The 137,682-nt window shown below is 43.5% G+C and overlaps 2 protein-coding genes and 1 long non-coding RNA gene across 4 annotated transcripts; 2 read left to right on the top strand and 1 right to left on the bottom strand.

Annotated features, from left to right (window-relative positions):
- Nucleotides 1–21,227: 21,227 nt before the first annotated feature.
- Nucleotides 21,228–25,188, top strand: LOC136009445 (uncharacterized). The gene is made up of 4 exons (XR_010610567.1): nucleotides 21,228–21,313; nucleotides 22,483–22,548; nucleotides 23,180–23,293; nucleotides 25,168–25,188. It is a non-coding gene; the product is annotated as an uncharacterized LOC136009445 (long non-coding RNA).
- A 26,310-nt stretch (nucleotides 25,189–51,498) lies between these two features.
- On the top strand, nucleotides 51,499–91,099 carry NDRG1 (N-myc downstream regulated 1). Its single transcript, XM_065668991.1, has 16 exons — nucleotides 51,499–51,606; nucleotides 64,662–64,740; nucleotides 67,051–67,086; nucleotides 74,674–74,779; nucleotides 76,484–76,604; nucleotides 78,620–78,682; nucleotides 80,268–80,328; nucleotides 80,773–80,859; nucleotides 82,478–82,534; nucleotides 83,443–83,546; nucleotides 83,892–83,948; nucleotides 84,877–84,928; nucleotides 85,582–85,629; nucleotides 87,151–87,186; nucleotides 88,475–88,526; nucleotides 89,251–91,099. Exons 2-16 carry the CDS (start codon nucleotides 64,678–64,680, stop codon nucleotides 89,514–89,516), a joined length of 1,209 nt encoding a protein of 402 aa, XP_065525063.1. The 5' UTR covers nucleotides 51,499–51,606; nucleotides 64,662–64,677; the 3' UTR covers nucleotides 89,517–91,099.
- Nucleotides 91,100–100,753: 9,654 nt separating this feature from the next.
- CCN4 (cellular communication network factor 4) lies at nucleotides 100,754–137,415 on the bottom strand. 2 transcript variants are annotated; one of them, XM_065668990.1, is made up of 6 exons: nucleotides 137,254–137,415; nucleotides 108,587–108,837; nucleotides 104,442–104,478; nucleotides 104,221–104,314; nucleotides 101,862–102,055; nucleotides 100,754–101,363 (listed from the first exon to the last, which is right to left on the bottom strand). In XM_065668990.1, the coding sequence occupies exons 1-6, from the start codon at nucleotides 137,299–137,301 to the stop codon at nucleotides 101,064–101,066; spliced, it is 924 nt and encodes a 307-aa protein (XP_065525062.1). In that variant the 5' UTR covers nucleotides 137,302–137,415; the 3' UTR covers nucleotides 100,754–101,063. The 2 variants fall into 2 exon arrangements, with proteins under 2 accessions (XP_065525062.1, XP_065525061.1); XM_065668989.1 differs by having other exon boundaries at nucleotides 100,755–101,363; nucleotides 104,221–104,478; nucleotides 108,564–108,837.
- Nucleotides 137,416–137,682: the final 267 nt, after the last annotated feature.

Here is a 137,682-nt window from a genome sequence, read left to right as displayed (position 1 = left end):
GCCAGCAAGGAGGTTGGAGGTGCACAAGAAACTGGGATAGGAAACAGCCAGGACAGTGACCCAAACTGGCCAAAAGGTTACTCCATAGCATATGACACCATGCTCAGTGTATGAACTTGGGAGAGAAAAATAGCCAGGGGCCGCTGCTCATGAGCTGACTGGGCATCTTTTAGCTAGTGGTGAGCAATTGCATTGTGCATCACTTGTTCTGCATGTTCTAATTCTTCTATCGTTATTATTGCCATTATTAATAGTTTCTTCCTCTTCTGTCCCATTAAACTGTCTTTACCTCAACCCATGAGCTTTCTCACTTCTACTCTTCCAGTTCTCTCTCCCATCCTGATGGGGCTGGGGGGAGTGAGTGACTGACTGTGCTGGGCTTAGCTGTGGGCAGGGGTTGAATCATGACACTCCTTCACAGGTTCATTCGTCATCTCAGTCAACTTCTATTCCTATGGCACAGGTACGTTGAGTTGATGACACGATGATGACTGGAGCAACCAGAAAGGAGTGGAGAGATACTGTAGAGCCCTCCCTGCAGTAGCCAACACCAAGTAAAGAAGGTGTTTACCCTTATAAATACTCAAGATAAAAGGAGTACTGCATTGAGCTCTGGGGCTTCCAACTTAAGGACATGAACCTGTTGGAGTGAACCTAGAGTAGGGCCACGAAGATGATCAGGGAACTGTAGCACATCTGCTATGCAGACAGGCTGAGAGAGCTGGGCTTGTTCCCCCTGGAGAAGAGAAAGCTATGGAGATGCCTTAGAGCAGCTTCCAGTGCCTAAAGGGAGCTAAAAGAAAGTCAGAGATGGGATTTTTACAAGGGCATGTAGTGATAGGACCCATAAGCACCTTTTTCCTGTGCTGCACACCTACCAGCCATTCAATGTCTGTATTCCAGTTACCTGAGGCCACAGGACAACATGGTCCTCATGGGACTGCCCTGTCCTGATTTGCAAGCCCATATGGAAGAAGGTCAGCATGCAGGTTGCTGGGAGAAAACTGGTGATGCATGAGCAAGGCAGGTTACTGTTTTCCAAACCTTTGTATTTCAGCTAATAATTTTGGCCTTGAAAGGCCACTGGGAATGGTACTTGTACAGCCTCGAGAGCTGGGAAAGGAATCTCCCATCCCCTCATCTGTAAGACTACAGCAGCTTCTTAAGGCTATCTTGAACACATCTGTCCAGCCCATAACACTACAAATGATCTGACATATTGGGCCAAACCTTGCTCAATTCAAATACTCAGCGTAACTTCTCATGTGAGTGGGAGTCCCCCTTCAGCCCTGAGGCTATTACTGAAGCTATTCAAACACTTTCCACTCCCTTCCCTCCTCCTCCTTCTGCCTACCTCTCCACTCTCCAAGCCAAACTGTTCCCCCTACCCATGCTATATTAAGATTATATGCAGGAAATCCAATACATTATCCTCAGGATTAAGTAGCAGTAGCAGAGAGTATTAACACATTGCTGTTGTGTTTGTGTCAGGAGCACGTTTATTCTCAGCAGGCACTAAATGTTCTCAGCGATTCCCTGTGCAGGGAAGGTAGCATAGCAAAGCCATGCATTTAGAGCCTGTGGAACAGTTTAACTACAGATATATTCAGGAATTTGCCCCAGGAATGTAAACAGATCCAGAAGGGTTTGTGAGCCAAGGCAATTAATTTTACTAGAGTTTTCTTGCATGCACATACATGAGTATATCCACATACCTGCTCACACCCTTCTGCCTGCACATATACATAAATACACAACAAAAGCAATGTTTCTAAGGTACTAATAATAGTTAAAGCTCTTGCCACAGAGGTGAAAACTTCATACTTATTTGGGGTGGGGTGGGAGGTTACTTACTGGTCAAACAAGGAGGTATCCATTCACAATACAATATTAAAGGATGACCTGGGCTTAGCTGCAGTGCATGGCAAGCGTACTTAGAAGTTAATATCGTTAAATACACTTGCCAGAACAAAGAACGGCCTGACCTCAGGAAAGAAAAATCAAATCTAATCTTGTCAGGCATTTATTGGAGCCCTTGGTCATCCTCACCCTTCAGTGCAGATTGATTACTCCCTGTATCTTTGTGCAGCTCTCAGACACTCAAATGTTTTTGCACATCCTGGTCAGTTAATTCTATCCATAATCTCTGCATACTGTCCTTTTAGGATCAGACCGCTTCAAAGGTACATTCAAAATGCCTCACCTACATTTTTTGTGTGAACATTTGGCATAAAAGGATCAAGAAATATAAACCAGGACTTCGGTAATTGCAGATGCTCAATAACTGTTGAGCACCGCTCAGTTAATCAGTCCACCGACAAGCTTCTGCACATGTACTCAGCTGCCCTGCCCAGGCAACCAGGTACCTATTCCCCCACATTCACCCAGTTTTGGAGCTATGTTGGCTACCAGCTCAGTCTCCAGAGGGTGCTGCTCCATTTTTTTGTGTCAGGCAAGGCCCTTTTCATCCTGCGAAAATCAGGCCCTTCTCAAAACCAAAATAGGGCCCCTTCTTATAAAAAGCTGTACTGATTATGTTGATGTTCACCAGGGAAGTGGTTGAGTCATCATCCCTGGAGGCATTTAAAAGCCACCTAGATGTGACACTTAGAGACATGGTTTAGTGGTAAACTCAGCAGTGTTAGGTTAAGGGTTAGTCTTTTCCTGCCTATAGACTCTATGATTCTAAATCCATATTTTCTTCACAGTGTCTGGGGAATGAGGGGTTTTCAATCATTTTAGATCAAGGAATTAAAATTTCAGGATATTTGCTCTAATGTTTTTCTATTGAAAAAAGGAGTTAAAATACTTATAGTTCTACTATAAATCTAAAAAAGGAGCTAAATACCTAAAGTCCTACTATAAATCTTACTACGTATAAGGTTTCAGTTCCTGTTCATCTTTGATTTTAATGTTGCCATTTGGAGTCTTACCATGTTTTAATTTTATTTATTTTGTTGTTTGTTTGGTTTGATTTGCTAGTGGACTAGAGAATCTTATGTTTAATAAACTTTAAATTACACAAATTAGCTATTAACACAAAATGTACCTGGAACCTGAATCTGCTGTCAAAAAACCCCAAAACAGTTATTTTTTTATGATATTTGGAAACAGCTCCTAAAAGATTACACATCACAAATATCAAAGAGCCATTGTTCAAATTGCTTTGCTTTGTTAAAAGTATTAAGAATGTTCTTGTTTATACACAATCTTAGATAAGACACAGGAATGCCTTATGCTGTTTTTGTCTAGTTAAAAGCTTACTATTTTTTCTCTTTTTTAAACTTTACTGAGCTTATGCGCTGTTGGGTGGTTTTTTATTAGGATGGCATCTAACAAACCCCTCATCTCAAGCATCTGTGCAAATGCCACAGAGTGAGAGTGGGAGGGGAAGGGAATTCTGTGCTCCCCGCAAGAAGGAGGGACATTAAAATGTTTCTGAAGGACTCTCAGCAGCCTAATTCCAGCCACATTCAATGTGATGTGGCAGGAGATTTCACTGACAGATCCCTCCCAGGATGTACTGCACCACAGGCAGCCCTTCTCACCTAGGTCCCATCCCATACTTGGCCTTGCAGCAGTCAGATGGGTGCATGAGGCTGGTACCTGGAGGCACACGTAGGTGTGAGCTGATGGTCCAACTCCAGCACCTCCACAACAATGGAGACTTAACCCAGTGGTCGATAAACAGAAGCTCATCTGCTTTTTCCTGAACAGTGGGTAGGATTGCACTTAAAACAACTGAAATAGGCTGGGGGGTTTTGAGAATAAAGTTCAGTTTCCATGCAGAGACACATAAAATCTGCACACCTCCCTGCTGCAAAAAGGAAAACAGTCCAACTTCCGTCAGCCTCGTTCAGGCAGATTCTGTTTTCTCTTGGCAGCAGTGATTCAGGCACAGACAAGCATTAGTATCATCACCAGGGCTCTTCTTTGTTCTTCAGATTTTATGAAAGAGGTGCTTGGTTGCTTGATGAAATACTTGGAACTCATGGCCAATTGGATCCTGGTTTTTAATTTGCACTGAGGTCAGCCTCACAATCCCAACCACAGCCCAGGGTCTGGCAAAAATGCTGAAGGATGGCACCCTTCGGCTGTCACAGCATGGGTCTTTATCGTGGACACGCAGACCAGGACCTGGTTGGCTCCACTCTGTTCTCCCCATGTGGGATGCTCAGACTTTTAAAGCCAGAGCAGACAAAGGTGTTACACACACCTCCTATAAGCTAGCTGCTAGGTCTCACTATAAAATATGGTCTCATGAAAGGTGCTCAGACTATCTCTCCCTGTATTTCACAGAAGGAATCTCAAGGATGGGATAACCTAATTTTGTCTACCTAAACATGTGATGTGTAATGCAAACTAATCTCATACTCTCCCTCTGCAATCAGTACAGAAAGTAAACACATGGGAGGACAATTCAGCTCCTCTTAGACACTCCTTTATGTATAGGATGGATTATCTTGCATAGGTGCTTCTGCGTTGCCTGCAAATGACTGATGTGCCTCTTAGCAGAGACGAATTCTGCTTCTAAATCACACAGGATGAGGTCTAAAAGAGAGACAATTCTCAACTACTCTCACTTCTCCCAACTGAGCCACCTCAGCAGTGTATGGGAAAAACATCTGACCCTGTGTCAGCTGTCAACATGACAACTCTCCCACTGCCTCTGCCTTTGAAAGGGCTAAGCCCTTTGCCTTTATGTGAAATTTTGCTGAGTGCCTATAGCTGTTATTCATTACACAGATTTTAACTTACCAGATTATTCATTACATAGATTCAACTGCCGCAAACAGTTAATTCTTGGTACTGTTTTGTAAAGAGGGAAGGGTTACAGCTAGCAAAGCTATTTCACCTACAGTAAAAGCCTGCCCCCAGGATTGCGCAACCACAGTTGAGGGTGGGTACCAATGTTTTCTAAAGCTTAGATGTCCTTTCAATTTATCGATTATAAACACAAGGGGAAACCACAGTCCAAGTGCTGAAAGAAGCTCAAGGTTACTTTTCTACATGTGAAGACACACGGAACTTGTGGCATTTCATGTGTTCCATGTTGTATCTGCTGTCTCATTTAATCTTTTGCTCAGAAGGGGCTCAGTGTCAATTCAAACCTATGCCTTGTCAAGAACCACAGTGTGGGGCAACTGCTTGCTTTAAAACAGAGTGCTTGACACTATGGTTCATTGGTTTGGTAGTCTTTCATCCACTATTTGGCTATTTTATATTTTAGGATCTATGGAGCACATCCTTTTGGGAGGCTGGTTCAGTGTGTCAGGATGCTCAGGTTCTGTCCCAGTGTTCCAGTTCACTTCCTCCCAGAAATCTGATATGCTGCAGCTCTTCTTCACTGCAAACACTCAGCATGTAGCAGGAAGGTAGAACAGAAAATGGGATTTTGACACTTTGAAAGTCAAAACTTGAAGTGCAAGAGGCTTTTTCCTTCTTTTAATCAAAAGAAAATTTAAATCACTTTTTGCCAACAAAAAAAACTGCAAACCTGTAGGGAGGGCTATGATAAAAATAAGCACCTCGGATTCCTTGTGGCCTGGCTAAAACAATATGCTTTCTGTAATCTTCATTATAAACAGTACAAGGAGCAAATTCCAAAAGAAACAATTACATATTGGTGCTTCATGTAACAGATTGATTTGAGTGAATGGGTCCAAGTCATGAGGTTGCTGCGCAGGAGCTGGTCTTCCGGTCAGTGCAGGTCACCAGCTTGCTCCAGTCATTCTCCCGGTTATGTTCTGATAACTGAGGTAAGTTCAAACATGTAGACCTTTAAAAAGCATAAAAACAATGATCTCCTAATGCTTCATGTCCTGTTGCATGTCATTTATTGGTTGCTTGAGCCTTGCAATTTCTGCTTCTGATATGGAGAGAAATTGCCTGGAGTCAGCTATTTCTTGGGTTTATCCTTGTTTATTTTTAATGGACAAGCAACCATTTGACCCTCTAAACACAATGTAAACACAACCCAATCCCTTGCTCAGGGATCCCCTCACCCAGCAGCCTTTGTGGCAGAGAAAATCTGCATCTCTCAGATGAGCATCGCATTAAGCATCGCCCATCCAGGCTTTAGCCAGCAGCATCCTGGATCCATACAGCACAGCAAAACACCATCCAAAATTGCCAGCACAGATTTACGTGACATTTCAATGTTAGCTGAGAGCCACCCTCCCATACCCTGATTTTGGCAACTGAAGTTCTGTAGTGAAGGACCAGCACACCTAAACTGGGATCAGACTACACGTGGCTTGCATCCAAGCATCAAGAAGCATCTCCATGCTCCCCAGCACTTCAAGGTTAAGGCAGATCTAAAATACAAAGATTTGCTGACTTTACTGTATTGATCCAGAGTAGGAAAGAATCATAATATGAACTAAAATAGCAGTATCACCTGCAAAACTTTACATAGAGAGGCAAAATATGCATGCAATAAGGGTCCATTTGTACACATTTTTATATTATGTTATATTTTTATAGCTGACCAATCTGGGAGAAAATTTGAGCAAATGATTTTGTCAACATGAGCTGTGTCTTCACTGGCTAAATGAACCAAATTCCTGTGTATCGGATAGTCCTCTTGACTTTTTCTTGGAATCACCAAATATCTCAAAAGTACTAGCCTTAAAGTTGCATCTGTGTGTCTTTGCACTCACAGATGATGTGCCTTTTTAGGTGGAAAGTGATTATTCTTTGGATCCTGATTAACTATGCTGTAAGCAAATATAATGGATCTGTTTTTACCCCCCTGGTGCAGTGATTGAAACAGTATCGACCGGACACTATTGACACCAGTATTTTTCCCTGTGGTGACTGAAACATGAGGTCAACATTCATTCTTTGTATTATTATTAGTTCTGCATAGACAATGTATTTTGTACCCAGCTATGCTCCCCTTTGACATCCTGAGAGTTGTAATAAGGTGGGTAATTATAGAATGATAGAATAGTTAGGGTTGGAAAGGACCTCAAGATCATCTAGTTCCAACCCCCCTGCCATGGGCAGGGACACCTCACACTAAACCATCCCACACAAGGCTTCGTCCAACCTGGCCTTGAACACCACCAGGGATGGAGCACTCACAACCTCCCTGGGCCACCCATTCCAGTGTCTCACCACCCTAACAGGAAAGAATTTCCTCCTTATATCCAATTTAAACTTTCCCTGTTTAAGTTTTAACCCATTATCCCTTGTCCTGTCACTACAGTCCCTGGCGAAGAGTCCCTCCCCAGCATCCCTATAGGCCCCCTTCAGGTATTGGAAGGCTTCTATGAGGTCTCCACGCAGCCTTCTCTTCTCCAGGCTGAACAGCCCCAACTTCCTCAGCCTGTCTTCATACAGGAGGTGCTCCAGTCCCCTGATCATCCTCGTGGCCCTCCTCTGGACTTGTTCCAGCAGTTCCATGTCCTTTTTATGTTGAGGACACCAGAACTGCAATTGCCCGAGGACAGCACAGATTCCACATGCCAGAGGCAGCCATCCCCACACATGCAGCTCTGGTTTACAGATTGATGGATCCACCGTCTTCATTGCACCCTCACATAAATATAACATGAATGCTTGACTAGCCTGAACAGCGCTGGTAATAAACAGCACTCTCTGTGTCACGTTGCTCTTTATGCCTTTCTTTGCTCAAATGAGTTTTTGTTAGCTTAGACCTCGCTATCCTGCTTTCAGCAGCACTGCTGTAATCATCTGTGAAAGAGCTTAAGTGGACCGCCAGTCTCAATCTTCAGAGATATCCTCAGGCTGATCATAAATGTGCTATTTTAGGACAGATACAACGTAATCCTGACAAGCAGATCCAGCCCCCAAATTTATCTTTATTTTCTATCATATTTGTTTTAATAACGTCAGGAAAATTGCTCTTTGGGATTCCAGGATTGAAAGTGAAGCGTTTTGCTGCTTAAGAAGACAAAACCATTCAATTTTTTCAAGGAAAGTCATGTAGAGAGGGAGGGAAAAAAGGAGGTTTTATGGAACCTATTCACTGGAAAAAAATGCAGTTAGCTTTACTAATAATAATACCTCCACACACATGTGATCCCTTTTCAGGAACCAGTGCTGAGGGGAGAATGGAATAAGAGAGCAGGGGCACAATTAGACCTCCTCTCCCTTATAGGGAACATTTCTGGGTGATGGTAGGTTTGCAATGCCCCAACAGGTCTTGCTGTCACTCAGAGCACTGGCTACCTTCTCCTAAGCATACAGATACCAAATCATTATCACTCTTAATGACAATTTGGCAAGAGAATTAGAGAGGCTGAATCGTTCCGTTTACTCACAACCTATTGAGCAGCTTCCTGCCAGCCCTGCCTGAGCTGGCCATCCATGCCATCACAACAGAAGCTGTGTTTGCAGTGGTCACAGGTCTGCTTTCACTCATGTCTTTGGCCAGATCATCTCTGGACACCTTCCAGCATTAGTGGATGCTGTCTGGGGTGCTCTGCTTGGTGTTCCAATCTGGTGCCTTCTCCTTCTTTGTCCTGAGAATCAGTCCTCACACCCTTTCTCTTCTCTATAGTTGTCCCCTGTAATCAAGTTTTTCTCAGCCTTGGTTACCATGCAGAAGGGTTTGATGGAAGGTGCCAAAGAACCTCATGTGACATGTGGGACACAGAGCCACATGTCAAGGCATGTGAGTGAAGAGCTGGCTCGTGCAATAGGCTTGGTAGGAAGGGATGGGTCTCACCCACAGCACACTGCCCTGGTCTTGCCCTAGCTTGAAGAGATAACACCCTGCATGTGACCTGTGACTGTCTACCTGATTAGGCAGGCAGAGAATCATAGCATCATGGAATAGTTTGGGTTGGAAAGGACCTCAAGATCATCCAGTTCCAACTCCCCTGCCATGGGCATGCGGCCATCCAGCCAGTTCTTTATCCACCGAGTGGTATGACTCCCTGGGGTGGCTGAGGACCTGATTACAGAATCCATTCGCTTGGCACACAGGATAAAAGGTTGGGAACAACGTCCAGTGCTGCAGTGCATGGAGGAACATGGGACATTGTAAGGGAGAAACCTATAGTCTTGGCCCAGAATGTGATATTTGATCATTTTGATGGAGTATGGGAAAGACTTGAGGACCACCAACATGCAATTGCTATTACAGCACAGAGCATCTTCTGGCAAAACTCCATGTTCACAGTGTTATTTTTACAATGCGCATTCTGCACAGACACAGACATTCACTAACAAACCACAGCTGCCTTTTAGACTGACAACCTACGGGTCTGTGGCTCTTGAGGAGTCTTTGTTAGGATCTGTTAATTTAAAAATGAAGCAGCTGTAGACCTTTTTCCTCCTCTTGTGGAGAAATTGTGGTGAAATTGTGGTGAAAATGTGCATTAGCAGGGAGGCCTGCAGGCATGTTGCTTGTAAATGGAAGTATTTTTCCCAGTCTTAGCAGGATCTGCTTTTCTGCTCTGTTGTATACATGTGTGTCCTGGGTTCAGCAGTAGCAGTCGTTTTTCTCCTTCTTAGTAGCTGATGCAGTGCTGTGTTTTGATTTTCGGCCTGGGAACAGTGCTGATAACGCCGATGTTTTCAGTTGCTGCTCAAATGTTTGGTCTGGCCAAGGACTTTCTGAGCCTCATGCTCTGCCAGGGAGGAGGGGAGGCCGGGAGGAAGCAGAGACAGGACACCTGACCCAAACTGACCAAAGAGGTATTCCATACCACAGCACGTCATGCCCAGGATGTAACGGAGAGTTACCCGAAAGGGCTAGTTCACTGCAGGATTGGATGAGGTATCAGTCGGTACTCAGTCGGGTGGGGTGGAGGAGTTATTGGTCGGTTGGTGTTGAGGTGCTGTAGTCTTTCCTCTTGTTATTTCCTTTCTCATTATTATCATTGGTGGTAGCAGTAATGATTTGTGTTATACCTTAGTTACTAAACTGTTCTTATCTCAACCTGTGGGAGTTGCATTCTTTTTGATTATCCTCTCCGTCCCACCAGGAGTAGGGGGAAGGCAAGAAGGGGGGGAGTGAGTGAATGAGCTGTGTGATTTATGGTTGACTTTGTTTAAACCACGACAATGTGTGAAATGTGAGCACGATAGATGTTCAAGATAAGAAATTAAACCACATGATTAGCTTCGACTGGTTAATAAGTACCTACATGACAAACAGCAAAGTCTGATGGAAAGGATTGTCGTATATGAGAAAAATAAAAGCAAATCTATAAATACAGGATGTCAACGATCAGGTGCCGAAATGAATTGCCCCTCCTTCTGCTTCAGCTTCCCAAGTAAAATTAAGCAGCTGGTGTGCTGGGTGATCAGACCCTGCAGAGCAGACATTTCCATCAAACTGCATGGAAACAGTGATGGATTGAGCTGGGATTGCTTCTGTTTTTCACACTGACCTGGCATTTTGGCTCTAAACCTTTTTTTCCAATTACTGGGATCGCTGCTAAATTTCAGGGCATTGGGCTGCAATTTTCCATGTTGTTTCCATGCCTTAAATGAGCCTGAACCTTTTTAATCTTAAGACATTTTGTTTGTTTTTCTTGTGGTTTAAGGTTGGCTTTGAGCTTCTTGTATAAGTCTTCAGCCAAAATTATTCCCAAAGGCCTCAGAAAGGGAAGGAAGGAAAGGAACAGAAAGAGAACAGGGAGGGATAGGGTTGCCATTCACAGAAAGGGAAGAAACTACCAAAACCCCCCAAAAATAAGAAAGGTGATCACAGTGAACAGAAGCACGTGCTACAGCCAAGAAGAAACATGGTGTGGGTAAGACAAAGAAACAGGAGATCCTCCATCCTCCATCTCCCAGGAGGGCTGTGAGGCCATATAGGCGCCAGTTTTCAGTTACTACCGTGTCAGAATCTCTAGGATAGCTAAAACGTCTTCTCACATTTGTTCTATACACTTCTTGATGAGAGTGCTTTGAAAGCTTCCTGACACTAAGGCCCTCATCACAGCAGCTCTAAAATGCCGATTTATGTCAGAGGATTGCTTTTGAATCCTGGTATCTCTGTAGAAGATCCAAAAAGCTGAGGTGAACTCACTGAAACCCTCTCATGGTACCTTTATCGCAGAGCACCTATTCCTGATGAGAAAACTTTGCCATCATGTGCAAAGCACTGCTTATCCTGCAGGAATGAAACCTGCTGCAGCACAGCAGTCTGCACTAACACTGGAGCCCCTTTTGTTGGACCTGTGTGGTTTCTGACAGTGGCCACAGACTTGAGGCACTTCACAAGCCCCTTTTCCCTTGTTACAAGGGGATCTAGCAAGCAGCCCTAGTACCCAGGCCAGAAGGACACACAGAGTCAAATCAACCTATTGAGGTCTTATACAGATGTCCTTCAGCCTTCCCGGCTGCCCAGCAAACCCTGACACCCCAGACACCACTGTAGCTTGGCCAAGTCATAGGTGCTTCATCCTGGGACATGGTAGACTAGTGGGGACACCCTGGGGCAGACATGTGCATTCAGACCTGACATTAAGACACCAGTGGTGTAAAGGAACTTCTCAAATGCCCTCTCCATGGGAGTTTGCCTGTCCTTCTTCAGAAGACTGCTTTAGTTAAAGCAGTTAAACCATCCTATCCCTTCCCTTCCCCATAAGGGCAGGGCCCAACCCTTCCTTCGAAAGGCATCGATAGTGATGAGATTTCCAGCTGAGGCCGCATCTGGAATATTGCGTCCAGTTCTGGGCCCCTCTGTTCAAGAAGGACAGGGAATTGCTTGAAGGAGTCCAGCGCAGAGCCACAAAGATGATTAAGGGAGTGGAACATCTCCCTTATGAGGAGAGGCTGAGGGAGCTGGGTCTCTTTAGCTTGGAGAAGAGGAGACTGAGGGGTGACCTCATCAGTGTTTACAAATATGTAAAGGGTAGGTGTCAGGATGATGGAGCTAGGCTTTTTTCAGTGATATCCAGTGATAGGACAAGGGGCAATGGGTGTAAACTGGAACATAGGAAGTTCCACGTTAACATCAGGAAGAACTTCTTTACTGTAAGAGTGACAGAGCACTGGAACAGGTTGCCCAGGGGGGTTGTGGAGTCTCCTACGCTGGAGATATTCAAGGCCCGCCTGGACAAGTTCCTGTGTGATGTACTGTAGGTTACCCTGCTCTTGCAGGGGGGTTGGACTAGATGATCTTTTGAGGTCCCTTCCAACCCTTGGGATTCTGTGATTCAGGCCCTTTGTTTAGGAACAGAAATGAAACATGCTTCATTGCACCTCACGAATTCTTTCAGTATAAGCATCTTCAGTTACATGTTTCTGTAGCTGGACATACGTGTCTGTCACCATGGTAAGGAAGGAAAGAATTCCCACCGATGTGAAAGTGTGGTGCTCCCTTTTACCCTGATCTCATTGTTAAATGAATGATCTGCCTTTAAAAGTACTGTGACATTTATTTGTGCCTCTAACAGGGGCTATTTCCACCCCTGTCTCTGTTTACACTTTATATAGTAACCTTCTTTTTATGGGCTCTGTTAATTAGGGGGAATAACCTTAATTTCAGTTAGTAAAATTGCTTTGTGTGCATGTGGGTGTGTGAAAATCATACAGTATCTTGTTTCAAACCTCACAGGGTTTCAGCAATTATGCCTTTAACAGAAAATCTCAAGAGCCAACAGCCATATAATGTCTAACTCCTGGGAAACTGGGTAAGAGGAAATTATACATTGATCTTTGAGTATAATGGTGTAAAAATACGTGTGTAGATAACTGCCATTATCTAGTGGCTGAAATCAGACCCCAGGAGGCTTACCTCACCCAGACAAGGTAAAGCCAGATCCCACAGCTCCTGCTAGCTTGTATCAGCCTGCATGGGAATACTACACGTGGGGAGGAGAGTGGGCTGTGCCAGTCAGACATTCCCAGGTGCAGAGCAGCACGTCCCAGGTGAGGAAAGCCTCACCCACTTCTGAATATACCTTTCTTGTTGGCACTTCCCTCATCATCCTGCCCTTCCTCAGCTCCTGGTCCCTTTTCTTGATCTAGGATATGCAAATGCTGCTCTGAGTCACGGCTGCTGCAATAGGAGTTTCATCCCTTTGGTAAGAGCAGTGCTGCGCGCGTGTGTGTGCATTTCTGCTTTACGTGATTGTCTGCACGTCCCTTGGCAGACAGCTAGTACATCTCCCAAACCACAGCTCACATGTCTAATCACTTCCACTCCAAACTCCTGAGGCTGAGTTGGGGACAATATAATAACCAGTTTCTTGCAGGCAACCGGGCAATGGTCCAGCCAAAAAAGTTTAGTGAATGTGGTGGCTGACATGAAACTCATCTGAAGTTCAAATCCCCCAAGTAGTCTACAGTCTCCTGCAGAGGTAAGATTCAGAGAGACCCCGTCTTCTTGGGCTCTCCTGCACAGATCCTGCCCCAGGATTTGGAGGGAGCAGTACTGGCAGGGTTGGTTAGGTGGTAGGAAAGGGGATGTGCCCTCATCTATCTGCAAACCAGACCACCACCATTTGAAATTCATAATTTGTTGGCAGCAGATGACTTTGCATTCAGGTTGGCAGAGATTTCAAAGGTTTTCAGTCCTGTTTGTAGATGTTCGCACAGAGTCCACTGTAACAGGATCTGGTCCCAGTTAAGGCCAGTTGAAGTGCTCATGGTAAATAGTAAGCGAATGACAGCAAACACACCTTTCCATGAGAGTCGCTAAAGTGAAACAGCAGCATGTAGACAGCATGGACATTGAGTTAAAGACTGGTCCCACAGCCCTGTCCTTACCTAGTTGGATGATCACCAAGCAGAAAGGGAAAAGGACTAAAATGAAATGAGAGAGCTAGGGGATGGAGGAGGAAAGATGGGGAGAGGAGAATAGTTTTCATTTTACTTAGGGTGCATACTGCAATGGTTTGTAATACCCATTTACAAGCAGAACTGACCAGTTTGCTAGCATATATGAGTCATTAGATGCAGATTCCATCCACAGCTGTTAACCAGCACTTTACTCTGAAAGAGAGAGCCAGGAGAGGAGAGAAAAGACAAGAACTGGAAAGTCCTGGTGGGAAAAACCTCAAGAACAATCAGAAGTATGATAAAACTCAGTGGGAGTTGTCTGTAACTCACTAAGCAGCCCAACACACAACACAAGGGCTTAGGCAGCAGCAAAATTAGGTTGGAAGGGCTACTTGCCCCAACTTCTCCTAAATGGAGGAAATAGACACATTCAGGTAATGGAACAGGCTTCTCAGGGAAGTGGTGGAATCACAGCCTCTGAAAGTGTTCAAAAAACATGTAGATGAGGATTTTAGTGACACAGTTTAGTGGTGGACGTGGAAGTTCTGGAGTAATGCTTGGACTTTCTTAAAGGTCTTTTCCAACCTAGCTGATTCTACTATTCTGTGTGTAACTAGTGGGCTTGCTGATGGTACCCAGACAGGGAAACTGCAGGTGCAGGCTGGCAGGGTAGGGTGGAGGTGGGGTAGCAGAGAAATGAACTCATTCACTAGTCATCTACTAACAAAAGGGGATGAAATAAGTCCAAAGATTCAGCAAAAGATACTTGAAAACTAGTTGCGAAAGCCCATTGCTGCTGCTCTGCTCTGGCATGGGGATGGCAATCTGCAGAAGTCATTTTGCTTAAGGAAATGTTGGACATCACAGTCAAGGAGGTTTCTGTCATAAGATGCTTTTAAAAGCATTCCTTAATGACAGAAAGCCAAACGTATCCTGGGCTGCATCAAGAGGAACGTTACCAGCAGGTCGAAGGAGGTGATCCTGCCCCTCTACTCTGCTCTCCTGAGACCTCACCTGGAGTATTGTGTGCAGTTCTGGTGTCCTCAACATAAAAAGGACATGGAACTGCTGGAACAAGTCCAGAGGAGGCCACGAGGATGATCAGGGGACTGGAGCACCTCCTGTATGAAGACAGGCTGAGAAAGTTGGGGCTGTTCAGCCTGGAGAAGAGAAGGCTGCGTGGAGACCTCATAGCAGCCTTCCAGTATCTGAAGGGGGCCTACAAGGATGCTGGGAGGGACGCTTCATTAGGGACTGCAGTGATAGGACAAGGGGCAGCGGGTTCAAACTTAAACAGGGGAAGTTCAGATTGGATATAAGGAAGAAGTTCTTCACTGTAAGGGTGGTGAGGCTCTGGAATGGGTTTCCCAAGGAGGTTGTGAATGCTCCATCCCTGGCAGTGTTCAAGGCCAGGCTGGATAGAGCCTTGTGTGAGATGGTTTAGTGTGAGGTGTCCCTGCCCATGGCAGGGGGGTTGGACCTGGATGATCTTGAGGTCCTTTCCAACCCTAACTATTCTATGATTCTATGAAGTTGGGATGCCTTGTGAGGTGGGACAGAGTGCAACTTGGCCTTGGTTGCAAACAATTTTTGCTGGAAGAAGAACCAGTATTGGTCCATGTTGTGCTGCCATACAGACATTGGTCTGTGCATGAGTGTCACTTGAGCACCCCGCCTTGGGCAGCCCTGGTTTGCTGTTCTGGCACAGATGCCTGTTGTTGAACAGATGTCATCTTGTAAGCTCTCCTAAGCAGCTCCATTTTCCAATCAGAATTGTAACTGGAATTATGTTCAGAAGATAATTGCAGCATTTATAAAAGGGGAGTCTAAAAAACTGGCCTTGTAGCTCAGTGAATTGAGGTCACCCATCAAGCTCCTGCCCTCCCCTCCTGCTTGTTTCAAAAAGCCAGATGACTTTATTAAGTCAGCTGCTGAATAGATAGATACCATTGGCATTACAAGCCAGGAAAGACAGCTAGGATACTCTTTTGTCACTAACTTGTTTTCTGACCAGAGAACAAACCAATGCTTGCTGTATCATCAAACAGGTAACGGTCTCTTGTGTGATTATAGAAAATTAATCTAATTGTTATTATTATAATGCTTTATAGCTGTTTTTCCCTTAAGCCAGCTCCTTCATCATGTTTTTTCACTGTCTGCTCTGTGACTGTCTTGTTGAGATCATAAGCATTTTGGGCAGGGACTGTCTGTGTCGTATGCAGTGCTGGTCACCCTACTCATGCTTAATGAGTGAGGTTCTGCTTTTGGAATTATACTGTATCACTGAAATCAGCTATTACTAACAGGAGAAAAAAAACTGTAGCATCTGGATCAGTATATAATATCTGTGAGAAATCACAATTTAATCGTAAAGATTCACATTATTCTTTTCCCTTGCTTTTGAGACCTGTGCAAACATGTAAACACATCAGGACTGGGTAGTCTATGTAGTTGACTAATGAGATATTGGCCATTAGTTTAGGCCTCAGCTTGTTAGACACGATGGCCCTGCTAGTCCGCAGGTGTAAATCAATATAAAATATCCATTGAAAATCTGACTCATAGATCAAAAAGAGCTATACCTAATGCCTAGAAATGAACTTTGGATATAGCATTGCCTGAATAAAAATATGGTTTGCCTTAAATCTTCAGTGTGTAATGCTAATATAACTTCAGAAAAATAAAGCATCAACCTTGTTAAATAAACATCTCTGTGGCAGAGAGAACAGAACTTTTAAATAAAACAAAATAAAGCTGTGAGCCAAGCAAAAATCTTTTAAGAGGCAATGCAGAATACTTCCCTTCAAACAACTTAAGATTTTCTCCGTATTTCCCCTTTTCTTCCATGTTCTAATCATGATAGGGAGATGATTGTCTAATACCAATATCAGAGCATAGCAGATAGATGTTATATTACACTGTAGACGTGTTTGTGGCTTAGATAAAGTACACTGTTTTTGTAAGAGCTTCAGCTCTATTCCTTTCAGTATGTAGACTTGACTGCAAAGTGTCTGTAGATGGAAGTTTCTCCATAAAACTCAATGTTAAGATCTAAATGGGGCACTGCAGACCAATGGGCCATGAAACTAAAATGTGCAAGCAGAGACTTTGCTGCAGTCTCAGCTGTTCAAATATCCTGCAGTGGCAAAAATTATGTCCACCTAAAGTTCACTGCAATAAGTGGACCTGTGCCAATGCAGGATGAGAGCAATGCTTCATGTTCAAGAAGTAGATTTTGTTGTTGTACATCATACATGGATATATTGACGTGTATTATTTACACGCATATATACTAGGCACACAGGCACACATAGAATTGATATATATATAATTGTAAGGAACAAATGCATATACTTTGAAAAATGATGTCCTTATCATCTCAGTAAGTTTTCAGTTTGTCTTAGCTATAATTTAAACGTAAATCATGTGACACTTTTGACCTCATAAGCAGTCAGACCAGTGAGGTTAAAGCAACTGATTTTTGTTGCCCGCTTTATACAAGCTGGTAAAGGACAATGCTGGTAAAAGGGTAAGTGGTATTCCAAAATACTGGAGAGCCAGTGGAGTGCTGGATGTGTTGTGAAAGCTCAACACACCCAGCAGAAGCAGGTGGGCTGGCACATGAGTCTGTTGGGGCAGGTCTCCACAGCCTTTGTGTGTCCATGGAGCATTTGGGTTGATGCTATACATCTCTGTGTATCCCACTGAAAGGCGGATATAAGGGTTAAATGTCCTTAAGATCCTTTTGAAATCCTGTGAGATCTACAGGTGACATGATGGATCTTTATCCAAGATCAGATGTATGTGGGGCTGGGATTTCACCCATGCCTGTTGCTGTCACTACAGGCATCAAGAGGTTAAAGCAGTCAGGGTCAAAACCACGAAGTAACAGAAATCACAAAACTGGTGATAAAAGTCTGTGTTTGCGATGTTCAGCAAATTTAGAAGCATTGGGCATTTCAGCTTTATGGTGAACCCAGCTGTTTCAGAACTGGCAAGGTTTACCTTTGGTCAGCATGGTGGTGCTCTCCCAGCTCAACAGAGGAGCCAAAGCAAGAACCAGCCCTGCTGTGTCCCTGCCCCAGAGCCGGCACTGGGGCGGGCTGGCTGCCCTTGGCAGGGATGGTTTCTTTCCCCTGTGGTGTCCTGGGAAGCAAAATGAGAAACTTTCCCTCCTTATAGTAAAGCTGTCTTATAGAATCATAGAATAGTTAGGGTTGGAAAGGACCTTAAGATGATCTAGTTCCAACCCCTCTGCCATGGGCAAGGACAACTCACACTAAACCATCTCACTCAAGGCTTCGTCCAACCCGGCCTTGAACACCGACAAGGATGGAGCATTCACAACCTCCCTGGGCAACCCATTCCAGTGCCTCACCACCCTTATAGTAAAGAACTTCCTCCTTATATCCAATCAAAACTTCCCCTGTTTAAGTTTTAACCCCTTACCCCTTGTCCTGTCACTACAGTCCCTGATGAAGAGTCCCTCCCCAGCAACCCTATAGGCCCCCTTCAGATACTGGAAGGCTGCTATGAGGTCTCCACGCAGCCTTCTCTTCTCCAGGCTGAACAGCCCCAACTTCCTCAGCCTGTCTTCATACGGGAGGTGCTCCAGTCCCCTGATCATCCTCGTGGCCCTCCTCTGGACTTGTTCCATCAGTTCCATGTCCTTTTTATGTTGAGGACACCAGAACTGCACACAATACTCCAGGTGAGGTCTCAGGAGAGCAGAGTAGAGGGGCAGGATCACCTCCTTTGACCTGTTGGTCACGCTTCTTTTGATGCAGCCCAGGATATGGTTGGCTTTCTGGGCTGTGAGCGCACACTGAAGCTGGCTCATGTTCATTTTCTCATCGACCAACACCCCCAAGTCCTTCTCTGCAGGGCCGCTCTGAATCTCTTCTCTGCCCAACCTGTAGCTGTGCCTGGAATCTTCTTGAGATGTTGTCCAGCTTCCATTCCCTGAATTGGTGAGGCTGCTGAGGTGGCCATTGTTTAAACCCTGCTCAGTAGTTCATCGCACATGCCTCCCTGGGAGGACACTTTAGCACAGTGTGGTGTTGTGTGGAACCCCCTCCAGGTTCATGTGGCTCTTCAAGCCTGTTCTGTAAGGAGAGGGTCTCAACAGCAAGCAACAAGCAAGAAATCAAAGAAGAATCAGTCCTGGGGAGGCCATCCGTAGTCAGAGAGAAAGCCCTGGCCTCAGTTGATAGCCTTGAAATATGCCATCGCTTCCTTTTGACAGCCCAAAGAGGCCTGGGAAATACAGCCCCATAGGCAGAGGACTTGCTGCCCTCCACAAGAAGTCACCCTGGACACAAACAAAAGCAGCTTCCCCTTCAGAACAGCCAAGGCGACTGAGGAGATGAAGGAAGCTCTTAAACATTTGGTTTCTGGATTTTGGCTGCCAGATCTCTCGGGAGAGGTTGGACTCTTCACAAAAATGCTTGACGGGAAGAAACTCCCTAGAAAGGGATTGTTCTGTTTTGTTTTGAACTTGAAGGCCTCCAGTTGACTTGGGACGCTGCCACCAGCCACCTAAAGAAAGCTTGAAGCCTTCCTACAAAGGGTGGGGTAAAGTCCTACTGTGGGTGTACAAAAGGCCTTCAGAGGCATGACTTTCCCTGGGACATAATCTTCTTGCCACACTACATTTTGTGGTTGAACATAAGCTGGGTTGTTTGGTGCTTTTAATGACAAAACCCTACTGAAGTTTCTCTTTCCCCTCCCAGCCCCCGTGGCTTTTACTCCTAGTTAGCATGAGGTTTTCCCTGGAAATTCCTCTTTATGGGTCCTATGTGCCTGCTATCATTTTTTGTTTGTTTTGTCCAATGACTCTTTTAAAGAAAAATGCATAAACAATCCAAAAAGGAAACCAAAAACTGTTTTCAGGGATAGGAGACCTCCTTACTGGCTTGAGCATCTTGCTCTCTCTCACACTCCCTATTTTTCCCTGAATCTTGCATTTTAGGCAAGGAAAGGGAAGAGACTTTTTCTTCCATTCTTCGTTTCACCTGGTCCCAGATTTAATGTCTCCTCCCATGAGTATGCCCTCTCAACAGGGACTGTGGAATCCCCTTGGGCTAGAGGAGCAGTGATGCTCATCGGTCCCTCTCCATGTACCCTGACATTGGGACACTGGGCAAAATGTGAACTTGTACATGTGGAGACCTTGTAGCAGCCTTCCAGTATCTGAAGGGGACGTATAAGGATGCTGGGGAGGGACTCTTCATCATGGACTGTAGTGACAAGACAAGGGGCAGTGGGTTAAAACTGAAACAGGGGAATTTAGATTGGATATAAGGAGGAAGTTTTTGACTGTAAGGGTGGTGAGGAACTGGAATGGGTTGCCCAGGAACCTGTGAATGCTCCATCCCTGTCGGTGTTCAAGGCCAGGCTGGACAGAGCCTTGGGTGGCATGGTTTAGTGTGAGGTGTCCCTGCCCATGGCAGGGGGGCTGGACCTGGATGATCTTGAGGTCCTTTCCAACCCTAACTATTCTATGATTCTATGATTCCATGTCCAGCTTGGTTCATGGCTGTCTCAGTGGGATGCTCAGCAGTGTTGGTGCGGGAGTAGTGTGCTGTGATGGCTTTGGTACTTGCTGCCTTCTCAGGCATCCTCAGTGCCACAGTCCGCAGCTTTGAAGGTAATTACATGGAAATTTTGAGTTCCCAGTGTATCAAAGTTATTTAATGACTGTGTTGTGGGTATCTCCTTGGGTTTAACACCGAATTTCTCTCTTTTGGGGAGCCAAGTGCTATTTTGGGATTTGCTGCTAGACTATCCTTGCCTCAGTTTCCTTAAGTGTATAATGGAGGTTACAATATTTTCCGGTCTCACAAATTTATTGTGATGATGCATATGTTTAAGGCACTCAGCTTAAAACAAGGTGAAAGGAATCTTCTGCATGTTTGTTGGTGGTTTACTAAAAGAGGCTTCTGATTGAAACACTACAGCCTAAGCAGCATCTGTAGGAGTCTGCAGTTATATTTTGTATGAAGTGCAATAAACCAGAACAGGTACAGTTCTGAGTCTGTACCTGAGTCTGTACCTGAGTCTGCTAAAACACTTGTCTAAGTACCAAATTTCTTTGAAGAAATCTTCATTAAAGGTAAATCTGTGGCAATGTGAGACATAACAGTATACTATGATGAAAATTTCCTCTCTCTGTGGAAGGAATACAGTTGATTTGATTTATTAACCCAGACATACAAAATAAACCCAGACTCTGTTGTCTACCATTTGCAACTCCCAGAACTCCCAGGGCCACAGCATGAATTGCCCTTAAATTCTACTCACACTACAAAATGCAAACACAGAAATAGGCAGAAAAGCATAATCAGAGCTTGCCCTTATTTTGCTTAGGGAGGTGACAATGGGTGGCCTGCAAGATGCACCATGGCAATTCAGCTTCAGGATAGGGCTTGGAGCTTGACCTCTCCGGGTCATGGTGTACAAAGTGTGCCCATGTCCTGTTTAATTGGTATTCTGCTTATCACTCTTTTAAGCACCAGATCTGGACAGTCTCCAGCTGGTGTGGCAGGAGGAATGCTGTCTCTTTGCCTCTACTCATTCGTCCACTGCTGTGCAGAACAAGGTAGGATTTGGGTCTCCAATGGGATTTTAGTAATTATTCTTCAAAATCAGTGCAGAGCATTTATGATTTTCTTTCTGCCTGTCACATGCTGAGTGACACTAGGACTGAACTGTGAATGGAACCAGGCAATGCTAAACTGCTCTGCTTGCAGCCCTGAATCAGAATCATAGAATGGTTTGGGTTGGAAAGTACCTTAAGATCATCCAGTTCCAACCCCCCTGCCTTGGGCAGGGACACCTCACACTAAACCATCTCACCCAAGGCTCTGTCCAGCCTGGCCTTGAACACTGCCAGGGATGGAGCATTCACAACTTCTTTGGGCAACCCATTCCAGTGCCTCACCACCCTCACAGTGAGAGAACTTCTTTCTTATATATAACCTGAACTTCCTCTGTTAAAGTTTGAACCCATCACCCCTTGTTCTATCACTACAGACCCTGATGAAGTCGGAAACTAACTTGTTTCTCATTCAGCAATGCTAACCCATTGCAAAACTTCTGGAAGTATTTTGTTTACTTGATGTTAAGCACATCCTCTTCAATGATAAATGTGTCATCATCCCCCCCTCACCACGTGCTCAAGAAAGATTAGCTCTATATTCTTTAAGTACAGAAAAAATGGACTAGTCAGCCACAGCAATTCTGGCTATCAGTATTTCAGTTTTAGATAACCAATATTGTGTTCATAACCAGCACGTATAAAGAAATCTATTCACCAGTGATGATTCACATACAGAACCAGGCTGTTCATGGACAGCTTGTGAATGGAAGGAAAAGCTAAGTTTGTTTAATATATTATTATGCAGTTGTTATCTCTATTTATAGATAGACAAACTGAAACTCATAAAGACTGAATTGCTTGCCAGGGGAAGGCCAAAAAAGGCAATGGCAGGTTTGGGGAAAGACTTTGGATCTGGTGTCTCCAAATGATCTCTCTACCAAACAACAGTATCTCCCTTTAATTAATAATTCATTAAACATTTGGAAACAGCTGAGCAACAAGCACATTGCACCAGAAGGTGTCTTGTTGGCATCTTTTTGTACGTGAAGGATGTGACTTAATATTCCTGGATTTTGGCATTGAGACAGCCTGTATACGTTAAAGGGCAGCTGTGTCTGGTCTTCACGAGTGCTTAAAGGTGAACAATTGATCTATTATTTTTGCTACAGACTTTGTTGGCAACTACATGAACTGCCTGGTTGTTTTTGTCTCAGTAAATACAGTGTTTCAGCATGGTAAGTATTTTTATTCACATACTTATCTCTGAGGATCTCTGCCTTAGCTCTGTTATGCCAAACCATCACTTCTCTTTTCAGCCTTATTTTTCACAGGGAAAAGTTTCAGACTCTCTTTTTAGTCATTAAAAAAGGAGGGAGGGAAAGCACCCTTGATTGTTTTCAGTCCATATATATATTCACATCACTGCAAAAAAGACTGCCGGAGTGTGTCATTAAGCATTTTGTTTGTGCTAGTAAAGTTTCTGCTTCTTGCCTCTTGGTATTTTACTTTAGTGTTGTACATTTGGACCTTCCCAGGGCATCTCCTATAAGTTATGGTCTCAGCTGTGTAGGTAGGTCCATCTGAGTCTTGCTGTTTCCCTGGGTATGCCGGGTACCTTCAACAGGAATGCTCCGCAGCAATCCAGTCGGTATATGCAGAAGCACTTCCTCAGAAGGAGTTAGAGGCCATGTTCACTGGGGTCTTCGAACTCATCCAGTCAAGGAGAGGAAGGCTCAACATGGCTCAGCAGGACTAAATATTTTGAGCATTTATTTGGTCTGAGTATTATCTGTGTGCCACATGTCCCTCTATTGTCTCTACGTCTCTATCCATGAGTTCACTTTCTCTCAACCTTCCAAATTCCAGGTATCAACCCCCCTGGCCCCTGCCAACACAGAAGATATGTCCCTGTGTTGCTGTGCCACCGTCAGCTGCCCATATTCCTGCACATATAACATATCTCCAGTGGTGTGCTCTCAGGTACACATCCTCAAATAATGCCAATGGATTTAACAATGCCACCATCATCCTGTCCCTGTGCTCAAATCTCTTGCTCCAGTTAAGCTCATTGATCTTGCCAAAATATTTCCTGCTTTTCCGTTGCTCAGCTCATGCTTACCTTCTTTTTCTCTCTGTTCCACCCATCGACAGAGCCTCACTGCTCTAGGGCCCTTCTGAAAGCTCTATCTGGTAGGACCCTGACCAGTACTATGTCATTGTTTTGAGGTTCCCACCAAACCTATCTTCCTTCCTTACCTGGGTTTCTTCACCTAGCTGAGCTTCTTCACCTAGATTTTATCCTTAGCAACTGCAGATGGTATTTCATGCTATAAAACAGTTGGTGGCAAAGGGGATGAATGTCTTCTCACTGGAGTAAATCAGGAGTAGCTAATACTGGTGTGTTGCTGTTCAAGTGGAAAAACCTCGTCCTGTTGCACAAAATACTGCAGAGCATGAAAGCTTAGTGTGCTGTGCCACTCTGAAAAGCATGACCTGTGCACCCCACGTGATAGTATTGCTAAATGAGCTTTGAAAAGAGAACATTTTTCTAGTGCCCTCTTAAAGAATGTGGGTGGCAAATCAGCAACAGTAATCAGCAATGTTAATTGCAGTCACACATCGCTTTTCATTGGCGTTTACCAACTTTCCGTATAAAAGACATTGTTACACTTGAAAGCTGAGGTCAAGTTAGCTAGCTAATCATTCATAGTGTGTTTGCTTTCTACCAGGATTGTCTAGCAGGAATTGCACCTTGTGTTTTAAAGCTATTTCAAGCAAAGAGCCTAGAGTGAAATTGCTTAGTTTGATTTAAAGATCTTTATAGCTAACCTGCCAACCAAAGTGATTCAGGTAACAACTGCTGTGCTCTCTGCTGAATTAGACTCATTTTTGCATTATGCTGGTTGATGTGTGGAGTATCTCTGAGGAACTGATCTGATTTTCCCCTATGCATTGACTTCGGTGAGCAGTTACTACGTATTTAAAAACATCCACTATGTCTGTTGCTAAAAATCATGGGACTGTGAGTCAGTCGTCTTGGATGATTTACGGTTCTGTCACTGATTCACTGAAAATGAATGTCTATGCTGCACCCAGCATGAACCAAATGAAAGCTCAGATGCGAAAAGCAATCTGACCAAAGGGCCAGAGGGTTTGTCACTGGTTAATTACGGTAAATTACAAGGCTATAGCTTTATAAGGCTGTTTTATAAGATTATAGTGTTGTCAGTTACAGTACGTACTTCTTTAGAATGGACTAGTTCCTTTACAGTCCTGTGTCCAAAGTTATCTAACCATACAATGGGTGAATAATATGTTCCAAACTGAGAAATGTGCAGGCACGGTAAAGTGTTTTGAAAAGAGTATTTTAGTCATTGTGTTACAGTGAGTTTGTTTTCTTTAAATTATGGAATATGACTTTAATAGATGAAAGGGGGAAATTAGGTTTTCAGTTACAGTATGTCTGTTTATAGTCCAAATCTAGAATGGATTAAAAAAACAGCCAACCAAATAACTTTACTTTGATTTTAATGAAATAGAATAATAGAATCCCAGACTGGTTTGGGTTGGGAGGCACCTTAAAGTTCATCCAGCTCCAGACCCCTGCCATAGGCAGGGACACCTACCACTAGAGCAGGCTGCTCCAAGCCCTGTTCAACCTGGCCTTGAGCACTGCCAGGGATGGGGCAGCCACAGTTTCTCTGGGCAACCTGTGCCAGTGCCTCACCACACTCATAGTAAATACTTTCTTCCTAAAATCTAATCTAAATCTCTCCTCTGTCAGTTTAAAGCTATTTAGCTGTGTCCTATCACTACATGCCCTTGTAAAAAGCCCCTCTATGTCTTTCTCCTAGCCCCCCTTTAGGTACCAGAAGGCTGTAATGAGGTTGAACTGGAGCCTTGTCTTCTTCAGGCTGAATAAGTTCAACTATCTCATCCTGTTCTCAGAGGAGAGGTGCTCCTATGACCTGGTACGAAACTCATTAGTGAACACAATTGGTGACTCAGCTTTGTCAGTAAATGGTACTTTTCCCAGCCTCATCAGCCCACTCTAGCTAATGTAGCCTTCTGCAGACAAAGGTAAGTTTATACCAAATTTATCAGCCAGTCATTAACAGTCATTGATGGGTGGAGAACTCCTTCCCCCAGCACACTTCCAGGAACATAGCACGAACACGGCTGCTACCCCTGTGCAGGGGACAGCTTTAGCTCAGACCATCACCATGGCCATCCCTTCAGGGTCTGATTGGCTGCTGCTTGCCACCCATCATCCAGACTCCTGTCACTTCCTCACAGCGCACAGGGTGCAAGGCTGTCCAGGCAGGGGAGCCATGGCAGCTCTAACAGCAGTGGCACCAAAGCCATTCTGCAAAGCAGTGGGCAGCAAAGCAGTACCAAGGAGGTCCTGCAGCTGCCCTGGCAGCTCCTCCATGTCTGGGGCACTTGCTGTTAGCTCTCTGCAACAAAATCATCATTATTTTATGGTTTTAGATGAACTGGCACATAGCCCAGCCTCATAAGCCCAGCAAAATTAACCCCTTAGGCTCTGCCTTACCCTAACCTCCATATAACTTGCCCTTAGGGAACTGGTTGGTTAGTCCCCTCCATACTCGTTCAACACCACAGTTACAGGCATTCACACATACAGAATAGGGACAGAATTTACATGGCATTTTGTAGAACTGACTCTTGAAGGACCCAAACAAGGACAATCTTGCTCATCCCTTGAAGAGTTTGTCTCCACAGACAGGGTGCTCAGACATTGGAACAGGCTGCCTGGGGCATTTGTTTTGGAGTCATTGTTCTTGGAAGTGTTCAGAAACCATTTTGAATGATGGTGTAGATGAGGTGTTCAGTGATATGGTTTAGTAGTGGCCTTGGCAGCACCAGGATAATGGTTGGACTTGATGATATTTAAGGTCTTTTCCAACCCAGCTGATTCTATGATTCTATACTGAAAGTCCCCAGTGCGAAGGGAACCACCTTTTGGTTTAGCTGGGATCCCAGGCAGGTTGGAAGGGTTGGCTTCAAGACAAGGTGCCAGGTAACTACCTGGGCACAGCTGACACATCATGTGCTGTCTTAGTCAACATTGTGATAAGGGCTTTCCCTATGAGCTCGTGTTTGACCTTCACCGACTGCTGCTGCCACTCTCAGTTTTTCCCAAGGCAGGGTGTGTTGTTGATACCACCCTACATACCATGCTATAGTGCTGGCAGGGGACTGGCTATTCATAGCCTGCTATTTCGCAAGCATCAGTCACTGAACAAGTTCTGTGGTCAGGCTGATTCAGGAAGCAAAACATTGCTACTACACAAATCTGTGTCTGTATTTCACAGTCTTCAGTCAGCTCTGCCTCCCTGACCTTCTTTTCCCTACACCTTATTTTTAATGCATGTTTCTCCTCCTCCAAACCTTTGTTTTTCAGAGAAAAGCAATCACTTACATCTTGAACTAAGAACATATGCTTCTAATTCCAGTATATTCATCTTGCTCATTGCCAAAAGTCATTACGAAAATCGTGAAGGTGTTGGAGGTTCAGAAAGTCTACCAAAACACAATACTGACATTACAGGAATCTGTTATCGCAAAGAGTGGAAGGAAACCTCAGTGCTACTGAGAGACTGGCAGAGAAAATGGCACAAACATTCATCTCTGTTCTCAGATATTCCCTGAAGGAATGCTCTGAAAAGCAAATGATACAGGGCAGTGCCATGGGATTGTCCCTTGTGTTCACACTGGGCTGGGAAACAAACTCCAAATTGCAATGGGAACGTTGCTTGGGGTTCTTTATACCTTGTGGTTCCCCTTCTTGAATCATTTTGGCCACAAGCATACAAAAAGCTTTGTTTTGCTCAAAAGAGGCAGGGAAATCTTTGAAAAAGGCAAGTTTAAGCCAAGTGTGCTAGTTTTAGTCCCCAGTGCAGTGCACAATGCAGGGCTCTGTGCAGACTCCGAGGGGAAGAACATATGTGCGTATTTAAATGGGAACTGAAAAGAAATGCTCTGTCAACTGACAAGGAGTGGGTTGTTTAGGGATCAGTTTTCTAAGTTAGTGTAATGGCATGAAAGCTGTTAGGAGATGATTCAGATCAACATACAAAGCAAAGCTCTCTAAAAGAGAGGCTTGCTCTGGACACTTGATTTGTAGAGTAGATCTCAACTGAAACAGATCTCTTTGTGAAATGTGTTTGGATAATGAAAGCATAGGCAGGAAAGGATCTCTTTTAGGCTTTTGTTCTCCTGGAAACACTCTCTTGTAGGCAGAGGAAAGGTTGATAAGGACCCAAACAGAGATGTCCAACTAGTTAGGCATCCTTCTGGGATGTGCTTAATTCAGTAGTTACCCTTTCCAGCTGTTTGTCACTGCCAATGTACTGGATGGGACACTTGTGGGACTGTTGTTTATTTTCCTCATGGAAAACTATCTGGATGACTTCCATTGTTCAGCTTGTTGGTCTGAGCTGATTTTCATCAGCAGCTGACTGAAGAGTGCTGCCATAAATTGCCCTGCCTGCAGAGTGGTTGGCAGTCACTTACAGACAGGATAGCAGCGGAAGGAAGGTAGGGACAGCAGTGCCCAGCAAGAAAATCTCAAAGAGAAGTAAAACCACCAGCAAAAGCCTAGAAACCCTATATAGTCTCACTTCATCCAATCACCATAGAGCATAGTACACAAGCTGTGAACTGTGAGCCTTGATAATTGCCACAGTGAGGTGAGACAGATTCCTGGGATCTAGAAACTGTGTAGATAGAGGGACACCCCAAGTTCAGTTTGGGCCACAGTGGAAAACTAGATGTAATACACAGGCAGAAACCGTCTTGACCAGCTTTACAACTCTTCTGCACAATTCTTGCTGAACCAGCAACATCGATTTATCAAGAATAATGGCAAGCATCTTGCATATGGGAACACCTTTTGTACAGCACATCCTCTACCTGTCTGGAAAGTACCCTAAAATAAGTGACAGACACTTCTGAATGAGCCACTGCTCCCATACTCCACTGAAGCTGGGTCATGGTACAGCCAAGAGCAGAAGGTGCCTGGATCCAGAAGGGCAGCCCATAGATTCATCTGGCTCTCAGGAGAAGGTACTTCATCCTCAGCAGATAGTGATAACTCAATTTCTCTTCTGCTTCAGACATATAAATCCAGAGTAGGACAGCAGTGCAGTAAACCCATGCACCTCATGTTTCCTGTTGGATAGGCTTTCCTTCTGCATGTTTAGATCATGTTTATTCACTGTTTAGGAATCTTATCTCTGGAGTTCATTGTGAGGACATTGTGCATGTAAAGCCTGGGGCTTGGCATTCCTGTGGTCTGGCCAATGTCTGGCCACAGGTCCTCTGAGAGTGGCTTGTTTGGTTGCAAAGTCACTTCTCACTGCATGATGAAATGGTGATTTGCTGCCTTGTACAACACTAGGGTTGAACATGGTGTCTAGCCACGGAGTATCATGGTTTTGATGGGGAAAACATTGGGATTTAACTAAAGTAGAGCAAATCTCAGTGGGTGATTATGGTCAGTTACTTTCCACAATATTTCTGCTGTGCATAGAGTAGTCTTTGTCCTTGTGCAGCTGAAACATGAAACAGGCTAACGAGCCACTCCTGGCCTTTCCTCACATGTAGGCACTCCTGCCCACCAGCAATCCCAGCAGTTAACCATTGAGGGAGGACTAGCTTCTTTGCAGAGACCCCAGCAGAAGGGAAAGCAACCTCTTCTCAGTGTGGATGTATGAAGGAACCCGCTCCTTATCCCCTTTGTAGCAGCAGGGTTTGTGCATATTGAAGAGACAGACTATGCTGGCAGAAAACACATCTTTCACCATTTCATAACTCTCTCCAGCAATCTGGCTTGCTGGCAGCCCTCACCACACCAGTCACACTGAGGGATTGCTAGAGGAGCTGAACAAAACCAACATCTCTTTCCACTTTCTGCTTACCTCAGGAATGGGCTTGACTCCTTCGTGTTGCATGTGGCAGTTCCAGTGGAAGGAAAGCACTGGGACCACCAATCCACCTGATTGTTAGTGGTGCTCCCAACCTTACCTTTTCATCAACAAATGATGAGGCCTCCAGGTCACAGTGCCATTGCACTAATTACCTGCTCGGTAGCTACACCACCAGCTAAGGTACCCATGGGAAAGGGTATTTTTAAACCCCTGTCAACTGCTCTTTCTTCCCAGGCTAATGTGTTGCCAATTAAACTTGAAACAAAGATGAGAAAAACATGTGTTCTGCACGTGTATCTGGTGAATAAAATAAAGAAAATAAGAAATTGAGCCTGTTCAACCTCCTCCCCTGTGCCTTTGGAAACCTGTCCCTGATTTCCATTAATTTTCTCACAAACATATGGAAGTCATAGGGTCAGTCCTCTGAGGTTTCGTGGTCACCTGGTTTGAGTAACCTGAGAAGCTAACGCCAGATCTATAGACCTTATTAACCTAGCACGTAAGGAAGGTCTCCATGAGGTTGAATCCCGAATTTGTGTTTAGATGATTTCCATAATTTTTAGTTTACACTTTAACTGGAATTTTAGGCTGCTCTTCCATGGCTGTGCACCTCAAAGCTGTGTACACAAAGCTCACACTACCTACCTGCCTGCCCTTGCTTAACTTTAAGACCTTATTCCTTACATCCTTCTTAGGCAACCATCCATAACTCATAGCAGATGGACAAGCTGGTTGACAGGATTTGTCTTTCTGCCTTTCAAATGCTACAATTTCATTGAAAATCAGCCCAGGCATCAGGCAACTGCTGTACTGGCCCATGGGCGTATATTTACACCACTATATACTTAGCCACTCTAGGGTGTGAACCTTGGCTCCCTATCACAGGGTCCACCAGAGTGGTAATTTTATAATACAAAGCTGAGAGCACGTTCCTAGGTGAAAAGCAAGAGAACCTGGGCATTCAAAAGCAGCAGGGATGATGATAAAGGGAATGTAAGGGATCTGGTTCTGTCTCACCCTCACCCAACGTAGGTGTCATCCACACCATGATAGGGTTTTGTCTTGGGCAGTGCTGGTTGGGTTGGTCCATATCAAATTCTGAATGAGAAGCAGTTTTGGAGTGTGGGCACTCAGAGGTTCATTGCCTCAGTTTCTTCTTTATTTATCAGGGCAGACATAATCCCAGAGCACAGCAGGGAGATCAAACTGTGCAGAGCCTATTTTACACTCCTCTCTCTCAGGGACAGAGAACACAGACCCTGGCTTTTGAAAGAGGCTCTCCTGATTCAAGTAATCACCCCTCATGAGGATTAGATGCAGAAACTAAGCACCAAGCATAGGGCTTTTAGGCTACAAAAAGCCCACCCTGCGTGTTGAAGATGCCCTTCACTAAAAGCTTTCCCTTTCCTCCCTTTTTCTGCAGCTGGTTGACAGAAGGCCTTAGAGATTAGCTGCGTTCCTGCGAGCTATTTATACTGAAATATTTTGTGTTGAAAGATGTAAGCCCTTTGTTTCCTCTGTATGTACACAGCGATCCCTGAGGGCGCGCAAATCCTACTTTGTTTTGGATCAGATACATTGTGAATTACTGTTGTAAAATGGCCTGGAGTGCACTTTTATGAGTCAGTCTCACCTTTACGCTTCCACATGTCACCAGGCACTCTCAGATGCCTGTGCAGCCTTTCAATTCCAGATTACCCCAGTTAAAACATGACTAATCCCCACTTGAGATGACGCTTCCAAAACATCTTCTCCAAAACAATATTTCTTTATATTCTTTTTACAGGCAGAGAAAGCATTTAGCTTCCTGGTTGAGCAAAATAAGAATACCCTCAAGTAACATGGCTGACTGATTTGGTTGGCTGACGTGTTGGATTAGGCAAAGGTGGGGATCTGAACAACCAGCCAGCCTCATACCAAACCAGCCTAATAGGACTGGAGACCCTCTGACCAAAACTCCTATGGGATTTCTATTCTCATAAGCAAGGACTCTGTCATAGGAAAAATCCGTTAAGTGTGAATATTGGGTTTGGAGAAGTCAGCTGGCAATACAACATGGTCTTTTTCATCTCAAAGCCAGAACGTTTCTCATCCTCCCATCAGCTCTGTAGTGAATTTGACAGGACCACAGGCAATGGGCATCAAATGAAAGACATAAGAATTCAACTGAACATCAAGAAACACTTTTTCACTGTGATGGTGGCAGAGGTTTCCCAGGGAGGTGGTGGAGTCTCCTTCCTCAGAGATATAAAAGAACCCCTTTAGATATGGTCCTGGATAGCCATCTCTCAGTGACCCTGCTTGAGCAGGGGCGTTGGACCAAATGACTTCCAGAGGTCCCTTCCAAACTCAACCATTATCTGCAATCCTGTGAATCCACTGGAAAAGTCACTTCCCCTGAAGCATCCCACATGCTGTGTGGTAGCAGGGAAGCTCAACGTTAGCAGCAGCCCTCTGTTACAGTCTGTAACAGGGAGGCAGTTTTATGTGATCTGGTATGAGTCACTGGAGTTGCAGGTCAATGGCCAAATTCTTCTTTTTGTTACACCCATTTAGTCCTGTGGGTTTCAGCAAGTGGGAGTGTAATGGAACTGCTCCAGATACATTTTATTAAGCAAAAATGCATTTTGGTGCAAGCAGTTTCAAAAGTGCTCAATAAACAAAGCACACTTTAATATGATGCCCTGAAAAGGTCACCCAAATCTTATCCCCTGGGGAAGAGAATTAATTTAAACAAGACTCAATTAAGGAATAATACCATCCTGAAGGGGATTTTGCTTTTTCTTGGACAATATAGGTGGCCATCAGTTGCTGAAGCCTTCTTTGGTTGCATAATTTAGTGATACAAACACAGAATGTACTGGGCACTATTTACCCTAATTCCCCTGAAATGAGGTTTTATGCTAAGTGCTCCCATACTTCACTGACACTGTGTTTTGAAGACTTTTAATGTAAAGAAGTTTCTCTTCAATTTAGCTTTGATTCGAGGATTTACTTCCCATTACTTGCAAGTTTTCAGTACCACATTTATTAGGCACGCTGCAACCTTAAAAGGCTTCTTCAGATCCACTCAAAACACCCTGAACATTTTTCCACTTTTTTATGATACCCTTTGTAGAACCTATGATGATGATTTTCCAGATGGAGATAGCAATACATACCAAATACCCCCATCCCTCTCCAATAAAAATCCCAAACAGACAACAAACCTGTCTATATATGAAGTTTCATTATATGGTCTTTATGGAAGTTTTCTAAGTTTCACATGTGTGAAGAAGGATAGCAGATGAATCTGGGCTGCAGTGTAGTTTTACTCTGCTTTGTAAAGCAACAGCATTGGAGGAAGAAATGTCACCAAGTCTGACCAATAGGTTTGTTATAATGGATTCTGTACGCAGGAAACTTTTCTAGGGTATTGCTGATTTTTTTGATCTAAACACATTTATGGGGAGTAAAACAACAGATATTTGTGGGTTTCAACTTTTATTTTACAAAGCAGAATATTCCCACTCGTTGGATTTCTGATTTCAATCACCAAAGGGAAATTCTCCACTTTTAAAGATAATAAAACATCAACTGTATTTATACAGAGCCTAGACAACAACTCCACATTTTTTCTCTGTTTTTTTCTGTCTGGCTTCTTCCTACCTCATATGCTGCACAGTCTCCCCAGTCTACCAGCCCTGACTGCTGGGTCTGTGCCTGGCATTAAGCATGTAACAGAGACCTTTTGTTGCTAACTGCATGTTTATGGTAAATGGTAGATTGTTAAAGCAGGAGCAGTGTTATCAGAAGTCAATCAAGAGTGTGCCAAAAATTCTGGCTCCTTGGGCAGAATTCAAATGTGGAATAGGCATCTTCTAGGTTGGAGAAAGAGACAACTGATACACACTGACCAAACAGAACCTTAGGAAGAAAGAGGAACACAGAGGTGTTCAACTGGGGCCAGCAAGTGTGTCACCAAGGGTGTTCTTGATTACTTACTTTTGCTAGAAAACCAGCAAAAGAGAGAACCTTTAAGAGTTAACTGCAGTGAGGTGAGCCCTGAGGAGTTATGAAGGGTGAGTGTCCTGTCTGCCTGTAAAGAAGTGGAAGTGAAGAAGAGGAACAAATCCAAGGAATTCAGCTGAATGTGGAAAGCTGCTGGAACAAATTATGAAATAGCTTGGGAGCACTCGGAAGATAATAGTGCTAAGAAATGGTTTTGTCAAGAGTAAAGCATGCTAATGGAGTTTAGTTTCTTCTCTGACATGGTCACTCATTGTACAGGGTTTGTGCAGCAAGGTTTTGGTATTGGGGCAACAGGGGCGGCTTCTGTGGGAAGCTGCCAGAAGCTTCCCCTATGTTCGATGGAGCCAATTCCAGATGGCTCCAAGACAGATCCACCTATGGCCAAGGCTGAGCCCATCAGTGATGGTGGTAGCACCTCTGGGATAATGTACATAAAATGGATTAAAAAAGCCTGTGCAAAAAGGGAAGACTGAGAATCTGTGAGAGGAACAGCCATGCAGACACCACTGGTCAGTGCAGGAGGGCAGGAGGTGCTCCAGGCACCAGAGCAGAGGTTCTCCTGCAGCCCATGGTGCAGATGATGGTGAGGCTGCAGTCCATGGAAGTCCATGGTGGAGCAGATCTCTACCTGCAGCCCATGGAGGAGCAGCAGAGACAATGTCTGATGAACTGACAACAACCTCCATTCCCCTTCATTTCCTGAGGGGGAAGAGGCAGAGGAGTCAGCAGTGAAGTTGAACCTGGGAAGAAAGGAAGGTTTGGGGAAGGTGGTTTTAGTTTTACCTGTATTTCTCATTGTCCTAGCCTGTTACTAACTGCAATTAATTAAAGTAATCTTCATAGAATCATAGAATCATAGAATAGTTAGGGTTGGAAAGGACCTCAAGATCATCCAGGTCCAACCCCCCTGCCATGGCCAGGGACAACTCACACTAAACCATCCCACACAAGGCTTCATCCAACCTGGCCTTGAACACTGCCAGGGATGGAGCACTCACAACCTCCCTGGGCAACCCATCCCAGTGCCTCACCACCCGAACAGGAAAGAATTTCCTCCTTATATCCAATCGAAACTTCCCCTGTTTAAGTTTTAACCCGTTACCCCTTGTCCTGTCACTACAGTCCCTGACAAAGAGTCCCTCCCCAGCATCCCTATAGGCCCCCTTCAGGTACTGGAAGGCTGCTATGAGGTCCCCACGCAGCCTTCTCTTCTCCAGGCTAAGCAGCCCCAACTCTCTCAGCCTGTCTTCATACGGGAGGTGCTCCAGTCCCCTGATCATCCTCGTGGCCTCCTCTGGACTTGTTCCAGCAGTTCCATGTCCTTTTTATGTTGAGGACACCAGAACTGCACACAATACTCCAGGTGAGGTCTCACAAGAGCAGAGGGGCAGGATCACCCCCTTCGACCTGCTGGTCATGCTCCTTTTGATGCAGCCCAGGATACTGAGTCAAGTCTGTTTTACCCATCACAGTAACTGGTGGGTGATCTCCCTGCTCTTATCTCAATTCAGAATCTTTTCATCTCATTTTCTCCCGTTGTCCTGCTAAGAAGAAGGGATGAAAGAGCAGCCTGGTGGGCAGCTGGTGGCTAGCCCAGGTCAATCCACCACACATCCAGCTGATGACAGGGAAGCAACTGACATAATTTATTGCATCTGTAATAAAACTGGAGGTAAGACTTTGCTATAACATTCTCATATGGGAAGCAGGGATATATGGGCTACATGAAACTACTATTAAGTAACCACAAAATTCAGTGCAATAACTCAGAGAAGGGCACAATAATTGCTACCCAGCAGGGATGGCACATCAAATAGACCCTTTCAGTTCACGATTTATATCACCATAAAATAGAATTCCAATGAGCAACTGGCACCAACCTGTGCAGGCAGGTTTGACACTGGAAATGATCTCATTAAACATAAGAGATGGACTAAATGAATTAGTTTACTAAGCATATAGGAATCAGAAATCATAGGCCAAATAGGGAAAGAAGAGAAGCTTGCAAGGCAGCAATTGCACAGAGTAAGTTCTACAAACAGTACAAAAAAGTATGATACTTGGGCAACTGAGCACAAATGTCACCCTGGGACGTATTAGCAGGACTAGCATCAAACACAGGAGGTAACCTTTGACATTCATTTAGCCCCTTTGAGTAACGAATCTCTACAGAAACCCTTCAGCACCTGTGACTTCCAGGTTTCAGTGCCAGCTTCGGATACTGCAGGTTAAAATAGGTGTAAATAAAACAGAGTGAAGAACTATGAACCTGGCAAGCACTTTAGGAAACAAGATTTATGAGGAAATGCTTTAAAAATAAAGATTGTTTTGCTTTCAAAATACTAAAAGGGGAAGAAAACCAGTGGGAATGCCACAGGAACACACAGAGAAGGAAAGTCCCAAAATTGCTTGCCTTGCTGTACATGGAAATGTTATCAAGTGCGTTACATATTAGAAGGAAAACTTGTTCTCCAAATGAATGATAAGAAAGAGCTAACAGAACTAAGAAAAATAGAAAATACTTTCTTAAAATACTAAGAATATTATAAATATTCTATTAATGTATAAAATAACATTATACTTATAATTTATAACATTATAATACATTACAAATACATAAAATAATGTATCTCAAAAGACATTACCTAAAGAACCCCCAAACTCTATTGCTGCAGGATTTTAAAACAAGTTAAACAACCCCAAACCCAAACCTTGATAAAGATTCATAACAGCTTTCCAGTATCTGAGGGGGGTCTACAAGGGTGCTGCAGAGGAACTCTTCATTAGGGAATATAAGACAAAGGGTAACATCTTTAAACTTAAAAGGGAGGAAGTTTAGGTTAGATAGAAGGAAGAAGTTATTTCCTGTGAGGGTGGTGAGGCATTGGAACACTGAGAAGTTGTGGATGCTCCATCCCTGACAGTGATCAAGGCCAGGTTGGATGGAGTCTTGAGTGACATGGTTTAGTGTGAGGTGTCCCTGCCCATGGCAGGGGGTTGGAACTGGGTGATCTCAAGGTCCTCTCCAACCTGAACGTTCTATGATTCCCTGATTCTATAAAGGATGGCTAAATTTACTTGATCCTTTCCCAAAGAAACAAATAGATTCTACTTCAAATTCACTTCAACTATAATTTTATATGAAAATACAGGTTCTGTTCTTTCCACTTGGCAGCTTTCTCATTTTAAGGGAAAAAAAGTAGCATTTGGAAAATGATGTGAATTTTTTTCCAACTCTGGCTTCCTGTCAACGGAGAAAAGCCCTGATTCTTACTCAAAGCCTCAAGGCTAGTAGCCTGTTTTTCCAAACGTATACAATAAGTCAGTGCTTCCAGTAGTATTTTCATCTTGTACGTTTTTTAATCCCCTTTAATGCAGGACTGCAGTGCTTTAGGTACATCTTTTTTGAAGTCTTGTGCTGTTCGAATGGTAACAAATACAAGAAACTGCCTGAGCTTCTCTAACCCTCTTTCTAGAGGAAGCTGGCTGAAAACCTTTCTTCCAGACTCTTGCAGGGTTACATCCCATTTTCCAGGATGTGTGTGCCTCCCTTTTCCATGTGCTGCTGTTATGTTTATGTCATTTTTTCTTCTCCAAATATTTACACCATTAAAAGATTGATCACAAAGCAATAAACAGAAAAATGCATGTTCAGCTTCCAGAGTTGCTCAGATTGTGTTTACTTTGTACCTGCCATATGTACATTGCCAAAGCCCTTGTCGTCTGAGGTACCTGCTTCCTCAGTGGACTTTCCTAGACTTAAAACCATCTAAATGCATCTTAATGCATCTAAATGCACTTAAATACATCTTAATGCATCTAAATGCACTTAAATGCATCTAAACTTTCTCAAAACCAGCATCATTCAGGCTAGGATAGATAAATCATTCCTATCCCATTTTTATAAGCAAACTTCCTATATTAAGGAACTGATTTAAGTATTTAAACAGAAATGCATATCAATGACACCAATGACTTATTATTGTTACTTAATTGCAGAAAAGACCTTGGGTGTCACAGCATGAGTGACTGTTTAGAAGAAATAAGTGTTTTAAAATAGTGGCTAATCCTACCATCAAATATTTACTATATCTGCAGCTTCAGTATCACACTCCGTGCGCTGGCTCAGCGTTTCTGCAGTACCAGGGAACATACTAACTGAGGCCCCTTCAGATTATTCCAGGGAGGTTTGGTTCTTCGCCAGGAAAACTGCATAGCTGCTGGATGCTGGCAATGGGCATGCAGATGATGTGGCTCTAAAAATGTCCAGTTCAGTACACAGCAGCTGCTGGAAAACAAAAGGACACTTCCCCTTTTGGTGAAGAAAGTTCTGTTTTGACAAACTTCTAAGAAGAGGCAGTGGCAGCTGCTGAACGCAGGACACATTTGGTACCGGCAGATATCATGAGCCATGTTGTCTGGGGCTTTTTCTCCCTTTGGATATTTAGTGGGCTGCTGTGTCCGTGTGATCACCCATGTACGGAGTACAAGTTACCCTGCATGGCTGGTCGCCAACAGCCAGACACTTCTTTGAAGCCACTTGGACATAGATGAGAATTCATCTTCTGCAGCATCTTCCCTACATCAGCAATTCTGATAAGCTGCTCTTGTAAATTTGCATGGAGGAGTGTCCAAGCCAAGGATGTGGATTCTCTCATCTAGAAAAATCCCTGAAGGATTTAACTTCACCAGAAGGCTGCTTTATAGCAGCCAAGGTGACAAATCTTGCCTTTTGAGGGTAGAAACCACCCGAATCCTCCATCACCCAATGGGTTAGCACACAAGTCATCACACAAGCTCTTGCCTGAGCTTATGAAGAGGTGGTAGATCAGAACTGGATGAGTTCCCTGCAGGTAGCCCAGTAGTCCTTGGCACCCTTCCTAGGAAATCATCACACCCACGGAATGAACGGCTGAGGTCTGGCTTTCATGTCTGCATCTGGAGCTTTCGGCTTGACTAAGAAAAACACTGACTTGACAAAAGGTCAATAAATAACAGGTCTCAGCTCAAGTCTGCTTTCAGCCTTCACCTTGAGTTTCTAACAGTGACAGGCAGAAAGGACCCAGAAAAACTCCTTTCACCATTGAAAACTAACTCCTCTGAAGCAGCTCCTCAGCTGCCTGGGGGGTCAAGATTTGTTCCTTCTCCCAGCCTGCATCAAATACCGCAGATAGAACATGAGATTAAATTTGGCTCCCATGGGCTTTTGTATTTTGGAACTAATGACAGTAGGAAGAATCAGATATGTCAATGGTTTTGTAGACAAAGAAACTATTTAAAGGGTTTTGATTTTGTCCATGCTACACAATACTATTTCTTAAAGCACGTCCCCCTGTTTGCTGTAATTCAGTTTTAAATCCTGCTGCAGAGTTTTTTCTTTTCACAATGTGTTAACTGGTTATGGTCAAGAGTTGAGAAATATTTTAGGTCTTATTTAAGTTTCTGATGAGATGGTTTTGAAATTCTGTCCAAATATGGCTAGAGATACCGTGTTTGAAAACTGACCGCAAAAACTGCAATAGATTTTTAAAGATTCTGATAATGTTTAAAGAGCTGCTTCTGAGATGAAAATAACCTATGATGTGTGAGATGAACAAAGCAATAAAGGCATTCCAGCCGGGAAAGCATGCTAACAAGGAAATCTTGCATCCAGTAACAAATCTTCTTCATGCCACCCCTAAAGCTTGTTTTGTGCCCTTGTGAGCTGCAAGGACTCCCTGATGCACAGGGAGTGTTTTCAGATACAGGGCCTCAGAGCTCAAAATGTTTTGTTTTGGTACGTTCATGCTATTCTCCCAGGGTGTAATTGGCATTAATCACCCTGCTCAAATCTCTGATCTCATCAGATGTGTTCATCACCAAAGGTGAGGCAATCTAGTGAAATCTTCATGATAAAGGGCACTGTTTTCTGGTGCTTAGCGTCCCCGTTTTTGCAAGGCTGCCTAGTGCCACGGACCACGTGTAGGTAGATTACTGCATTCAGGCCCTTCTACAAAGTGTATCTGTGTCCACTCAAAATCTACTCATCCCACAATACTAATGTTTGTACTTGTAATTACTAATAAGCTTGAAGTATTCGAGACTTAAACTCCGGCCTTGATCCCCTATCTAGAGATGATTTGGAATGTCTTCACTGTTTCAATAATGAGCATTTTTGCCACAACCTGTCTCTTGGGATTCATTGTTAGTGAACCATAGCAAAGCAGGGCTCCTAACCTCAGCTCTACCCCGCAGTCTAATACCATTGCTAATGAATAATAATTAGCCATGTTTGTAAAGCTTTTCTACACGCTATTAAACACCTGTGGCCTTGCATCCATAGATGTTGTATCTCAGTGCTGGGTGTTGAAGACCTCAGTTCTAAAGACCTCAGTTATGCTGGCAGAAAGAGAGTTCAATGACACAGAAGGGCTAAACTCAACCTTGCTGCATAGCCTGTCTGAAGAGCTGCTTTTACTGTTTGATACCATTGATGATCAGCCCACTGGACTGAGGATACAAGAAGCAGAGCAGCATGTGTGCACTGTTATTTCACTACAAGCTGTGGGATGTCATGCCCACAGAGCTGTGATCAGCTATGTAGTATGCTATGTAGTAAAGAGAAATTATATGTCTGAGTACTGTATCTTCTGCCAAGGATATCTTAGGATAGAAACTAAAAGGACTTAATGTATCCTAGCTAATAAACACAACTAGGCATTTAAGATGCACTTTTTCCAGCTACTGTTAACCGTGGTTTTGGTTGTTCCTTCCTACTTTGCTTAGCCTATACTTTTTGTAAAAGTGGCAAGCCTTAGGACTTTTTGGTATCTCTGCTCATTGGGTATCTCCCAAGACAGCACTGAGAGTGTTCAAGGGTTGTGATGTCCTTATCCTTAGCATATTCTATGATATTCACCCAAATTCCTCCCTGCTCCAACTGGTGCTCTCCAGTCTGGTCCCTCTGAATCCAGTTCTATTTACCAGTGAGCTCTTCCTTTTCCAGTGACAACTGGAGCTGGAAATAGGTTGTGCAGCCATTCCCTGCCAATAACTTTAATCAGTGTTTTCCAGTATAAAGCCTACCTTTAGCTGCAGCTCTGCCAATGTTGATCACCTATTTGTTCAAAACGAAATATGATGTTTGCAGGTTTTAAGTCTCACATTAAACTTAATGCTCACATTAAACCTCAGATGTTTGCTCTATTAGATACTTGCTCTGAGCATTAAGATGTGAGTTTGGAATGACCATTGTTCTTCCAGAACTGCATTTGATTTTTAATTCTGAAAACTATTCTTGGAATATCTTTGGCAGGGTCTAGTTTGTTCAGTTTAGCAATGACAATAAATGCATATGTGCTAGTCTCCTGTACAAAAAATCCTGTAATTTTCCACACCTAGAGTTAAACCTAGATAATTCCGTTTCTTACTAACAAACCCCTATTTGTTCTTGCAACTTATCTCTTTGATTCTTTTTTAAAGAAGCACTGCTTGGGCATGGGGCAACTCCATTTACTGCTAATTGAAATAATATAGTAACTCAAACCTTAATTTCTGCCTTGGGTTTTTAAAACTCTAAGCCAGGGGACATGCTGCATTTCAGACCAGAAACTGGTGATTTTGTCTAGTCAGAGTAAGCTTCCAGAGTTCACGTTTTTAAACAGTCTCGGCACCCTTCATTGTTCACTCTGTTTTATGGTGGTAATCCCAATGTTGCTGTGATGTATGCTATGCCTTCCCATGTTGGCTCTCCCTTGGGCTTGCTGCTTCCACTGAGCAGAACATGGTTTTGTTTCCTTAGCTTTATGTTAATGCCTTAAACTTCTGCCTAATCTCAACCTCCCAAGCCACAGCTTGTAGCTGTTGCCCTGCTATATTCTCTCCCACTACTGAAATGGGTTTGGCTTCATCAAACCTCCAGTTTTCTTTCTAATAGGTGTAGGCTGCTATCAGACCACCCCTGAGTCTCCTCTTGCCAAGACTAAACAAGCCCTGCTCCCTTATCTTCTTCCTTAAAGGTCATGTGCTCTACCCTCCTCACTATCTCTGCATCTCTTTGATGAGCTTTTTAAGGTTCTTGACATTCTCGTGTCCAAAAATGGCCTCACAGGTAATGATTTCCCTGGACCTGCTGGGCACGCTTCTCCTGATGTAACTCAACCTGCAATTTGCATCACCTGTAATGAGATTCTGGCATCAACCACAATCCCTAGATTTCCTTTTCTCAGGTCTGAGCCATTCAGTTCCCAACCTGTGCTGATGTGTGGGGTTATTCCACCCCAGGCACACAACTCTGTACTTGTCCCTGCTGAATTTCAGGAAGTTCTTGTTGGCACAACTCTGGTGTTTCTCAAAGTCCTTCTGGATTAAACTTTGTCACTTGGTATATCAATCACTTTCCCCCACTAACCATCATTCTGAATTTGCTGTAGGGTGCATGCCCCTGGTCTCATCATCCAAACCACTGATGAAGATATTGAATGACAGTGGACCACTGTGGCCCTCCACTTGCTACTGGCCTTCAGCTGGATATTAAACCATTGATTATTACACACTTTAACCCTGGCATTACAGCCGTTTTTCAAGCCACACTCATGCATCTTACACTTTCTCAACCTGAAAATAAGAAACCTGTGGGCAATGGTGTCAAAAATGCTACCAAAGACAGGATATATTGTATTCACCACTCTCTTCATGCACATAGCCAGTCAGCCCTTTTCCAGTTGTCAGGAACCTCCACTAATTGGCACGATGTTTTGCAGATAATAGACATCAACCTGGTAATCACTTATCTCTGCATGTTTCATTAGGTGGATGACTCCTACAGCAAAGAGCTTCTCTTCTTTCCTTGCCTTAGGCTGAGAAAAGCTTTCTTGATGTATGATTTGCATTTCAGTTGCTCACTCTCTCCTCTATTCTGTGGTATCTTGAGAACTCCTTCATTTTCCTTTCACTTTGTCTTTCTGATAAAAACACAATAGTTACGTTTTCTTTATGGGAGTGCCTATTTGTTAAAAAAATCTCAGAGTTGCTCTGGAGTTAACTGAAAGCTGTTTAACACATCAGATATTTCATCTGCTGTGGGAAATAAGGTTGCTGTCTTCATTTTGGCACCCAGTTTCAGGCAGAGAGAAGCTGAAATGCTGCTCTTTTCCCAGTGTTCCACCTAACCAGAGGCCGCAAGCAGAGGTGGTGATTCACAGAGGACTGCTCAGTTCCTCTGGATATGGGTAGGCTAAAAGGTGGTAAGGTGTGAGCTCAACACCCAGACCCTTGGCTGCCCACTCACTCCGTTGCTATTTTACACCCTGGCTCCGGTCCTTCCACTTCCCAGAAGCTGTCACCAGGCAGCATGGAGAACACCACGCTCCATCCTATGCAGTCCCCCAAGGCTGTCCCTCAGGCTCTGCATCCTCCTGCACACTCATTCGGCCCCATGCATACCCTGGGGTATAGAATACATCCTCTCTGCTCTGTGCCATAAAAACATCACTCTTCTGTGTTGCAACATCGCCCTTAGAGATTATTTCAGAACCTTTGAACTCAAAAACACATTAAGAAATACTGATCATGTCTTAGGACCAGAGGGACACCACTTGTAGCACAGAAGAGAGCCAGGGCCAAGAGCTATACAATGTGTGCGGTCAGTCTCCTGCAGAGGGCTGCTCCTAGGGCATGGAGCCTGAGCTGGGCCTTGCTGCTTAGTGTTAAGGCCAGAGGCTGGGTTTTGGCCCTTTTATAGTTAGGAACATGGACAAAGCATCTGTTTGAGATGCAGCTTGTACCGGCCAAAACTTAACACCAAAGTGGGATTTTTTTGTGACTCATTTGATTTGCTAATCTGAAACAGATTTACCATGTCTTGTTCAGTAGGGAACAGCCTTTAAAGCTATTAAATGAATGAATTGCTGATTTAGGGCTGCCTGTTTGATTCTGAGCAACTGTTTTGAAATGACTGGCAAAAAGAGCACACCCAGTTTTGCTCCAAGAGCTGCAATCAGCTTACCTACTGCTCTGTTCTCCTGTCCCTATTCCCTCCATTACTTTGCCTTAAGGCTATAAACTCAGCATTTGTCAAACGATGCCTAACATGACCCCTTAATCAGACTACAGTCAAAATCTCCTGTTTGTGTCTTATCTCCTCTGTGGCATCCTCTTCTTGTGTAACTTGTTAAAAGTGAGCCAATCTCTGTCCTCTCTGATTCAACACAAAACAGGGGATAAACCTAAGGTATTTCTGTCATAGGTGTTTGTATTTTACATCTAGGAGTCCAAGACCATGAACGTGGTCCCAGGACTGTCAATGTGGTCAACTGAGAGTACACGGTGCCAGCAAGCAAAATTACTTTGTGCTTCTCTGAATGTGGGTTCAAAGATGTGAGAGCAGCATATATAACCTAAACCTTTAGAAAACAGCTGTAGCCATCTAACTGATTGCAAGTGATAGTGTCATTTAGGGTCTTGAAGAACCAGACTTTCTTTCAGTGAATTGCTTGCCTGTGTCATTGCTATGTGAATTTGCGCTCAGGGCAAAATGACATACACTTTAAAGTGCATTTGCAAGCAGAGAGCACAGGACATTTCTACGTTAGGAAGATTAGACAACAATCAGGCCTTTTACCAGTTCTTCCTTATCAGAAGTAAGTGAGGACTGAGTTCTGACTTGTACTTGCTTAGCTGCTCCTCAAACCAATAGGCACTCATCAGCCTATTTTGCTTGAATTCAAGCTATCTCAGCCTTGGCAGGTTCAAAAGTTCAGCAGAGATGTGAGCTGGATGTTCCTCCAGAGAGGTTGTGAAAAAGGGAATGGGAAGGGCTCTGGTACAGACAGATCTACTCGTGCCGATGTATTTGCGCATATAGCAATGCCTCAGCCAGACTGAGCAGGAGGCAGAGGGGCAGGGAGGGAATCACTTTGCAGATTTCTAGCTAGTAGAAGAACTCCTTTAAAAATGTAAGAACTGAAGATGGGAACTAGAGGGGGAGAGTGGATCACTTGTACTTCGGTTTTGGAGCTATTTTGCTCAGCCAAATAACAACCACAGAGAATCAAAAAGATGTCAAATTGCATGTGGTGCCTTTTCTGCCCTGGTCAGTACAGGAGATGCAGGCATGTTGGCTGATGCGACCCACACCAGTGTTTGGAATCAGGAGATTTTCTGGTGGCTTCCAAGTTCTGTGATCTCTTGCTTTGAGTGATCTAATTTATCAGAGCACACACTCAGCACCTCTTTGGTTACGTCTTTCTCCTAAAGAACAAGGTGCTGCAAAGCCTGTTTTAAGTAAATGACTCGAAGCCTTCAGGTTCCTTGTGAAACCCCTAAATGAGTTCATGTGAACATCCCCAATGCTGTGCCTCTAGGGTGGATATGCACAGGGTTTTCCTCATAACGTTCAAGTATATAGAATCCATGTTTTCTAGTATGTGAAAGCTTTCATAAAAAGATATTTACAACTTGAAAGTACTTCTTTAAATTTGCCGTTGAATTTGCAGCAGAGGACAGTAGTTGCAACTGATGGTCACATTCTTCCTATTTAGTGAATGGGGATGGAGAGTGCTGGCACCTCACGGCATTGGCCAGGCAGACTGTGAGAAGATTACAGATGTACGAAGTTGCAGATGACCAACTGGGGGCATCAGTTGAAGTGTGTTAAATTCTCTATCTCACACAGTGCTTCAGAAATTCAATGCGACCTGTGCAGCTTAGAATTATAGAATCATAGAACAGTTAGGGTTGGAAAGGACCTCAAGATCATCCAGGTCCAACCCCCCTGCCATGGCCAGGGATGCCTCACACTAAACCATCTCACCCAAGGCTTCATCCAGCCTGGCCTTAAACACTGCCAGGGATGGAGCATTCACAACTTCCCTGGGCAACCCATTCCAGTGCCTCACCACCCTAACAGGAAAGAATTTCCTCCTTATATCCAATCTAAACTTCCCCAGTTCAAGTTTTAACCTGCTACCCCTTGTCCTGTCACTACAGTCAGTCTACGAAGAGTCCCTCCCCAGCATCCCTATAGGCCCCCTTCAGGTACTGGAAGGTTGCTCTGAGGTCCCCACGCAGCCTTCTCTTCTCCAGGCTGAACAGCCCCAACTTCCTCAGCCTGTCTTCATACGGGAGGTGCTCCAGTCCCCTGATCATCCTTGTGGCCTCCTCTGGACTTGTTCCAGCAGTTCCCATGTCCTTTTTATGTTGAGGACACCAGAACTGCACACAATACTCCAGGTGAGGTCTCACAAGAGCGGAGCAGGGGGGCAGGATCACCTCTTTCAACCTGTTGGTCACGCTCCTTTTGATGCAGCCCAGGATACGGTTGGCTTTCTGGGCTGCAAGCGCACACTCAAGCCGGCTCATGTTCATTTTCTCATCGACCAGCACCCCCAAGTCCTTCTCTGCAGGGCCGCTCTGAATCTCTTCTCTGTCCAACCTGTAGCTGTGCCTGGGATTGCTCCAACCCAGGTGTAGGACCTTGCACTTGGCATGGTTGAACTTCATAAGGTTGGCATCAGCCCACCTCACAAGCGTGTCAAGGTCCCTCTGGATGGCATCCCTTCCCTCCAGCATATCAACCGGACCACACAGCTTGGTGTCATCGGCAAACTTGCTGAGGGCGCACTCAATCCCACTGTCCATGTCAGCGCTGAAGATGTTAAACAAGACCGGTCCCAACACCAATCCCTGAGGGACACCACTTGTTACTGGTCTCCAGCCGGACATTGAGCCATTGACCACAACTCTTTGCATGCGGCCGTCCAGCCAGTTCTTTATCCACCGAGTGGTCCATCCATCAAATTGACGTCTCTCCAATTTCGAGACAAGGATGTCATGTGGGACAGTGTTGAATGCTTTGTGCAAGTCCAGGTAGATGACATCAACTGCTCTACCCCGTCCATCAGTTCCGTAGCCCCATCATAGAAGGCCACCAAATTGGTCAGGCAGGATTTCCCCTTAGTGAAGCTGGCTGAAATGCCAAAAAAGCTTGTCTGCTTGTAGGTCATTTTGTAAAGAAAAAATCAAGAAGAAATGTCAAAGGGAAGTTTTTTGTGCTGAAGACTCTACTTCCTAACTTGTTTCCTTTAGCCAGAGCAACTTTTTTCTAGCAAACAGAGTTTCTTTGGGAATGGAGTGGAGAAGGCCACCTACCTCTGAGAAAGTTGAGGATCCTCCCCTCATTTACAGCCTTTCAGCATTTCATTTCTCCTGCTTTGACAGGAGGCTTTAGATACTACTTTCAGACAAATTGAGACTACATCACGTCAGATAATTAGCAGCAATGAACCACACTGATTGCAGTGAATGTGTGAGCTGAATCCATCTCAACATAGCACAAAATGCAGGTACTATTGAGACTTTTAAAATCCCTGTTGGGTGGCGACCAAATCTGGAAGCACTTTTCTTTACCACTTGCTGTGTGTGAAACCACTGTCATGCTGGTTTAAGGAGCTGCTCTAATTCTAAACCCCAGTTGGGTTTTCTTCCCTTTTGTCTTACCCTGTGCAAGTTTCTGTCTTAATCTTTGCACAAAGATAGCTTTGAAAATTAAGGCTCTTTTCATGAGCAGTTGGTGTGAGAGACAGGTTTTAATCTAGATATTGCAATTTGAGTCTTTCTGGTTTAGAGAAGCGGAAGTACGTAGCAAGTCCCAATTCCCCTTCCAGCTGTAGCCAGGATAAGAAACTATCACCCCACCTTCACGATGACATCTGTAAATTGCAGAACCAAATTCTTCCTTCTTCCTGACTTGATGAACTGTCATTATTTTAACAAAATGCATTAGCTCCAACAGGAGGAATTGCAAGCAAAACGTTGTGCAATGGGTGTATAACCACCCTGTAGGCTGTGGTTAAGACTTTTTCCTGGTAAGCAGAAATGCTGTTCTCAAACACAGCTGTGTGTCTGAAACCACATCTCTCAGATGCTTGCATTATCTGTGGGTTACGGACTGTGAGGCAGTACCAGAGAAAGCTCTCACTAGCCATAGGTATTCATCTCTCAGAGAGAACTTACAGTCAAAAACCTTATGTGGAAAGAAACATAAAATCTATTTTAGACATTGTCTCTCTTGGCTTTTTGTCTTGGCGAGCTTTAATATTTACCACTCATTGTGCTGACTTGTCACAAACCCAATTCTTAGGCACTTGTCCACATGCACTGGACCAAAAGCCTGAGTGGTGAATGTGGGTCTGGACAGCCCTGTCACTCAGCAGCAGAGCCCTGCCGTGAGTTTAGCTCACAGATTCCACCCCATTTAATGAAGCTTCCTACAGAAATGTTCCCTTTGGTAAAACGCTCCACTAAAAGCCTCCTGGCGGGATGTACCAATTCAGAACAAACTCTCACCCCTCCATTCATCGAATGAACGAGCAGATAAATCCTAATCTTCTAAAATATATCAAAAAATAATCGACTTCCTTTGCAAATGGCAGGAAGGTCAAATCGCAAGACTAAAGAAATGACTCATGCCACATCTATGCTTTTGCTGAAGTAGATAAACCTGCCAAAAGCAGTTTCCAATCTGGAAATAAGTACTTATGTGGGGATATGAATAATATCAGGGAAAATCTCTGACAAGGGCATGTGAATCTGCAGTCCGTGGTGTTATTTATTTAGATTTTTAATTGAGGTCAGTGCCCCTGGTTCAAAGCTGCATTGGATAACTTTTGGAAAGACGACCAATCCACATGGCTACATGTCAGCATTATCAAGGGATCCAAAGGCAACAACAAAAGGCTGTAGTAGAATAAAATTCCCAGTGGATAGGGCGTGATATTTGATGGGTCACACAGGGGATTCTTTTGACATGAACCAGCAAACATAAAGTGTATTTTTCATAAAACATGTAGCTTAATCCAAAATTATCCCTGCTGTATTGTTAGCGAGAACAAGGGAACACCCAGTTACTTGTGCAGTGACTAATAATATTACCACTGCTTAAATGTAAACAGTGTGCAGACCTTGCTACAGAAATGCACAGTATTTCACTGCAAAGCATAATGCTGTGCTCCTATTTTATTCAACTCTTTCCTTCTTTGCTACTGCAGCACAACCCCTGAATTTTCCCGTGTTAAAGCTGGCATGGCAAGAAATACAATGTCAAAGCAAAGAAGGATAGTCTCATAATTAAAATCTGTTTCTATAACACTGGAACAGATGGAATTTCTAGACTTTAGTGGACTTTGGATGAGGTCTCTTGCCCTGTGGTTCTTCATTTGCACCATCCTCTTTCCCCTGGAGCCTCGTAAGCATTGATTAGTTAATGGCTTTAAAGTGCTATTTAAATGCTGAAATATTGTTACTGCCAGGTATTGGATCACATAGCCAGGTTTCTGTTCAGCACATGATTAGTCTTTCCCTAGCATGGAAGTATGCCATTTCCCTTCTTTGTTCAAACGTGTCTTTCTGTGTGCTTATACCTACAATAACCCGGCTCAGTAAAACAAAACAGTAAATCAAGGACTTGTTCACTTTACTCTTAAAAACCTTGGAGACCTATGCTGCAATCTCAAGTGAAAGCCATAGTAAGCACTGGAGAGGGTTTGTGCTTTCAGGTTAGTTTGCACAGCCCCTTCACTGGTACAGAATGGACATCTATGGCAGGGCAACCACCCCCTATAGAGATGCTCTTCTGGAAAGAACAAGTGCATGCCAGCTGCATAAAGCTAGTGTACTGAGTTAAATCATATTTACAGCAGAAGTACTCATCAGCTTTTCAGCAGGCCCCTGTGGGTGCCAGCTCTTCTTGTCTCCCTAACACAGTGGTTCCTAAAGTACACGTCTGTACACGTACAGATTCTGGTACATGAGCCACTCAGCAGCTACGGGAATGCAGCTTGAGCAGTTGAGCAGCCCAGCACTCAAAAACTCAAGGAGGCTGTGGCTGTTACAATGTCAGCAGTGCCACTCTGGCAAGCTAAGCCTTGAAATTCCTGTTTTCCTACCTATCTTCTATGTAGCCTTTTTCAAGCAGGGGGGAATGATGTTCCCCAAGATTTCAGCTGTGCTCCTTTCTGGCACGTGGCAGGATTTGGATCTCTGAGCACAAACGTTAGCAATTACATCTTCACATAGTAAAAGACTTCCTAACTTGGATTTTTGGAATGACTTCATTTTCTTTTGCAATCCACCGATCACCCTCAGACACTGTAAAACACCACGTTATTTCTCAGTCATAACTAGCAAAATAGCTGGGAAGAGTGCTCGAGCTAGTGAAGGCTCAGTTCGGATGCACACATCCTCAGGCTTTCCTGCTCATGTGGGCTAGCAACTATTGACTTCTGGGGTCTTCTACCTGCCTGTCTCCAACATATCTGAGGGTATCTGAGGGTCCAACACTGCATGTGATGTAAGTAACAAACACGCTGCAAAAGAAAACACTTCAGTTCTCCAGTTCAGTCCAGACTCAGTACTTGTTTTACTGCAAAAGTCTTCATTTGGTGCGCAGGGAGTGAGGGAACGCTTCGAAAGCAAACAAAACAGTTCATTCCTATTGAAACTCTGGAGCTTTCAGCCCCTTCCCCAAAAAGCAGCCAAGCACAGCAGACTGAAAAGCTGCTTGAGGATGGGCCAAACCACAGAGTTCAGACACTGACCCACATCTGTTCTGTGAAGGACTGAACGCTTTTGAGCTAGGAATTTGTTTCATGATCAGATGAAGGAAGTATTAATCTGCTGGAAGATGAGTCAAGCCCATCTTCTTGTCCTAGCACTTGTTCCATAACTCCAGAACATTGAGCTAGACACATCTTCCATAACAAACATAGCAAGCCAGTGGTCTGATGACACAATTTTGAAGATATGACTGCAAAACAGGCTTAAATTATTTGTGATGATTTCATCGGTCTCCTGGTCTCACAGTTTAAAATGAGTATGAAAAAGGTTGGACCCTTAAGTATTCAAAACCAAAGAAAGCATACACAGAGCAGCACCGTCTCACAATGACAAACGCTTCTCTTGTGTTGTTTTAGAAACACTTTTCCTCCTTGCAGACATTAACTAATCAAATGCAAGAAAACATGGCAAGGAATTGCCTTTATTCCTCAGTTAGTGGTACTTCAGACTTACTGCTACACAACATTGTCTCCTGTCATTTCATAGGGAAAAAGGAACTTTTTCCAGGGTTCTTTTTCCAAAGGCAGCACTTTCTGACTCAGGTGCAGAAGCTGGGTTAGGAGGAGAGAAGCTAATAAGCATTTGAACAGCAGCAAGCTTTTATATAAGTAGAAGGCTTAATGAGTTTATTGTATAGCTGAGAAAACAGAGGCGGAGAGTTTAACAGACTTTCAGGAGTTTCTGATTTCCTCTTGAGGCCACTGCATGAGGGAGCATGATAACAGGCTGTGATTTCATCAGTCTGGGTCACTGTAACCTGCCATAAAAGCGAGGTTTTTAAGTGAAATCACACACATGGGGTAAATGTGCTTTACAGAGAAGCCACAGAAAAAACAACTTAAGCTGTCATAGTTCAACCCGCCCCTTAGTGGGTGGCTACACACAGGACTGTGTATATAGAGATATTCTTTACTCAGCAGGCGAGGGCCTCTTTTTGGAACGAATGATTAGCTGCGCTTCTTGCCAAAGCGCTGTGCGCTGGGAAACTCGCACAGCACTTGCAACACCCGCTCACCCTCTGAACTTCATCAGAAACATGTGAAGGCATTATTTCCTACTGTAATTAGAGCTCCTTCCCAGTGATCATATTAATGTGTGAGCATAAGACTTTTTAATTCAGGATCTGTAAATAGACTTATTTTTACTTAGCAGTACATACATCCACAGGATCGTGACCACCTGCGCTGTGTAAGTTCTTCGCTCACCATTTCCCACCACTGCTACTCTTTTGGTCCTCGGGCAAACCGCTTGCACACGCATCCTCCCACCAAACTGTGTGAAAACCCTTCTCACAGGCGTGGCAACACTTTGGGAAGCACATCAGCAGGTCTCAGCCGTTCACTGCTCCCGAAGTTTGCTCGGAAAGCGGATGTCAGAGGTGATCCTCCCCCTCGCTGAGCCTCGCGACTTGGAAGAAGGGGGGAACTGGGCTTGCGGGTGTGCACCAGGGATCCCCTTTGACATTTAGGGACCCTGTGCAAACCGGGCATCCGGCGTGCAGCCGCTGCAAACGTTTGCGGGTGACGACGGGGAGCCCTGGGGCGCGGGGACTGGCGGGCGGAGCCTCGGAACGGGTGGTGACCCGCCCCGTGCTCCCGCCGAGGGGCGGTGGCGGCGGCGGCGAAGGGCAGCGCCGCCCGGCGGGCGGGGCGCTGGCTATAAATCCGCCCCACGCCAGCAGGCGGGTGGCGTTTGGAGCGCGGTGGCGGCGCAGGGGCAGCTGTAGCGCGGCAGGTAAGGGAGGCTCCCCCCCGTCTGCACACACCTGCATACCTCCCCATCCATCCCCTTCTCTATCCATTCATCCCTCCATCTCCCCCGCGGACCTCGCAGCTCTTCAGAGGGCGCATCTTTGCATCATCCTCTTCCTTTTTATTGTCCTTGTAAATAAATCCCTTTCCCCCCCATTCCAAGCAGGGCTTTGCAGGAGGAGGGGGTGGGTGGCTCTTAGCAGGGTGGCGGTCCCGCGAAGGCAGGAGGGAGCAGCGGACGGGGTGTCCCGATCCATATCCTGGCTGTTCCCACTGATGGGGGCAGCTGCTGGATGCTGCTGTCACTGTCCGGGCTCCCCGGCAGCAGGAGTTTGGGGTGGGCTGGAGAGCAGCTGTGAAACGAAGGCACATACTTTTGCTACGGAAGTTGAGTACTGGCGCTTGTTGCTTGTGTGTCTCTGCTCTCGCAGCTCTGTGTTGGGTTTGAAGCAGAGGACAGACTGGTGTATCCAGCCTTTACTACTCGTTTGTTTCAGCGGGATTATTGCCTTCATGTGTGATGATAGGTGCAGTTTGCATCCGTGTTTACAGGTGCTGCTCAGGTTCACAGCACTTCAAAGCAGTGCTTGCAGTGGAGGCACAGACACATACTGGGTCTGATGAAATTTAATTTCATGAGGGAGGATGTTATGGTTAGCGCTTTCCATTGTGTTATGTTTTTCCTATGAAACACTTGCAAACTGGCATTGCTCACTGTTTTGTAAAGACCACAGTGCCTGATTTTGCACCCTATCCCCAGAATAGGAGTACTTCTAGGCTTCAGGTAGAATAACTATGCTATATATAACTATAATAGAATAACTGTTATTTGGATGATTTTCTCCTCATTTTGAATACAGAAAAATGCAGTTGTAGAGGTATGGAAGAGATCAAAAACAACCTAAAGCTTTCTGGCCAGGTTCTCTGCAAGGTGTTGCACTGTTTTCACTTACTGTGGCTTTTTGTCAATGTTTTGTGGCTGAGGCCAAGTGTGTCAAAGATACACAGCTGCTGGAAAACTCACTGTTGAGAGCAAGCAATGGCAACAGCCTGTGAACAGGAGCTATCAAATGGTTCAGGTAAACATGCAGGAAGCCTGCCTTAGCATTTTTAGTCTTGGCTGCTAGAGACATAACTTACATCAGAGCGTCAGCAAGTGGCGTTAAGCTGGTGCACTTTGAACTTGTCTTTGGGAGCATGTGGTGGGCTTCTTTTCTTTAAAGAAACTTGTGCTTTTTTAACCAGAGTCTAAGAAAGTTTGTGTGGCTTTATCACAAACACTTGAGTAAACAGCAGGCAGCTAATGCTGTGCGATGTCCTGTCCACAGCAAGGCTTTAATGACTGTGGATGAAATGGTGAAACTCGGGAGCAAAATGCAGCAAAAATGCAATCCTTAAAGGCTTGTACCATTTCCAGAGTGCCCTTGAAGACAAATGCATGAATGTGCCCAGGAGGAGCTAGTGTGTGTTTTGCCATGGAAAATGCAGATGCAGTGATAACAAGTTTGAATGTGGTAATGAGACCACTTAGGGGATGCGTGGATTCTGTACCTAATGTTTTTCAGTATAAACTTAACAGATGCCATGGGAAACTGGAAATCACAACTTCTCAGTTGGGATTCCTTGCACTGCAGTTCAGCAGGTACCTGAACAGGCTGGATTTAAACTTTGTGGGAGTTTTGTGTCGAACTTTTCAGTCAAACTGAGAGATGAACTCATCCCCTTAGGAATGGGCACTCTGCAAAGTGCCTGGCCTTGAACCAGGCTGGGGGAGAGGGATATAGAAGGTCTTGACAAGCTGTGTTTTTCATTTGTTTTCCTTAGAAAGAAGGTTTTGTGTTCCGGTTCCCTACATTCATTGGCCGCTTTACCCCAACTGACAGCAGGATAGAGATGTCAAAGTGTCAGGTGTCCACAGGATTTGGCAATAGACAAAGAAGTGTCACCCGCTGCTGAGGGAGGGCTCCCACATGCGCCTGCCTGTGTTTGGGAACCAGCATCTGCACCACCCAAAACCAGACTCAAGTTTGTCTGTTTCTGCCCTGCACAATGGCTTTTTTGTTCTTGCCAAAATAGAAAAGGAATGCTAAAACTGTGGGAGATCATCTGGGCAGCTTGTTTGAATGCTTGGTAAAAACAGCAGGATTCGCCCATTTTCTGCACTTTGGTGGGAGATGCTCTGCTCTTTGAATAGTCCTTTTTGCACTATGATGGTTATGGGGGGAGATCACAGGGCATCTTGGGAAACACTTTGTTATGGGAGCCTGATAAAAATAGCAATAAGGCTGTTGAGTAACTTGCTCTTCTAGTTCAGGTGGGATTAACAGTGAACTGTTGTGAGAAAACTCTGATTCAGATATTTAAACCCTAGTGATTAATTTGTTTGAAGTGCAATATACATCTCATAATGACCAGCTTAAGGGAAATTGCCAAATTTCTATTTTCCCATAGAAAATACTTTTTTTTCACTTAAACCATTACAGCCTGAAATCTGTTGCACAAAACATGGAGCATATATGTAATGAGACATTTCCTGCTTTTACTGCTTCAAAATAGGCAAAGAGTGAAAGAAAAGATACGGAAAGGGTGAAACTGGCTTGAAGGTCTTCAGAACAGAGACAACTAGAAACTGCGAGACTCTTAAATAACACAGATTCTAGTTGTAAACACTGCTGATGCACCACATCATGTGTACAGCTGGAAGCTGACAGCAGCAAAAGCCCATTTGCTGTCAGGGGAGAGTACAGCCTGGGAAACCAACAGCCGGAATCAGTTCAGCCCCAGCATTATGCAGCAGGAATGACTGTCTCTAGTTGCTCTGGTTTGACCACTTGAAAGGAAAACCTTCCAAAAGCCAGGAGATGCGACTGCTTGATACTAATAGGGATGAAATGCTGGTTTGTGAGATTGTGGATATCAAGATGAAGTGTGACTTCCAAGTGACTGTTTACATCTAACTTTCATGTTAGGTCACAGCACCCAGAAGTCTCAGGCAGAAGTACAGAAGAGCCCCATTTGTCCTATCAGTTTCACTAAATAAATGCTATTGTGTATAGACTGCCCTTCAGGGAAACATTTGTAAATTTACCTAATGAGTAATGGTGCTGCCCCGCAGCCTTTTTGGTTAAGGACTTTCCTGGGCTGTCGCGTGGGGAGTGGATCTTCAGCAAGTCAAGGAAGCAGTAGCTGCCCCTCTGCCATCTGTCAAAAGCTCTGCTCCAAAAGTTGCAAGTAAATTATTTGCCAGCACTGGAAAGTCATGGAAAATACTCTGAAACTGTTTAAAAAGCTGAGAATAAGGCAATCGCTCGTTCAGGTTTGGTGTGTGTGTTGCTATGGATGACTAAAATCTGGGTTAGGCTTCTTGGAAATCAATGGCTATGAATATAATGGCTATTGAACTTGGTCGTTTCTCTCAAATGGTGGTGGAGGGTTGTTTTTTCTCACATCTGGGTCGCTTCCAGAGCCCTGGGTGACTTCAGCGGGGCCATTCAGTGGGAGGTAATCCCTATTGTTAATTCCTTTTGGCTGCAGAGTTGGAGCAGCAGTAAGGAACCATTCACAGCTTCTCCTGAGTATGTGATCATATATCATTAAAGGGTTATTATGATATAATTAAACTCAGTGCTGAGCATCCATGAGAATCAGTACTATTATTTGCCATTTAATCCAGCGCAGCGAATGTGGAGTAAAGAGAAAGTAAAGCCTGCGGTTATCCAAGTTTCAGACTCAAAGCAGACGCTTCTATGTTGGATGATGAGGGAGATGAGTTTACTTTTAACTAAGGGTTGCTGCAGGATCAGGCCTGTTTTCTTTCCCAGCTGGCATGAGAGTGTTGTCTTTGGGTAATGCCCAGCAGTTTGTTGTCAAAGGGGGTGTTCTCCATGCAGAGGTGCTCCGCACTGTGCTTGCTGATGCACAGCTGGACTGCCTGTGCTGATGAAGTTTCCCACAGCTGTATCTGTACACAGCAGGATGCATGTCAGTTTTACTGCTTGAAGTCTGTGTGGCTGATCACGTTTCCTATGTTTCTTTTGGGTTTTGAGCTACTTCCTTTCAGTTAATTGTCACAATTTTAATACATCTTTTTCATCTGTCAGGGTTTTTTTTTTCCGGCTCTTGGTAGCTGGAAGTTGGTCAGTGCAGATCTTCCTTTTCAAGACCTGTTTTTAAAGCTGGATATTCACTATTTTTCCAAGCCTTTAACTGGCTGCTTCCTGTCTGAACTAAGTATAGCTTCAAAAGTATAGCTCTTAGCTTCTTTTCTGCCATGGATGTATAAGGCCACTCTGCTATTATGGTACAGATGATGTAAAAGTTAATGGAAAGAGCAAAGAGTAGGACATAGTCAGTTAGTAAAACAAATCTTTCCATGTTCTACCAAGCATCCCTTGGAGTTTTCATATGTGGTTTTATATGTCCTTGCCATTTCATCACTTACAGCTTGCCCTCTGTAAGAAATAGGGATTTTTAGGAAGCAAAAACCTAAATGATAAGGAAGGGTCTTGAATTAGTATTGCCCCTGACAAAGGCTCTGTTGGTGTCGAAAAGCAAAAGACTGGTAATATATCTTCTATTATATACATGTGTGTGTTTATTGGTAGGTACAAGATATAATGGAAAGTTCAGCAGCAAAGTAGAATGAAACTTTTAAGGGAATACACTCAGCAGACATCCAGACAGGAAGTGCACTATTAGAGGAAGGAAGGATTGCTTTTGCTGTGGGATTTTTGGGTTGCTTCCTTCAGGAAGCTCATGCGCACCTTGTCAAAATAATGATGTCATTTTCATACTGCTATAGTTTGAGTGTTCTAAATATATTTTGTTTATTGCATGTTATGTGTGTAACATACCCCTGCTAAAGTTTAAGATGCATTTGTGTCCTTAGCAAGAGTTGCAACATGGTTATGTGACTAGTCTATGAAGCAGAAGCACTGCAGTTTTAAGAGGATGCCTTATATTAAGGCAAATTCAAAATGATTGAATTTTGATTCAATTTAAGATAATTTAATTTAAGACTATCTCATCATTTTCCCATGTGAAACATGCTGAATTTTATGAAGTTGTGTATAAAATCCCACTCTTACATAAAAACTTGGGCATGCATACTCCAACCCCTGTTGTAAACACAGCCTGGAAAGTGGTAAGTTCTCTGCCTGATATAATAGATGTTAACCTGGAGAATGGATGGGTAAGGTTTTGAAAGAAGTCAGCTGAGGATGAATTGCTTTTTGTCCACTTTAAAGGATTTTGAAAGGCCTTATTTTGAGAATCAAGAAGTATTCTGGCACTGGATGGTGCTGACTTAGACTCCCTCACCAGTCCCTTCTGTTGTGGTATGGGCATGAGTGTGCTCAGTCATTAGGAAGATCATATTGTATCTGTAGGTGTTGAGGCTTGCAGGCAATGGAAGACTCTTACCCAAATCTAGTCCTCAGTACTTCAGCATATGCAAATGCTTAAATTTGGTTAATTTCATAATGAGACATTCATGGGAAGAATGAAAGATGAGTCCTTAACACAATGGCCACTTGTGTGTAGTTTGAGTCCAGATTAAGATCTAGAATGCTGAAGTTCATTCCAGAAAAGGGGACTGGGAGCTCACAGGAACAAAATAATACCCATAAATTATGCTTTTCTTCTCAAAACCAAACAAAAAGCCTCCAGACACTTGTCAGGGCTGAAGTTTCCCATGATATCTTGGCAGGGCTTATAAAGAGTACTTGAGATAGTGATGAGCAAGCAATTCTAATAGGTGGCAGAACATGTTGTGTATGTACTCAGAAGCTGTAACCCATAAAATATGACCTAATGAGTAAACTGAAATAAAGATACATCATCAGCCTTAGCTGTGATGTTTTGTAACTTAAGTACTCGTCTTTGCATCATCAACATGAAAATACAAAACATGAAAAGAAACCACTATATACTTGCAAGGATACAACCTAGAGACCCAGATAACATTCCTCATCTCTGAGTATATGTTGAGCCTGACCCTTCTCGAATAATCTGTGTTTTTGCCTCTATCTTGCATGGAAACACGCCCTTTTTGAAGCAGTTGCAGCTGGGTAGAAGCTATGAAGTATAGCTATGAAAGCATGGCAGATTGAGAACAGGAGGGGGTGGTGAGCATGGCCTGACACTGGTGAGCTGCAGGAACAATAGCTTGTTTCTTGTCTGTTTAGACAGCAATCTTTGTGGCAGAAGCTGTCTCTTCCATGCAACGGAATGCCTAGTGCATCTTTGCAGCATTTGTTATTTAATCTGCCTCTAAAGCCCAGTCTAGCACCTAGGTGCAATGCAGGTGTCTGGTTCTGTACCAAAGCATTGCCTTTAGTCTTTGCTTAAAACCTTTATGTTTGCAGCCAGCTGAAGGAGGAGTGGGATGGATGTAGAGAAAGATGTTGAGAGGATGCTAGGAGGGTGCTGGGGCAGTGGAAGGAGACAGGCTGATGGGTGGGGTAAGAAAACAAAGCTGGAGAAGGCAGCTGATTGTTCTCCACTCTTTCCGCCCTGCAGTGCTGCCACCCACAGCCCGGAGTCCTTTCAAGCTCAAGTGCAATATTGGCACCAGCACAAATGGGCATAACGTGTTTCCAAACCACCTGAGGCTGCAGGTGTACCATTTCTTACAAAAGCCCTGGGTTCCCCCATCTCCACCCTCTGTCATCACAGCCTGCAAGGACTGTTTGCAGCCATGTCAACAGTAAGCAGTGGCTGCTTGAAGGTTGGGATGACAGGGATTTCCAGGAGTCATTAGTAATTTTAATCTATTTAAAGAAACTTCACATTATTGGAGATAACTGCTTTTCATAGAGGTGTGACCAGAAGCAGTTTCAGGTGCCAGATGCTAAAGAAACGTGGATTTCATAGAACTTGATTAGGGTTTGTAATCTGACCCTCATGGGGTTGTAACATGATAATGTAAGTAGTATTAGGTATTGCAGCAACAGGGAAGAAGACCGAAGACGTTGCAAACTCTCCACTTCCCTGCTGGCTAGGAATAGAATAGCTGTTTGTTATATTGGGGTGGGGGGGACAACAGGGGTGACCAGATAGGTGTGATGGGGACAGCAGACATAATCTTTGGGTAGCACACCCAAAGAAACACAAAGCCAGTTTCTACTCCTGTGAAGAATGGGAGGACCCTGAGCTTTCCAAGGAACATTCATCATTGCATCCCACAGCGAGAGGATTGTGCAAGCTGCGTTGCAGCAGTTTTCTTGCTCAACATCTGCGGAGTAGACAGAAGGCTTGCTTCCAGCTCACTTTGTTTTGATGCTACTATCAGTGTGCAGCTGCCAGAGCCTATCATGCGTCTGAAGAGCAACCAGTCCCTGGTCTGAGGAAATGGCAGTTTAAAGGCTGTGTTCAATGTCAGAGCTATTGCAGCTCAACAGCTCTGTGCCAGTTGTACAAGTGAAAAACAACCAGGAGAAAAGGACCAGAGATGAGCTTGGAGATCCTCTTTCTAACTGCATGGATATGCCAAAGCCTTGGGGATGCTGCAGACCCAGACCTGTGTGTTGTTGGTCTGGGTGGTATCAGCTGCTGGCTCTTTCCTCGCAGCCTTCTTCTCCCGGTTGTTACTTGGCACAAGGCTCAAGTTCTCAGCTGAAACATTCAGGTTCCCTAATCAGATTGATTAGCACACAGCATAAGTCTAAACTTAAAAGTGGCTAAAACTTTAAGCCCTTTTTGCTTTTTGGCTTTGAAAATCACTGTTCCGCTACATTATGCTCCTAAACCCCTCCTTTTCCCTTGGTTGCCAGCTCTTATTTTCAACTAGAGCCTTCACTAAAGCATGCTTGTGGAGCAGCTCACAAAGGGGATTAAAAGGAAATAAAAGCAAATTGGTTAGAAACAAATAAAAAGCAATTAAACTGAGTGTTGGCTGTGTGCTGTGCTTGAAGAGGGCTGGGTGATGGTGGTTCTCAGGACAGCTGTGAACCGGAGGCCACCGAGCAGTGTAGCTGTCTCAGTTCTCTGATATTTAATTTAACGCTTTGATTCCTGACCTTTTCTGAGTTGAAACTTGAGGTTATTTAAGGGTTACTTTGTGTCAGGGTATTAACTTTTAGTTGCAAACTGAGACAATCATGTATAACCAGAGGGTAAGGAAACCCAGAGAGGCCCAAGTAGTTGAGTGTCTTCAGTTGCTGCTCAGACTGCTTAGTCAGGTGCTGCTTACTGTCAAAAGTTATCTGCCTTTTTATAAAGCGGAGGACCTGCTATAAAACCTCTTCGTGCTTTATTGTCAGAATTATGTCAGAGAAAATCAGTAACACGGCACACAAAGGACCTCGTGACCAGTGCCTGTAACAAAGAGTAGCTTAAACAGGGCAGAGTGTGGGCAGATGCTTATGCATGAACTGCTTTGGATGCTTGCAAAATGCATCATTTTCAAATGAATCACAAACGGGAAGATGGGATTTGTCAAGTTTATTATCAAATGTCTGAAATGTAAACTGCACTTAATGAGAGCATGCACTGTGTATGGCCCATAACCATACATGGGTGCTATTAACTGATGTCCACTTGTCTCTGTTTAGTGGAGACAAGTTTTCACAAGCTGCTTTCCAGTGATTTTGGTACCGGGCTAGTTTGCAGTATTTACTGTTAATGACTGGAAGAGGTCTAATTGACCATATTTAAGGCTCAAATGCTGTTTGAGCACCACAGTAACTTTCCTGGCTTCATTGTCAGGAAACCTGAGCGCCTTGGGTATTTCTCTGACCTGGAACTGATGGGGATCTTTGTTAATCAACTTTTCAGAGCTCTGGATACGTCTTAGCTCTCTCCATCCTTGCTTCATCTATGCTTCTATAACAGTGCTTTGAGCTGCTGCAGATGTTCAAAGCCTCAAATTGCCACCCATGGCCTTCCTACTTGTTTTGGTGCCTGAGCTCTGAAGATGCTTGTGTCTTTCAAGAGATAAAGTGCAGAGTGATATGGCTGGATTGGAAACACCTGCCCTGTCTGGCCCTGGAGCTGAAGTCTCATGTGGTCCCTCTCCTTCCAAAGAGAGAACACCAGTGCCTGGAAGCTGTGACCCTTGGTGCCCACAGTCTTCTCCCTCTTTGCCATTAGCTGCTCATGAGTATATAATACATATAAAGTGATTGCTCAGCCTGTGAAGATGGGAATGCCATCAGGCTGCTCTAGTGAGGTTACCCTTCTGTATATCAGTACTCAAAAGGACAATAACCTCTGCAGCCAGTGTTTAAACAAGCTGTTTTGAAGAAAGTGCTGCCTTTATGAAACACTCAGGCAGGAGTCTTTTCCTGTTCTTTGTTTTCCATGATAGCATGTAAATAAGAAGCAGTTGGGTATGAGGGCAGAGGTAAATCACATAGTGCTGGTAGCAGTTTCCCCAGCCCTTTCTGAATGTGAAACCATCATGCTTGACAATGCACCCTGTGGCACAAACTTGGACAACCATGTGTGTCATCAGAAGAATAAAGTCTGGAACAAGGGATCTTTGAACTTGTTTAGCTTCTGAGCTTGGAATGAATTTGGTCACGTATCTCAGGATTACCTAATGTTTGGCACTTGTGATTGCAACACTGCTGGTGTCTGAGGATGGGCGGCCTGATGTGTGGCTTCTTAGCTTTTTTGTAGGGATCCTTGTTGTGCAAAGCCAGGCTGCACAACCATCTTCTGGTCCCTGCTGCCAAAACAAGGCTCCAGCAATAACTATCCCTCCAGCAATGATGCAGAGGGCCAGCAGATATATTTTGAACCTTTAAGAGCAAAATAATAAGGCTCAGTAAAATGATTTCTGAGCCTTGGTTATGACACTTGCTGTGGTGGTTTTGGGTTTGGGCTGGAATGGGCATAGAAAAGCCTCTTTGGATGAAATTAGTGAAAATTATACTGCACAGATGACTTCACTGTTCCCCATGCCCCCTTTGTTCTGAGAGGCTGGTTTAATGCCTTTCCTGCTAGTTGGCAAACGTAGATATATGATGAGTCTTAAAGCACTTTGCCAGCTGTAAAAGTGCCTTAAAACTTTACTTTTTGGTTAGTTAGAAGTATGATTGTTTTGAAACTTAATCCTCTGAGCAGCAATTGTATCCGATACCTGGGTGCGGGGTGATGGGTGTTTAATGGATGGAGGTGGTCCCTGAGGCCTCTCAGCAGGCGGAATTGGCCAAGTGGAGTGAAAAAAGTTGGTTTTCTCCAAGTTGGCAACTTTACTATTTGCAGATACAAATGAACTTTGTCTTCTGCACTGTGAGGCAAGTGCTTTGAAATAGGTATGAAGGGATGCTTGTACAGTTATCTATTTAGGAGCATTACACAGTTACATTAGCTTCAAGCTATTCTGTCACCCGATGTGGGGAGCACAAAGCACCTATTTAGAGATTACAAAATTTGTGCTGAAAAGAGGTGGTACAAAATCACTTCCCCAGCATCTTTCTCTCTGGGAAATCAGATGTTTTTTACAGTGCTGTCAGATAGCAGGGCTTTGTTTGCCAGCGCTCGTGAACAAACAGCATGCTGTTGTGCTGCCTTATCACAAGGTTGTTTCTTGGTAGGAATGCATCAGGTATTCCTGGGGCAGAGAAGGAAAACCCAGAGCTTGGAAACTGCCTGATCTGTAAACATTATGTGGCTCCGAGATCTGGTGTCTTTCCAAAAGCAAGGACTAGGTACATGTCGGGCTTTTGTTCAGCACACTTTATGGCAGTCATGTAATCTGCTGGTCAGCACTTCCTAGTGCTGGTTCTTTCGGAAACATAGAGCAACAACTTTGAACTATTATGAAAACAGGATTGTTTTTTAAGGCTATAAAAGGCATCCATCTTGTTCTTCTTGGCACGGGTTTTCTGGTCATTTGTAGTCAATGCTCCGAGCCCCTGAAAATCTGAAACTATCCCATGTAAACAACTTTCTTCCACAAACACTTGCTGTGGCTTTGTTCCCTGAGCTGCTTCTTACTGGAAAACTGCAGGGGACCTGGCTTCTTACTTTCCTTCCCTATAGGGAAAACATGGAAAAATCTCTCGCACTTCGAGTCCTTGTTGCAAAACTAGGTGCAATATTAAGGTGCTATTTTTGTCTTCATTTGTTGAATTGCATAAAGCCGTTTGTGTTGGGTGCAAGTGTGTGTAAATGTTTTTAACCTCCAGAGACTGCAAAGGCATTTATCTTCCCCCTCTGCCATGCACAATTGGTCACTGTGTGGAATGGCAGCTTACGTAGATGGCCGTAATCATGAAAATATGTAGCACTAGTTTTGAAATGTCACTTTCAGTTGCTTGAATTTTTGGCAAACTTGGTTTTTGCTTGTTCTTCGTGATTAAAATCTGTAATGGACAGAACTGACTGGAAAATCTGGAGGAAAAGGGTGAATTGGGGGTGACTGCTAGGGGCTTAACTCTGCATTGACTCTTCTCACTCGGCACTTTGTTGTAAATTTGGATTATTGCTGGCAGTTTTGTTCCTATCCAATGTCTCAAGTGGTGGTGTTAAATATTCCTGAAGCTTTTCTATATGCCTAAAATCCCCAGTCAAACTCTTGATCAAAAATCCACCCAATTGCATAGCTAGCAAGAAGGGTTCCTAAAATCTGAAACTGTTTGCACATGGACACCAGTGCTTTTTCAGCATTAACTTTCTTAATGTGTGTGTGTGCCACTTCAAAGCTTCCCACAGCATCCAGCCATCTTGCATCTTCTCATTAGGGCATCTTTGCCCAGGGAAAAGTGTATTGAGCTGGCCCGTGGATGTTCCTGTGGGCATCACAGCCTTTCTTGAGCACCAGCTTATTTCTGTAGGGAGGGCTGATTGGTTTAAATCAGATTTAAATCAGGAGGTGAGAAACCATAGTTTACAGAATCTATTTAAATTGTGTTCTGTAGCTGTGTATCTTCAGGAAAATTGTTAATAGTGTTTGCGGTTAACACAGTCAATAACTCTTAAACATGTTTCAACCTTTTTGGCTTGCTTTGACTGCACTTACGCATAGGTTTCACTTGAGACAGTTCTAAGCTTTTCTTAGAAAGTAAATAGTTGATTTGTGTTACAGTTGTGTAGTTAATAAATATCCTTTTCTTTGTCCAAAGATGCCTCAGACCCACATGATGATAGGAGTTTGTCCAGCAGGCAGAGGATAGGCAATAAACATACTTTGTCATCTTGCTGTTAAAAGTGATCTGGCTTTCCTTGAAAACTGCTTGTTTCATTAGAGCTTTGCAGGGAGCAGCCTTCTGTCTCTGGCACCTTATCTTTGTCAAGAGGATGACAACATGGAGTTCTTTCTAGCTCACTGATATGATTGCTGAACTGAGATGCCTCTTGGTTCAAATGCGAAAGGCGCACTGCATCTGCAGCACAACCTGCTCTGCCTTACCAATTCAGCTTCCCACAGATGAGGGAATCACAGTGCCAGTCTTTTCCTACAGCAGAATATAGCAGTCTTGTTCCTTCTTTTGGCAGTACTGGAAATGGACCTTGTAGATGTCCACTCAAAGGACTGTCTGTTTTACTTGGTACTGTTTGTTCAGATCAAGGACGGTGTTTCTGTCCCAAAGAATGGAGCACATTGATCTGAGAGTAAAGTGATGCTAATAAGCTTCCAGTTTTCTTATGGTAAATAATGGAGAGGGAGCCTGCATCAAAAAAGGAAGAAAAGTATGTTGGAGACAATTATTCAAGCTGATTTCAGAAGGTGGCTGTGGAAATTTGGCTGTGCCTCCTTTCACCTGTGAAATGACAGTGTTCATGACACCCTCTGTGCTGGTCCCTAACCGTTTTCCTCGTTCATTCCCTGTTTCGAAGCTGCCAAACTTTCGTTTGATCTCGCAGCCTTAATATTTCTTTAATCTTGTATTGTGCAGGAGTGTGTGTATATATAAATAAACCAGGGAGGCATTTTACGAGAGATTCATAACCTTCTTGCCAAAGGTCTTTTAAACTATAATCTGAGACAGTGGGTCACTGCTGGGGTGGGTGGGTGGAGCAGGACCTTTATTTGTTCCTGTATTTCATCTTTGATGTAAGCTGAGAACAAATCTTTTTTCATCTTTCCAGATATCAGCTACTGACCATGTCAACAGAGTTCCAGGATGCTCACCTTACAGAGGTGAAACCTCTGGTGGAGAAGGAGGAGGTAAATAAAGCTTCTTAGAGCTTATGCATTTTATTTCAGGGCTGCAGTTAGAACTGCATATGTGCTCTTAGGTTAATTGTAACATATTGTATGGAAGAAACAAGTAGAAGAAACTGGAGATGGAGTAAGTGTGGGGTGTTTTAAGTAATGCAAAACCAAGACTTAATTGGTTGATCTTTTTTGGCCTGTGGTTTTACTCTTCTCTAATGCTGATCTGATGGTGGCGTTTTTTCTCTTGAATGCTCTGGGTGTCTTTAGCTATTTAGAATGATGTCAATAGAGCTATCTCATATAAGTCTGTCTATACCTATAGACTTTTCAATGCAAAGATAAAGACATTGTTTTGTCAACTGCCATCAAAGGAGGCACAGAGAGAGCCTTTATTTTTTCCCTTGGGCACATCTGGGTCCAGAGGTTCAGCTGTGCCCCATCTAGTCCTCTCTAACTGCACTGAGATATGAGTTACAGCCAAAGCGCTATCAGGTCTGCAGCTGGCTTGAGTGTGCATGAGCTGCATCCTTTTGCTGGCATTGCAGTGGAGAAACATCCCAACATCTTAGCCTTTTTGATTTGTTTTTTGCTTGTACTTCTTTCCATTTGTTTTGGGTTTTTTTCACCATTTTCTTCAAAGATCTGCTCACAGCATCTGGGCTCAGTATCTGACTCTTCAGTTGTAGCCATACTCTGTGCTGTGGTATGTTCATGGCAAACAAATCACTGCAATACATGAAGAAACTTCTCAGCTTTTTTTCTTGACACAAACCTAGCTTTTTCTTTTATTCCCAAGGATTTTAATTCTTGACAATGACGTCTATAACCTTGTTGGGCTTTTTTCTGGTTTTCTACACTAGAACTATTAATTGCTCTATTTCTGCTACTTTCTTTTCTATTCCCTACCTCTTTTGCGTAAACACTTCAGAAAATTATTTGCACTTGCAAACTGCACTGAAACGGCTCGAGCAACTTTAAACACAGCTCCTCTGCCAAGGACATTGCATGAAAGCAGAACTTGTTTGGATACCAGTGAATGCAGCACTCAGATGTTTCAGAGACTAACATCCCTTTTTAATGCCAATATTGTTCAGTAACAGCAAAGCAAAGGAGATACTAAGCAGAGTCCTATGCATACTAAATGCCTTTGCTGCAAAGTTCAGAAATATCTTAAAACACTGATCAGCTTCCTTGGTTTCTGTATCCTGTAGATCAAAAGTTGGAATCCTGAAAAAGAACCCTGTATGCTTTTGTTCATGATATTACCTTTATGTTTTGCCTATGTGGAGAAACTAGCACAGAGTTTGACTTCCTCTTTGGCCATTCTTCACATAGATGAAGGGGGTACTTAATGTATTATGAGTAGTGGAAAAGATTGCCCCGAAAGACACTCGGCACATGCTAAGGTTAACAGTGGAGTTGGTGTGGACTTGATGGTGCACTCAAAATTTGTTGTGCTTAGCTTTCTTCTAAAGGTGAGTCTTATTTCATATGCTGTCTATATGGATGCCACATACGGTTATTCCTTTCAACCCCACTGGCACACCAGTGTATGAAACCAGCTATGTTTAAAAGGTTGAGAGACCAACAGTATAGCAAGATTAAAACATATCATATTGTCTAATGCTAAGGCTGTGTAAAATGACTTCCACAAGCTCAGCCAGCCCTTTAGCTACTTGTTTGTATGTACAACACACTGCCCAATTGCCTAAAGATCATGGCTCTAGAGTCCTGTTGTAACTACAGGTTGGACTGCAATGCTTTGAGGCCCATTGTCTGAGACAATATTGCCCAAGATGGCAACAGTATTGCTTCAGCATCTTCCGTCCTTAATTTACCTGGGCTCCTGGGACTAAGTGACCTCATTCCAAGGATCCTCATCTTTGCTTTTTATCACAATGCTTTTTGCAAGCTTTGGTTTCTCTGTTGTACTGTGCAGATACAAGATGTTTGCTTGGCTGCTCTTCCCCCTGTTTACAGCCCTCCAGTGGAACTACAAGTTTGACTTCTTCCTTTTCTTTTTAGTAAAAGCGGGTGACTGGAAGATACTTCTTCCCTTGAAGTTATAAGCCTCTTAGACTACTGGAGGTGGGGAGGATGTCACCCAACTCCTTTCAGGTGGAGAACCTCCACGGGCACATGAGCTTGTCAGTAACACTGATGGCTAGTCACAAGTTGGAATGGACCTGTGTCCAGCCAGCCTCCCAAAGCCTAATTTTTGGCTAGGATAAAACCCTTCTTGAGTACAGAACCAGTGGGTTAGAACACAGGTGTAGATGCAAAAGCTGCATGCATTAATGCTTTAAAATCTCTTCACAGGCTATCACTCGCCTCCTTCCAGACTTCGATGTTCAGGCAAGTAGAGCTATTCTTTATTATTAATTATCATCATAATCATTGTTATTTGTTATTATTTTGTTAAAAGGGGGAACTGAATTGATGCTTTGAGAAAATAGCAAAATGCAGTCAGAAATGACTGCCTGCTTGCCACAATTGCTGTTACTGTGGGAGAAGGGTCTGAATGGGGCTCTGATATAGTGATGTGAAGAGGACTGCAGGAGGTCTTTTCAGACTGAAGCTGAGAAAGCTTCATCCAAAAGGGGTGGCTGGGTTGCAAGCAGTTCTATTCTTGCTAAGAGAATGAGTTTCTTCAGCAGTGGTAGTGAAAGCAAAATATTCCTCTCCTACATGGACACACACTTTCCCCAATTAATTTGCTTTCATTAGCAATGTGCATGTGTTTCCTTGGAGGAAATGCTCCTCTCTATGCTGTTGAAAGCTTCCAAAAGACTCCTGAAGCCTGTAGAGCAGTGGAAGGCACTAAGCAATCAATTTTGCACTGTAATAGGAGTGGTGATAGTTTCTGTATACTTATTTACAGTCAGAACAGGAAAGTTCATAAAGCACACCACTGGGTCAGATGGTGGCTTTCCACTTTCCCATGTGTCATGCTTTTGAGAGGTGACTTTGTAACTCTTTTAGCTCTCCTCTTCTATTACTGGCATGTGAGCTCCTGACAGGGAAGTTTGTCATTGCTGGTTCTTAAACTGGCTGTTGGAGTCGGGCTGTGTTGAAATGGAAGGGAGGGAGGCCAGGATGCTTATACCTACCTCAACAAGAATTCCCACCACTGAGGACAAGAAGGTGTATGTGTTGGGAAAAGAGGCTTGCTGGGTTCTTTGCTTTTGTTAAGGGATGTAGGGAAGGAGTGTAGAAGGTGCAGGAATAAGGAAAGCTATTAAATTGTTCTCATCTCTTGAATATTCAGATCCTTGAAGGAAATAACCCTTTTTGTACTTTGTGGCATGTTGCACTTTATTTAAGCCTAAATTTTTGTTAATGTTTGGCAAATTAGTTTAAAATCCAACAAACTCAACAGTCTTTTCCTTGGAAACCAAGAGAAAGTTATCACAAACATCTTTACCATCTTTCAATGGCTCTTACTTATGTAGCAAAGCTGTAGTTTGCATTAATCCTGTATCTTCCCCTTCATCCTTTCTAATGATGAAACCCAGTGCCTGAAGTCTTGATAAATGCAAGTTAAAGCTGTCACCATGTGACTTCCTATAGGACAGTGCACAGCATGGGAGAAGCTTTCTGTTCGTGTCCAGATTGATCACTTGGTCTAAATAAATCTGAATCCCAGATTAAGTCTGCTAACAGGAATACTGTGGTATTTTGATTAAGAATGCAGAAGTGACCCGTATTTCATTTCTATTCTTGGAATAAATTGCTTGCTTTGTAAATCATGTGTATATATAGATATACTTTTTTTTTTTTTTAACTTTCAGCAAATTCTCTAAGCCTTTTGGGTTCTTTTTTTTCCATGTTTTGGATTAACTGTTGCTAGTCCAGAGCATTGGTTCTTTTTATTTAGCCCAGTTTTGCCAGCTCTTGCTTTTGAATGATCTTTCTTTGTTAGAGTTTAATCTTGGGTTGTTCTAGTTCAGGAAGGAAAAATGTGGAAGAACAGTCTCAATCCATTATGTTAAGAACTGCCACTGAAAGGAGGTTTAGCTTTGGTCCTTAAAACCACAAGTGTCCTACCTCTGTGTCATCTCTGGTTGGTTTATGAAAGAGGTGGTTTGAAGCAGTTGTGAGACTCTTGTTTAGTTCATTAGAGAAGTTCATGTGCGGCCCTGGAGGTTCCAGGTCGCTCAGGACGAACAGTGAAGCTCATATGTGTTCTTTACCAGCAACATGTCCCATGAGCCACTTGGGAGGAGGATGGACGTGGACAAGGAAGGAGGTGATCAGCCATTGGCAGGATGGAGCTTCTTTAGTGCCTGTGTATGGATGTGGGTATCCACTATATCCCTTGCAACTTGCTCCATCCTTCTGGGGGAAAATTATGCAGTGTTCTGTTACTGACTGCTTCTTCCACTAGTGAAAAGTAGCGACTGCCTGTGATGCATTTTGGTTCCAAGAATAGATTTTTGTCTAGTCATTCAGGTTTGGAAATAAATAGTTTTATTTCTCATGGTGTTTTAGACAGACTTGGGTTAAACATACGTTTCCATTTTTGAAGTAAGTCACCATATAGTGCAGTATCACCCTTCTGAAAGCACACATTGCAAGACGTGTGGTTATTCTCTGAACAAAAGCTTTCATGAAGTTACCAGGGGTTGGCCAAGAGAAGAGATGGAAGAACTGACAGCTCTGAATTGCCTTTAGACAGCACTGCCTGTCTGTATGTCTGTCTGTGGCACCCGCCTGAAAACTTAAGTGAATGTCCCCTGCCTTCCAAGAAGGGGAGTGTTCCTGGGGAACCCTGCTTTAGCACAGTTAATAAACTGGTGCAGGGCAGTGTGCCCTGTGCTGCTTTAGGTTGGCTTAATGCCAATGGCATTTTAATTGTATTTCCAGTTTGATGTATTTGCCTATTCTCTAGCTTGGCAGCGTTGGAGCCGATGGAGACCTGGCTCTTTGACATGGTATATATTCTCTTAACTCAGTGTTCCGGAAGTGAGCAGTCCATCAGGATACTGCTTCCCCCAGTGACTAAGCAAATGGATAACTAAGGATGATCAGGGGCTGGAGCATCTCCTGTATGAAGACAGGCTGAGAAAGTTGGGGCTGTTCAGCCTGGAGAAGACAAGGCTGCGTGGAGACCTCATAGCAGCCTTCCAGTACCTGAAATGGGGCTACAGGGATGCTGGGGATGGACTCTTTACTAGGGACTGTAGTGACAGGACAAGGTGTAATGGGTTAAAACTTAAACAGAGGAAGTTTAGATTGGATATAAGAAAGTCCTTTCCTGTTAGGGTGGTGAGGCACTGGAATGGGTTTCCCAGGGAAGTTGTGAATGCTCCATCCCTGTCAGTGTTTAAGGCCAGGTTGGACAGAGCCTTGGGTGACAGAGTCTAGGGTGAGGTGACCCTGCCCATGGCAGGGGAGTTGGAACTGGATGATCTTGAGGTCCTTTCCAACCCTAACTATTCTATGATTCTGTGAGTCTAAACTTTCCAAAATCTGTGTCAGCTGTAGGTGGTAAAGGTGAGTTTCTCCCTTGGAATTCATGGCTTATAGCCATCTGTACCCACTGGCATGCAAGAGCCATTTATGCTTCCCCTCCTCCTCCTGCCCGTGAAGGGAAAGAAATCAGCTGGTCATCATGGTGCAATGGGGTGGGTTTCCTGCTGGTGTCAGTGGAAGGTGTTTGGAATGTTGCAAATGTTACACGGATTTCCTCACCCTTTCACGTCTCTGAAGGAAAGGGATGGGGGTGGTTGTGGGTTTGTGCTTTTGCCAGGCAGTGTGACCCAGTGCTAATAGGGATAGGAAGAATTCCTGGGCAGAGCTATTACAATAATCTGCTTCAGTTCCTGCACCAAAGTTTTTGTTACTGGCTTCCCCCTTAGCAGTCACTGACATTTACATCTAAAATCATGATACATATTAATATACTGTTAATGTAATTAAGTGACTACCTGAACTGGGAAACTTTTTACTTAATATTGCTAATTTAATACAGAAAACTAAACAAACAAAACCAAAACAGGAAAAAACCCAAAAAGATAAAAAGAAAAAAATATCTGGAAAGGTGGGCATGGGGGTTTTAGAAACACACGAGATGAATTGAAATAGCTATTTTGGAGCAGAAAAAGCTAGAGGAAAAATGCTCAATAGCTTCAGGGAAAAGGGGATTTGAAACCCAGCAGTACAATATCATAGTAAAAGCTCGAATATATTTGTTCTTCAAGATACTGGAGGGGAAAAAAAACAAAAGAGAAAAGTAGCATGTGTAGGTCTTGCTGTATTAAATTGAAGTAATACAAATATAAAATATAGTGCCGCTTAGCAATTTAAAAGCAATTTAAATCCTCTTTAAAAGCTTTGAAGCTTTTCCCTCAGTTCTGAGTCAAGAGAAGGGAGGTACGTTTAAAAGGCATAAGAGAAATTAAAATAGAAGGATGAGATGGTAATGAAGGATTCAGTGTATTTGAAAGCTTTAAGGTAATCTTGATGGAATGCAGTATTTTAAGTAAAATATAAATTATGGCAGTCTTTAGCAAAATATGCAGTGTGTGTATTTTCCTTTTTAGATATCTAAAGTGCTTTGGTTGCACGTTCCATACTTCAGAAAACAGCTTATTAATAAAGATGTTCCTCAATCCATGTAATCCTTAGCCAGGGTAGAGAGGAAAAGGAATAAATGGGCTCTTGCATGTTACCAACTTAGAAGCTGGCTCCCCCTTCTAACCTAACGCCAAAACATCAAAAAAGGTCACTTGGCCCCAAAATAAAGTCTACTTTAGCACAGATCAGCTCCTTCAAACTCAGCATCTCTTAAATTGCATGTATTGAAAGCATTTGTGTGTGTGCTTTTAGGGCATGAAGATGACTGCACCTCTGTTAAAGTGAGAGATGTGAACAGATGGTGTGTTTGTCTTTATCCTTATATCGGATTAGTGTACCTTGGATTTTTTTCCAAGATAGTGTTTTAATACAAATCAGTTGGTGAAGAGCCTCTTACTATAATATCAATGTTGATTGGGACGTACTGCCATCTGGTTTTAGTGCTCTGCGTTTGGAAAACATCCATCCCTACATCACGTAGACAAATCTCTTGATCTTTAATAGGATCAATAGGGATGTGAAGTTGTTTGTTTGATGTCACTGAACAAACTGGTTTGAACTGATTGGGGTATTTTAGGAGAACCTCTTGGGTATTCACTGTATAGAATTCACGCTAATGAGAAATAGCACAACTCTCTAGAACTAGGGGAGTCTTACTGTGAAGATAATGAGGAATTAAGCCAATTGTTAAAGTGACTGTGATTTATGCCAGTAATTAAGAGTATGGTCGCCTGTCTTCTCTGAACTATTTTTAGTTGACACTGAGTATGAACTAGACTGGGGTTTCTAGTTTCAGAAGAACTGGCTGTGGGTGTCAGTGTGGGATGTTCAGGTCCAAGGGTATGGCTTTATCTACCATGAAGAGATATTTTTTCCTTTCATGCACAAAGGAGGAAGATCCCAAATCTTGAAAGGTGGGTTACCTCCTAAGAAAACCTATTCTAGGCTTTCAGTGCTGGTACTGGAAGGATCTAGCAATAATAATGTGATGATGCAAAATGCCTGTTAGTCTTCAACTGAGGATGAAATGATTTCTATATAGCACGTTCTTTAAGAGATGTTACACAATATTGCTTACTGTCATTACTGGTGTTAAGGCTGCCAAGCTATCTGTTGTCACACTTTATATTGAAAATTATCTAAGTACAGAAGGAAAGTGTAATGTGGAAAATATTAATTGCTGTATTAGTTGCTATTTATTGCTACTGCAGATCTCTTCTAGAGTATTGTATGATAAATATACCAACAGTACCATATTTTCTGCCAAAAATGAAACTTAATGGTATTAGTATGACTGATTTAGGAATATTTATGATGTTGCTTATCTAATTTGGATAATATTCGATTTCAAACATTTCAAGTCCTAATTTTTGTTGTGCAGAATCATTCTGACTTACACTAATTTTTTGAAGTCTTTTGTCTTCTTACCAGAAACTTTTAATCCTGTTTTTTAGGAAAGAATGAGCTTTTGATTTAACTCAGAATAAGTCTGGTATGATTTTGCATGAAATGATAAAACTCCAATGAAATTAAGCTAAACTTGTCAAAACCTGATTGAAACAGCAACAGGAAAGACTACTAATTCTCAGGCTTGAAATTTGGTACTTTGTACCTTGTGCAGTGAAGACTTGGCTCATCTTTGATCTCTGAGCTCTATTGAGTAAGTCTGTCTCCTGGACAAACCTGACTCAAATCCTATTTAAGAATGACATCCTCATAAGTTAGTCTGTTTTGTTTTTTCTAGCTGGGCATTGTGGGAGTCATAAGCCTGTGTAGGATAGCAGCTTGTCTATATAACCCAATTTCCTACTTGGACAAAGTAGAAACCATCTACTGTCCTCTGACTTGCTGGATCTATCACTCTGTTTTGCCTAAAGATGGTGCTGGATATGGAAGACACAGCTTACATGCTAAATAATGCAGTGAGTATGCAGAGGAATGAATCTTGAAGGAGTTGTAAAAGCTGAAAACTAGCGTTTCAATGGAGTGTCGTTCAGATAGCAGCGATGCTCAGCTCGCCCAGTGTAATAGGAGGGGATGGATTTTGATCCATTGCTGTAATTGTAATTTAAAACTAATGTAAGTATGCAATTACAGAATCCCAATTGCAGGGAAAATAGGTGACTTGTGGAATGGTATTGCCCAGCATTCTTATTTTCAACAAAATGTATGGTGTAATCTCTGTAGATCAAATTACTACCTCAGATCTCTGAAGAGCTTTTGGGTGTTGCCCTGTAACAGTGTTCAGAGTTCGTACACTTCTGATTTCTGCAGCATAATTTCTAATAGATTTGAATTTAACTTGGGCTTTGTCTCTGGGCATTACTGCATAGAGAAGTCAAGCAAGCCCTGCAGCAGGGTATCTGTCTCGTACAATAAAGGAAGTATTCTGGTGAAATGCTAAGCCTGGCTTCTAACTATGTACTGTCTTGACTGTTATGTGAGTGTAATGGTACTGTAAACAAGTGTCATAAATAGCTGTTGTTTTGTGATTACCTTTATATATGTTGGCAAAATAATAAATTGCTTATATCCATCTGAAGTTCAAGTGCAAAAGAAACAACCTCTTCTGCATGTTGTGGATGTTAGTATGACCTAAGCAACATCTAGGTACATAGACATCAATGCATAAAAGATGATACTCAAGGGGGGCATTGATTTGATATTAAAGGTGTCCTTAGCTTGAAGTTCATTTAATAGTACAAACTCCTATTATGTCACATAATGGCAGGATGCTGCTTAATGTTTCTCAATTTCTCAACACTGCAGTGTTGAGGATCTGCTGCTCTATAGCAAACCTTAGTTGGGTTTATGCTCAGGTCTGTACATAGCAAGCCATAAAACTAACAGATGTGGCTGTTGTGTTTATTGAGGAAGGCTACTAAAATCACAAGGCCCTACAGTGTGGTAAGTCTTTATGGTGAATACAGACCACTTAATACTGCTTTCTTTGGAGTTATTTGCTGAGTCTTCTTCCTAGAAACAGAAGTATTTTATCGTGGCAAATTGCACTTCCGCAAATGTCAACAGTCATAGTTGCAAACAGTTATTTTAGGTGTCATTCCACCAAATGGCTTACTTTTTTCTTTTTCCTTATGCTGCCTTTTAATGAGGTTACAACCTGTTTAACTATTCCCTCAGCATTTGGTTAGAACAAGCAACTTAAGTGCTTCTGTGGTCATCTGTGGACTGGGGTGGGTGAAAGCCAAATTTACAATGTGGAAGAGAACAGGGTGTGTTTGCATTGGAATTACAGATACTCCCTGGCTGAGGCAGACCCTGGGATGGGGCAGAACCTGTCCTTGATCAGAGCTCTGCTGTAACATGGACATGCCCCTGACAGTTCCTCCTCTTCTTTGCCAGGAGCAAGATGTGGAGACTGTGCATGGCTCAGTCCATGTCACCATGTGTGGGACCCCCAGAGGGAACCGGCCGGCTATCCTCACCTACCATGACATTGGGCTGAACCGTAAGTAGACTTTTTAATAGCACGGGTATGGCCTGGTTCCTTTACAATACTGCTGTAATCAAAGGTGTGGAAGCTGTGATGGTTAGGAAGCCTTTCCCACGTCCTTGTTTATGTGCACTGCAGCCTGTTAGATGGCACCTAATTCTGCCCTTATAACAAGTTTAATTCTCAGATTATTTTATCTTCACAAAGTAAGTGGAATATTTCATTTAAAGGAGCAAAAGATTTCTCCTAGCTCATAGTGACCATGTAGAAAGGCTGTGAAAACACTTTCAGGGGTGGCTGACAGTGTATTGCTGGCATGACTGAAAACAACATTGCTGGTGCTTTGCCTTAGGTTCCTGTCTGATAACCAGTCTTATGCTGCTGTGGGTTTATATGAATTGCATGTCAAAGCAGGATGATAAAATGAGTGCTGGCATTATGTCCTTAGCCAGTATTAAGAAAATAACTTTGAAAGATCTTTTATGTGTCAGATCCAAGAATATAGTGACCTGATTTGCTCTAATACAGCCAGATTTGCTCCAATTTCTCTTTTCACCAGTACTGTGTACTTCACACAATTTACTGTTTCTTGATCGATTGTCAATATTTATATTTAAAAACACCTGGAGATTTTTAAAATGTGGTTATTGCTGGGGGGGACAGATATTAAACACAAAAATCTGTTTTCTTGGCTGTCTTTTGTGGAACTGCCTTTATTCTGGATTTTCAGTGTATTGGGGCAGAGCCTAATCAGGATCCTGTCTTTGAATAAGAGTTTATTCTTTCTACAGTAAATGTGTATCTTCATGGTGAATAAACTTTTCTCTCCCTTTGAAAGGGGAAGAACCTTTTCCCAAACTTGCGTATTCCTCTAAAGCTGATTTTTAGCTAAATGTTTTGTATTCTGCAGTTATTGTGCTTGTACGTTGTAGTGCGAAGACATTCAGAAACACAGAGTATTGAACTGTTTTCTAGGCATCTCAAAGCTGGAGCTACAGAATTCATGCTTTCAACTCCAGGAGGAAAAACCCTCTCCCCACATTAATATTGCCCATGGCAGGGGGGTTGGAACTAGATGATGTTAAGGTTCTTTCCAACCCTAACTATTCTCTGATTCTAAATCAAATCACCTCAAAACTGGGAGCCCGCAGCACTGAGTGTCCCAGAAGGACGCCTTTGTCTTGAGCTGCCTGCAGCAGACGATCATGTAGTGTTTCTCATGTAATATTTGGGCAAAAGCACAAGTCACGCTCTTAGATACCTTTTTCCTCCATCTGTTTTGACACAGTCCAAAGAAAAATGACTGGACAAGTAAATGCACAACTTTAAGCCAAAACCTGTGTTGAACACTCCTGGCTGCGTTTTATTAGTGTATTAGCTTCACATAAAGAATAGCTTTTTGATGTTTTGAGGTATCAAGCAAATATTTCTGGCAGGTACCAAAATAACATGGATAAACGTTATCTGGCCATGATGAAGAAGCTGTGCAGGGGTTTTACTTTAAGGAATTGGAGCAAGCTGGCACAGGTTTTCTTGTAGCAAGGCTTTACTGATATTTCCTCCTTAGACTACCAGTTTTCCTGGGCTATAATATAGCTCACCCAACTGAACCAACTTTTTGTTAACCCGCAGGACACGTTAATAAATGATTTTATTACAGCTGCAAATTTACCATTTCCTCTCAGCATAATTATTCCTTATTTTCTTTTCCTTGTCAAGATAAAACTTGCTTCAATCCTCTCTTCAACTTTGAGGATATGCAGGAAATCACCCAGCACTTTGCAGTCTGCCATGTGGATGCCCCAGGTCAGCAGGATGGAGCACCGTCTTTCCAAGCTGGGTGAGTCGTCAGGGAAACAGCTTATGCTTTTAGAATTATCCTCTCTGTTGAAAGAGTCTTGATCTGCAGTTGAATTAAAAGCACTTGCAGCAAACACAGTAGTTGGCTTTTGAACTTCAGTCCTGACACTCTTTCTAAGGTACTGCAGCTCTGGGAGCTCTGTGTTGTGCCATTTCATGGTAGACTTTGGGGCTGTAATTTTGTATTTTAACTATACTGCTTGTAGAGCAGTTCCTTGACAGAGGTCTGTATCTGTCAGTTGAAATATCGAGTTACCTTGTTTTGTAATGATATCCTCAACACAAATATGAAGCTAAATTGTTCGATAGGCATTAGCCACTATACAATGTCCTTCCTAAATCCATGGTTTTTGTGAAATGGCAGCATGGTAGATCTTGATATGTAGACTTGACAACTTATCTGGAAAATCTAAGTTTTTGGACAGTGACAAAGTGATGTATCCCCATAGAATATCATAGATAGCTGCATACTCCTGTACGTGTATCATGTATGACGCTCTAATGCTTGGAAACCTTGTGTGCCATGAGCAGCCTTTGCCAAAATCTGTATCCCATTTAGATCAAATGTCACAGGTTTGCCTTAAGATGCCCCAGGGATAGGAATAAGCTTGGTTGAGGAAGGGAGCAGCCAAGATGTCAAGGGGAGGGTACAAGGAAAGGAACTAGTTGCTCTATAAGAGCTAGGCATTAAGGAGCTTATATGTACCCTCATTGCATGAGCCAGTCTGTTTCCCTTCTGAACTGTTAAGCTGCTCTGATGCTGAGGAGGTCACAATGGGCCACATTCTCAGCTAGTGTTAACTGCAATGGTTCAGTTGTCTGAGAGCAACCCATAAAGATATTTCAGTTCCCCCCTGCCCACTTTGTATTTGTTTGAATCTCAAGCTTTTAAGTGTCTTAACCTTTATGTCCTGAACAAGAGTTAATGCTTCTGAATTGTCAGCTGCACAAGGCAGCCATCATGATCTGTGCTAGTAAAGACCACTGCCTAAAAACATCATGATGACAGCACAGGAAGCTGTATTACCTCTCCCAACCCTCCAACTATGAAACCAGCATGCTGAGGTTTAAAATCATAGCTGTGATGACACTAGCCTTTGTCATGATAAGGCTTGTTGTAGCGAAGTTGGACTAGATGACATTTGAAGGTCCCTTCCAATCCAAACAATTCTATGATTCTATAAGGTTTAGGTTCCTAACAAGAAAAATCTAAAAAAATAACTTTAAACTAGATTTGTAGTGATTTGGGGTTTCAAGTTGGGTTTCATTTTGGGGAATAAACCAGAGAATCACTAGGTGTAGCCTTGATGGGAAGCCAAGATTTGGATCCATCCTAAGCAGATGTTCTCCAGCTACTTTTAGGTGGATTTTTTTCCCATGTGCTGCTTACTTGAGATTGTGCTCATAATTTCCTTCCCTGAAGACTTTGTTTCTGCTCTGCAGCAGACCAGGAGCTGACAGCTGGTTTTATTGAACTTCCTCAGCAGCTTTGTAGCCCTTCCTGCCTTCATTTTCCTCATCCATATTAATCTATTCTCACCTATCCTGTGGTAATTTGTGAGCCCATGAAAACATGCATTCAAATTATTTGCCAAAGGTCTAGATTTGCTTGCTGTAGCCTGTGATTCTGCAGCATGGAAACTTCTTTGGGGTGGACCCAAAGTATAAATGTGCTGAATGTGGTTGGGAACTTGCCTCTTAAGCTCAAAAGTGTTAACTTTTCTTGGAAGAGATTCACTATGGTCTGTTTTGCTCTCAGCCAGACCAGACATCGATCATCCTGTAACTCACGAAGAGTACCATATAGATTACACCCCTATTTGTGCTAAATTACTTACTTGTGCTTGCTCCTGATTTAAATTCAGGTCATACAGTCAATAATCTTGTAATGAACGCATTCGGTATTAAATCTGCAGTGACCGCTGTGTCTCTGAACATGCCAGCCTACTCTACTGGAAGTGGTGTATTAACGCCACAAACGCGTATTTGTTGTAGGTACGTGTATCCCTCCATGGATCAGCTGGCTGAAATGCTCCCGGGAATCCTGAAACAGTTTGGGTGAGTACAGAGTTATTTACCTATTTCCCTCATTCTTCACTCTATGTGGCACACTGTAAGAGCAGGGCAGAGCCCCTGAAGCTCCTGTCTGGCTCTCTGGCATTATGTTTCCTAGAACTGAAGTTGTGCTTGGCTTTTAATTCCTCTGCTATAGATGGATCATTTTGCCTTTGTTTCTGACAGAGCTTATATTTTGGCCTTTTTTGAAATGTCAGTTTATTTTTAAACAGGAAGCAACTTGGAGTGAAATCCCATGTGCCTAATTTAGGGGCTTCCTCCAGTATTTTCTATACATCAGCCTCACAGGGGCAGGGCACAGACAATCTGTTCTTCCCACTGTAACAACTCATGTTTTCCTGTGCAGTTAGCAGGACAAAAAAACATGGTCCCATCTAAAGGCACTGCTTTGTTTGTGTGGCTTGAGTGTCTGAGGGGGTCAGTCTGACCTCCTCAAGCCTCTTCTACTACCAAGTGCAGATGTTAGGGTGCTGATATTGAAGGATCTTGTGGCAGTGTTCCTCTCTTTACCTGCAACAAGTTTTGGTGTGTGTTCCCCCTTGGAGCTGTAGCTGCAAAGGTACCTTCAATGAGTGCTCCAGGCACACAAGGAAGAGTTCAGGTGGGCACCTCCAAGGGGTTTTCAGACCAAACAGAGAAAATCCAGGATTAGGGTCAGGCAGATGTATAAAACAGTCTGGACTGCATGTGGGGGTTTCAGTTTCAGACCAGCACCCTAATTGTTCAGCTGTAACTGGCTGTTACAGTACCTTGGACCAGTTTACCGTACTAAAGAGATGTGTTTCTGAAACACCCAATGTAAGGCACAGGGCTCTTAATTCTGCTCTTGCACTGAAAAAAATCCCTGCTACCATAATGTCATTACCTTAAAAATCAATTAAACTGCAGTGTACTTATAAAGCCTTGATTTAATATTGCTAAAGAGAATGAAAACTGTCCTCAGGTGTTTTCCTAAAAGCATTGTATAACCTGTTTTTGAGTGGTTTTGTCTAGTCTTCCCTTCCATGTATTTTCTAAGACCTTGAAGGCGATGCTTTAAACCCAATTTCAGTTAATGCAAATATTTGGTTTGTCTCTGCCCTGTTTGGTTATGAAGTTTAAACTTAATCACTGCAGTGGCTGGATAGCAGGAGAGGTTTGCCTGCCAGCCCCCAGTTAGAGAGGAATCAGTGTCCCAACTGGATAGAAGGCGGAGGGAGCTGGGAGAGGGGGAGCTTTGTATTTAGGTTGCAGATTTAGGACTGTGTCTTATAAGCTTTTCTGGCAAAGACCATTTCCTTCAGGATCAGAACAATGCTATGGTTGCTGAGTGTATTTACTTAAGTGAGAATTGCTGCTGCACTGCACTGTGTGAGGACCATTGTCCTGTAAACCTATTGAAAACGAACTAGCTGCCGCATCCAGTTCCTTAGCGGGGCTGGTGGCACTGCTGAGGGTCCATGGTGTGCCTGAGCTGCAGCCCACCCTCCTGTAGATACCCGCTGGCATGTGAAAGAGGAAGGCTGCTGATGTGGGTTTATTTTCAGTGCTCTTAGTCATTTGTCTCTTCTGGTTTATTGCTGTGCAGGCTGAAGACCGTTATAGGAATGGGAACTGGAGCTGGTGCTTACATCTTAACCAGATTTGCTGTAAGTTTTGCGGAGCTTCCTTGAAGCCTCCAACCCAATTTCCCTGACACATTGCCATCCCTGTAGCGTGCGCAGAGAATTCCTGCTCTGCCGTGCCCATTTAAGTAAGCAGTCAGGCTTTTAGGTGAAATACCACAATCTGGGGGATAGCTAAGCCAGAAGACCTAGATTTTTCCATTTTAAGGCCTGGGCTCTACCCAGTTAATTTGCAGAAGGTTTTTTTAATGGGAGTTCTCTATTTAAACTGAGGGTGGAGAAGAAGTCAAGTCTTAATGTTCTCCAGCTGCTCAGCTGAATTGCTTTAATGAAAAATCTTTTTTTTTCCATACATATGCTTGTCTTGTGCTAGATCAAACCAGACCCCAGGAGATAATTTGCTAATTTAGGTTTTATGCTGACTGTCAAAGGATATGCGATGAATCTTAAATCTCTTTTCTTTTGCAGTTAAACCACGCAGAGATGGTGGAGGGATTAGTTCTCATTAATGTAAACCCTTGTGCTGAAGGTTGGATGGACTGGGCAGCAACAAAGGTAAACACTTAAGTTAGGAGAATAAATCATTCTATGAGCCTGTCAAGCATGGGCAAGCTTGTGTGTTAAGACATAGCTGCAGACACAAAATATCCCAAGCTGAATTCCTTTGGGGTTTATTCTTTCATTTGCAAACATACCTACTGCAGAGCTAGTGGTAAAAATAAGTACTTTGTGAAAGAGATACCTATGGTACAATGGGTATAGACAGGTCTTAAGAGCTAGTAACTGCTGGGGAAAATTCAGTTTAACCTGTACACAGGGTAGTTCTGGAAACAACTTACTTGCAAGTAAACTCTGAGCATAGTGGAACATTCAGTTCTTTCTTGTCCGTGGCTTGTTAACCAGCACGGTCCAAAACGGGAACTAGAGCACAGAAAAATGTTTAGAACAACATCTTGTAGGTTTCAGTCATCTAGCTGAGTCCTGGATGCCAAAAAGCCTCAGAAAAAGTCTATGGTAACTGTGGACAGAATGTCCATACAGCCTAAATTATAAGTGAAAGTTCACATATACAGAAGCTCCTGTTAACTGGTTTTTGTAGTTGTAAGAGATTTCAGTGTGGGGAAAGAGGTGCTGAGAACTGGTTTCAATAATCTTCCTGGAGCTAGTATATGTAATTATAAATGCTACATTACATGTCGCTCAGATTTAACCTGTTAAGACATTTTTCAGGGTAAGCTGATGGAAGGCACTTTGTATCATTCAGGGTCATGTTTTTGATGTAAACACTGAGAAGTACAAAAATGAGTGCATCATCTTTTAACCACATGTAGACAACCCACTATAAGTGTCTAGGGTGACATTAAATGTAATGACAACCTTATAATACTAGGAGAAATTGGGATGTTTAAAGGCTTAGTTAATATTTTTTTAAGTAACTTTGCATACCAGTTTATTTTGGTGAGTTTCATCCAGAAGTGTATTTAGTAACTCACCTACACTGAGATGTACCAGTCTCATTGACCCATTTTGATTATCTCACCCAGTGTCTCACCATAATTAAATTCTTCCATATCTGTGCTTTTGCTTTCCATCTCTTGTAAGTATTGCTGACTTTAGGAATACAGCAGGTACCCTGTATCCTTACAAAGCAAGAGCATGTACTCTGGGACATGAGCTTTAGGTACTAAAAATGCATTGTCAGTGTGAGCTGTTAGGGAGGAGATTGGGCAATGAGGTGAAATGACACCCATCTGGCTAGCTTGCTTGGTGTTCTTGCAGTGAGTGATTCCAGATGTACACCTATGCCACTAGTAGTGTGTCCCTATATAACTAATGGGCTTTAGTTGACTTCAGGGGAAAAAATACCAATCCAGGATATGGTACCTATAAAGATAGCAGAGAAATACCCCTTGGTCTACTTAGAATCATAGAATAGTTAGGGTTGGAAAGGACCTCAAGATCATCCAGTTCCAACCCCCCTGCCATGGGCAGGGACACCTCACACTAAAGCATGTCATCCAAGGCTTCATCCAACCTGGCCTTGAACACTGCCAGGGATGGAGCACTCACAACCTCCCTGGGCAACCTATTCCAGTGCCTATGGGTGATTGAATGGTTTCAGTTATTCAAGGATTGTTTTAACATCAGATACTTAGATAATCTTGCTGTTCAGATTTCAGGTTGGACAAATGCTTTACCAGACATGGTCATTTCACATCTTTTTGGAAAGGTAAGGATGTCCAAAACATTGCTCTGATGCATTTGGTCATCAGTATGTACCTCCTGGGGCTGGGAGGAGGGAGAAACCTTCACTTAAACAACAAAGTATGAAGTTAAGATGTGATATAGAATTCATACTTGTGCTTCAAGTATTTTGGAGGTGTCATTCTGCTTTGGGGCTTGCTGTGTCCTGATGACTTAAGTGCATCTCAGTGATGACATTCCTATTAGGTTGTCCATCTGTAGGTAGCCAACACTTAAGCATGGGCATAAGCATCATATGTGTTCATGTCCTGACTATAATGTACTTGTAACTCTGAGAAAGCTGGTTATTAGTACTAATGGTGCTCTTTGGTTCAAGCCTACTTTAATGGAAAGTTCTGTACTGAGGCTGTTTTGCTGGGCTTAAAACTGTCAGTAAATGCAATGGAAAACTCCATTCCAGCAGAAAAGGGAATTAATCTATAAAGACTTTAGAACCAAACTGTTTGAAAATGTTAGTGATTGAAGTCCTTGAAGCTCAGTTATTTACTATTGTGAAACTGAGTTCCACATTACATGTGTTTGTAAGCTTTCAACATCTGCTTTACTCTGGAAACATCTATTGAGCTTCTTACCCTGACTCATTTTGTTTTAAAACCTCACACTTGTAGTGCAGATGGTTACGGTCAGACAACTGCATGTTTTGAAATTGTAAGATCTTGACATTACAACATATTGAAGTTTTAAAGCAAAAGTGTGGTACTGCAGTTGGAGGCTAATATTAATCCCGGGTGGCACCAATGGATGTTAGTTGTCCTGTCTCTAAAGGTGCACTCCTGCTGTGTAGATATGAGTATGATACACGACTGCTGTGCCACGTCTTCAGATCCTTTCAGAAAATAGCCCCTATTCTGAACCGTTCTGTCTCCACTGTAGGAAGAGATTCACAGCAACCATGACCTGATCCATACTTACCGTCAGCATATTATTAATGACATGAATCAAACCAACCTTCATCTCTTTGTCAACTCTTACAACAGGTAAATGCATTTACCCGACTTCTCTTAGAGCCAGTGTTACTTGTGCGGTGGAGTTACTTATGTTCCCCCAGTATAAAGTTCTGCTTGACAGTGCCTTCAGGGATCTCAAGTGGTTTGCTTGCAGGAGAAGGGCTTTATGCATCTCTGGGGAGAAAGCTGGGTACACTGGGACTGAACTAAAGACATGGAAACTTCATTCTAAGAGTGGCTCTCCATCAGTGGCGGAGGCCACAATATGTATCAGGTTAAATTAATATGTGAATGTGCTGTCTCTAAACTAGAATAATATGAAAATATCTAGAATTTCAGTGTATAAAGAGCCTTTGTCCTCTCCATTTCTTTCAGTCGGCGAGACCTAGAGATTGAACGTCCTGTTCCTGGAATAAATGTTGTGACCCTTCAGTGAGTATTTCATTTGCTACCAGTTCACCTGTACATGATGTGAACTAAGAGTTATGATCAGCGAGTGTATTGCATATGCATTGCAGAGCTATAGCGAATGTGCTTACATGCTAGAAAAGGATCTTGTAACTTCATGTAGGAGATAAGATGTTGCTGCAGGTCAGGGACCACCATTAGGAAGATTTCCCTGCTTCAAACTTCACAATCATATTAGCTGAAATGGAAAGCTAAGTAGCTTCTGTCACAGTGTATCTGCAAACTTAGAGTCGGCATTTGTAATGTACATAGCTTTGTCCAGAACTGTGTTGAAGTTAATGGAAACAGTAGGTCTGAAGGCACTTGAGCTGTGCCTATATAACCAAAAAAACCAGAACCTAAAACTATTTAAAAAAACCAAATAAAAACAGGCAGAAAGATGGAGCAGGCATGAGAATGACTGTCTGGCAGATCTTCTGCTAATGGCTTTTCACTTACGCTGCAGTTTGTGCAACATAACAGTTGAGTCATTTGCTGCTTAGCTGCTGATGTTTACACACAGGAGACTTTGAGACTGCTCCTCTGTCAATCCAGTTGAAATAGGATGGATGGGTCCAACAGTTGGAGCTCAGGGGCCTGGGGAGGTAGGGATGAGACTTTAATGCTGATCCCTGCATTCAATTTCATATAAAACTAGGCATAAGAGCACTGGAAAGGGCTGATTGCTACAAGATATGGGGAAAGAGACAGCTTCTCAGGCAAGATATCAGTGCATGTCAGCAGATGTGGAGCTAATACAGTGGATTTAATGTATATTTAAGGTGTCTGGAATACAAAGCAAATCACTTTCACACAGTTAATTTTCTCATCCTCCCAGTGACACAAAATGCAGCTTAGGGCAATTCCAGGCTGGATCACAGCAATAATACTGCTTCCATGTGCTTCCTTGCAGATGCCCTGTTCTCCTGGTGGTTGGCGACAGCTCCCCGGCAGTGGATGCTGTGGTGCGTACCTCGGGCCATCAGTCCAGCCCAGCTGGCTCTCCTCTTCCAGACCATGAGACAGCTGCCATTAATTCCTTGCTGTTTATCCTCTCTGTCTGTGAACCGTTATTTAATAGATCCTGCATTGGGAACAATCGCCGCAGCAGTTACAGTGAACCGCAAATATTTTCCTTTCAAGAGGAATCTGCTGCTGGTGTTTTAGCTTGCTCTGTGGTGTTGGAGCGATGCCTGGGTCACTATGGAAGTGAAGAGCTTCTTTTTTTGACAATTATAACTTGCCCCAGATGACTGGATGACTTTAATGGGCATGACCAGTCTGCTGGCCGGTCGCCATAGGGCTGCTCACCACTTGGGATGCTACCAGATGACCCCAGATTGCAAGATAAACAACACTTGTTGCCACTGGAGTCACAGAAACAGATAGAAAAAATCCCCAGTTCCCAACTAACGGGTTTGTTTGTACATGGAAACGTGAACTGCCCTACTTGGGTTCAAAGATGTGTATAAGTATACATCGAGTCTTTATAAAGAAGCCTAAGATAATCAATTTCATCTGTATTAAGCTAGAAAACAAGATATTTAATCTGGTTTTATCCAGCAGTTCGTAATTAGAATCTTGTGTATAATGCCTATGCTGCTGTTCTTTAATACAGGTTGAATGCAACTCAAAGCTGGACCCAACAAGGACCACACTTCTGAAGGTAATAATAGAAGTGTTGTTTTTGGTTTGTTTTGATAAACATTTCCCTGATTTAAAATCAGCTGGATTAACTAAAAGAGCAGAACCAGCACGATATGTTGCAGCACAGTCAATGGTGAGAATCTAGTTCTGATGTGGGAAGGCAGTTCCTTCAGGGTTAGGAGTATTTTAGTGGGATAAATGAGACTAGAGGCTTCTTGTCAAGGTTCATAACAGGGAATTTCTCAGCTCCTCCATTTTAAATTGGTAGGGGTAAGACCTTAAAATGCTCAGTATTTCACATACCCATAATGAATTTGACTAGAGCTGACACAGTTGATCTCGAGGTAATTTGAAAGACTTGAAATAACCATCAGCAGAGTGGAAGTACAAACCCACTTGTCCTGTTCCTGTACTTGCCTGTCCCTCAGCGGTAATGTCAGATGAATACATCCATCAGCCACACTTTTGCCATCCTGCCTTTTATGGGGGGCACAGTCCAGGACATCTTACTGTTGAAATGACTCTTCTTTTCCAAGAACTTGATAAAATACACTTCCAAACAGCAAAACATCATGCAAAGGCTTTGGCATTCAGAGTATGGGTGCAATCTTCAGCTTGTTACTGATGAAGTAAAATGGAATGAGTGTAATGGCAAGCAAATGGAAACAAGTTTGGTCATGCTTCTGCTGAGAACTTTTACTGCATCTCTTTATTGAACTGGTCAGTGAAAATTATAATAAACAGTTATTTTTATAAATGCTTTTTCCTCCTGACACTGAGGATTTACACTGCTGACCTACTGTGTGGGCATGACACACTCACCCTAAGGAAAAGCCTGTCACTGTTTCAGATCCTTTGTCAATGGCCAGCCTTTGCACAGTCCAGGGATACAGCTGATACTGGATCCTCTTATGGACCTGTTTTGCGTCTGACTAATCCTAGATAGGATTTGGGGTTTCCTGTAATTTACAACTCGACTGTTTTCAGCTTGGAACAGCCCTGTTTTTGTTGGGTTGACTTCGAGGGGTGGAGTGGCAGGAAAAGTGAAGTGCTCCAAAAATATTGCATGCACTCAAGATAGCTTTTCTAATTTGGCTTTCTCTGCTTCCCTTGGCAAGTCAGGCTGATGCTTGCCAGCCACAATCTCAGCAAATCCTTTCTCCCTCTCACCTCTGAGACTTAGGTGTTTGCTCTCTCTCCCCTGCTTGTTATTCAGGTCAATACCGAGTCACATTATTGTAGTTCAGAGCTGAACTTGAGACCAGGACGAATAGGATGGTTTCTAAGAAACTAGTGATCACTGCCTAGCAAAAAGTATTTGTTTGCTTTGCCTGAGGATCAAGACACTTCAGGGTTTTCTGGTGCAGTTGTAGCTGTTATAAACACTTAACTGCTTGTTTCGATGTGTACATCTACATATTACACAACAAAAGGAAATGTTTTTTCTGCTAAATAGCTAAACCAGTCATTTTAATATATCCTGAGCATAAATGAGTTCCTTTGGTATTATGCTAACTGGCTGTTCTCATCCCTGTTTCAGATGGCTGACTGCGGTGGGCTCCCTCAAGTTTCCCAGGTAGGATTTGGATGTAATTCCTACTAATCCTGTTCTGCAGCATGTCAGACTGCAACAAATGGGTGTTTTCTTGTAGGGTACTTTCTGTTCCCAAATGTCAGCCAAAAGGATGGTTATGATTTCACGAGTAGTGATGTCAGTCGGTCATCTGAGCTTTCTCTTTTCTTTAAAGAGCAATGAGCCATAAAGTTAAGATTGGGAGAGGATATTATTTCCATTAATTACATCTTTACCAAGTAAAGGTCTGAGGTGGGAATGCAGAGGTATTATTTTATGCCTGTCTACTAAGATAACATGTGTTAAGGCTGGAGCACTAGTGTTTTAGAAAGATAGTCTTATTTGGGCTATTAATAGTATAGATCAGGAAAGTGGGAGGCAAGAAATAACAATGCTGTGTTCTTGCATACACTGACTTGGCTTGACTGAGAATGAACTGGAGCTTCTGAAATGTATTTAGGCATAAATTCCAAGCTGTTAATAAAAGCAGGCTGGGAAAGTTAAAACTTACCTATGCTCAAGTGTTGCTTCACTAGAAGAGCTGACCTGTAAATCGGCTTTAGTATGTGATATACTATCTAGACAGATTTCTAGGGAACATAATGTGGTGTTCATGAACATAAGGAGAAAAAATGAACTTGTAATTACCCATGCTGAGAAGTTCTTGTACAGATAGTGTGTGCTTCATCAGTGGGAGAGGGAGCTTTTTAAAAGCCACACAGAATGTATTGCTTATGTTACACAGAGTCCATCTTTGCACTGATTCAGATAGAATTATGCCAAAAGTACAGGCAATATTGGTTGAGATTGTGAGGCTTATTTGGCCACTCTATCAGCAGCAGAGAAAAATAGTGAGTGCCTCATTGCAAGAATGTCAGTCATAATCAGTTGTGCTTACATCTTCCTGCTGAGCATTTTTTGCCCTATAAATGTAACTATCATCTCAGACCAGCTGAATTTGTGCCCTTTATAGAAGTCATTTTACTTTAGGTCATCTACCTCACTAACGGCATGAGCAAAGCTTGGGCCAGGCTTAGACCACTTGTAATTACTTCTCTGGAAATGTCATTCTCAAATGCATGTGTCCATTTGGTAAAGTAATGGTGCAGGGGAGAGACTAGGGTCGAGAATGGTGGAATTCTCTCACATCAATGAAATTTTCATACGTTCATTAGAACCCAGAAAATATTTAAGATGTCCCTGTTAAGACAGGGCATCTATGGCATCTATAACATTGTAATGTACTTGGTACTCAGCAAGTTAATTACAATAATACTCTCTTCTGTTGCAGCCTGCCAAGCTTGCAGAAGCTTTCAAATACTTTGTTCAGGGAATGGGATACAGTAAGTATTGTTTTTATTGTGGAATCATTCATCTAGCTATCAAAGTTTGTTGGGCATCTAAGCACCCAGTGAGTCTTCTGATGCTAGATGTGTGAGCTTTTCCTAGTTGGATATGCATTTGCAAGGGGAAAAAAACACATGTGGTGTTTGAACAAAGGCGTTTCAGCCCGAATAACATTACTACATAGTAGAGACCTTTGTAGACATCTTAAACACACGATTTCCTTCTTGATATTTTGAAGGTTGATATTTGTAATAGTGTCTTATCATTGCATCGAAGGGTTTGGTTCATATACTGAGCATAACATTTGAAACCTCATTAGTTGATAGACTTGTTTGATTTGTAGCTGTTTCTCCTTCATGTATGTGCTTCTAATGACTGCTCTTGTGTAGATGTATTGCCAGCATGGGCTGCCAGTAAAGGTGAAGCATATGAACGTAATGGGAGGTCTGAGTGTCTTTAGTTTTCCTCTGGATTGTTGCAGCCACAGCAACATGCAAGACATTCATTTGTCTTGAATCCCTCAGCCCTGGCCACTAATTATGCTTAAGTAATTTGGGCCCCTTAACTGTATGCCTGGAGCAGTGATGGTACGTGAAGCCACCATGACAAGTTCATATTCAACCATGAAGGCTTCTCCAAAGGTGGTAAGGCTGGAGAGGAAGGCAAGGGCTTCCTTCCAAACCCATGAGGCAATGCATTAATGAAAGATTGTTCTTCCAGTCCCCTCTGCTAGCATGACCAGGCTGATGAGGTCCCGCACCGCTTCTGGCTCCAGCGTAACCTCTTTGGAAGGACAGAGGAGCCGGTCTCACACGGGAGAAGGCACACGGAGCCGGTCTCACACTGGGGAGGGAACACGAAGCCGATCCCACACTGGGGATGGTGCCAGGAACCGCTCCCACACAGACACACGCATCGAGCTGACGCCGAACTCTGCAAGCAATGCTGAACAATCAAGCCCCAAGTCCATGGAAGTGTCCTGTTAGATGGCTGTGGGAGGTTGAAACTGGTCACAGTGTGGAAAAAGTAATGGATGCCCCCTGTGTATCACAAAAACATAACTGGTATTAATCTCAAGCTATTCTGTAGGCTGAACTCTGTTCAGCAGGGTCTGACAGGGACCAAAGAAAAGAAGCATCTCATTTGCTCTGTCGTTATTCTTCTAACTCAGACAGTTGCTGCTATTGTGCCCTCCTTCAATGGATGCCAAATTCTAAGGATACTTGCCAAAAGCTGATGTGGTTGTAAACACTTCAGAGTCAAACCAGACTTGCTTAATACCCTCCTTTTAAAATCAAAGCCGTTACATGTCCCTTTATCTCTTATTCTCTTGAAGTAAACTGGCACAATTTGAGATGAGTTTCAAAGAGGGGGGGAGGAAGAAAAAAATCACTATTATAGATGGCTTTTAAAAAAGGAGACAAAACAAATGTGTTATGGCCTCATGTTGAAGCTGGTGTCGAATTCATTGTATATAGCTTGACTTCAAATGATAGAGAAGTTAATGTATCATGCATTTATAGGCCTTCTAATTCCTTAGTATTCAAGCCTGTTTTCCTATGTACAATAATATACTACTAAAATAGGTGATTTAATGTGACTTTGAGATGAACTAAATCTAAGCTTTTTTTTATTTCACTTTTTTGAGATTTAGTTCCAGTCTTCCTTTTCTTCCCCCCCTCCTAGACCCTAAAAAACGCTTAGCCAAATGAGGACAGGATTTAAATCTGATAAGCAAGGTGGCATCTCCTGTTTGTGTTCTTGGGCCAAAGGGGTTACTGTACCACAGAAGCTGGTGTAGTTGTAACACGTAGGGTAGCTGTACATGCCAACAAAGCAGAAACAGCTTGATTTTTTTCCTTCAGACAGTTTCTTATCTTTGCAGCTCAAGTTTTTGTGTCCAGCACAATTGGGATGAATTTGGAATTCTTAAGCAAAGCCAGATCCAGCTGTTCTTTGTCAGGAGAGATGAATAACTGTGGGATGGCATGTAATTAGATACTGTACATTCAACTGCTACTAATTACTAAATTTGGAACTCTGAGATCTCACTGGTGCTGAGGAGTGCATTGCACAAAGTGGTGGAGCGGCAGCCCTGTATCTGTGAAATACAGAGTGTAATGACTGCTTAAATGTAATGAGCTTCTGATTCTGTATACAACCTTCTGATTCCTTGGGTTACTTTGATAGAGGCTTGATACCTTTTCGCCAGTCAGGTTTTCACAGTTGGGTGTTCTTAAGCTTGTCCTTCCATAGTTAGTGGGACAGGGTTTCCTGCGCTCCAGTGCGTACCTGCTGCATTGCAGTCCTCACACAAACAAGAAAACTCAAATGCTGAGCAGTTACATAGCAAATGTTAATACTTTTGGGATTGCTTGTTCAGAAGAACGCAGTCGAAGTTACTTTATATTGACTAACTTCAGCTCTTGTGTAGAATATCCATAACAGCTTGTGGGAAGAACAGACAATTTCCAGAAAGAATAAAGCTATTGTGTAAAGTCTATCAAGAAAAGTTTCTTAATGAAGTATTTGTATTTATTTCAAGACAAATAAATTTGTAACTTTGCAATGTCTGGTGTCTTAATGTTTTGCTACAAGTACAATAATCAAGTATACTCTGTATAAAAGTGTATTGTGGCTTAACCCCAGCCAACAACAGCAACTGATCCTGGGCTGCATCAAGAGGACCATGACCAGCAGGTCAAAGGAGGTGATCCTGCCCCTCTGCTCTGCTCTTGTGAGACCTCACCTGGAGTATTGTGTGCAGTTCTGGTGTCCTCAACATAAAAAGGACATGGAACTGTTGGAACAAGTCCAGAGGAGGCCACGAGGATGATCAGGGGACTGGAGCACCTCCCGTATGAAGACAGGCTGAGGAAGTTGGGGCTGTTCAGCCTGGAGAAGAGAAGGCTGCGTGGAGACCTCATAGCAGCCTTCCAGTACCTGAAGGGGGGCTCTAGGGATGCTGGGAGGGACTCTTCACTAGGGACTGTAGTGACAGGACAAGGGGTAACAGGTTAAAACTTGAACAGGGGAAGTTTAGATTAGACATAAGGAGGAAATTCTTTCCTGTTAGGGTGGTGAGGCACTGGAATGGGTTGCCCAGGGAAGCTGTGAATGCTCCATCCCTGGCAGTGTTCAAGGCCAGGCTGGAGAGAGCCTTGGGTGACATGGTCTAGTGTGAGGTGTCCCTGCCCATGGCAAGGGGCTTGGAACTGGATGATGTTAAGGTCCTTTCCAACCCTAACTATTCTATAATTCTATAAGTAAGCCCCACACAGCTACTCCCTTACTCCCCTCTCAGAAGATTGAAAGTTAGGAAACTTGTGGGTTGAGATAAAGGCATTTTAACAGGTAAAGCAAAAGCTGCATCCACAAGCAGAGCAAAACAAGGAATTTATTGTTTCTCATTGGCATAACAAGGCTCCATCCTGTATTGCAATGACTTAGGAAAACAAATGCTACCATGCTGGACATCCCTCCCTTCCTCCTTCTTCCCCAGCATTTATTGCTGATTATGAGACCATATGGTCTGGAATATCCTTTGGGTCAGTTGGGGTCAGCTGTTCCAGCTGTGTCTTCTCCCAACTCCTTGTGCACCACAGCCTGCTCGCTGGTGGGGTGGTGTGAGGAGCAGGAAGGGCCTTGACTCTCTGTTAAGGAAAGCACTGTGCTCAGCAGTAAGGAAAACATCCCTGTGTTACCAACACCGTTTCCAGCGCCAATCCAAAAAGTAGCCCCATACAAGCTTCTATTATGAAAATTATCCCAGCCAAAACCAGCACATCTTGTTACCCCTTTGTATCTATTGAATCCTTTTTTGTTTGCTCATGTCTCTGCTATTCCCTACTTTTGTGCTCAGAGGGCTGGGGTGTTTATTTTTTCACTCCAGCCAATTCCTTATAGAAATAAGAAACCCCAGCTCACTTCAATATTAACTGTTACAGTGTCCTGGCTTCAGCTACTCCTTACTCCTGCATTTCAAGGAATCCAACAATAGGAAGAGGCAAAAGCAAATATTTGGCATGTCTGAGCCAAGGTTCTTCTAGATATGATGATTCAGCAGTCATGATTGGACTGGTACCAGCAAAGGGCTTGATTTGATTAACCACAGGCAGAGCCAGTGAAAGCTGGGGGAACCTGTGCCAACTCATCTTACAAAAGAAGGGCAAAGTTACTTGCTTTGCTGAGGGTGGCTCATCATTCCTTCCACAAGGACACCATGGTGAGCCTGTCAAGCCTAGGCAGTTTATTCTTCTTTAATGGGAAGGAATGCATCCAAGCCTTCTCGCAGTACAAAGGGATCTGTGAGCACTTCTGAGCTGTGAGGAGTTGCTAGGACCACTCTAAATGTCAGCTTTGTACCAAAAAGTATTCATTTGGCAAGGAACAGCATGTACCTGTGCAGAAAGGCTGGAGGACAGTACAGAGGAGTGGTGTCCTACCTTTTACAAGGAGTTAGGACTCCTCTTTCCTTGCAATAGTGGTCTCCTGGCATCCTTTACTTGTGCTGAACTGAGAAGTGAAAGATTTATTAGAAATTTGTAAAGTGGCAAATTTATTAGAAATAAAAAGTTAGAAATAAAATTAAAAGTTTTTTTTTTTTTATAAAACCCCTTCTTAGATCTTGCAAACTGCAGTTCTGCATTATTCTTGCAGGCAGAATTAGCCTGGATACTGTAGTGTCACGAAACCAGAAAAGATGAGCTGGGGTTTCACCTTTTTTTCAGGGTATGAATGGCCATCATAGAGCAAGGAGCTCCTGTGGCATAGAAGAAATTCAGATGGGATAATGGGAGGTTTCCAGAAAATAAGCATTTCATCCCTTACAGCGCTTTTGGGGTTATAAAGGGTGGTATAAGACAAAATGGGCCCTCGGGGACCAAGAGGTTCCTGATCACATTGAAGTATCTCAATACCAAACGTTCGCTTAGTGGCACTCTTCAAAACCAGTAGTAGAAAGGACGTTGTTGCTGAAATCTGAGTTCTTCCCACCTCTGCCTGGGACTTAACATCTACTGTACAAAAATCTGGCTGGACTTCAATGTGGTTTTTCCCCTTCCTGCCCTTGCGGGAGGAGCAGGAGAGGATGTGGCAATGCCATGCTGTCACAGCAGGGCTTTTGTGCTGAAGGATGCTGCTTCCCTCTTTTAAGAGTCCCTAGAGACTAAACAGCTGGAAACTTTAACCTAGATGTGTTTTGGGGGTTTATGATTAATGTCATGTGTTGCAAGCAATGGGCTGAGCTGGAGAGAAAACAGTTTATAGCAAAGCTGCTTATTTTTTCTATCCAGCGCTGGAATCCTCTTCCTGTCTGTTTTTGCATCTTGGGCAGAGTATCTGTTGCAATCCTCAAGGTAACGCGGGCTGTTGTTTCTACCAACACAACACACTGAGCAGTGTCTCATTGCAGCATGATCCTCTCCATTCCCCCACGCTGTCTGCTCGGTTTTGCACTATTTTGCGCTGGTTTGCACCATTTCACTGGAACTGAAATTGTCTCCCACTCTGTATATATATGAACAGCTGGTTTGATGTGTGGATTTAGTGTTTCCACTGAGCCAAATATAGGCTTTATGTTGATAGCTGATCGCTGCTGCGCCTAATGTTTAAATAACTGAGGGAAAGGATGTCAGGGTATTTTAAGAGATCAGCCCTTCCCCCTCAGCCCTTTGTAACAGGCAGACAGAGGCTCTCACTGTTTCTATCTATTGCTTCATTAAGGGCTCCATTCATTTTACAAACAACACAGCTGCTGACCAGCGTTGGGGGGGAAAAAAGAAAGAATGAAAGAAAAAAAGGCTTCTGATTGCAACTGCCAAACAGTTCAGTGTCTATTCCCTGCAGCTCAGCATAGGGATCACTTGCTCACTCAGCACCTCCTGGGGGCTGGAGGACAATTGTTATTCGGATGTAATTAAAGAGGCAGCCCCCTACCCCATATACACCCTGGTTTTAGTACTGGTGGCTGTGGGAAGTACATCAGGCACAGGATGCAGGCATCACCGGGCATCTCCAAAAGAACCCAATGGATGGGAAGAGGGATAGTGGGCAGCTCTTCCTTCCCAAGCAGCACCATCCCAGTGAGCTGTGACCTGCAGCAGAAATGGGAAACATATCCTTGGGTGACCCGCCACTCTGTGCAGTTGCTTATGGCTGAGCAGGATTATGGTGTTCATTCAGGTCAAGGTCAGCACGTGAATGGGGCTGGGGAGGGAAGGGCTGTTTGCTGGGCTGATGCACTCAGGGACAGCCAGTGCAACACCAGGCAAAGCCTGCATGAGTGACAGCACTCAGGAAACAGCAAGAGCTGCCACCAGCCCGGACATTACATCCCTTGGCTCTGTGTGTGTGTCCATATGTGTGCATACACGTGTGTGTGAGCAGGTCCCTGAGATGCTTGGCACTGTGCATGCAGGATGACGGGCAGGGAAGATGAGGCTGCTGAGCTGTGGTTCCACTACACATGGTGGACCTGGCATCAGCATAGGGCATGGTCAACCAGCTTGTAGAGCCTGTCCCAAGCAAAGTGCCACCCAGCCCTTTGCACAGTGGTGAGATGCACACAGACAGACCCCCTTGCCTTACCTCATGCCTACATGTGCATCTCTTCAGCTGTGAATTGCCATTTATTGACTGATTGCAATGTGTTTTCATTTTTATTTGATAATGACCAGTGACCAATAAGTTCTTTATCACCAGCTGCCAGTGTTAGATTCAATCATGTGGCGATTCCCCCCCTGCTGCTCATGCAAGCTTGGGGCAGGGGAGGTCCCACAGAAGCAGAGTCAAGCGCAAGGTCAACACTTCATTTAGAAAGAGAAAGGTGCTTAGGAGATGATTCCTTTCCCAGACTAATCCAAGTGCAGTGGCTGAGAAAGCAGCCAGAGAGCCCTTCAAGCAAGATCGTGTGCTTGGCAGTTGCCTCGTATGCAGGCAGAAGACACAGATCAGAGGTCTGGTGCCAATAGGGGCAGCAGGGAAATGTGCTACCTTTGCTGGGATCTGTTGCCAGAGGCACAGTTGGATGGAAAGTGCTTAAAAATGCAGAAGACTGCCCTTAACAGCAAAAATAACCCAGTAAAAACACATGAAGAGGAAGGCTGGGGACAGGGTGCTTTTGCACCTTGTCCTGGCAGCCATAGGCAAGCCCACAGCACCCATCACTGTTCAGTTACAGGAGGCCACTCCAAGTGTTTAAATTCCTACTTCGGGCTGGAAGGCAAGCTTGCTTGAATGGTAAAATCCTTACTGGGGTCAGGATATGTAAATGCAGGGATACGGATAAGGATTCTTTAATTTAAATGCTTTTCCCCATATCTTTAACAGCATTGAACAATTTCTTGCTGTGGCTTGCAGGTTACTCCCGCAACCTCTCAGGTTTGGTGTTAAAGAAGACAGGATTATCCAGTTGAGTGACACACTCTGCTTTGCTCAGAGACACTAGACAGGCTACCCCAAGTCCAGGAAGAATGCTGGGGGAAAAACATACGAACAACAAATGCAGAGCCAGAAACAGACCAGTAAATAAGGACGTGTGAGCTGGGGAGCACCTGGCTTTCCCAGGCCGCCAAAATAGTCCTACTGAGGGAAATGCTCGCAGAGCATCCTCTTTCACCACAGGCTTGGTTTTATGTGTTCTCCAGTTCAGTGCTTCGTCACTGATTGCAAAAGCACACTTGGACATTGGCCAGGTGAGGAGATTGGAAAAGGAAATGAAATATCAGTGGCAAAAGTATGTCACCTTCTTTTGCTTGCCTAAGATTCTAAATGAGGTGTCAGTCATGGATTCATTAATCATTTACCACTTATGATGGTATTTACTATCTTTAAACCATAGCAGCAACATGCCACCCATAAAAATCTCACCATGCCGCTATACGAATGAGTAATACGTGTTACATAGCTGGAGTAACGCAGACTGACGCTGCAAAACCAGTCTGGTTTTCTCATTATTTTTTCATATATTACAGCATATGAAGCTTAGAGAAATAGCTCTGTAGAACTGTTTAAATGGGGAAGTCACAGTTTGAAAAGGTGTGTGTATAAATATGTGCCTGTAGTTAATGAGAGCGCTCTGTCTCCATAAGTGTAACAAACTGCTTGTCTTAAAACTCCCTCAAAAACCCAGGAGAAAAAATATCCCAGGATTTATTTTGCAAGATGACACAGTGTTTCTGAATATTGTGGTCTTATTGGAGCATTATATGTCCACAGAACAGCCCTAGTCAGCATATGAAAAACAGAGCAACTGCACTACACCCTGTTTCCAGTTACACACACTGAAATGGTGTTTTAAATTCTAGTCGATGCTCCATGCAAAGGCATCTAAGTTACATGCTTGCTTCTTCAGGGAGTGGATAACTGGCTTGCTGGGGCTCCCCAGCAAGGCAGCTTGAGCCACCGTAGTGATCGGGTAAAGTCTGTACAGAAGGCTAACGGTGATGGTCCCTGGAGCTAAACGGAGTCTTGCCATTTGTATCAGCATGAGCTGACCCTTAAAACCCCATCCTTCGTCCTTATCCCAGCCAGCAGGTCCAACAGGATGACTGTCATGTACTGGACATGTGTCAAACTGTCTTGGCTTAGCCTGGATTTCAAAACCCTGCTCCCATCCTTTCTCAAGCCTTTCCCTGGAGTGCTGCAGCAGAGGGGTCTAGCACGCACTCAGATCCTGGTATCTCCTCAATGCTATTATTGTTACACTCTTGGATGATGGTACCGCTTTCAGGTCCCAGCAGAGACCTTGACCCATTGTATGAGGCACTGTACAAACATTCCTGCTGGAGAAGTTTCAACAGATGCAATGAACACTAGGGCCTTGTTCTGTCTCTGGAGAACGGAGGAAAAGCAAAGCAAAGGGCTGGATCCATGAAAGCCTTTGAGGATCTAGATCCTCGGTGTATTTAAACAGTAACCACAAAAGTTCTTTTGTAAAGATACATGAGTTGCCCAGCACACAGGGAGCCAGGGAACTGAAATTAAAAGCTAGTCCATCGCCTTAGTTCCAGGGCTAATCTTCTTGTAAACATCCATTAAAACAAAGGCTTTGTAATGCATCACAAACCACCAGGCAAATTCACTGGCTACAAGTGTTGCTCTTTCCCTTTCAGTGTCATCAGACAAAGAATTGCACAAGCTAGTGAGGCTTGATTTCCTATATGTTTGTGCCCAATGCCCCCACAAAACCCCTTTACAGCAGTGTAATAACCACTGTTCCCCATCTGTGGTGCCTTCAGCTGTCCCTCTTCCACGGCTGCTTGTTTCCAAATGGCGCATCTGTTCAAAATCCCTTAATGCTGCTGATGTGGTTGGGCCACACTGTAGATGTGTTAGATGTGTTGGCTGCCTGGCAGATGTGTATGAGCTTTCAGTGGGGGCAATGTGGTGGGTTTCTTCCCTGTCTTGCTATTTTATTTGTTATTTCGGGAATCACAATGCTTCCGAGATCTTCACTCTTCTGCCTCCTCTGTTTGATGTTTCCCACAAAGGGACTGACTGACAGACAAATGCACAGTACAGTTTCATATGCCTTGTTCCCTTGGGAAACCAGGCTAGAAACAGAAACATCTTGGGTGCGTTGGGTGAGATCTGTGGTTCCCAGGCATTCACTTCTCTAAAAACCGACACACACTGAAGCTGCTGGTCATGCATTAGCTTACAATAGCTTCTTTTATCTCACAATGAAAGCTGTGTGTTTCAGCCACCGCAGCATTTGATTATGGTGGTTACAGTGTTAGCTAATTGCAAAGCGAAGCAAGCTTATTAAGTGCCACAGTTTGGGGCATGTCTTCTGAGCCTGTTTGCTTGATTCCTTATGTGTACACGTAAGACAAAGACTGATTATGTTTATATATACTATATATATTATTTATATTATATATTATTTATATTATATGTATGTCTGTACATATAAACACATGCATATGTTTATATGTATATTTGTGAATTCTGTTTTATGCACCACATTTTATTCACTGTAGGAATACATTTATGTCAATAAATACATCTATATTCATGGGCATTTTCATATAGGGTTTTATATATAATATTTTCTACAAAGTTGTATAAATACATGCATATGATACTTTCTATATGTGTACATATACATATACAAGTATGTATATTTGTATATATGCATATGCATACATGTATATATACACACGCATATTTTATGATGGGCAAGAATTAGAGATAGGATTCCAAGTCATATTTAAGGGATCTGGCTGATAAAGAGGTCCTAGGATGGCTTCCTTACCAAGCACCTCAATAAAAACAATTTTCCCTTTGGAAAACATCATCAGCTTGTTGGCCAAGACCACTTTTTCATATGCTCCCATGGACCTCTTTTTACCAACTGATGGAGTTTGAAATAGAATGTGCTTAGTTTTGCAAGTTCTGAGGTTCATTTGGGTGGAGGTAAACAGGTCAGACGTGACCTCTCCTGTCACTTCATCCGGGCTAAAACCAGTCACAAGGCTGAATCTGGAAAAGTACTGGTGTCTTCAAGATCCTTATGAACAGAGGAACAGGAGAGGTGTTTTGCGCCTGCACTGGAACACGCAGGCAAGGATCACCCTTATTTTCTTCCACTGGGGATTTAGAATCATCAGATCATAGAACAATTAGGGTTGGAAAGGATCTTAAGATCATCCAGTTCCAATCCCCCTGCCATGGGGAAGGACACCTCACATTAAACCATGTCACCAAGGCTTTCGTCCAACCTGGCCTTGAACACCTCCAAGAAACTTTGTGCCCAATGCCACCCCATCTCAAGAAAGCTTCAAAAGAGAAATTGTAAAAGCTTTGAATTAAGGAACAACCTAGCTCTATGAAAAGTCTATGGGCCAAATCCTTGTATGTATATAAAAAATAGAAGCTATAAGTTAACAGCTTTTGAAGATATGCAGCACTTTTTCCTATTTGTTTTTGCATAAGGATTGCATTATTTTCAGCCAGCTCACAAGAAGTTTTATCGTAGCCAGAAAGATTCATGTCTCCCTAGAATCTAACTTTCTCTGGGTTATCAAATTGAAAAAAACAATTTGCCAATTGAAACTAAAGCAAAAGAAGTGACTGGTGTAAACCAGTTGCATTATCCCAAGTTCAGCCCTGTACTGGTCCAGCCTCCAAGCCATGTATGTTTCAGCAGTTTTGCTGTGCCATCAGGTATTTTGGAAGCAGATAGTGCAGCTCTTCATGCAGAAATACATTTCTGCTTTCCCAGGTGAAGCAACAGCCAATGTGTGATGGTGCATGGGTGCTGTGCTAGCAGTTTATTGGAGAATAAAGCTGTCTCCATCACCCTTCAGTGACGACAAACTGATTGCCTGGATAGGTAGTGACAATTTTCTCTTCTTTTGGCTGATATTTTCATATGAAACCACTTCTGCAGAAAATGTTCACACTGATGTTTACCCCAAGCAGCAGCCCAGTTGCACCTAGTGCCCCAGAAGCTATGCCAAAGGTAGTCCTCTCCTTTTGCATCCTAGCCTCTCTAACACATGCCTCCTTTCTTCTACTCCAGCCATGTAAACCATAGGTGTGTGTCACTGGCAGGGTGTCAGTAGGAAGTGGGACCTGTGTGTAGGTGACACACAGAAGGAGGTGGTGGTCCCCACGCACATCCCATTTCTATGTAAATAAACGGGCACATGAGGTATTGTTCTTCATCTTTCATCTGACTCTGCATTTCATCCCTCAGAGCTAGCCTAGAAGCAAAACATAACCCATGGATAAGAGGATCGATCCTGAAAACATGAGCTCTGGGGTGGTCATTTTGGATTCAGAGCATCCAGGCTGTTCAAGATCAGAGCAGGCAGAGAAACTGCGAAAACATTCCTGGTACAAGATGCTCTAAGAGGTCTAGGTGAGTCCAAGGAGAGAAGGAAACAGAGATTCTTGGACCCAGCCTCATGAAGTGAGAGGCAGACTTATCACACAGAGACCTCAGGAGAAACTTTGTTCCCCCTAGTCTTTTCCTATGAACTTCAGCATGGGGTAGGATCTGACTGAGAATGACAGAGGGCTAGTTCTAGGGCTGATCTCAGTGTGATAGAGTCTAGTCCTCATGATCAGCAGCAGTCAGGACTGAAGTGTGGTGCTGAAAATGAAACACGTATGCCAATGCTCATTTTCCAGCTTAGACCACATTAGTCAAGAGATGACAGTAATGAAATCTTGAATCTCATGTCTAAGCTACGGACAGCCATACTTTTGTTGTAGTAGTGTACTATTCTTTCCTTTGGGTAATTGAACTGTTGGCCTATGACAGTGCCAGCAGGCCTGTAATTTAAGTCTTGGAATCTGTGCATAGAGGAATTTTTGGCTGCTGTTAATGGATGGATGTCTATTAGAGCTGAAAATACTGCTTGTTCAAGGCCTTTCCAAAAACAGGGTAGCAAAACAAGGAGACTTAACATCCTAGCTCAGGAAAAAAACAAATTGTACATTGGCAGTGGATGAAGATTCTCCTTTTATTTTAAATCCTCTGTAAAATCAGAGCAATGGGTCAATTCCAGCATTCAGCCTATTTAATTAGCGATTTCAGAGTAATCATGGTAATGAGCCAAGTCGGCAAAGATGTCATTGGGGTTCTTGCAGTTCAGGTTGCAGAAGCAAGCATTGATCCACATGATTTTCCAGGAAAACTCAGTTCCGTCTGGGCAGTGGAACCTCACTTCAATAGTCTTGGACTTGTAGGGTGTGCAGCACCTATTGTCTGTGCAGACACCACAGTACTTGGGTCTATATGGACTTTTGCTCACACATCCTGAGATGGTGTAGTTCATTGGTTCATTGGCCCTGTAGACAGCCAAGCACTTCTTCCCAGGCTAAATCAGAACAGAAAAGAGACAATTTAATAGTTCTTACTGACACAAGTAGGACATACAAACCACTTTCCCCGTGCTTAAAGGGTTTTAAAGCTGTTAGGAAGCATTTTACAGCCCTGATCTAGAAGCTGTGGCAGTTTTACACGCTTAGACATATGAGCCTAAGAGCTGCAAGCAGGGTACTTGCAAATACAGCTCAGCCATGACCAGCAGTGCACCAGTGTTCTTCCACTAGCTGAGTCCCAGGTCTGTCTGAACAGCGAGCACAGTGGACTTGGCTTGCCTTTGCTTGCAAGGACCCTTTGGCTGGAACTAAAGCTCCCAGGGGGTGGTTTTCACACCAGCATGTGGAAGCACAGCGGGGACTTGGTTTTGACCTCTTTGCAGCTCAGTACGTGCACGTAGAGGTGCAGCCTTCTGAAGCCTGAATGCTGCCAAACAAAGGCTAACCCCATGTCCAGACAAAGCTCCAGAGCTGTGCAAAGGAGCAGTCCCCACCTTAATGTGCTTGGTGATATCCACCTCGCAGGGCCGCATGTTACACAGGCGGCTTTCCTTCAGGAGCCGGCACTGGTCATTGTCATTGGAAATCCTGGTGGAGATGCCCAGCCCACAGGTCTTTGAGCAGGGACTCCAGGGGGAGGTGTGCACGATGCAGTTCTTCTGCCAGGCTTCATCCTCTCCCTCGTAGGCTGCAGGGACCAGATTAACCCCATGTTATTCAGCCGCAGCAGCTTTCCATATTAAACCCCCTCTCCCCAGCTCATTACACATTCAGGCCACTAACCCAAACAATGAAATCACAGCGGAGTGGCTCAGCATTCCCGTGAACCCTCTCATCCCACCCCCTTTGCTGCTGACCTACTTTGTGTCAGACCCTCCGGTGCTGCGAGCGCTTGGGGCCAGGGCTCATTTCTTTATCTCCCTTTGCAGCCTCACACAAGGGGGTCCTTGTCTGGGACCCCCAGGTGCTGCCACAATGCAAACAATTACAGCCAGTACAGAAAAGGGATGAAGGTTTATTTCTGAGCCCATTCAATTGATTCTCTAACAGAAAGTGGTCAACAGCCTGCTGGATGGCCGAGGGGCTTGGGAAGCAGCCACTGCCTTTCACTAGGAGGAAGAGCAGCTTGAATAGCTCTCAGAGGGCTCGGCAGCCACTTGAAGAAGGGGTGGGCTCTGTTTTGAAAGCAGCTGACAACCCCAGTTCAGGTTCCTTCACAGCCTCAGCCAAGGTCCCCACTGGTCTTTGACTCACAGTACAGCCCGCAGGCAAAGCTCTGATAGGAACTGCTGCGCTGAGCTCGCTCAGTATTAGATTCATTACTCTATTAGTTATTATGTTAAATGTAGTAATTGCTGGCCTTGTTTTTATAAGGCTTCTACTTATGAGAGAAAAGGTCAGGCAAGGAAGCCTGTTATGCCCATCTTGGGACACAGGCCATGAAGACATAAAGCTAATTTCAGTATAGATGTTTTGAATTTGGACCTACAGTTCAAAGCTACCATGGACATAAGTCAGGGTGAAACTCTAGGGGGTTTAACCCACAAAATGGAGACTGAGGCTTTGTTTTGTGCAGCAAAAATACAGATCAAGGACTGGGAATAAAACCTTTACCAGTAAGGAACCAAAATCCTGATTTACAGCAAGCATCCCATGTGTCCTTGAGCTCTGCTTTTGTGAGATAGTCTAAAATATGGAGCTAATGTGGCTCATGTCACATTGCATCACAGGGTGTCATGAGGATAGAATCATAGCATCATAGAATAGTTTGGGTTGGAAAGGATCTTAACATCATCCAGTTCCACCCCCCCTGCCATGGGCAGGGACACCTCACACTAAACCATCCCACACAAGGCTTCATCCAACCTGGGCTTGAACACTGCTAGGGATGGAGCACTCACAACCTCCCTGGGCAACCCATTCCAGTGTCTCACCACCCTAACAGGAAAGAACTTCTTCCTTATATCCAATCTAAACTTCCCCTGTTTAAGTTTTAACCCGTTAAATAAATTTAAGATGTATGGCAGGGTAAATCCATCTTAAGTCTTTGGGATCAGAGGCAAACGGCACCAGCTCTGTGCAGTGAGCTACATGATCCTCACTATGAATGTGTGAGGAAAGAGGATACTTTATGTGACACATAATATTTTTCAATAATGTCAGAATTCAGTTCAATCAGTCCAGAACTGTGACCTGGCAGTGCAGCTTCCACAGCAAATGTTTTCAAGGTGTTACGTAAGTTTGGGACTACTAAAATACAGGGGCTTTAAGATCACAGAATCCCAGACTGGTTTGGGTTGGAAAGGACCTTAAAGCTCATCCACTTCCAACCCCCTGCCATGGGCAGGGACACTTTGCACTAGGCCAGGTTGCTCAAAACCCCATCCAACCTGGTTTTGAATGTTTCCAGGGATGGGGCAGCCACAGCTTCTCTGGGTAACCTGTGCAGTGCCTCAGCACCCTCACAGGAAAGAATTCTTCCTCATATCCAGTCTATAGCCCAGGCAGAAAGCCTCAGTCCCAAACTAAACTGAACCCATTCATCTTTGCAGAGGGCCCGGACTGAATACAAACTGGTGACATAAAAAGGACGTGTGACATCTTCCAAGTGCCAGCAGATGTGTTCTTCAGAGGGGGCTTTGTCACACAAGCATGCTTGGTGAATCTCACATTGCTGCTAAGCCGTTCAAGCACACCTCTGTGTTTCACATGACCTCTCCTTCACTACATGCTGGAGTCTCTGTGCCTCATTCGCACAAAGACCAGACGCCTGCCGGTTCAAGCTGATACTTTGGGTTTAGACTGACTTCCAGTTGCCCATTGACAGAGAAGTCCACTTCAGTCCCACCATACCTGCGGAAGAGATGTGTCGCGGAGATGTCTTCCTGATTTTCTTGGAGTCATCACAAATCCACTGCTCGCAGCACTTCCCTGCTAACTTAATCAGCTTTGGGTTTGGGCACCAGACAAGGGGAGGACGTGAGTTTGTGCACATGGGAATACAGCCCACAGCCCCGTTAATGCACGTGCAGTTGTATTTGCAGTTGGGCTGAAAAGTGTCCCCATTGTTATACCTGACTCCATTGAGGACACATCCTACACCGACAATCTCTGAAAGGAAAGAAGAAGAGAGAAAGACACACAGAGCGCTGTTAGAATAATGCTGGTGACAAACAGTGCTGATGTGCTTCTGTACCAAGTTGCTCCCTGGGCTAATGGAGCCAACATGGAGACACGGCTGTGGGATGATGCGGTCAGCGTGATGCCGAGCCAAATGTGGTTACACCATCTAGGAAACAGTTTTCATTCTGAATCACAGCAAAAAAGGAAGAATCTTTTAATGCTTCATGGAGAAAAGAAGTTAGAAAATAAAACAAGTTTTATCCATAAATACTCACTTAAAAATCATTCTGTAGCCTGCTGGTAAAAGAAGGATCAATAAAAGTAATTAAATAGGTACTGAGTGAAATCTAATGTTTTCAGGGATACGTGAGAGGACCACATGGAGTTGCAAATATGACTCAGCTCTTCACAACACCTTCTGAAGCAACAGCGGGAGAACACCCAAGCAAAGCGCTTAAAATGGCACTGGAATCCTATATTTAGGCAATTTCAGTTTATCACAGAACAGTTTTCTTGGAAAATGAAGTAACACATTATAAGACCACAAAAATTGGTATTTTATGAATATTTTAAAATAAAATCAGCAAAAAAAAAAAATCAAACTTTTTGATTGCCCATGAACAGAAATCACATTGGTTCAAAAAGCAGACACTTTTTATTTCAAAGCTGTAACAGTTATTTGGAATCAGTGACGCAAATCTAATGGAAAATTCAAGCTTCGGTTTCTTGTTTGGTCACACGGAGGCAGTGTGCACGCACCGATCAGGTTGCTCAAGTTTTGAGTCTGGCTGGAAGTGAAGCTGCAATGTGGCTGCTTCAAGGCTAACACAGATTGAAATGCGGGGTTCAAATCCTGCAAAGGCTTCCTACTGTTAGAATGGGCTGAAAGAAAACATCAAACACAAATCCTTTTTTCTGTACAAAAATGAGAGCTGTTGCTATTCGAAGGGCAGGTTCAGCCCCAATTTTGATCGTGCTTCTGCCTTTGTATTGAAGAGACATCACTCAGTGCTGGAGCTGGAGTGGAGAACTCAGCTGAACTTAGAGGTGTACACACAGATTATGACAGCTCAAGAAAATGCTGTATTATCTGGTACTTTGCTACCAGCATACCCCGTCTGGACTGTGTTAACTCAGCCTCATGCAGGTCTCATATATTGGGAGATTCATCATGAGAACATCTCAAACATACACAAAGGAGCTGTTTAATGCTTTCATGTAGAACCTCGTTGAATCTGCATCTAAATTAGGCACTTTGGGAGCGCATCCTTCTTCCTGTCACATCCCTGGTCCTGGCCTCAAGGGCACAATGCCTGCCTCCCCACCTGAGCATGTGCTCAGCATCCTGCTGTCTCTGCTTCGGTGCAGAAAAAAGCCAACAAAAGGAGACGTGTATTGAGGCTCCTATCTGATGTCCAGGTGGCCAGATCTTGGACACACCTCACCATGCCAGTCCAGAAACAACTTGAATTTCCCACATTCTCACCCCATTCCTTTTCCCAGCACCTGAAAGAATTCCGTGATCTTTCAGGATCTTTATTTTCCACAAATTCCATTGTTTCTGTAGTCCTGCATGCACTGGATTCTCTAGACCTGGCTTTCTGGCATCCAGCTGCAAAGCAAATTCCTCACAGCAGCTGGTCACCAACACCTTGCTCAGGAGCCCCATTCTTGCCTTCAGTCACCCTGTGGTCCCAGCATCAGAGTGGAGTAATGTGGTCTGTATATGACCCAGTGCATGAAAAGAACATGTCAGGAGATCCTGTCATGTGCATCTACCTGGATGTTGAAGTAAGGGGAAGACCACAGCTTTCTATGGCAGCCAGAGACAAGCCACTCTACTTCCTAACCATGGGAAGACCTACTTCTCATGCCCCTCAGCTGTGCACACCAGAATGTCCCTCGCCTTATAGCCATGAATGTCACATAATAAGGAGTATAATAGGGAATTAAGGCTGTGTGGAGACCTCATAGCAGCCTTCCAGTATCTGAAGGGGGGCTCTAGGTATGCTGGGGATGGACTATTTGTTAGGGACTGTAGTGATAGGACAAGGAGTAATGGGTTAAAACTTAAACAGGGGAAGTTTAGACTGGATATAACGAAGAAATTCTTTACTGTAAGGGTGGTGAGGCACTGGAATGGGTTGCCCAGGGAGGTTGTGAGCGCTCCATCCGTGGCGGTGTTCAAGGCCAGGTTGGACAGAGCCTTGGGTGACATGGTTTAGTGTGAGGTGTCCCTGCCCATGGCAGGGGGGTTGGAACTAGATGATCTTAAGGTCCTTTCCAACCCTAACTATCCTATGATTCTATTCTATGATTCTAATATATTGTCATGACAGCAGGGGGGTTGGAACTGGATGATCTTACGGTCCTTTCCAACCCAAAAAGTTCGATGACTCTATGATTCTGTCATTCTATGATTCTATAATGCGAAAGTGCAATAGGCCAAATTGGGGAAGCTGGGGATCAAACTTCCTATAGCACAGTGCTGTTGTCACAGGACATACTGAATGCCTGTCTTTATGGGAGGACTACAGACTCCTCCCCAAGATTATCCAACCAAGAAATCAAGCATTTAAATAAACAAATGTGAAGCAACATGAAAGTTTTCAAAGAAGTCTAGGAAGGCTGAGGTAGCTTTGAGACAATATCCAGCTTGTTTTCCTCTCCCAGCACAGGGCCAGCTGTAACGATGTCATTCTTGACATGTTTGTCTAACCTGTTCTTACAGACCTCCCACGAATGCTGCACACACACTCCAGACAATACATTTGAATAAATTCATATCCTCTTTTCTTAACCCTGGATCTTTTCTAATCTTGAAAATTGCTGTTTAAGGTTATGGCACATACCTTCTCTTCTTGTTATGTTGTCCATAACCTACAAAATCTGTTTGGATTGCACTTTCTGCATGCTTGTCTTTTCATTGGTAAGCTAATGCAAAGCCAAGCTAATTTCTTACTACTCTTCCTTACAACCCCTAGTATTTCTGTCAGCTGTCCTAAACCTCTTTACTCCTTAGGCTTGTCCCTTGCAAAGCTTCTGCTGATATTCTAAGTTTATTGAAGCCCACTGTTTGCAATCTTTTCTCCTTCCTGTGGATCACTTATTCTATCCATCTCACGAGCAGCTCTCCTCCAGGTTTCCTTCCAATTTGCATTTTCTATTAGTACCATTTGTGGTTATATTCCAGCCTAGAAGATCCTCCGAGTGATTTTTTCCTGTTTATGAATCTAAAGTTGTAACCAGTATCTTCTAATGTCATGCTAAACAGTCAGCATCATTTCTGATCAGCGACCTCTGTGGATTTACTCATGATCTTTTCCCTTTTAATCATTCCCAGAGTAATGATTTTCAATTGTTTATGCCATTTATGAGCAGATAAGACTCCCCCCATGTTCTGGATCTCAGAACAAGTGGACATATCCCAGACATACAAACATTACCTCATTTCTTTTTGAATAAAACCATTCCAGTCACATGAATTATCTCACCAAGATTTCCTTATGACAGGGAAGAAGAAATCCTTCTGCTTCATGGCAGCTGACATGACTGAAACCTCTGTAAGATTAAGGCTCAGACCTCAATTTGTCACCAAGAAAATTTGCTAGGAGATGATTCAACCCCAACCCTATTGGACAGGACACCACATGCTATATTTCTCAAGGATCCACTATGGGGAATAAATCAGAAGTGCCCCTTACTGTAGACACCCACACTGCTTGTCTTTAAAGACAAGTGTATATCTAAGCTTCCTTCATGCCCAACCCACTACAGCACCTTTTACTACTGCTGGGAGTATAAAATCATCTACTTCTAAATCTGAAGACCTTCAGATGCTGGTTGGTCATTGCTCTTGGCTGCAGCCAACTCAAAGAGCACTAATTCAGATGCCATTTCTCATCCAGCCAACTGCCCTGAAATGAAGACAGCTATAAGGAAATGGAAGGTGGTGAACAGAGGAGCTGATGAGCATACAGTCAAGTGTCTAATGAGATAAATCTCAGCCAATGCTCAAACTGAGGGGAGCTGTCAGTGCGTGTCTAAGTCAAAAATATATGTACATCACTTACGTGCACATACTCCTATTTCGTACCTAGGTCTGTCTCCACTGTAGTCACAGTACAAGCCCCTGTGGAAGTCACAAGTGTCGGCCTCAGTGCATCTCTCTCCACGCTGCTTGGCGCACGTCTTGCAGCAGTCGCAGCCGTCTGTGACCAGGCTGATGCCCACCGAGCACCGAGGTGGGGACTTCGGACATTCACATGGCCACTTACAGTACTGAGCCCGCGTGTAGGTCTCTGTTGTGGTGGGGGCCATGGTGGTGGTGGTGGTCTGGGCAGTGGCCTACAAACAAAGAAACACAGCTTGGAGAGCGCTCCAGAGAAAAGGGGCTTGCAGACTCTTTGGTGACTAGTCCTGAATTACAATCCCCTTAGGTCTGCAAGGAAACTAGTGGGTAAATGCCAAAGAGACATGGAAAGGGAGCTGTCACTGCTGTCTTGTATCTCACAGATACCAGCTTAGGGCAAATGCTCTGCAGCTTAGATGAGTATCTAAACTGCATAGCACCAGTCTGCTGTACTCAGCCTTTTCCAGACCTCTCCTCCCTAAACAGAGGTCACTCTCCATAAGCAAACATGTCAAACCCTCCCTCTGACACATGAGAAGAAGGTGTGGTGTGTCCAGTCTGTGTTACCCTGTGGTGCCTGGCTCTGGCAAAGGATTGTGCCACCTATAGCTTGTCCTTGTTGATTGAGAGATGGCTCTAGAGCTTCTCTTGGCTGCTTAAAGGCTTCCATGTGCATCAGTCACTGATGGAGGTAAAGGTCATCATGTTACAGTGGGAAAGGTCACGTGGGCCTATTTGGCCTCATCTTCATGCTTATCCATATTAGTGTGGGTCTTGAATTCAAAACACAGGATCCCATAAATCCACGAGGGTACCAGGAATAGACCTATGAGTCCACCATCCTCACAGACAGGCACTCATGGACATCTGTGTAGTATGGATGATCCGAACCCACAGACCTAGCACTCCATCACGGATGTCCTGAGGATGTCTTGGTCATTTCCTCTCTTCTTCCGATACTGCTAATAGCACAACAACTGCTGCCTTACAATGTCCTAGTCCTTTGACTTGAGTAGAGATGAGGTTAGGGAAGGAAAAGAACCTCTGAAGCCAAAATCTGGCTGTCTGTGAGCACCATAATTCACAAGTTCACCCACCTCTGTCTGAAAAATAGTTTGCTTATCTGTCTCCATCCCTATAACACAACACACATGCAGTTCAGCTCCCTGACAGTGTCCTAGTCCTAAGCAATGAAAACACAGTATGGCTATAACAGTTACAATTAATTAATTCATTCATAACTCAATTAATTAATTAAAGTCGTGTGCTTCCTCTAAGCACTCTGACAACCACCCTTATCCAACCTTCACAGTGTCCAGACAACCATATTCAGCAGAAACACTCTCTGTGCATCCTAAAGTAGTCACGAGACTCTTGGATTTGTGACGGGCTCTTCCAGTTCTCACTGGAGTTCCCATGATATTTCCCTGACCCACAAAGTCAAACAACTTGAATATTTCTGCAGTGATTTTCCACCTTTGTCTTTTGGCATATGCTTTTGTCCTACACGGAGCCACTGTGGGAACTCTAAGTTGGATGAGTGCAAAGTGAAGCCTCATAATGTTAGTGTTTCTTCCGTTAGCCATGCACAAATATTTGCCAGCATGGTGAGAAAGGAAGGAGAACTTTTATGGGGAGGATACTGCCAAGTTTCCACTTCCTGATCTCCATTTCCTTGGCAAGCAAGGAAAAAAAAACCCACAAACACAAGTTAATTAAAAATCTGATAATCAGATAAAAATTCTGATCAAAGTAAATCAAGGTATAAAAGGGATTTCATGTAACAAAGAGATGCTACTCCAACAGACACGTTCAGGTCACTATTACTGAGATAATGGAGAGCTGTGGTACCTTAGCTCATATGGTAGCTAATATAGAAACCCACAGAGGGCAGAGCTTCATTGCCTTCTGCACTCTCCAGTCCCTGCAGAGCAAACTCTGGATGACATTTAACAGCACCAGCCATGCTTGTGATTCTGGAAGGGTGCAAATAAGCCTAGTGACAAAGCAAAAAGGTGGCTTTTCTACCAGGATTATTGCGTGGAAAACTGGAGCTGCACATGGGAACCAAACAGAGCCCAGAACTTCATGTACAGAAACAAACGGGGTTATTTATGGGCTTTCAAAAGCAGCCAGAGCATGACCCTGCTTGGGCACATGAGGTCCAGAAGACCTTTATTGTGACAAGAAGTGAGGGCTGAAATAGTGTGTAGCTCTACAAAGTTCAGACAAGGAATGTCAAGGACTAGAAATTACAAAGGCATTTCCATCCATTCATAGAATCATAGAATGGTTTTGGTTGGAAGTGACCTTAAAGATTATCCAGTTCCAACCCCCTGCCATGAGCAGGGACACCTTCCACTAGAGCAGGTTGCTCAAAGCCCCATCTAACCTGGTTTTGAATGTTTCCAGGGATGGGGCACAACTTCTCTGGGAAACCTGTTCTAGTGCCTCACTACCTTCACAGTAAAGAATTTCTTCCTTAAATTTAACCTAAATTTTCCCTTTTTCAGTTTAAAGCCGTTCTGCCTTGCCTTATCACTACATATGCTTGTAAAAAAACCCTCTCCAGCTTTCCTGTAGTCCCTTTTTTTAGGTACTGGAAGGCTGCTTTCCTCCAGGCTGAACAAGCCCAACTCTCTCAGCCTGTCTTCACAGGAGAGCTGCACCAGCCCTCTAATCATCTTTATGGCCTCCTCTGGACTCACTCCAACGAGTCCACGTCCTTCTCATGCTGCATCCTCAGAACTGAACACAGTACTCAAGGTGAGGTCTCACAAGAGCAGAGGGGCAGGATCACCTCCTTCGACCTGCTGGTCACGCTCCTTTTGATGCAGCCCAGGGTACAGTTGGCTTTCTGGGTTGCAAGTGTACATCTGTGGGTCATGTTGAGCTTCCTGTCAGTCATTCCTGGCTAGCTTGTACTGCACTATATATTCCTCAGTGTTTTATCTTCGTTACAGTTTCAGATGTCTTGAACAAAAGGCTTTCCATGAAGAAAATGTCTTAACTCAAGGCTTTATGGGTTAATGCATCCCAAAGCACTGCAATCCCACAGCTGATGAGATGAATACCTCTGCAAAGCCCTTTTACTGTCTTCTGCAGTATCCTCGTTAAAAGACCCAGATTTTATTAAAGCACATTTCTAAACCTGCTACTATTGCTTTATCTTAGGGTGTATTTAAACATCTTAGTAATAGTTACCCTCTGTACAGAACACTAAATTGTTAACACATTGATAATCACTGCCAAATAGGCAGTGTTTGCTCTGGGCATAGGTCCCAATTCCATTAAGACCCCCCTTACAAACAGTTGGCCTTAAAGTTGGCTTACAATCACCTTTAAAGTCATGTTTAAACTGAAACATACCAGTATAATTTACTCCCACTTTAAGCCTCTTTGATGCTGCCAAAGTTGTTAAAAGAGGAACATTCAAATCAATGAAAAGCCCTGGCCTTTTAACAGCAGCATTTCTCATTCCACTAGCAATAATCTGAATAGGTGCAATAATCTGTCACTTGAGAAGAGAGGCCTCTTCAAGTGCAATAAACCTATTTACTTTGTTGCTGATCATTAAAAAAAAGTGCTTAATAATCAAATCCAGGTACACAGATGAAATTCACACAGCTATTTAAAGAGCCCATTGCTGTGGCCCAACCCTGTAAGTAAATCCATTCACAGTCCCTTATTTCTATTGTCAACATGAGCAAGCAAACAGCTTCTACCCTGTGTAGATATGAAAGTGTGAATCAACACATGTAGCAAAGAGGAACCTTGCTAGTCCTGTGGTTTTAGTTAATACATGAGGACTGAGGCTGAATTCTTGTAAAGCACTGAGTAGCTGGGAGGCATGTGGTGGCTTGTGATACACATGAATTTAGAGTAAATTATTTAACAGTCCTTCCCCTAGGTCTAAAGCCTGAGCTGGCCAAGAAGGCTTTTCACATCCTTTTAGTTACTAACTGTTGTAATTACTGATGTGCCAGCTGAAGGATCCAGTGGTGTATCTAAGTCAGCCATAGGAAGGATACATGATGTGGGCTACATAAGCATCTTCAACTGATCAGTGTGAACAGGCATCAAAATACTATGACTGCCATATTTTGCAAATAGGGAAGGCATGGAGAAGTGGACGTGACACCATGTCCTAGGCTCCATTGCAACCCAACCAAAACCCAGCCTTTGAAAACTGCTGTCCATTGGATACTAGAAAAAATGTACAACCTGAGCAGCTTCCAAGCACTGCTCTTCTCCCCTCATAAGTCCCTCAGAGCTTTGCTATAGGAGAAACAATTCTGTATGTTTAGAATGTTCTTGGCTTTTGCTTTTCCATGGTCAGCTTTCACAGCTGGAATATCTAAATTCCTTTAGAAAAGTAATTCAGCCCTATTACTTCAATGTCCCATAACATTTTGAGATATAGACACTTCCTTATGAATAGGTATGATGGTTAAGACATCATGAATAATGCTTTATAAATACCACAATAAAACCAACTCTTTTGGCTATCAACAGGAAATAATATTGCAATGGCCTTCACCAATGGACGCCCTTACTTGGAAGCAAACAAACAAAAATCCATCAAGTAATTTAAGGTTTCAGAAACCATGACTTTATGGTGAATGTAACATGTAGGAGGACAGTGGGTTTGTTAAGCAATCCAAAATGAGAATGAAGAGAAATTTAAGACCGAAAGGCACAGTGATGGAGATTCGACAAGTTTATTTCAAAATGTTAGAAACATAACAGAATGTGCCTGCTAATAAATTAGTTTTTCCAGGTACTTGTATTTAACTTGTTTTGTATCACTCCTCTTCCATCTTGTGGTCTGCAGATTTGTTTTCTTGAATGCTAAGGAGAATATATTCCACCACCATTTATTAATAGGTTTGTAATTTTGCTGCTCTTGGAAGTACAAGTCCATTCTCATTAAAACATGACGAAGCCTTTCTCACCCTGCCATGGCTGATAACTCTCTATTAAAGTCACTCCTGATTTATGCTTGGCAAGCTCCAAAATGGCTTTCTTTTTGCATCTGCAGAGAGTATTATTTTGCTAGCAACAATTCCCAGCTGATTTCTGTGTTCACATCCAAGAAGACAGAAGGAGAAAATAAAAACATCATTACTTAGTACCCAACATAACCACAAACTCAGTGTTTTTAATACCCATGAGGCTTACTATCCAAGTCTTAGATACAAAATTCATAGGACCATTCAGTAGCATGTTCTACCTAATGGCAAAGTATAGTTATAATTTGTTGGAAAATACTGTAATTGTAAGTTTGTTTTGGTTTTGGAAACTAGAAAGACCAAGCTATGGTGTCGAAAATAGTGTCTACAGTCCAAATTGCAAGCCAGCCAGATATACAGCAGCACTTCTACATAATGCATTAGGAAACCTCAAACTTTGCCTTTAAGCAGCAAAACCCTAAATGCATTGAAATACTGGGTAAAACTATTTTGCTATTCCTTTGCTTCTAGTTTTTACAGGTGTTCAAAAATAAATCCATGTATACTGAGTTCACTGCAGTACTGCATGATCTTACTGTTACAACTTTTTGTCTTCCATGTATTTTTCTCATCATGATGAACTGAGTGAAGGTAGGGAGAAGCTATCTATGCTCTTCACCTTCAGTTTATTGATGTGAAAAAAGTCCAGAAAGGACTGTGAGTTCTTAATTTAACTCCTCTGGCTATTAGCAGAGCCGGTGAAATGGATAGGAGAAGTTGGCAGATAGAGGTCTGCTCAAACCATAGGACCTTATTGCCTCCTTGGTGGTAATTCACTCTAAAAGGAGGGCTTTTGAGCTCACTCACAGCTGCACATGCGGTTTTGCAGGGCACATGCCATTGGATGGACTACTTTTAATTTCTGACAGTCTAACACACGAAAGTAATATTTTTAACCTACATTTTTGATACTGACTTTTGAGCAAATGCCAGCTGTTATTGATGGGGGATATGATGTGATCTGGATTATCCCATCCTCCACCTCTCATTCACAGGAGAAAATGGTCAGTGAGGAAATTTCGTTAAAACATTCTCCTTACTACTATTTGATCAAATCAGATGATTTGCAGGCTGACCCAAGCATCCTTACTGGTGGGAGTGTGTACACCGAGGCCTGACCACATCGTAGAATCACAGAATGGCTTGGGTTGGAAAGGACCTTAATAAGACACCTCACACTAAACCATCCCACCTAAGGCTTCGTCCAACCTGGCCTTGAACACTGCCAGGGATGGAGCATTTACTTCTTCTCTGGGCAGCCAAACTGTCACTGTTTAGAAATACCTCCAGATGTTTTAGTTTGGCTGTCCTAAACATGGACGCTGAACTTAAAAACACAGCTTTGAGTGGACCTGTAGGGTTGCATCTCGCAGAGAAGGACTGTACACTCGCGTCTCTCAGACCGACGACACATCTGCTTTCTCCTGGTTCCACCTACTGGCTGAACGATGTAGACAGCACAAGCAGAAATACCGGTAGAGCCAGTTCCGACAGCGCGTACCACCCTAAATGTTCCCATTAACCAAAATGATCTGAAAAGGCATCCGAGGAGATTCACTTCCACATTCACAGAGCTGCAAACATCCTAATACTAACCTGACACAGCACAGTTTCCAGGGGAACACAGAGCCTAGAGCATAATAAGGAAGTAAATAATGAAAAGACAAAATGAAATCTAAATAATCTATTAAATAAAGCCACATAACCTTCCATCCCTCAACTGCACCTCAGGGCAAGCATAGGGATTGCTAAATTTCACCCGAGAACAGAGGTTAACAACTCCTAATGTATGTCAGAGGGATGGGCACATTAGCAATGATAAGCAGGACCTGGCTTACATCAGCGAGCTTAAACCAGGTCCTCAGAGTTGAAGTTTGTTTCTTGATCGTGCTTAGTTGGAACTTCTGAGCTGAATATTGCTGAATATTTGCATTATTATTACACCCAGAACAGATGGGTCGCCAAAGAGCCAGTTCTTACAGCAAGATCAGCAGTAATCACAGTACCATCAAGACTTCTTTGCTGTCGTGCTCTTGCTGCAAATCCCTGAGTCCCCATGACAGTTCATAAACTATCACAAGGAAATGCTAGTAAAAAGTGAGCTAGCATCAGGACAGAGATATAAATCAAATCGTGCATGGTAAGAGGAAAATATGGTTGTTTGGGGCTCAGATTCCCCAGAATATGCACGAGCTTCTAGATACCTCATTAAAATTGATCCCAGACATGAAATCTTCAGAACATACTGTAAAATACAGACTTTGAACCCAGAAAATATAAGATAGTTTTATATATGTCAAGTGCCAGCTGGATTTATTCTTGCTGTGCACTGTAGGCTGAAGCAGAATGGAACGTTCTACGTGAAGCTCAACATCCAACAGCCCAAGAAAACAAAATACCCACAGTGAGTCAAGCATTAATATTTCTGTGGATATATGGGTGATGAACGACCAGCTTCCCATAACTTTATTTTGGGAAATGTGACTGTGGGAAGAATGTAAGCAGATGTTTGGAATAGTCTTTTCTAACTCAGTTTAAACAATTATAAAGATTACATACATTCCCCTTTTTGCCAAAGATTTGCTTATACTGGCAGAGTCAGTGTGGCCTCACATTTTCTTCACAGTTTTCAGAGTGAAAGAACTTCCCTGTTAGAAAGAAACCTGACGTTTCATAAGTGTTGCCCCAGTAAAAGCAGCACTTGCTTAGAATAGGGTGACCTAAAAATGTTTGGACATCATTAACAAATTCACACTGCCACCACAGATTCCACTAATCGGGATATTAAACAGCATAATTCCTGGCCTCTAAGAACTTTTTAATGTCTTGCTCTGCACATGTTCTGTTTGTGCAGTTAGTGAGCTCATCCAGCGAAACCAGCTTGAACTAGAATCTAAAAAGTAACAGAGAACATCTGGAGGAGCAGTGAGAAAAGCCTCCAGAAGGGACAAGCAGAGACTTCAAGTTTGGGAAAGTGGAAAGTGCAGCTGGACTATCCAAGGTCATGGTCATAGAGTTACAAACCATCTTAAACCTGTACAGAACAAGATGTTTACATATGAACTGCGAGCTGAGTTACAGAAGAAGTATCACAGATCCAGCTCCCAGCCTGCTTTGGCAGAGGTTTTACTTTGCAAGAAGTCATGATCTGCATTTGCTCATCTCCTCTTTTTCTGTCATGGCCTTGAAATCAAAAGGAAGGTGACTTTCAGGTCCTTTCCAATGCTAACTATTCTATGATTCTAAGTTCCTATCCTCTTACTGCCTTGCGGGACACTCTGCCCCAACCTGGTCAAAAGAAGTAAGTAAAATTGAAAAACTCCACTTCTTTGGTTGTTTGGTTTTGTTTCTTTGCTTGGTTGCTTGTTTTTTCACGTCAAGAAGAGCACAGAGGACATCGCATTTTTCAAAATGGTTTTCATGATTTTACTAATAAAAATATAAATTTTCTTTTTCAAGTATCAACAATTTGCTGTTCCTGTTCCAGTATGCAGCATTTTGACTTAAAATAACCTTTCGTTTTAAAATGTCGTTGTTATTTAAACTCTCAGATCTGAAAGTTTGCTCTGCTTGACCTAATATATGTCCTACCCTAGAGTTGCTGATGAACTGATGGACTTATGCATCCCTATTTCCTTTAAGCAGCCACCTTCCTCCCATGGGACTGAGATGGTCAGAGACCTAAAGGTTACCCCCCAGGAGAAAATGCTGAGGGAGCTGGGCTTGGGTAGTCTGGCAAAGAAGTTAATGGATGGTCTAGTGCTATCCTCAGTGGTAGCAGAAAGTGCTCTAATGGGCAGCACCACAAGACGTAGTTAAAGATGTTTAGTCAGAACACCAGGAAGGCAACTTCTTCACTAGCAGAGCAGTGCAGCACCGGGACAGGTCATCCAGGGATGTTCTGAATTCTCCATCCTCAGCTGTCAGATTAAAGACCTCCAGAGGGCACTGACAAGCAGTGTTTCTGGCAGCCTGTGAATGCATACCTAGCCAAAACCACAGATGAAATATGCCCATAGACCTAAACAACCAAGGAGATGCCTTCATCAGTTCAGTCTTGTGTGGTGCCACCTAAAGTCTGGCTCTGGCACAGGGAAATAAAACCTAATATTTTTATTAAATAGTGCATTTAATACAGACAGAAGAATTTGACTTTGCAGGTCCATCCCCTCTCATACCATAAGCACAGCCAAAAATGCTATTTGGCAGATAATTACTACTTAATCTGACAACAGGAAACCTACCAGAAGTCTGGTTTTGTAGCTGGAAGATTTCAAGATAACAGAAGGAGAGAGAAGCTGCTGCTACTTTAAAGGCCCCTTTGGAACACATGGCACACATGGCTTCATCCAAAAATCGATAACTGCCATTTAATATAGTGTTGTATCACTGCATCAAAGCCATCTCAAGACTCTCAATGAAAGATGAGCAGTAAGACTACATTGCTACATCTCTGTAGTTAAGTGAAAACCAGATGGAGCCTACAACTTGTCTGAATAAACAGCAACATCTCCAGGTAAAGAGTTCCACCATGAAAGGATACTTTTGCACTGAGCATGGCACATCTTGGTAAATGTAGCTTATAGTATTCTAGGAAATCTTTTAGATAAAGAATGCAGATGGAAGACATATAGATCATCAATGTCCTTAGGGTCAACAGAAGATGTCAGACTTTTGCACACTCTAGAAGGATATGAAACTAACTCAGACTTTGATTACAGAACATTAGGAAGAGATACCAATTCTTTATTAGCTGCCACATACTTTGTACTCTTAAACACCTGATATCAATCCCGGACGTAATAAATCTTTATCTTTCAGATGTGCCGTCCCTGAAGACATTCAAAGCCAGACTGGAGGTGGTTCTGAGCAACCTGAGCTAGTTGAAGGTGTTCCTGCTCATTGTAGGGGTGTTGTACTAGATGAGCTTTGAAGATCCCTTCTAACCCAACCTGTTCTATGATTCTATGACCCATCTTGGAATGGTATCTGTTATCTTACCCTTTGCCAGGCAAAATCATGGCAAAATCCTCTTGCAGGATATGAAGTGATTTAGCTCTGTGTGCACCGAGAGATTAGAAAAGCTGCATTTGTACACTTGGAGCAAAGACATCAACATCAATACCACAGCCTGGTCATCTGGATAATAGCCTGGCCATAGTTCTGTGTATAAAGTGGATTTTCTTTACAGAATCATGGAATCTAAATGTTCAACCAGAGTCTGACTAGTGCCTGAGGCTGTTTCTAGAAAACCAGAGCAGGAAACCACTGAAACCCAGAGTGGGAGAGGGGTATCATCAGATTGGATCTTACACTGAGCAGTGGAAAAGAGTAATAATAATACTGCAATTCTAAATGCCAGCAATGCCAAACCCCACCATATTATTACTGTATTGTGCTTGCCTTGGTCTGGCTTATTGGCTTGTGCCTTGATCTCCAACACTCTGCGTGGCCCAGCTTGGCTCTACTGCACTTCTGGCTCCATCTGCACTTTTGCTTCCCACTACAGAGACAGCCTGAAGGCATGAGGATGTGGAGCAAACAAATGTCTTTTGTCTTTCTCCTGGGCTGAGACAGTTATTGCTCCTGCCAGCTAATTGCTGCAGCAAATATTCAGTATACAGAGTTCACAAATGATGAGAGAACATTAGAGGAGATCTTTTTGTCCAGAAGTAGAGAAAGTATTACCAGGAAGGTGGGAAGAGGAAGAACCTGCAGGATTCACCACTGGATAAAATCTCCTTTGACCAAGATCAAGTCCCATTCAAACCAGACAGAATGGGAACAAGAGATTCAGTGAACAAGAGATGCAGAAGAACCTCCCTCGCCGCCTCCAGAAATCCCACTGACCCTTGTTTAACACATATAATCATGCTGCTGTACTTGGAGGCCTTGTGATACTTTCACATTTCTATCGCGAAAAATTCAGCTGATAGCACCACCACGAGATCTCATGAGAACAAACAAATTAGCTTCCAAAGATCATCGACTTATTGCACTGAATTTCCCATAACCAGAAACATCTGTTCAGGAGTCTATTAAATCACTGGTGCTCAGTACATGAAGGTAGAAAGAGCACACTATGACCCAGACAGTGGAACACAAGTTCCTCTGGTACGGATGACATGGAGCTATCAATAACATTATGGCAAATACAGAGAGTTTAGTTTTCTTTTATAAGGCTACAGCAGTAAAAAGGAACCTTTACCTGTGTATATAGAAATCAGACCATTTTCTAAAAGCTCTGGGGACTATTAGGTAAGTGGGTTTGATTACACTAATTTGGACAAATATGCGGAAGACCAAAGAGATGGCAAAAGCTGCACCCTCTTCATCAACAACTGTGCACAGAGTGCAAAGTCTGCTAGGAGAAAACTTATGGGGGTAAAGGAAGTATTTATGGTGTTAAAAACTTACTCAGCTAGGCACAGTAGTATTTAAATTAAGGAAGGGAAACACAAGTTGAAAAGTATGGGATGCATCCAGACAGCAAGAGGCTGAACTGATGTTCAGAACAAGCGCCAGGCATCTGGAAATCTTGAAAACAGGACCGCAGGGGTGATAAGATACGTGGGAAGTGAATGAATGCTGTTATCACGCTGAGGGTACAGAGCCAAAAGACAGTCACATAGTCAGGAAGACAAACCACAAAACTCCCTGCAAGTTAAACTTATATGAGGTGGTTAAGACAGGGTGAGGGGTGAACCATGAACATGGAAACCAAAGTGCGCATGCTGTCGCAAAGAAGGAAAGGGAACCTCCTACATCAAACTTTATGGGCATCTCATCACATCTGCAGTGGGACAGAAACAGCACCACAGTCTATTCTACCTCCAGTGGTTAAGTTTTCTGGTTTTGCTATTGTGTAATTTCCTTCTGCCTCTTTCAGAATCCCAGACATTATTCCTATTACATTTGTATGAGTGCTATAAACTGACACATACAAATAGACATGTACCCACATAATCTACTTCAGGTTCAGGGATCTGAAGGAATGTATAAAATGATGCACAGCACAGAGCAGATGCTGTTTTGAATCACTTCCTTAAGGAACTGAAGTATTACATTCTCTGGGGACACGTTGTCTTCCTGATATGTTCTCTTCCTCAAACTGATAACAAGCTTTTAGCTATATCACAGGGTACCAATGTCAAACAACTGCCTCTTAAAATCCCCCCAACAGATTTAATTATACATTTTGTCACTGTGTTTTAGAATGTGCCAAAAAGAATCTCAAAAAGGAAATGTGAAGTCCTTTGCAACAGTGATATCTGATGTATAAGAGGACAAGCAGCAGAATGCTAAGCACACATATCTGAGCTTTTTTCTTCTGACTCAAAAGAAAAAACTCCACAGAACAAGACAACACACAAAAAAAGACTAAAGACTTTTAAATGAAACCAGTAAATTCAATAGAAATGCTGCTGCAAGCTCTGGATTTGTTCAAATGTACAGCATATGGCTGGAAGAGAATCTGCACCCATGCACACCAGGTAGTCATCAAGCCAGAAACATGGTGACCTGTAAGCTGGAGAAATGAATCACTGTATAAGCTCATATTAGAAACTGAAGCAAGATCAGCACAAAAAACCTTGCCAAATTTATGGTGAGATCATTCAGCAGGAGGGTGGTGATTAGCTAGAGGCCTCCTTATCCCAAGCTTAGCTGAGCTTGTCTGCCCCAGATCCCTGGAACAAGCCCAGCCTAACTGAAAGAATTTACTAGCTCAACATATGGAGCAGAGACATTACTTGCCAAAGACCCTTCACACAGATGACACTGGAGATCATAAGGGTTAAAGCTATGAGGGTTAAAGAAATCAGTGAACAAATCTGGAATCTGTTAACTTTTCTAGATGATGGTCAAGACCCTGAAGTAGATTGGAGGACACAGGTTTTGTAAGCAGAAAGGTGGAGACTGTAAATTGAGTACACTCAATGTACTCATCATCAAATGTACCAGATCCAAGGCATTCCTGTGCTGAGTTTTTTTATGATCTGTTACAAGAGACAAGCCTGGCCAAATAGTTTATAGCCTACCAAAACGATAGAGGATGGTAGAATGAAGCATCCTCTGTCTTTGACAACTGTGAAACTGAGATCGAGTGATATTCTCACGTGGCTCCTCAGCTTAGTCTCAGTAAGGTGTACAATGCCATACAGTACCTGAGCCTAGGGTATAAGAACAGGACCTCAGAAGTACATGAGCTGAATGCCGCCTAGTATGAAACTAATCCCTTAACGCTGGCACCTATCTGAGGTAAATGAGTTCTTCATAAGATACAGGTTAAAACTTCAACAGGGGAAGTTTAGATTGGATATAAGGTAAAAGTTCTTTACTGTAAGGGTGGTGAGGCACTGGAATGGGTTGCCCAAGGAAGTTGTGAATGCTCCATCCCTGGTGGTGTTCAAGGCCAGGCTGGACAGAGCCTTGGGTGGGATGGTTTAGTGTGAGGTGTCCCTGGCCATGGCAGGGGTGTTGGAACTGGATGATCTTGAGGTCCTTTCCAACCCTAACTATTCTATGATTCTATGATTCTATACTCTAACCTATCTGGGGATCATGCTAGAAATCAACACCATCACTGCTTTTAGTCAAATGAAAAAAACAATACAGGAATTCCAAAGAAAGCATCTAATAAAACATGGAAAACCATGAAGTGTTTTTAGGTTATTACTAATTTTTGGAATTCTGTCATTAACATCATCTGAGCTATATTCCCAACCAATCAAACCAACCAACATCTTCCTTCTTAACAAAGGAAACAAAATGCTGCTTTCAAGTCCATCAGGAGGGCAAAGTTTTAGGGTATAAAACCATTTGAGGGTCAATTCATCCCATTAAAGGCAGATGAAAATGTTTTCTTCTCAGTGGATGTAGAAGCTACTTAGGCCTTACACAACCAAGACGGTTTCTGATCAGCTTTCCCCCAGAAAAAAAAAAAAAAAAACAACAAGGAAAAAGCCTTCCCATGACACCTATCCACTTTAGTTTATCTAGGAATAAAGATGGATAAAGGAGGAGAGTGGGAGAAATCAGTTTTTACCGGGACCTGAAGGTTCCAAAGCAGTGAGAAATAGTGACAAATAAGAATACTAAAAAGAGCCAATGTAGGCAGCTTGCTTTTAATGGCAGTTCCTTCCTAATGTGGACCACACAGCCACATGGTTTTTGAACATGGATGCATCTTGTTCACTTCTCACAGTCACTGCAAAGAAGAAATGGCAGCCAGAACAGCGTGAGTAAAATACAAATGCCTTAAAAGAATATTGGTGCTAATGAAAGTCAGATGATTTGCACAATAAAGTTAATTTAGAGATAGTCAACAAATACAAACCACTGTCAATCAAATGCATGTGCACAATGCCTCCAAAAATGTCCCTGAGCAAAACACCAGCCCAGTGTTGTAAAAGATTGCAGCTTTGGTTATAAGCAGCTACCACATTTGCAAAACAGTAAATCAGTGTCAAGTTTAGACTGGATATAAGGAGGAAGTTCTCTACTGTGAGGGTGGTGAGGCACTGGAATGGGTTGCCCAAGGAAGTTGTGAATGCTCCATCCCTGGTGGTGCTCAGGGCCAGGTTGGACAGAGCCTTGGGTGACATGGTTTAGTGTGAGGTGTCCCTGCCCATGACAGGAGGGTTGGAACTTGATGATCTTAAGGTCCTTTCCAACCCTAACTATTCTATGTTTCTATGATTTTTTTGAATAGAGATGTTGTTCTGGTCTGAGGGGCTGAAATACCCTTGGCGTGTAATTTACCCCACGCTGAATCTGGTAGGCACTTTCTTATCTCACGCATAGAAATTCTGTTTACAGAATTTTGGTATATGGGCCTTCTGCTGATGCCCTTGCGAAGGAATTTGTTGATTGTATTTTAATCACTATGAATTAAACTTAAAAGGTATAATGACTTTCTCCTCCATGAATGCACACCAGAAAGCAGGGCTTGCAAAGGAAAGAAGTGTTTTCACCAAAAGCGAGAGGAAATCCTGTTCTTTTCTAATAGTGTTAAACCACAACAGGATGTGAAATGTGTGGGGATGTGCAAGAAAAAACAGAAGGGAAGGGAAAAAAAGGCTGCTCTGGACAGAGACAATAACTGACACTTTCTTGAAGGAGAGAAACTGGTGATGCTGAAGCAACACAACTGCAAGATATGAAGGGTTAAACTGTTTGTTTTCTGAGGCATCCGGTAGGAAACACACAGCTGTATCAACAGGGAAGTAGAATCTGGAGTCAGAAGTGCATTTTTAAACTTGTCCTTTTCTCCCTCAAGTCGACTGAGGAGATGAACAGTTGAGATTAACAGTTTTTCCTCAAAAGAGAAAGACCTCGACTGTGCAACTTCTTCAGCAGCAAAGTACAGGGAGGGAAGAGAGCAGGCTCCATTGTGCTGGCAGCTGGGTGGCACCTATCAGTACTAGCATCCTCTTTCCAAGCTACCACAAAGAAATAAAGCCTATTCTAGGTTCAAGGAACTCACACAGTAGGAATCTACTGGCTTGAGGATGACTGATAGTTCCTAAGGTGGAACGGAGGCAGAAGCAGCCAGATCGCTGTGGTCCTGGCCTCCCGTGGCTGTCCATCCCTCAACATACACATCTACATTTCACCTGGTGTCCAGGACACTTTTCTCCTCTGTCCCCAGTTCTCCTTGGCTAAATAACCCTATGAAGCTATAATTTTGATTTCCTATTTCTCCATTTCTCCAGGCAAGCCCACAGCCTCAGAGGAGCGTCCACGTCTCATGGGTTTGAATTTGGATTCAGACACAGTGTAGAGAAAAATAGATATGAGAACACTGGTGTGAATCTGCTCTCAGGTTCCTGACCTACACAGAGATCCCATTACCTTTCCAAGAAAACAGTAGAATTCAGCTTTTTAACTGTAATACACAGAGGCTTACCCCTATTTCTGTCATAGAAACTGTTTATGTACTGTGTAAGCCTGGAACAATGTCAGAACACAGAAACACAAGCCAGAGAACCTTTTACAAAGGAACTGATGCAAAATGAGAAGGAATAACTTTTTCTCCCAATGCATTCATTTCGTATGACGACAAGTAACAATATCAAGCCTGCTGCAGACTGCACTGTAGCTGAGGGGAGTTTAGGGCTGACCTTTGGGGAGCAGAGTCTGATACCACATATTCACAAAGCCCACAAACACTAGCTCATCAAACCAGAAGGGAACAGATACTGCTGCTTTTTTTAGTGGCTTCTCAGAGAGGGTTGCCTGGGTTTTACATTCACACTGATACATCTGTCTTATTTTTCATCTTTCAGCGTGATTTAGATCCATAATATGGGGTTTTTTTCAGGTTTTACCCAATTCAAGGTAAATGCTGATCTATCATTTTACGCAGTAGATCTTAATAGCATCAGGTAATCCACAGAGGTAGCAGTTTGGTAAAAAGTAAGTGTAACCTGTATGGGCTGTACATCACTTGAACTTTATTAGCATTAAAAGGAAGTAAGATGACCACAAAATATTAAGAGATTAAAAGATATAGAAAAGCACTGGGGCTTTCCACAGGCAGAGGATGAAAAGCCAAGGGTAACTGCTAAGAGGCAGCAGGTACTTCATAACATTAAGATCATTCGGAATGACTACTGTTCAAATACCTCATATAGATTTATTTGATATTAGCGAGAAGGGAATTAAAGAATGAATGTTCCAAAACAGTGCTTGTTCAGCATGGAACTGTGGTTCATGAGGAAGTTCCCATCCACATTGAGATCATCTCTACAGCTCCGAATTGACGCTTCTTTCTAATAGTTGGACTCCTTGATAGTATCCTTTAAATAAAACCTTGAATTCAGATTCAAAATATTCCCCTCAATGTTTTCTCACAGTCGTCAAGTTTCCTAACATTGTCATGGACAATTCCTCTACATCTGGGTTTCCATGGAGCACCACATTTATAGACCTGTTACAGGAAGGATCCTTCTCTTGGCTGCTCACTCATGGCTAGGAACATAATACTTCCCTGTTCTGAAAATCAGCAGGGCTTGGCCCAGAATATTTGGCTTGCAAGACTTGGATAAAGGTGGTTAACTCATGTAAATTCACACGGCCATTGCATTACAACAGAGTTTTACAGCAGGCGTTTGCTCTGGAGTCCGGTATCAAGAGGAAACGGCCTGCGGCTGTGGGTGCACAGACACCCAGGTCACTAGTCTAGATTTAACGGTGTGGTCAGCCCCATGCTGTATCCCCAGGAACCAGCGTGTCCTTGATGTTGATGTGATAACAACATGATGTTCTCTCACCCACGTTTTGGCTGCCCATAGCAGGAGCTGAGCAGAGCATCAAGGCTGTCAGAATCGCAGAGAGCTCCAAGGGGAGCCTGGGGAGATCACCCACATAAGCCTCCCATGTGAAGCTTGAGAAGTGGGCTGATCCAAAACAACTTATGTAAGGAGCGTTTGCTTTTTTAGCAAGAACAGTCAGTAGAGTGCTGGCTGCACACAGCATCGTGTCCCATGTGCTGTGGAGAAGGAGGAGGGGGTGGTGGTGAGTCCCTCAACAGGGGGAACAGGCTGCTCCTGAGAAGTTGGCACAGAAACAGCACAAAGAGCAAACTCAGGCGATGAGAAGGAGCGGACTCAGAAGAGGTTGGAGCCATCTCTCAAGCCAAGCTGGGCTTTGTACGACAAACATTATTCCAGATACTCTTGAAGCTCAGAAAGCCCCCCAGAAGCATCTCTACATTCCCTCCCACCTCCAACAAAACACATTGCAAATGGGGAAGGAAGGAAAATAGAGAGGCCTGTAAATTTGCTCTTGACTTTACAAGATGCTGTGGACAAAACCACTGCTTTTTAATTAAATACAGTGGAAACTACAAGCAAGAAAATGAGACCACCTCCAAATTCATGAAGAAAAGAAGAAAAGGAGTAAAGTTACTAGTATAGGAAAATTACGTATTGTGCTGGAGAATTAATCCTCCTGCCCCTGAAGTCAGCGGAAACAGAACTGAAATTCAGGGCTTTGGTAAAAAAGATGGCAGATAATGAACCTAAAATAACTGGTGCAAGGAGTAAACGTGAAGGCTGATATACTCAGAGCTATCAGCTCACCGGATGGGAATGTGCACATGGCATTTCACAAGCAGAGCACGTCATTCTGTTCCTAGGAGGGTTTGCTCATGGTGGAAAGCAGCACTTTTCATAAGGATGAATTTACTGAATAACCCTGTTTCAGTTTGGGGCCCAAGAGGTGAAGTGACTGTCCCAAAGGCAGACAGGATGTCTGTGGCAGAGCCAAAAATAGCACTTGGGTTTCTTGTTCCTACACTGTAACCATACCATGATCCCTCCTCCTACACACAGCTAATAAACTTTGTTTAGTTCTTACAGGATGCAAAACTCCACTGACTCTCAGATGCTGTCTGTTCAGCAAAGTCGGTTGCTTCGTGTTTTGACTTTCAACAATCTCATGCACCTGATGCCTGCAAAAGGGCAAGGGTGCTTCACCTCTCCAACACCTTCAAACACATCAAATCAGTGGTGATCAGCAGTTTATAACTTCATGCATCCGTGCAAAGTGATGAAATGGGGCCTCCACGCATGATTCATTCTTGCCTGCATGCAGCTATGATACCTGCTGGGGCCCAGGTCTAAACCACCCAGGTGACAAGATCCCCATTTCTGACCCATATACCATGAATGGCATCAAATAAAACAAACAAACAAACAAATAAATCCCCAACCAAAACTCCTTTCTGCGTTTTGATCATGGACTAGAGGTCAGGTGTTATTGCAGCTCCACCACAACCCATTGTCATGTTGAGTCCCACATGCCGGCACTGAAGCATTTTGACAGGTCACAAGGAGAAAGTTGCTTAGATTTCATATCCATCATGCCTCCCAAAAACCCCACCATACGATCCCCATCACTTCCCATCCTAAACAGCCCCAGGATGGAAAGCGGCAACATCTCAGCCCTTAAGCAGTTAACGCTGCTGCTCGCATACATGGAGGAGAACACCAGCTGCGTGTTTTATCTCCAGGAGGATAAAGGTGAATTCCTATGACGAATGTCAATTTTGCTTGTCTCCTACTGGCTGTTGCTGGCTGCCTGCAGCCCGCAGCAAACCAAGCGGGAGCAGACCAGGCGCAGGTTTGGTCTCCCAAGCGCCCAACACGCGAGGGCAGTGTTGATGCACAAATAACAAGGCTGTGGTGATGCTCCCCGCAGCCCCGCGTGTGCTGAGCATCGCCCTGGGGCAAGGCTGCCCCATAGACACGGTTTGTGCCAGAAAAAAACACATTTGGGGAGTGTATGGGAGGGAGGTTTTAAGCCAAAATATTTATATCCGCACTGTTCCTGCTGCAGAGGCACTTCTTATCAGGGAGATTACCCTGTATGTTACAGGGTGAACAATAAAATAAGGATCAACACCTTCATGGTCCTACAGTTACATGGGAATGAGATAAATGCAATTCTTTAATTATCCTTCTATAAAACAGTACAATCATCGAGGACGGAGTGTTTGTGAAGGGTTCTCAACTGTATTCCCGTAATATCCATTTACTCCTCTAATCAAATAGTCCAGCCTCCCAGGTTGTACTTGGGAAAGTATTTTAATATAGCTGGGAGAGGGGGAACAGTCAAAACTGGCACAAACATTTCCTGAAGTGCAAACAGACAGCCTATATCATATGTATAGGAAAACTGGCACAAACTATAAAGAGATGGGGGGGCATGCATATGTGTATGTATGTGTGTATGTGCATGCACATGTGTATCTGTAATATGTATCTGTATATGTACATCATACAGAATTAAGGATATCATCTAAAAGAAGCAGAAGTGTCACATCTGAGCCTGAAACCAGGCACGTAGTGCATGGTTCCACCACAGACTCAGCAGCTCACCCACACCTGGGCAGCTTTGGTGGGCAAAGAATTCACCAGCCTACAAGAGCATGACCACACCATCTCTTTGGGGAACCCCAGTGCACTGAGGAAGCCTGGTACAGGGTTTGGTGCAAAATCTGGAAAAACAAGTCAAATGACCTCCAGAAATCTACTACCTCCTAGACATCAGCTTGAAGCTTCTTTAACCCCTTTGCCAGGCTTGTGGAGAGCAATGCTTCATAGAAATGTACAACTAAATGTAATATTAAAAATGCCCATGGCAAGGGGTTGGAACTGGGTGATCTTAAAGTCCTTTCCAACCCAAACCATTCCATGACTCTAGGTACACTTGGCACTCTGGTAAAAGAGTGAAAATTAATAGTGAATGATCTCCATAAATGAACTGCAGTGCTAAATAGCTGGGGTGTCATTATGTATTTAACTACAGTAACAATCATGCGTAGGGTCAAATGTGCAAGAAAAACAGAAAGAAGCCTACTGAATTCACCCTCATTCTCTCACGTCAATGTATATCAGCCCACACACAGATGCTGTGGGTATGACCTAGTCCTCCAAGACCAAGATCCAGCAGGAAACACTGCCAGCAGTGCTTATAAATAAATCACCTGCTGAATGGCCAAACGAGTTAATGGAACATGGATATTTTCCTAATTAGTTTTCCACCTTTTTTTTTCTCTTATAAAAATGTAAGCAAGGGGTTTTATAGTGTAATCCACTTGCAGATTCGCAGTGCTGGCTGCAGCTTCTGTGGTTTGGTCCTTCCTTGCTAAACAGCTAAAATGACCCAGCTGTTACTCCAAACCCAGGGAACTGGCAGCCTGCAGGCAGCCAAGTACATGTGCCAGCCACTCAGAGGAGCACTTAATTCCCCCCATATGGATTTCAATGTCTCTGCCTTCTTATCATCCCAGATACAGCAAGTTCCTTTAGCCACAGCAGATGTAAGCTGGTGATAACTGTGAGCTATAGCCTGCTTGGTCACCCAGGGTTATATTAGTGGACTTTAAAAACCAGAAAGGAGGATTCATAAATCCAAAACATACAGATGCAGAGTGACTTCTTGCACCGCAAATACAAGAATGCCAAGGATGCCATTTATCAGGCATGTCAGGGGCAATGACAGAAGTGTTGAGAACACAATCAAGAGATGCTTTAAGATAGTAATGGCGCTTCCTTGGGAAGACCCTCTGCAGAGCCCTGACACATTAGTTGTCTGCCCAGTGCAAGGAGGGTGGCTCCTTCCTGGGGCGAAATAAGTTCATCAGAGCCACTGCTTCAGGTATTGTCCCCAAAATGCATCAAAGTGGGTTTCAGCAAAGCCATGCTTCCTTCTTTTCTCTATAGTCTTCCTTTCACTGAGCAAGCATAAGTATATGGAGATGTGGAAACTTCAGCAAGAGAAAGAAACAATCTCCCACTCATCTTGGTGTCTCCTGTCATTAAAAATCTTCAGTAACAAAACACCAGAAAAGAAAGCAGGATGGAAAGCTGCAAACCCCGCAGAAACTGAAGTTTGAGCTGTGTTCAGAAATTCAAGAAATGGCAAAGTGCAACTGCTAAAAATTTGTTACCCTCTAACACAAAAATAAACATAAAATAGAATAATACCCAGCCAACCAAACAGCGTACCCAGAGCGATTCTGGTCAAAGTTGTGAATTCTTTGTGGTTTGCACTGTTCCTGTCGGCATGTAGAAGGTTTTGGTTTAGGTATTGTACAGAATGACAAAGTTGCTTGGCTACTACTGACTTTACTGTGCTCTTTCCATTGTATACAGATGCTGCATATAATATTTCCATGTTTCTAAATCTAATGTAGCTACTAAGTCAGTCAAGCTAGACAGCTGCATGCTGGAGATGTAATAATAAAATCAGTGCTTCATATCCACCTGGAAGCCTTTCACTGGAGATTACTTCAATAGGAAGGGAAAGGACAGGCTCGCCTTAGGATGGGACAAAGGAGTTAGTTTCAGCTCTAAGCAAAAGGTTTAAAAGCAGCCAAAGCATTACAGGTATTGTTAGTTCTGTATTGTTAGTTCTGTTCATCTGAGTGCAAGTGAAATGCTGGACCAAGTGATCTTGCTATGCTGCCCCATCATCAAGCACAAGGTGATTTTTCTTACAACATATTCCCAATCTTTAGGGCAAGCTCTTAAAAGAAGATCCTTTCTCAGGGCTGGAATTGCTCCATAGCAGCAACAACCTAACTGTACACATGTACACATAGCAGCATAGGGATCCAGATGACTCATAACCCTCCATGGATGAGGCATGAGCCCACAATTATTTCTGCAAATACCTCTCAGGTTTCCCTTTGGGCTCATTGCTTGCCATCCTGGAGTTCATGAAACTTGGCTTTCCAGCTTGCTCATCTCTCGTTTGCTTTATAGGTTAAGCAGAATGACAGACCCAGACTAATAAAACAGAAGAACAACGTGGGAGCTGTTGAGAAAGAGAAGAGGAACACAGAGATGACCACACAGTCCTGGAATGTGTTGCCAACCCAAATATTAGAAAATCATTATTCAGGTTGTGTTGCAAAGCTTAGCTCAAGTGTTATCTTCTCCCACAGCTGTTTTAGCCTAAAGGCTCTCCTTTCCTTCCCCATCCACAACAGTTGTTTGTAGTTGGCATCCACAGAGGTGAAAATGCCTTTTCTCCCTTCTACTTTCCCACACCTAGCTCAGATGCAAGGATGCAAGTCAAAGCCCAGCAGCAGTCTATTAGAAGGCATAAGGCATTAAAAGGACTCCAGAAGCTTCACCCAGGATGCCAAAATAAGCAGCAGCCAAGAGGGAAACACAAAAGGTTTCAGTGAGAAAGCAATAAATAACAGAGGGACCAATGGGCTGGGAGACCATCAGAGTGCAGGGGAACAAAGTGATCCTCACCCACAGCTGGAAACCCAGAGCAGCAGTGGAGAGCACCCACACAGAGCTGCCAGCCCGCAGCAATGGGAGGCTGAAGGTAACTCACCTCAGGATGCAGCAAACCCTGGGTGGGACAAAACTTGGAAGGGGGAATGATGGGGAAATTGTAGAATCATAGAATCATAGAATTATATAGATATAATAACCCATAGGGTTGGAAAGGACCTCAAGATCATCCAGTTCCAACCCCCCTGCCATGGGCAGGGACACCTCACACTAAACCATCCCACACAAGGCTTCATCCAACCTGGCCTTGAACACCGCCAGGGATGGAGCACTCACAACCTCCCCGGGCAACCGATTCCAGTGCCTCACCACCCTAACAGGAAAGAATTTCCTCCTTATAATTGGGTGCTGTAAGGCCAGCCCAAGAAACTGAGACTGGATTCTTAGTGGACATCAGAACACAGAAAGAAAACAAATGTGTAGACTTTGTTTAGGCCCATCTCTGATGAGGTGACAGCTCTAAGTCAAAGTTTCTAGAACAGAAACAGAAAATTCTGCTTTTAACCTAAGGACCCTATGAATGAGGATGGTTGAGATATATGAAAGCAAAGGGGAAATCAGGGGGAATGTTACTACAGGGTGCCAACCTGCACCTCCTGGTAACAAATCTGAAAGGCTGAGGAAACCTTACCCTGCTTTCTGGTCCACAGCATGAGACACTGTCAGGTTTGATACTCACATGTATCTTCAGCTGAAGCTGTGGGCGTTCAGCTTTTGCCAAGCCACCATTGCCAATGTCCACATACATGATACTACAGCTTCATTTGCACTTGTGTGTGAGAGCCAGGGCTGTCCAGACAGGAATGCTCAAGACCCCTCTGGGACACTAAGGCCATCCAAAAAGAGCAGTTCTCAGAAAGCTGAGCACTGGCAAGATGCTAAAGCAACTCTTAATAGCTCAGCATGAGAGCCCAGAGCTTCTGAAGAAGAAGCCAAATGTCCCATGTGGTTGTGGAAGACTTCTGAACTTTCTGACCAGTGCCTTTTCATGGCACCTGGGGAAGGCAGGAGAAGATGGAATCATAGAATGGTTTGGGTTGGAAAGGACCTGAAGATCATCCAGTTCCAACCCCCCTCCATGGGCAGGGATGCCCCACTCTAGACCAGGTTGCCCAAGGCTCTGTCCAACCTGGCCTTGAACACTGCCAGGGGTGGAGCATTCACCAGTTCTTTGGGCAGCCTGTCCAGTGCCTCACCACCCTCATGGTAAAGAACTTCTTCCTTAGATCAAACCTGAACTTCCTCTGTTTTAGTCTAAACCCATTACCCCTTGTCATGTCGCTACATAGACAATTCTTTCTAAGGACAGACACCCCATAGCATCATGTAAATCCCATCCTTTTGCTAAAACCCACAGCTATTGTTCTGAAGTAATGCCTTTCCCTTGAGAAGCCTCACTAACAAAGTGCTCACACTGCAGCAGTCCTGCTGCAGTGTGAAATGGGGACAGGACCTGCACAGGGGATGCAAACAGGCAGTGCCACAACTGCGAGGGGATGCGGAAGCCCGCTCCTGTCCCCAGCTCTGTCTTGGTTAATGTTGGCAAAGAAGCTGTTGCACACTGGCAGCTGATGGCAAATTCAAAAGCTGATAGGAGAAGGTATGAAGAAGCTACTCTTCACAAAAACTCTGTGTGTGTTTGTGCATTTAGGAGGCATCTTCGTCAGGGACAGACTTGGGTCGAGCTCTGATTCATGTGAAGCACATTTAGCGCTGCCTTCAGGATGTTGCCTTGGCAATAATTTCATTCTGCAAGTGGATTTGTGAGGGGGATGCTGACAAAGGATCAGTTTTGTGAAAGCCCTGTGTATGATGCAGCCACAAGATACTTATTTGCATAGCTGAATCTTCAGGTGCTATAACCAGAGCAATTTTAATCTACATCCTACAATGGGAATGTAGGATAGGAGCCCTTCTAAAGAGAAGTGTATCAAGCCAGATAATCAGATGCTGTCAAGGTGGGGCAGTTAGAGGGACAAAACACATCAACTTTGAATCTACACTGCCTGAGATTACCTATATATCATTATCCATGTTGTGAGCCTGTAGCCTTCTTTAAGAAGCACTCTGTAGATAAACCTCAGCTCAACTCCCCTGGAGAGAAACAGGATTTTTGCAGGCAAGAATAAAGGTGTCTGGAACCTTTAGCATTAGACAACATATGAGCTGCCAGCAAACAAGTAGATAAATTAGTAAATCAGCTTTTTCTTTATTTGTTGGGTGTTTTTGGTTCACATTTGGTCAGAATGTGGTTTTGCCTGGAAGAGCCCAAAGAAATGTAATCATTTTTTCCTGCCACCAAATCCACACATTTTACAAATGAAATTCTTGGCCTCACATCTGTGCCAATAGGTCTTATAAAAAGGAGAAGGAAAAACCACACGTTATGGTTCTTAAACCACTTTCCACACAGCCTGGGGCAGCCCTGAACTTGGGTCATTATCAGTGAGATCAATGCTCACAGAGGAGAGGTGCCTATATAAAGTCATCTTTGAGCATTTTTCTCCTCCCTGTCACCCACTAAAGCCATAAGCCTGGTGTTTGCATGCCATGACGCCATCATATCAAGTGAGTGTCAATACCTGCTAGTTGATGTGATGGAGAGCAGTACCATTCTTTGCTATTCAACCTGCTACTTTCCATCACCAGTAAAGTCTGCAGGTTTGCATTTACCCCCTTTCCTTATTTTAGATTTCTAATCCACACACTACCCATCCCTTCACTTCAATATTTTAGAAACCTCCAGTGTTGTTCTTTCTATGTAATCTCCTTTTCTCATTTTCTACAAAGTGCAGAATAGCTTTTCTAACCATCACCCTGGTTTGGGACATTTCAACCAATCTGAATAAAGGGTCTCCTATCTGCTGAGCCATCAGGGCTGAAGATCCTGGCTCTGATTCCTCAACGTGCAGCGCTGAAAGGAGCCAACACATCCAGTCTTGCTGCAGAAATGACTCAGGCACTGAGGAATCTCAGCCTAGTTGATGGGACTTGGGCTCCCATGGTCTTTGCCCTTCCATCTATGAAAAAAAAACCACCATATTTTAAGAGATGCTTGAAAACTTGTGCCTGAAATCTCAGCTATGCTCAGCCATTTTTCTCTTCCCAAGCCCATCATCTGTGCAGTTGGGCCCTAATAAAGCATCTTGTTGATAGAATTGTTTAAGAACTCAGTACTGGGAGACATGGGACAATCTGGCAGAACCTTCTGAAATGCCCTTTGAGACCTGCCTGACCTTCCCATATTAACTCCTCTGTCTTCCTAGAACAAGCATATGTATTCCCATTATATTCCAGATAGTCAACCCTCCTCTTTCCCAGTGGAGCATCTTTTTCTGTCCATATTCCTTTATACATGTGAAGAGTGACAAATCTCCAGGGAGACCACAGAGCTTTTTGCCTGTGCACAGTGACCTGCCTCATTTTACCACTGCATGGAGGTCTCTGAAGTGCTGGAAAGATCTTTATTACAGTTGTGATGATGCCACCAAAGATACAACACAGCAGACAATGAGTGCCAGAGCCTTACCAGCACTCATCTGTTATGACCCATGTTACTTAGCTAAGATCTCTCTCTAATGAACATGGTGGACATGCCAGATGGATATTCACAATTTCCCACATCAATTGCAGCATCCCTTGCTCCTTCAGACATCATCCCCTTAAGCGAATCAGACTAAGCCTGCTCTTCTCCCAAAAGTCCTATAAGTATTACAAAGACTAATACCACCTCCCCAGTCCCTCTCACCAATCCATGCTGTACACTCTCTTCATCCCTGTTCTCCCACTCCTTTATGTATGCCAGATAGAAATCTGCCTTTCATCTGCCAACCAACCCCTCATCACAGGCCAGTTCTGGAGTCAAAAAGACCCACAGAAAGCCAGTTCATTACTGGGGAGAAATCACCCTTACTCAATGAAGCACAACCTTCTAAGGTCCAACTCAGAGTGTGTGTGTGTGTTCAGGAGGCAACAGTGCTCCTGAGATGCTCTGGACAGGCACAACTTCACCTGCTCCATTCAACCGAGAGCTTGAATTTAAACCGTCAAGACCCAGGACTCTTTTGAGACTACTTTTGATATAGTTTAAAACTCTTTTTTATATACTCCTTGGACCAAACATGTTGCCAGCAATATTTGGCTTGTGCTCACTTACCCCCACAGCAGGCACGTGTCTGTGTGCACTCACACATACCTCTGTGCCACAGCATCATGTTTTACAAACATCTTTGCTATCAGTTGAACCCAGGACAACCACTGTAAAATTAACGAGGCTCATGCTCCTCTGCCCTAGTAACACTATTCTCCCTCTGTGTGACTTTTTACTTGCTCAACAAAAACTGAGTCAAGAAGCAGCTTACCTCAGAGAGCACAAGAGGTGCACTTTGTTTGTTTGTTGCCAGGTTTGGTTTTTGTGTTGTATTTTGTTTGCTAGAAGAGGCACCGTTATCAGTCCATCTCAGCACTCACACAGGACTTATCGCTTCACCATCTGCTGTCTCACAGGTGTGTCTGGTGCACCACATCACCCGTAACACTTTTTCGCTTTATCTCACAACACAGAAGCCGACCCTTGATGCCAGCAGCCCTACAAAGCAAAGTACCCCCTATGGAAAGCAAGTGATGTTACCCCCCTTCCAGCAGAAGTGATGCTCAGACACAGCTTCACATGTCTCTGGCTCAGGGACTGTCCCAGCCTCCAGCATGGTGGCTCAAATGGGTCCCTTAGGATCCACCTCACTTTCTGGGTCCCCAGGGCTCCCTGAGCTTAGAATTGTGTCCAGGAATGGGGTTGAGGATGGGGATGAGAACGAGGATCAGGGACACTGAAGGTCCCGACGTGGCCGCTCGGTCGCAACAGGCTCTCCCGCACCCACTGTCGTGACAGTCACCGTCCTGGGCACCACAGCTCGCAGTTTCTCTCCCCCGGGGATTTTACACAGGAGGCAGGCACGCACCGGGAAAAAGCAAACAAAACGCGAACACCTTCCTGAAACGAGCGGCTTCCCCATACAGGTCTTTCCAAAGAGAAGGCGAAGGGAAGCGGCTGCTGCTGCGTGGACCAGAGATCGGGAGAGGGGGAAACAACCTCCTCCTGTGCCGGCAGCGGCACACCTGCGGCTGCGCTCGCAGCCCCGGTCCCTGCTGCGGCCCCGACCCCTGCCCCGGCCCCGCGGCGGGACCTGCCCGGGACCACTCCTGCCCCTACCCCTTCGGGCACCGCCGCCCGCAGGGACCTGCCCTGGCCCCTACCATCCGCTCCCCTGACATCCTCACCCTGTTACTGCGGGCAGGAACAAGAGCGCTTCTCCTTACTTGGCTTCCCAGCACAAACAGGAGCGATGAAAAGAGTAGAAATGGAAAAATAAAACCCTACACAAACAAAATACCCCACACTACAGGTTTCTGTGCAGATCCCTCAACTCAGAGACACTTCTGCACCCCTTCCTTTCCCTTATTCCTTTCTCTTTTCCTTATTCCTTTCTCTTTTCCTTATTCCTTTTCCTTATTCCTTTCTCTTTTCCTTATTCCTTTCCCTTTTCCTTATTCCTTTCCCTTATTCTTTTCCCTTTTCCTTATTCTTTTCCTTTTTCCTTATTCATTTCCTTACTCCTTTCCTTTTTCCTCTCCTTTCCTTTCCTCTATAGTTCATCTTTCTCTCCTCGCTCCCACATCTCCCACCTCCTTTCCAGTGCCCACCTTCCCCCATGCAGACGCTCAGATCTCCCAGCCCACCGTGCATTAAACCCAAGTGTGTTTGCAGAGGACGAGTCTCTCCTGCAGTTTCCAAACTCACCTGCAAAATGCTGCTTGTTGCTAGAATCCAGGGCAAAAGCCACCTCATCCCTGGAAGCCGGGATTAAATACATTGATTGAACCCAGCTTTAGAGCCGTTTTGAACAGAAACACCACTTTGGGGAATGCAGAGCAATCCCAAACCGGCAACCCAAGCCTAGGCACTCTGCCTTTTTCTCTTGGCTCTTTGGGGGTTTTATTAAAGACAGATCTGACGTCAGGGTGAAGGACAAGCCCTGCATTTTTCCTCTGGAGAAACTTTTCCTGCCTCCACTTCTTCATTTTTGTGTGTGGTGTTGTCCCACCTCCTGCATTTCAGTCTATCGCCGTTAGCCAAAGGGCTCTTAAAGGGAAAGCTGCAGCGCCGTGCTCCAGCACGCTGTGATTTCAGCGTAGCACTGAAATGCTCGGAGCTTATCCCTCACGTTGC

The sequence above is a fragment of the Lathamus discolor genome, chromosome 2 (genome assembly GCF_037157495.1).
Source record: "Lathamus discolor isolate bLatDis1 chromosome 2, bLatDis1.hap1, whole genome shotgun sequence".
Lineage (NCBI taxonomy): Eukaryota > Metazoa > Chordata > Aves > Psittaciformes > Psittacidae > Lathamus > Lathamus discolor.
The sequence above is the reverse complement of the archived record's forward strand: the minus strand, read 5'-3'. Positions and strand labels throughout refer to the sequence as shown.

Bases quoted from the DNA above. Each gene is read 5' to 3' on its own strand.
- CCN4 (XM_065668989.1), bottom strand. From the start codon at position 137,301: ATGAGGTGGCTTTTGCCCTGGATTCTAGCAACAAGCAGCATTTTGCAG. The intron at 102,056-104,220 runs GTATGGTGGGAC...TGGTCCCTGCAG, and splicing joins GCGACACATCTCTTCCGCAG to CCTACGAGGGAGAGGATGAA. The intron at 101,364-101,861 runs GTGGGGACTGCT...GTTCTGATTTAG, and splicing joins ATATCACCAAGCACATTAAG to CCTGGGAAGAAGTGCTTGGC.
- NDRG1 (XM_065668991.1), top strand. From the start codon at position 64,678: ATGTCAACAGAGTTCCAGGATGCTCACCTTACAGAGGTGAAACCTCTG. The intron at 74,780-76,483 runs GTAAGTAGACTT...TTCCTTGTCAAG, and splicing joins CCATGACATTGGGCTGAACC to ATAAAACTTGCTTCAATCCT. The intron at 83,547-83,891 runs GTAAATGCATTT...CATTTCTTTCAG, and splicing joins TTTGTCAACTCTTACAACAG to TCGGCGAGACCTAGAGATTG.